The sequence below is a fragment of the Muscardinus avellanarius genome (assembly GCF_963383645.1).
Source record: "Muscardinus avellanarius genome assembly, chromosome: 7".
NCBI classification, from domain to species: Eukaryota; Metazoa; Chordata; class Mammalia; order Rodentia; family Gliridae; genus Muscardinus; species Muscardinus avellanarius.
Genome location: NC_137793.1, coordinates 56,581,145 through 56,724,412, shown reverse-complemented (window position 1 = coordinate 56,724,412; position 143,268 = coordinate 56,581,145). Strand labels below are relative to the sequence as shown.

Sequence of the window (143,268 nt, the reverse complement as noted above, 5' to 3'; positions counted from 1 at the left end):
TAGTTGGAGTTAGGTGAAATCTCAGGGTAGTTTTGATTTGCATCTCTCTGATTGCCAGTGATGTTGAGCATTTTTTCATGCATTTATTGGCCATTTGAATTTCTTCTTTTGTGAAGTGTCTATTTAGTTCATTTGCCCATTTTGTTATTGGATGCTTTGTTTTCTTAGTGTTGAGTTTCTTGAGTTCTCTGTATATTCTAGATATTAGTCCTCTATCGGAGGGGTAGGTGGCAAAAATCTTCTCCCATTCTGTTGGCTCTCGATTGAGGTTCTTGATAGTTTCCTTTGCTGAACAGAAGCTCTTCAGTTTCATGCAATCCCATGTATTGATTCTCCTTTTAATTTGTTGTGCCTTTGGGGTCTTATTGAGGAAATGTTTGTCTGTGCCTATGTGTTGTAGTGTTGGACCTATGCCCTCTTCAAGGAGCTTCAAAGTCTCTGGTTTAATTTCCAAGTCTTTGATCCATCGTGAGTTGACTTTTGTACAGGGTGAAAAAGTGGGATTAACATCCAATTTTCTGCATATGGTTAACCAGTTTTGCCAACACCATTTGTTGAAGAGGCTATCTTTTTTCCAGTGTATGTTTTTGGCCCCTTTGTCAAAAATCAATTGGCTGAAAGTGTGTGGGCTTGTTTCTGGGTCTTCTATTCTGCTCCATTGGTCTATATATCTGTTCTTTTGCCAGTACCATGCTGTTTTTATTACAATGGCTTTGTAGTATAGTTTAAAGTAAGGTATTGTGATTCCTCCTGCGTGGTTTTTGTTACTGAGAACTACCTTGGCTATTCTGGGCTTTTTGTTATTCCAGATAAATTTAAGGACTGATTTTTCTATGTCTGTGAGGAATGATCTTGATAGTTTAATGGGCATTGCATTAAATCTGTAGATCACTTTTGGGAGGATGGCCATTTTAATGATATTTATTCTGCCAATCCATGAACATGGAAGATCTTTCCATCTTCTAAGATCTTCTTCGATTTCTTTTTTCAGTGTTTTATAATTTTCTTTGTAGAGATCTTTTACCTCCTTGGTCAAATTTATTCCTAGGTATTTTATTTTTTTGTGGGAGATCCTGAGTGGAAGTGTTTTCTGAATTTCTTTTTCAGTGGATTTATGGTTGGTGTACAGGAAAGCTTCTGATTTTTTAAGATTGATTTTGTATCCAGATACTTTGCTGAATTTGTTGATCAGTTCTATAAGCCTTTTGGTTGAGTTTGTTGGGTTTTCTAAATATAGTATCATGTCATCAGCAAATAGTGAAAGCTTAAGTTCTTCTTTCCTATTTGTACTCCTTTGATTTCCTTTTCTTGCCTTATTGCTCTGGCTAGAGTCTCTAGTACTATATTGAAGAGAAGTGGTGATAGTGGACATCCTTGTCTCGTTCCAGTTTGTAGGGGGAATTCTTGAAGTTTTTCCCCATTTAATATGATGCTGGCAGTGGGCTTGTTGTAGATTGCCTTAATAATGTTGAGATATGTTCCTTCTATTCCAATTCTCTGCAGTGTTTTTATCATAAATGGATGTTGAATTTTATCAAATGCTTTTTCAGCATCTATTGAGATGATCATGTGGTTTTTGTCTTTGATTCTGTTTATATGATGAATTACATGGATTGATTTTCGTATATTGAACCAGCCTTGCATCCCTGGGATGAACCCTACCTGGTCGTGATGAATGATTTTCTTGATGTGGTTTTGATACGTGTTGCTAGTATTTTATTTAATAGTTTTGCATCCAAGTTCATCAGAGATATAGGTCTGTAGTTTTCCTTCCTTGAACTGTCTTTATTCGGTTTGGGTATTAGTGTGATGTTGGCTTCATAGAATGTATTTGGGAGAGTCCCGGTTTTTTCTATTTCCCGAAATAGTTTGAGTAATATTGGGATTAGCTCTTCTGTAAAGGTTTTATAGAATTCACTTGAAAAACCATCTGGTCCTGGGCTTTTCTTTGATGGTAAGCTCTTTATTGCTGTTTCAATCTCTTTGATTGTTATTGGTTGGTTTAAGTGTTCTATATCTTCTTGACTCAGTTTAGGAAGGTTGTATTTATCTAGGAAGTTGTCGATTTCCTCCAGATTTTCCATTTTGTTGGAATATAGTTTTTCAAAGTAGTTTCTGATAATCCTCTGGATTTCTAGGCTGTCAGTAGTAATGTCTCCTTTTTCATCCCTTATCCTCATAATTTGGGTTGATTCTCTCTTTTTTTTAGTTAGGTTGGCCAGTGGTTTATCAATCTTGTTAATCTTTTCAAGAAACCAGCTTTTGGTTTTGTTGATTTTCTGTATTGTTTTTTTATTCTCTATTTCATTAATTTCTGCTCTAATTTTAATAATTTCCCGTCTTCTGCTGGCTTTGGGGTTCAATTGTTCCTGCTTTTCAAGGGCTTTGAGGTGTGTCGTAAGGCTATTTATTTGAAGATTTTCTGTTTTTCTTATGTGAGCACTCAGTGCTATAAATTTTCCTCTTAATACTGCCTTCAAAGTGTCCCAGAGGTTTTGATATGTTGTTTCTTTATTTTCATTTGTTTCTAGAAATTTCTTGATTTCACCTCTTACATCTTCTATGACCCATTCTTCATTCAGAAGTGTGGTGTTCAGCCTCCACATGTTTATGTTGTTTCTCTGGGTCTTCTTATAGTTGATTTCTAGTTTCATTCCATTATGGTCTGAAATGACACAGGGAAGTATGTAACATTTTTTAAATTTGCTAGTGCTCATTTTGTGTCCCAGGATGTGATCTATTTTGGAGAAGGTTCCGTGAGCAGTTGAGAAAAATGTGAACTCTGCTGTAGTTGGGTGAAATATTCTATATGTGTCCAACAGGTCCATTTGGTGTTCTTTAGTTCTGAGACATCTTTACTGACCCTTTGTCTGGAAGATCGGTCTAGTATTGTGAGAGGTGTGTTGAAGTCTCCCAGTATTATTGTGTTGGGATTTATGTGTGACTTCATGTCACAAAGAGTTTGATTTATGAAAGTGGCTGCCCCTATGTTTGGGGCATAGATGTTGATTATTGTTATTTACTCTTGCTGGACTATTCCTTTTACCAGTAAATGGTGAGCTTCTTTGTCTCTTCTAATAAGTTTGGGTTTGAAGTCTAACTTGTCTGATATCATAGTTGCTACTCCTGCTTGTCTTCGAGTACCATTAGCATGGATAACCTTGCTCCAGCCCTTTACCTTGAGTTTGTTCCTATCTTTACTTGTAAGGTGTGTTTCCTGTAAGAAGCAGATGGATGGATTCTGGCTTTTAATCCATTTTGCCACTTTATGTCTTTTTATTGGGGAGTTGAGGCCATTTACATTCAGTGTGATTATAGAGAGATAATTTTTAATTCCCAACATGTTAAGATCTTATTTCTGTTTGATATACTGTTTATTCTTCTTTGCTTAGTTGTCTGCTGGATGGGAATTCTTGTTTCTTTGGTTCTGGTGTGTATTACCCATTTCCTCTTTGCAGTTAATCTCCTTGAGTACTTTCTCTAGCGCTGGTTTTGAAGACATAAATTCCTTCAGTTGCTGTTTGTCATGGAAGCTTCTTATTTCCCCATCTAATTTGATGGATAGTTTTGCTGGGTAGGAAATTTTTGGCTGGAAGTTGTTTTCTTTCAGAGTTTGGAATATGTTACTCCAAGCCCTTCTGGCTCTCATGACTTGGTTTGGGAAGTCTGGAGTGATTCTAATTGGTTTGCCTCTGAATGTCACTTGGCCCTTTGTTTTTGTTGCCTTTAAGATTCTCTGCTTGGCTTCCACATTGGTCATTTTGACAATTATGTGGCGTGGGGATCCTCTTCTCCGATCCTGTCTAAAGGGAGTTCTATAAGTTTCCTGGACCTGTGTATTGACCTCTTGCTCTATGTTTGGAAAATTTTCTGCTATTACTTCCTTGAAGAGATTGTTGATCCCTTTGGTTTCACTTTCTTTTCCCTCCTCTATTCCAATTATTCTTAGGTTAGCTCTCTTAAAATGGGCCCATATTTCTTCAATGTCAGATTCCTGCTGTCGGGTTTTTTTTTTCTAAATTAGAAACTATGCGTTCATTTTTGGAATGGTCATCTTCAAGAAGCGAGATTCTGTTCTCCATGTGGTCTAATCTGTTGTTTATACTTTGAATTGAAGCCTTCACTTCATTAATTGCATCCTTTATCTCTTTTTGACTCTTTCTAAATTCTTTTCGAAAGTCCTCTATTATTTCTAGAGTTATTTTCCTAATTTGATCTTCTAGATATCTTTGGATTTCTGTGTTATCAGATTCTGATGTTGTGGGGTTGTGGGCATTCACTGCTCCATTGTTATTTCTCTTTCCCATGATTTTGGAAGTTTGTGCCTTCTCTGGGTTCTTCCCTGAGTCACTACGAGTTCACTTAAGATGTTCTGGATCTCGAGTCTGTGGTATCTCAGTCACCACTACTCCTTTACTGAGTTGTATCACAAAGTCTCAGACCCAGGGAGTCAATTGAGGCTGCTTAGACCGTGGGGGGTGCCAAGTTGGGTGTTCTCTAGTGGGGAGTTGTGACTATGGTATGATATCTCTGCCACTGCCACTCCCCCACTGGGCTGCACTGCTAAAATCTCCGACCCAGATAGACTATCTGCGCACGTCCCTGGGAGTGCAGTACTGCGATTTCTCCCCTTGGGGCCACAATTTGACTCACGTTTGTTGAGAGCGCTGATGGAGCTGTAGTGAACTCGGTGGATTCGCTGCTGCCGCCACTGGCAATATGGCACCACTGCCACGCCCTCGGCCGTGATGTGGCCTATTTCTTCTCTGGTTTTGAGCTCCGCTGAGTCCCTGCCAGGTGTGCTGTGCCCGGCCCTTGGGAGCTTTAGACGCTCCTTGCACTGGAGAAACTGCTGACTGCCGCCCGGCTGTTCAGCAGCAGTTTACCTGGGCTCGCTGTCCACCCCTCCTCTCAGGCGTCTGGTGGCTGGTTGTGTGGGTTGGTCTAGGGCCGTCTGGTGAATTCGCCGCTGCCACCAGCAGTAAGATGCTGCTTCTGCATCCTAGGCCGCGAGGCCAGAGTACCTCCTCTCTGGATTTGAGCTCTGTTTTGAGTCTCCCTCCTCTCTGGAGCCTGGTGCTGCTAGGGGGGATGTAGGCCGCGCCGCTCCGGCCGCTCTGCGCTGTGGCTCAGGCTGCTCCGCACCACGGGTCTGGCCGCCCTGGCCTCTCTGGCTGCTCTGCACCGCGGATCCGGTTGCTCTGCACCACGGGTCTGGCCACTCCAGCCGCTCCGGCGGTTCCGCGAAGCAGCTCTGGCTGCTCCGGCTGTTCTGGCCGCTCCTCTCCGGCTGCTCTGGCCGCTCCTCTCTGGCTGGTCTGGCCGCTCCGCTCGGCTGCTCCGGCCGCCCCACTTTGCGCCGTGGCTCTGACTTCTCTGCGCTGCGGCTCTCATGTTAATTCTTTTTCTTCTTTCTTTCCTCTTTCTTTCTCTCCTTCCCTTCCTTCCTTCCCTCCCTCCCTCCCTCCCTTCTTCCTTCCTTCTTTCTCTCCTTTCTTTCTCTCCTTTCTTTTCCTTTCTTTCTTTCTTTCTTTCTTTCTTTCTTTCTTTCTTTCTTTCTTTCTTTCTTTCTTTCTTTGCAGTACTGGGGATTGAACCCAGGGGCATTCTACCTCAGAGCTACACCACCTGCCCTATTTTTTTAATTTTTTTTATTTTTTATTTTTTGAAACAGGGTCTCACTAAGTTTCTGAGACTGGTCGTAAACCTGCTATCTTCTTGTTTTAGCCTCCCAAGTACTGGGATTACAAGAGTGTGTGACCATACCCAGCTCAGCTTTAACAATTCTTTATTATATAATAGGTAGGAAATAGAAAAGAAGAGAAGAAAAGCACCGTGCCTGACAGGCATGCTGGAGAGTTCCAAAATGGAGCTCTGCCCTTCTCCATCCCTGGTCTTTAAATACAGATTTTGTATTGGTTTGTTCTCATCAGCATTATCAAGGCAATGGGTTAGTAACTTTTTTCCCTCAGGTGGTGCCTCTTTGCCTCTGGACAGTGCATTTACTAAGTGCAGGGGTCAAGGATCTACCTTGCTCACCTCTATTGTATTGGGCTCATCAACTATGGGTGCTTTGAAGCAGCACATGGAGTTTATTTTTCCTATACCCAGGCTAGTCACAAAGGAGAGGAGGTAAACAGAAGTGCTGATTTATATTTAAGGCCAAAAGTTTTAGTTGTCTCTAGGGTTTCTAAGGCTAAAGGCTTTAATTTCTTGGACATCCTAACTATAGGTTAATCATTAGAACAAAGGAGGGAGGGAGAGAGAGAGAGAGAGAGAGAGAGAGAGAGAGAGAGAGAGAGGAGTTCTCCAGTGTGACATTCCTGAGTGCCTGTGTAGCACCCAGACTCTGAATGATTTTTACACTTTGGAAATTAGTATGGGAATTTTCCAGTACTGGCACATTTTAAGATGTTTCTTACACATTATAAGTTTTGTCAATGCATATCATTGTATCTACTACAATAATAAAAATGTAAAAGAATGATGATGAGCACAGAAGGTGGTAAATGTGTAGACAGATCTAATAATAATTAACAGTTCAAAAATTATAATGCTTAATTCACAGCAGTGCAAAGAAGCAAGACTGATATGACAAAGAGCAAAGTCCTGGTTGAGGAGTAAGACAGAAATGTTGCCCATGTCCAGGCAAAAAACTGTGTGTGTTCTAGTACACGTGTTTAAATTTTCAGGACAATTTATTAAAGCCTCAGAAATAGAAAATATAACTTCAGTGTTCATTTCCTGTGACTGCTACAAGTTACTCAGCTTGTTAGCTTACAACAGATACTCTTTCAAAGTTCTGGAGCAAGAAGACAGAAATCAAGAGGTCAGCGTATCAGGGCTGTGCTCCCTAGAGGCTCCAGAGGGAGGATCCTTCCTCTTTCAGCTGCAGTGGCCACTGTGGCACTCCTGGGCTGTGGCCACATCACTGTAATGTTGGCTTCTGTCTTCACAGGGTCTTCTCTCCCATGGAGGTCTGGGTCAATTTCCTTCTGCTTCTCTCTTATGGAGACACAGGTGATGGTGTTAGGGCTACCTGGGTAACCTGAGATATGCTCCTCCCCTCAAGTTCCTTAACAAATCATGTCTTTTGCCAAACTGGATGTCTCCACAGCCCAGTTGTGCTAGTGCAGTGGAATTGGTTGTGCACAGGCCAAAGAAAGTGCCCAGAGATATGTGATTTGTTGGGGACAGCTCACAAAATATCAGTGACTGCTCCAAGAGTTTAGTGGTGACAGACTGATAACACCTCTGTCCCTCACGGTTCTTTGCCAAACAGTTGGTGAGTAAAGCAGATCATGCTCCCTAAGCAGAGAGGCCTTGGCCTGGCCTTGAAAGGCCCAAATAAACAGAGTGCTGAGTCAGAGAGCCACTCTGTCTCCTGTCTAGCTGGTGCAGGGGCTATTACCAGCCTTCAGATTTAAACTGAAACATGAGCTTTTTTTGTTTTTGTTTTTGTTTTTGTATTTGTGTGTATGTGTGGTACTGGGAATTGAACTCAGGGGCATTCCACCTCTGAGCTACTCCCTCAGTCCTATTTTCTATTCTTTATTTTGAAACAGGGTCTCACTAAGTTGTCAAGTGCCTCACTAAGTAGCTGAGGCTGACTTTGAACCTACAATCCTCCTGTTTCAGCTTCCCTAGTACTGGAATTATAAGTATGAGCTCGTGAAACATGAACTCTTTAGGGTCTCAAGCCTACCAGCTATGGCTTCCATGTGTCAACTAGATTCAGAGGGGTCCCCAGGGTCCCATACAGGCAGGCCCACCCCCAGGCTTCTGTGCCATCCATTCCCTCTGCAAGCCACACCATGCCCTGACTTCACAACTCAGAATCTTTGCATCCAAGTTCTACCTGCCCTTCCTGGACTATGGGAGCCCTGAGCTGGGCTTCCTACAGAAGGCTGGTCCTGGACACCAAGCCTCTTGATTTCCAGATTTCCTCTCCCCACTGACCTCTACTACCATGGCCTGTCCTAACCCATGGGCCCACCTGGAGACCCAGATGGGAGCTGGCATCGCCATGAGGCTCATGGAACTATCCACGGCCCTGAGGAGGACAAGGCCCAAAGGAGACAGGCCCAGAAGCTGCCTTCCTCCTCTTGGTGCTCCTGGGCAAGGGTGAGTGCTCCAAGGAATCCCTGGCCTGTCCCTCCTGCTGTAGACCATCTCCCGGGAGTTTCTGCCTGGGATGGTGGCCTCAGAGCCTCACCTGGAAGCTCATCAGGGATTCCCAGGTAGGACCACACAGTGCCCAAGCTACCTCTTGAATTACACCAGGCAGGAGAGGAGGGTACATCTCCCAGAGTGAACATTTCCCAGTAAGACACAGGGATGAAGATGAGAGCCTTTGAAGGCCAGGCCCTCAGCATCAGTGGCTTTCCAGCAAAGATTTCCAATCAGCCTAGTGTGGGATTCTTATTGTTGATTGTACTGATAAACAGAAACAGGGATGCCACCACAGACACATGAAGATGTGGCCGAGCAGCACTGGGACGAACCAGCAGGAGACAGAGTGCTGCTCTGGTCTGAGGAGAGCAGAGCAGTGCCCCTTCCTCCAGTGAAGTCTGTGCCTGCCTCTCTGGGCTCGGCCCTCCAGTAGTCCCCAACTCCGGCCCCGGCAGTACCAGAGAGCCCGAGAAGTGTAGGAGTAGGGTGGGGCAAGGAGAGAAGAGGTAGAATGGAAGAATGCCTGTGGGGTGCACAGAGACGCTCACTTCAGAGGGAAAAACAGCTGGGCTGTGGGCCAGGTGTCCCACAGGGTGAGGGGGACTGGACAGCCCTCTGACATGGGGGATTCAGTGCAGAGGCCAGCACTGAAGGAACTGGTGGGGTGCCAAAGTTTGGGGCTCAGAGCTGCTGGTGGGTGGTGAGCACAGAAGGGCCAGCCTGAAGAGAGGCAGCCCCCAGGAGCACTGAGACAAGCAAAGGCCCCCAGGTCTCTGTGGAGCAGATCAGAATAGCACTGGGCTCATCCTGAGCTCCCCGGCCTTACTTGAGTCCTTACTAGGGTGCCATCAATGCCCTGTATCCTCTTGGAGGATGCCTATACTGATGCTCCACCCTACAGGATCCCCAAGGCCACAGCACCACAAAATGTCACCACTACATAGGGCCCAGAGCTCAGATGATGGAGAGAGCAGAGCCAGGCTGCGTGACAGCCCGTGGGCTGTCTGGGTGCAGAGCAGGTGAAGAGAGGAGAGCCTGATCTCAATGTTTCTCACCAGCATTTTATTCAGGTGTTATAATTTGGATTTAAAATGTCACTCAGGGCTGAGCATGGTAGCCCACACCTGTAATCCCAGTATTTAGAAGGTGGAGACAGGAGGATTTCAGATTCAAGGCAAGCCTCAGCAACTTAGCAAGACTCTCCGCAACCTAGCAAGACCCTGTTTCAAAATTAAGCAAACAAACAAAAAATACCACGAAAGCTAAGGGATATAGCTCAGAAGTGGAATATTTATGGGTTTAATCCCCAGCACAAAAATAAATAATAAAATAAAATAAAATGTCCCTCAAATTCATAAGCTGAAGGCAGCCATGCTCCTGCCTGGAAACTGGTATAACATGGGCTGGAACCTCCATACCCTTCTTCCTCCAAGTTCAGGTGTTTGGGTCCCCATGGTGAGAATGCTGACTGAAACAGGGGTAAGGAAGTAAAGCCCATGAACCCTGCTTCCTCGGTGGGGGTGTGAATCATGTCCCCTCTGGGACTGAATGCAGGCAGGAAGGGAAGGATGGAGCTGACTCTGCTGTTGGCACTCTGAGAGTGTCTTCCCTGGGAGGGGTGACCTTTCAGACTGGCTCCCAGGCAGGTCCCAGAAGCGGGAATGTGGCCTTCAATTGGCTCTTGTACAGTTGGGGCACATCCTGGGACATCCTCTCCTGGCCAGATTGTCACCTTGAGTACAAGAAGGTGGCAGACTGTCCAGCCGGCAGCTGAGGACTGAATGCCCCACAGCATTCTCCTGGTGCCAAGGCTCCAGGAGCCATGGCTGTTTGGGTCTTTACTCAAGCTCCACGACCCACAGCCAGGCTGAATTGACTCTCACTTAATAGCTTTACTTGGGGTGAGGCCCCATATATCATGACACAGTGGGTTCAGGGGACTCCCTAGGTGGCCCCTTGGTGACCCTCAGCACCCCGTGACTGCAGCAGGCTGCCAGAGAAATAGGGGCATGTCCCACAGTGACTGCCCTGCAGGTGTGCTGATGGGACACTGGCTGGTTTTGCCATAGTTAGGTGGTGACCAGGCTCCCTGGAGAAGTTCCTCTGGGCCTGGGCGAGATGAACAGAAACCACCTCCTGCCTGGACAGGGCAGGGTGCAGAGCGGTCACACATGTCATATCATCCTCCTTCAAGGTAACAAATGGGTCACAGGTTCCCAGGGTAATCAGGAGCTTTGGGAACACTGGGATTCTGACTTTGATCTTCCAGCTTCCGTGTCTTTCCTCCCCATTTGTGATTAGTTTACATCTGTTGGGACGCGGGGCCAGTGCAGAACCCCAGGATCTTAGAGTAGGAAGGATTGCGCTCCAGACTTCCTGCAGAATATCTGAGCTTGGAAGGATCAATGAGACTCCTAATTAAACTTGGCAGGTTGAACGCTGCATTTATTTTCACTCTCCCCAAATCCTAACAAAGTGGTCATAATTAAATACAGAAGTCTGAGACCTACAAAATGAAAGACAGTCATGTGCCACCTAATGACATTTCAGTCAGCAAACAGCAAGCCCAGAGTGAATGGTGGAGGAGATTGTAATGGAACTGGAAGATTCTTTGTCTTCTAGTGACAGGTTCGTCCTTGTAATGTCATAGTGCTACATACAACTCAGGTATCTGGTAGTACTGGTGAAACAAATCCAGTGTGAGGCTGTACAAAATGAAACCCTCGTGCCCCCCACTGGCATGGTCTTGACTGCATTGCTTCTCTGTGCTGATTGCATCTCCTATTGTTTTGTTCATCCTGACCCCAGGAGAACTCAGCTATGCCCTGTGTATATACTACATTGCCTGGGTGCATAGGAGGCTACGCCATCTAGGTTTGTATATGTGAACTCTGTGGTGTCTACACAATTACAAAAGCACCTCATGGTGCTTTTCTTAAAAATGTGTCCTGCTGTTCAGTGGCACATGGCTGGATTTTCTGCCCCAGTCCTAAAGCTAACTTTTTTTTTTTTTGTATTGAAGCTTGAACCCAGTGGTCTTGTACCTCTGATCCTCTGATTTACACTCTCAGCCCTTTTCATTTCTTTTTGCTCAGTTGCTGAAACTGGCCTTGAACCTGAGATCCTCCTGTCTCAGCCTCCCACGTAGTGGGATTATAGGTGTGCACCACCACACCCAGTTTAAAATCAGCCTTTGAGGAGCTCTGGTTTCTTTTGTTGAGAATGGCATTAGACACCAAGACCTGGACACTGGTGTGCTAATTGCTACTATGGTATCACTGTTTCCAGACCCTCTCAGTTAACAGAAAAAGGATCTATATTATCTATCTATCTATCTATCTATCTATCATCTAATCATCTATGTATCTATCATCTATCTATATCTATCTATCAGCTATCTCTGTGTGTAGGTGTGTATACAGGTATGTACATACTTGCACATACATAATGGTCAATTATTTTTTGGTGTATGATGGTTAATCTTATATGTCAACTTGGCTATGTGGTGGTGCTCAGCTGTTTGGTCAAACACTAATCTAGATGTTGCTCTGAAGGTTGTTTTTATGTGTGACTAATATTTAACTTAACAGAATGAGGATTGGAGATTGCCTTCTATAATCGGTGGGCCTTGTCCAGTCAGTTGAAGGCTCTGTGAGCAAAATCTGAGAAATTCTCCTCAAGGTGATAACATCAAATCCCTGCCTGAGTTTCCCCCTTGTAAATTTCAGACCTGAGACGGCACCATCAACTCTTCCTTAAATGTCCAGCCTGCTGTACATATTTCAGACTTGCCAGCCCTTATGACAGTGTGGCATGAGCCAATTCCTCAAATCTTTCTGGCATTGGCTCTCTAGCTTCCTCTCTGCCCGAGTGTCTCTCATACACATGAACATAGGCATGCACACACACACACACACACACACACACACACACACGCACACACACACACACACACACACACAATTGGCTTTATATCTCTGGAGAGCTATACAACATATGTCTATAAGTCTTGTAAAAGTTGGCAGAGTCACTTATATCAGTCATAATAAACAATAAAATAAAGCTAGGGGCATATAGGAAGGATTCTTATGCATGAGTGTCCATTAAGATCTATCACAAGACTGGCAGGACCACAAGCGTGCATAAAGTCCACCACAACCCCACCCACAAGGTACTTCTCAAGGACACCTGCCTGGGAACAGCATGGTCAACCTAGGACTGACATCGCTCTGTTATTAGTCATTGTGGCAAAGATTATTGTTTAAAAACATCTTGTGTAGCTGGGCATAGTGGCACAAGCCTGTAATCCCAGCACTTGGGAGGCTGAGACAGGGAATCACAGGCTCAAGGCCAGCCTCAGCAGCTTAGTGATACTGTTTCAAAATTAAAAAAAATAAAAGGGATGAGAGTGTAACTCAGAGGTAGAATCCCCCTGGATTCAAACCCCAGTACCAGTACCAAAAATTTTTAAATAAGTTGTGTAATCCTCATTTTTGCCTCTTAAAATATTTCCCATGCGGGACGTGGTGGCGCACGCTTATGATCCCCACGCTTGGGAGGTGGAGACAGGAGGATCGCGCAGGTTTGAAGCCAGCCGCGCTGGCTTAGGAGACCCTGTTTCCAAATAAAAAAGTATAAAATAGGTCTGGGAGTGTAGCCCGGAGATAGAAGGGTTTTCAGGAACCCCAGTACCACCAAAAAAAAAAAAAAAAAAAAAAAAAAAAAAAATTCCCTTGCTACAACCCCTTTGCATGCACCTATTGTTTAATAGGGTGCTCATAGACCCATTACAATGCTGTCCCCAAATAAAACTGATTTGTTCTATTTTAACCCCTTTGCCTATTTCTCAATCAACAGTTCACGTGGATATCCACCTATTCATAGCCACAATTGGCCAAGCGTTAGTTCTAATGAAATGGACCACTCTGTGATCCCCACCCTTGCTTGTCTCTAGCCTCCCAGAGGGAGAGACGTGGCTCCCACCACCTACCTGCCATTGTTCAGTTCCAGCGTGTGTGTGCAGTGGCTTGTGAACGGTTAAATCATAGTGAGGAATGACCGTATCAACTAGAGTGCAGTGCTTTGGTTTAGTACCATTAATCTTTAGTCTTTTGAAACTTTACTTTTTTTTTTTTAATGCGGTACAGAGAATGGAACCCAGAGTCATTGTACCTCTGAGCTACACTCCCAGCCCTATTTTTTTTTTTTTTTAGTGTTTTTATTTTTGAAACAGGGTCTCACTGAATAGTGAAGGGCCTCACTAAGTAGCTGAGGCTGTCCGTGAACTGTGATCCTCCTGTCTCTGCCTCCTGAATGCTGGGATTACAAGTGTGAGCCACCACGCCGGCTTAACTTTATTCATTTTTAAAGTTACTTAAATTAAAATTCCTCCACCCTTCTCAGTGAGATTATTTCATACATTTGTGACATGGTTAGATTATTTTACCCCATTCAACATTCCATCTTGGTATCCTCCAACCTCCTAAACTATATTTTTAATTAGCATACTTCTGTGCTGTGAAGTTCTATGAGTTTAAACAAATGTTTGAAATCCTGTATTCACCTTTACAATTTCATAAAAAATAATTTCAGTACCTTAAACTATTCCCTGGGCTTTACTTAGTCAACACTCTCCAGCCCCAACCACTAACCTTACCATTTCTATAGTTTCTGGGGGTTTTTTTCCTCTTTTTTTCAGAATGTATGATTGCAATCATATAGTGTGTGTTTTTCCCGACTGTGGATATGCTGTCTTCCATGATTCACTGCCATCTTTTCATGGCTTGATGGTTCATTTCTTTCTATCACTGGGTTATATTTTATTGTATGGATATTTGTTTATTCATTTTCCTGCTAAAGGCATTTTGATTGCTTCCAGTGTTGACATTTAGAAATAAAACCATTATAAGCATTCTGTGTGGATTTTATGTGGACATGTTTTCAATCATTCAGGTAAATACTTAGAAGTGTGATTACTGGATTATATAGCAAGATTCTGTTTAGCTTTGAAAGACACTGCTGGGTCGAGACCATTGCACAACTCCCCGCAGGTCCCGAGGCCCTGCTGTTCTTCACCTTCATCAGCAGGCACTATTGATAGTTTTGGATTTTAGCTCTTATAAGAGATGTATACTGGTATATTATTTTGTACTGGGGATTGAACCTCTGAGTATTTTACCTCTGAGCTGCACTCCAAGCCCTTCTTATTTTTTATTTTGAAACAGTCTCACTAAGTGGCTGACAGTCTTACGAAGCTGCTGAGGCTGGCAGTGAAGCCATGATCCTCCTGTCTCAGCCTCCCAAGTACTGGGATTACAGGCCTGCATCGTCACACCCAGATGATCTGTTCAATAGAAGTTGCTTTTGTTGTTTTAGTCTATTATTTTTCTCCTTTCAATTTAATTGATTTTGTTATTTCTTTTTCTCTACATGACCTAGACCTAGGCTTAAATTGCTCTTCTTTAGTTTTCTTGTTTATTTTCCTAAAATTAAGTTATTTTATGTTTTCTTTTTTATATATCAATTTAATGCTATGCATTTCCCTCCCTTTAAGCATTACTTTCACAGCATTTCACAATCTTTTCATATTTTTATTTAGTTTCAATATTTTTAAATTTTCTTGAATATTTTTCTTTTACTTTTGCATTATTTAGAAGTATCTGGTTTAATTTTCTAATATATGGCAGATTTTCTAGCTATCTTTCTGTTACCAACTTCTAAGCTAACTCCATTGTGGTCTAAGAAAATGCTTTGGCTGGGCGTGGTGGCGCACGCTTGTAATTCCCGCGCTTGGGAGGTGGAGACAGAAGGATCGCGCAGGTTCACAGCCAGCCGCACTAGCTTAAGAGACCCTGTTTCCAAATAAAAAAGTATAAAAATAGGTCTGGGAGTGTAGCCCGGAGGGAGAAGGGTTTCCAGGAACCCCAGTACCACCACCAAAAAAAAAAAAAAAAAAGAAAATGATTTTTATGATTTCCATTCTCTTAAATTCATTAGAGTGTGTTCTCCAGAATTTGGTACATCTTGATAAATATTCCATACAAACTTGAGAAAAATTAATATTCTCTTGTTACTAGAGTCTTGTATAAATGTCAATTAAGTCCTGTTAATGTAATTGAGTTGACCCACATGGAGCCTCCAACTATAATAGCAGATGTGTCTCTTTCTGTTTCTAGTTCAGTAGAACTAGATTTTCCCCCATGTTTTTTGCTGCTCTTGCCAGGTGCATCCGTGTCCTGGATTGTCATGTCTTCTTGGAGAACTGAACCTTTCATTATCACAGCGTCCTCCTGTTTATTACAGACAGACTTCCTTGTTCTCAAGTCTGCTTGCTTTTTTTAAAAATTAATAGAGCTACTCCCATTTTCTTTTGATTCATGTTAGGGTTTTTTATCCCTTTGTTTTCTCATTTTTTTTATGGGCTCATTGTAATTATAAAGAACAGTGAGAGTCGTGGTGATCTGTGCATATATCCACGTATATAAGTTGATGTGTTTTCCCTGCCTTCTTCCTCCTCTGACCCCCTTCCACTACTCTACTGATCTCTCTCCTATTTTCATGAGATCCCTTTTCTTTTTGTCTCATTTCTATTTTATTCTTTTCTCTCTAGCTTCCACATATAAGAGAAAACATGACCCTTGGCTTTCTGAGTCTGGTTTATCTTACTTAGCATGATGTTCTCCAGTTTCATCCATTTTTCTGAAAATGTCTTAATTTTGTTATTTATGGCTGAGTAAAACTCTATTGTGCATACATACCATGCTTCGTCCATTCATCTATTGCTGTCCACCTAGGTTGGCTCCATAATTTGCCTATTGTGAAATGTGCTACAATAAACATAGATTTACATGTATCACTATAGTATTATAATTTTGATTCTTTTGTAAAGTTTCTGATAAGAGATAGAGCTGAGTCATATGGTGATTCCATTCCCTGTCCTTTTGAGGTCTCTCCACACTGATCTCCATGATGGTTGTACTAATTTATAACCCCACCAACAGTGTATGAATGTTACTTTTGCCCCACATCCTTGCCAAAATTTATTATTAATCATATTCTTAATGATTGCCATTCTAACTGTAGTGAGATGGAATCTCAGTGTAGTTTTGATTTGTATTCTCTGATTGCTAATGTTGAGTTTTTTCATATTATTTGTTGGCCATGTATATTTCTTCTTTTGAGAAATATGTTTAGTTCAATTGCTCATTTATTGATTGGGTTTTTGTGGTATTAAGCTTTTTCTAGAAGAGAAAGTCAGACTGAATTAAGCTGGGACAGGACAGATGCTGCTAATCAAGAACTATCCCTTTTTACCTATCAGAATCTCATTCTTAAGGTGAGTTTCTTGTAGATGGCACACAATTTGATTTTTTTCTTTAACACACTCTGAATATCTCTGTGTTTTAGAAATATTGAGTTTCTTGTAGATGGCACACAATTTGATTTTTTTCTTTAACACACTCTGAATATCTCTGTGTTTTAGAAATATTCTGAGGACTGGTATATCTGGATGATATGGTGGTTCTAAATTGGTATATTTAGACCATGCATATTTCAAATTATTAATGACCTATTTGGATGATTAACAAGCATTTTTGTAACTGTATTTTATTCATTACCAGAACCTTCTTTTTCTGCCTCATATGGTTTTCATTCAGCATTTTTACACAATTATATTTTATTCCCTTCATGTATCAATTATATATATTTTTAACTTTTTCTTAATGCTTTCCCTAGAGTTAACAACAATCATCTTTAACTAACCTAAGTTGCCTTCAAATGATACTGTCCCAATTTGTATGTAGGACATGCACTTTATGACAGATTTACCTCCTTACTCCCTGTGCTTCATTAGTTTCTCGTGTCCATGTCATAATCACCCATTTATTATCATTATTATTGCTCGAAACAGTTATCCTCTAGATCTACTGAGAATAAGAAAAATAATTTTCTTTTGTCATCATCTTTTTTTTGCAGTACTGGAGATGGAACCCAGGGGCATCCTTCCTCTGAGCTATACCCACAGCCCTATTTTGTATTCTTTATTTTGAAACAGGGTCTCACTGAGTTGCAAAGGGCCTCACTAAGTAGTAGCGGAGGCCATCCACGAACTACAATCCTCCTGTCTCAGCCTCGCAAATGCTGGGATTACTACACTCGGCTGCCCTCATCTTCTTAAATGCCTTTTCTTTCTGTGGATTAGTTTATGACTTGTATCAATGTTTCTTCTGCTTGAGAAAACTTTGTTTTAACCTTTCTTGCAGGGCAAGTCTACTGGTGATAAATCCCCTCAGTTTGTGTTTTTCTGTATAAGTCTTTATTGTTACGGTTTGGGGTGATTGTTACCATTTGGGGGAACTGTCCCCAGGGACCTCTGTTAGGCTCTGGAAGACTATTCCCATAAAACCGCGGGTTCTTGTCCAGACTACTGATAGATATGCAATAGTCCAGACTCTTGCTGAAGAGTTAAATGAGTTTATTAGTACAAAGATAGAAATAAAGAATACAGGTACAGCCCTATATTATTACAAAATAACATAGGGGGGTTACCCGAAACGAAGTTACTGAACCACAAAACACAGAACAGCCTTTATAGATATAAAGTCCTCCATCTTGCTCTCCTACATAATCCTACGACATAGGCAAAGTGTGTCCCCTTTGTACTAGTATTGGGGAGAGGTTTTAAAATGTATTAATGTACCAGTATTGGGAAAGATTTCCAATTTTGAAAATATATCGTTTGTACTAAAGAAAGCCAGGACTGTCAGGAAGAAGGGACTTGTAATTTACATTTCTAAAGAGAAGGAAAGAAAGCCAGAGCCAGGGAAGAGGTATCCTTACATTTCTAAAGAGAGACAAATGGCCTAAAAGAAGGGGGGAAATCCTAGATCCTGGAGGAACAATTTAACACATCTTGGGAGGGTAACAAAAGGTGTAGAGGTCTGTGCCCCCCCCCCCTCCGGGGCAAATCCGGCTGGGATGGAGACAGCAGAAAACTGGGCTAAGAGATTGGGCAGCATATCTACAGATCAAAGGACCTGCCGCAGACTTGGTCAGGATAAGAACACTCAGCATACTGGGGTTCTTTGGTAACTTCATTCGAATTGCCCCCCTGTGCCATGGTTTGGCACAGGGCTGTAACTATCTCCTGTATTTCTATCTTTTTAATAAACTTCTTTAAATCCTCAGCAACTGTCCAAGCTATGCATATTTATTCTTAGCTTAGGACAAGAGCCCACGGTTTTTTTCTGGTTTTGGTCATTTTGGGTTTTATTGTGGTTTGAGGGAAAATGTGTCCAGGACCCTAATAGGGGTCCCTGGGAATAGTTTCCCCAAAACCATATTCTCCCAATCTGTAACACCCTCAATTTCCCTGCCTACCTCTTTGTCTATGCCCAGGTTTCTTTATTTAAATCAGAACATTCACAAGGTCAAGGGTTATGAAGGTAAAGGTCATCCCCTCCTCCCATCCTGGGGGGAGATATGCAAACTTGTCTTTAGAATGTGAAGTCCAAGGTTCCAACTCCCTATTTAATTGCTAATTACTTTTATCTAGGGTGTTTTGCATTATAACAGCTGCCTGATTCCTGGCTCTAACCTGGTCCTAGTAGCCTTTCCCTTTTACAACTCTGAGCTCCATCTTCTGTAACCCAAGTTTTGAAATATATTTAGTAATAATCAGAGCTTCTTTCTCAAATCTTCCTAGGCCATTCCTAATACTGGTACATTTATTTCTTCTTTACTTGAATGATAATTTTCTGGATATAGAAGTCTAGGCAGTTGCTGCTTTTTCTTTCAATAATTTAAATTACTTTTTCTCTCTTACTGACTGGGTGAATAGAATGGATGTTCATCTTCACAAAAACCCCCTCCTAGAAGAGTTATCACTATTTGACCTGTCTGGAATTTCCCTAAAAAGCTGCATTCTCAGAGTTCGTCTTAATTTGACCTGACTCAAAGCTCATCCTGTATAAATAACTCTATGCATGGTAGAGGAAAGCTGCTTAACTCAGGGCAGTTGGAAAGGGGGGGCACACACAAGGGACAGATATAGTTCATCAGACTATGCCCCAGCCATATATGTTCTACCTGCCTCAGTTCACCACTCAATAAGCCACTCAAATCAGTAACTCATCAATGGATTCTCCCACCCCTGAGATCAGAGCCTTCATAATTCAGACATTTCACCTCTGAACCTTGCTGCATGGAGGACCATGCTTTCAGCACATGAGCTTTTTGGAGTACACACCACATACAAACCATAGCCCTTGGATGTGGGCTGAGTGAATCCCCCAAAAGCTCATGTGCTGGGGACTTGGTGCCCAGGATGATCCCTACTTCACACTGTTTATAAAATAACTCAAAATGGATTATGTATAATGTAAGTGCTAAAACTACAAAACTTTTAGAACAAAACATAGTAATAAATTTCCTAACCTTGAATTAGGCAGTGGTTTCTTAGGTTTGATTTCTAAAGCACATGACAAAAGAAATAAGTTGGATTTCTTTACTATTAAATCATTTGGGGTCTCAAAATATACAGTCAAGAAGCAGAGAGATAAAATATTTGCAAATTATATATCTGATAAAGACCTTGTATCTTTTTGTTTGTTTGTTTGTTTGTTTGTTTGTGGTTCTGGGGGTGAAATCCAGGGGCCTTCTACCTCCCGGCTACACTTCCAGACCTCTTTTATATTTCATTTGGAAACAGGGTCTCACTAAGTTGCTGAGAGCCTCACTAAGTAGATGAGGCTGGCCTTGAACCTGCGCGATCCTCCTGTCTCAGCCTCCCAAGTACTGGGATTACAAGTGTGTGCCACCATGTCCGGCAAGACCTTGTATCTTGAATACAGGAACTCTGATGACCTTGTAATAGTCATAATCTGCAATAGAAAAAACCCAAATAACGCAATTTAAAAGTATCAAAGAACCTAAATAGGCATTTCTCCATAGGCCAATAATTCAAGAAAACATGCTCACCATTGTTAGTCATCAGGAACCTGCAAATAAAAACCACATAACTTTACACCTATTAGAATAGATATAACTTTACACCTATTAGAGTGGCTAGAATAAAAAAAAGCCAGACAACAAGCACTGGAAAGGATGTGGAGAGATCAGAACCCTCATATGCTGCTGGTGAGAATGGACGGTAGTGCAGCTACTTTGGAAAACAATTTGACCCTTCCACAAAAGGTTACTATACTTATTATATGACCTGGAAATTCCATTTCTAGGTATTGTAAAGATTCCAATAAAAGCAAAAATTATGAAGGAGGCAATCAGCCAGCAATCTGCTTTATTCAGCACCCTTCGGGATGGGTCCTTAGGTCGTGGGAAAAGGGACCAGTCCCATTCGGCAGTTGAAGTCACATGGGTTCCGGGGCAGAAGTACTTCTGTTTTAAGGACGATATTTTGGGGGTGGGACTAAGCGTGGGAACACCAATTCTCTCGTGATAACATCTGTAGTCTCTCGGAACAGACTCTCTGCCTCCAGGGTTCTGCCTCCTGCCTTCACTGCAAGATCACGTGGGGGAGGGGAGGGACCCAACTTATCAGGTATCTACCCATAATAATTGAAATATATTTTCACACAAAAACCTGTGTGTAGATGTTCATTTAGCAGCATTATTCATAGTAACCAAAAGTGAAAACTACTTAAATGTCTATCAAACAAAATGTGGTATATACATACACTGAAATATTGCACAACAATGAAAAGGATTGTGGTACTTGAGGTAGAACAGAAGAAATAAAATATTAGGTAGGAAGGAGACATATTGGGAAGAAAAGAAAAATATAGTTTTAAAATCTAAAAAAAACTTTATAACCTTTAGTTTCACTTTACAGAGATGTTTGCTCTTAGACAAAAGCCAGGCCCACGCTTTTAAATCATAATGGCCTGGCTCTCTACCTGAAATCCTGAGATGATTAGATCCCAGAAAAAAGTTGCACTTTTTGTCAAAAGCCCTACACTCTGTCTGCTGGAATCTCAGAGGAAGTCACACACTTGCACCACCACCCCCCCCCCCCCCCGCCGCAGCTCCAGCTCCAGCTCCAGTGTTTCATGCCCCCACTCCCTGGGCTTCTTATCTCAAAAGAATTGTCACCTTTTGCCAGCCTGAATATTCATAGAAAGGGAACCATCCCATGTTGCCCCATTTCTCCCCAGGTACTCCTAGCCATGCCCTCTTTAGGTATCCTAAAGAAAGGATTTGAAAAGATCCCAGGGCCTGTCTTACACTCTCAAGAAGGCCTGCATTCCCCTTTGAATGATACCTCTACTTTTTTGAATTAAACCTCTTTGTCTCTGATGGTGCATATTAAAATTCATTTTGCCTCGGAAGCCAAGAACCCTACAGAATAATCCTGCTTTCTCATGACAGTGTGACAGATGATAAAATATAGATGCACCTTGAAAATATTAGGCTAAACGGAAGAAGCCAGTCACAAAAGTACACATGATATGATTGTCTTTATGTAAAACGTCCATACGAGGCAATCTATAAAGACAGAAAGTCCCTTGGTGAACAGTAGGGACTAGTGAGTGACTGCTAATAGGTAGAGGCTTCTTTTGGGCCAATTTAATGTCTGGAATTACATAATGATTATACAAGTCTGAATATACTAAAAACCATTGAACAGTCACAGTTTATAAGCAGTGAATTTGGAATGTGGATTTTATCTCAATTAGGACATTACTTTACTATGTCATGTGTTATGCTTTGAATGCTATGCCCCCAAAGGCTCATGTGTTGAAAGCATGTCCCCAAGGCAGCAAGGTTTGGGGGAAGGGCCTACCTGGAGGAGGTGGTCACTGCAGCGTGGCCTCTGGGACTATGCCTGTCCCTGGCCCCTTCCTCTCACTCTCTCTGCTTCCCAGCTGCCTGGAGCTGAGTAGGTCTCTCCATTATTCCCTGCTGCCATGATGTTTCTGCCTTGGAGCCAGCCGACCACAGACTGAACCTCAGAAACTGTGAGCCCAGATAGACTGTTCCTCCTCTAAGTTGCTCCCAGGTATTTTGGGCACAATGATGAAAAGCTGAAAACAGCAGCATGTCTCTTGGCAATTACTTTAATATTTGATGATGGTGTTTTTACTTCTTCTTTTTTGGTGAATTTCCTTGGGGCTGCCAGCCAATGACTCAGCAGGTCTCTCTTTCTCTTGCTGGGTTCAGGCCAGGCCATGATGATCTTCAGAAAGTTCCTTCAACAAACTAGGACTCTAGAGATGTCCGGCCAAGCCTCCCCTGCAGCCTTCTCAATCCCCCACTGTGTCCCTAAGCTGTGCCCTGGCTGTCTCCAACCCCTTGTTCCCCTCCCTCCTGTGGGACCAGAGTGACTGGCCTCAAGACTCCCGACTCCAACACACACTATGGTGGGTTTATCACACCACAGAATTCCTGGACCCCAGGCATTCCTTTGTAAAGATGTACATGTTCATGTTTCTCAGAAGTCATCTCTCGAACCCCTGCTTCGGCCAACAGATGCTCTCAGCATCCTCCCGTGGCAGCAGGGGCCATCTCCTCTCACCCTGTCCCAACTCCATCCCGACAGTGCCCTCAGGGCTTTAGAGCAGTGGATGTCCTGAACAAATCTGCTCCCCAAAGGTGGGCAGGGGCCTTAGAAGAAAGTGGATCCTGTAGTCTGGCACAGGGGACTCAAGGTGACCTTAGGCCCCTGCACCCTCTTGGGACTGCTTCCTTTCTGAGCCTGAGTTCACGTTCCCACAAAAGCAGGTCCTGAGGTGAGGATTTGGTGCAGGTGTTTATTGGAGGAGGTGACTTCAGGATTCACGAGGTGAGGGGGTCATGGGAGGGAGGAAAGATAAGGGGCAAGGAAGTATTCCAGAAAAGCATGGAGAGCCCAGCTCCAGCCACCATGTGACAATCTGAGAAGAGACGCTGATGATCCTTAACAACTAGGTGAGGCACTTGAGTAGTTGGCATTCTCAGAAGAGCACATGGGGCTGTACACAGTGCTGCATGCCTGTAATCCCAGTACTTGGGAGGCTGAAACAGGAAGATGGCAGGTTTGAGGCCAATCTCAGCAACTTAGATCCTATCTCAAAATAAAAAGGATTGGGGATATAACTCAGAAGTAGAAAGAATGCCCCTGGATTCAATCCCCAGTATCAAAAATAAATAAATAAGTAAATAAATAAACAAATAAGATGAGTGAGGACTGACTAAAGGAGATAAGTGTAGAAGTTCCTAGAAATAGAACGCATCTATACCTCTCCTGGATCTTTCTAAGGGAATTTGAGTCAGGACATTATGGTGATACATTCACAGCCATGCTTATGGCAGCATAATTCACAACAGCCAAACTATGGAACCAGCCTAGGTGTCCATTAACAGCGAACAGATTAGAAAACTGTGGAAAGACACAACACGGAATCTTACTCAGCCATAAAGGAGAAAGACATTACGTCATCTGCAGGGAAACGATGAGCATTATGCTAAGTGAGATCAGCCAGTCACAGGAAGTCAAGGGCTATGTGCTTTCTCTCATATAAGGAAGCCAGAGAGAAAGCCGGAAACAAAGACTTCAGACAAATGAGAGAGAGACAGGTACACTAGTGAAAGGGGACTGGGGGAGGGGAAAAGGGAGACTCGATAAAGGAAACAGTCCTGTGCACATCTTTGAAGCCAGCAATGCAAATTTCACTATTGTGATGATGGGCAGGAGAGGGAGGGGGTGGGATCAAAGGAAGACACACCAGGTGCTGTGTGTGTGTGTGTGTGTGTGTGTTTCTGTTACACTAGACATCAACATGATGCTTAATTACAACACACCAATAAAAGAATATGTAGAAAAGGAGTCCAATAAATATCAAATGAATGTAAAAAATGTTTAAAAATAAGGCACTTAAAGAACCCGGCTCAGCAGCGTTGCATGGAAGCCTGGGTGCACTTCATTTTCATCTGCCCTGCCCCCACAACCCCACACTCGCTTCACCTGCCTGATGGAGCTGTCGGAGGTATTGCAAGAGATGTTTGAACTGTGTGCGTGTGTGTGTGAGTGTGTGTGTGAGTGTGTGTGTGTGTGTGTGTGTGAGTGAGTGAGAGAGAGAAAAAGAGAAAAAGAGAGAGAAAGAGAGAGAGACAGAGACAGTGGGTCATGCGCATTGGTACGACTGAGCTCTTAATCTCCATCCTAACCTTGGCCTTGGCCATTTCTGTCTTACCACTGTCCCAAGCTTAATGCACCCAGCGTCTCCAGCGTTGTTTCCTGGCATGGTCCACCATCCCTATTCCCCTATCCTCCCAAGCCCCCTGGTTGTCTGTTTCCCATTAGCAGTGAGCTTCTGGGTTGCTAAGGCTGTGGGGAGCCAGTTTGGGTGGGGGCGACACTCCTGGATGAGAAGAGGAAGGTGACAAGACAGGTCTTCTAGATGAAGAAGCCAGGGATTCAGGAGGTTTGTCTGAGCAGAGGCCAGAGCTTTCTCAGAGTGTCATGCCAGGACCAGAAGCATCAGGTTCCAGGCAGAGGTGACCGTGGGAGCAGAGTTGGGACCAGTAGTGAGAGGCGAGGGCAGGCCCGGCCCAGCCTCGCGGTTTCTATCAGTGGCTTTGGGTTTCTTTTGGACTGCAGGGAAGGGCTTTAATCCCAGTAGTGATGACACCTAGTCACTCTTGATAAGGCTAACCTTCTGCCACTGGGAGCAAGGGCAGGAGAATGTGTGAGGGCCTTGGCTGTGGTTCCAGTGAGCTGGACCAGGACATGGTCAGACTTCGGGGAAGCTGGTGAGAAGAGGGGAGTCAGGTGTGTTAGTCATATTTCTGCCACAGTAACAAAACACATGGTGCAGTTAACTTCTGCAGTGACAGGGTTTGTTTGGCTCGCGTGTTGGAGGTTCCTGTCTGTAACTGGTTGGCCCCATTGCTTTTGGCCTTGGCAAGGCATCACATGGTAGCGGGAGCTCATTCCACCAACCAGGAAGCAGAACAGGACATAAGAAGAGTCCAGAGTCCTACGGTGCCCTTTGAGGATGCCCCGAGTGACCTAAGCACCCCTCACAGGCCCCACTTCTCCAAGACTCCACCAGCTCCAACAGCACCAACCCAGGGACCAAACCTGTTTGTTTTTCAGTTTTTATTGTAGTGTTTGGTATTGGGGTTGACTCTAGGGGCAGTTTACCTTTGAGCTACCTGCTCCATAAATGTTAGGTGTTGAGGACCTCTCCAAATTCATATATTGAAATCCTATCTCCCAGTGTGACTTTATTTAGAGATAAGTGCTTCAGGAGATAATTGAGGTTAAACAAGATCATACAAGGTGGATCCTTAATTCAGCAGGACTGGTGTCTCTATGAGAGGACACCAGAGACATCGGAGATCTTTCTCCTCTTCACACATCCACAAAGGAAAGGCCATGTATGGCACAGGAAGAGCCCTCACCAGAAACCAGCTGCCAGCACACTGGTCGTAGACTCCCATCCTCCAGAAGTTCAACTGTGAAGAAATTAATATCTTCTTTAAGACACCGTCTGTGGTTTTTTTTGTTATGGCAGCTCAAACAGACTAACATGGGTGGGTGGATACATGAGGGGGTAGATGACTGGGTATATGAATGGATAATGGATGGATGGATGTATAAATGGGTGGACAAATGGATGGATGATGAATATACAAATGGAGAGATGGATGGTGAATTGGGAAGGTTGGTGGATTGACATTAAATAGCAAGTGAAATGAATAGATGATGAATAAGTAAATGAACAGATGAATGGGTGAATGGACAGGTGATGGATGGATGGATAAATAGGTAAGCAAGTAGATGGCTAAATGGGTGGTAGATGAATGGTGGATGGGTGGGTGGGTGATGAAAATGTAAATAAATGGATAGATGGGTGAATGGATAAACGGGCAGATGGTGAACGGGTGGATGGTAAATGAAGGGATGGACGGTGGATGGGTGGATGGTTCGATGAACACGTGGGTTGTTGATGTGGATGGCTTGCCGGGTCCCTCAGAGTCTTTCTATTTACTGTTTTGGTGTCAACACAGTGAAGTGAGCCCTCTGTGAGGACAAGGTGACTACTGTGAATGGCCAGTCTTGAGAACTGTGTTTGATATCCTCAATTTTCAGTTTTATACTCTGTGGCCCCCATCCTAAAATTGGGCTTCTTTTTCACAAGGTACAAGTTTGCAAACAATCCCTGAAACCCTGAAAGCCCTCCTTGTGGGGCCCTACACCTGGAACAAACCTGCACATCTTCAGCTACTCGTGTCTGTCCCAGAGGGCTGCCCAGGAGCCGCATGGAGAGCCTGGAGCAGAGTAAAGGACTAGGGAGGAAGCTGTAAGCCACCCCTCCCACCCACCTCCAGCTAATGGTGCTGCTCCCATCACCAGCAGCTTAGCCTTGAATCATCCCACTTTCAAGTAGAGGCAGTGTTCCCCAGACACCAGAGGGGCGATCATCTTCCAGCTGGGGGTGAAAGGAGAGATGTGAATCTGCCTCATAGGTAGGGAAGGGGGCTGCAACCAACAGCTGGAGGCTGAGAAATCAAATTACTTCCCATACTCACAGCCCACAGGCCCTGGGGACAGGGGCATGTCCCTTGCTCTCTGGGTAGCTCCGGCTCCTGCAGAGTGAAGCCTGGGATTTATACAAAGCTTTCTCTTCTCCTTTGCAGTCTTTCTTGTTTTCACTTGCTATTTAATGTCAATGTTAACTCAAGAAAATTAATAATTTAGCTGGGTGGTGGTGCATGCCTGTAATCCCAGTACTTGGGAGGCTAAGGCAGGAAGATTGTGGGTTTGAGGCCAGCCTCAGAACCTTAGCAAGAGCCACAGCAGCATAGTGAGATCTATTTTAAATTAAAAAAAAAGGAAACAGAGCGTGGGATGTAGCCTGGAGATAGAATGGCCCTGGGTCCAATTACCAGTACCAAAAAATAAACACACACACACACACACACACACACACACACACACACACACACACACACACACAGAAATTTAAATCATCAGTGTGAGTTTACCATTTTACTATTCATCTTTATTTTGTTCACTGCCAATTTTAAATGCAAATCTAAGAGAATTTAGTTCCTATGGGGAACCACCAGTATTTCTATAATGCGTACATGCGCCTGAATTTTGTTCTTACCAAGACGGTGCAGACTCTTCACAGGACTACCCACCTGTTGAATTTCCCACATTGGTGCAGGAAGTTCTATCAACACTCTACCACGGGGAGCCCAGTCTGACCCATCCCCCACTGGCCTGAGCCGGGCAGGGGCTGCACCCCAAGGACAGCTCCGATGGCAGAGGCCCCTGACTGACCTGCCCCTCCCCTGCAGCACTATCGATTGTCAATTGACCTCTGCCTCCCACTTTACACTTCCCAGCCTCTGCAGCCATTAGACCTCTTTGAACCCAGGGCCTCCACCCCCAGGAAGGCCAGCAGGGCGCAGGGCACAGGGCAAGGCCCTCCTGGCCTCCCAAGGGGTGTCCTCAGCCTTCAACCTCCACCCCTTCTTTGTAAATTACACAAATAGCATTCATTGTCATGACTGTAAAAGATAATTGCTTTTTTTCCTTTTTTTTCTTTTTGTGGTACTGGGGATGAAACCCAGGGACATTTTACTTCTTAGCTCTACCCCAAGCCCTCTTTAGTTTTTATTTTGAAACAGGGTCTCACTAAGGACCTTCCCAAGTACTGGGATTGCTGTTCTAACTTTTTAATTTGTGGGGGGGACCCCCAATCTGTCAAGAACTTGCAAGAACCTGTAGTGAATTCCATGTGCCCTTTGCTTCGATCCTCCAATTGTTAATGAGACCAGGATACTCTCTTGCCCAGACACAGTATAATAATCAAAATTAAGAAATTTAATGAAGATGCAGTACTGATTTCTAATATTCTGTCTAGACTTAGATTTCTCTCATTGTGTCAGTATTGTGCTTTGTGCATGTCCCTCCGCCCCCAGTACAGTATGTGACTCCAGAGCTTATCATCTCTTTATTAAAAACATTTTCAGAAGTCAGGCATGGTAATGCGTGTCTGTAATCCCAGCGCTAGGGAGGCTGAGATGGGAGAAGTACAGATTCAAGGCCAGCCTCAGCATCTTAGTGAGACCTTCAGCAACTTAGCAAGACTATGTTTCAAGGTAAAAAATAAAATAGGTCTGGGCATGTAGGTCAGAGAGAGAATGCCCCTGGGTTAAATCCCCAGTACTATACACACACACACACACACACACACACACACACACACACACACACCTTTTTTCTGGGGCTGTGAGTGTGTGATAGAGCTTGTGCTTAGCATACACAAACCCACAACATGCACCAGGTGCTCAGTTAGCAATGGCCAGAACCATCCTCATCATCTCTTTTTTCCTTTCTGAGGACAAGCGCAGAGCCTGTCTGGTGGCTGCCTACACATTCATCCACTTCTTGTTCCCTGCAGCTATCCGAGACGGGGAGTGAACCCCAGCAAAAGGATGTGTGTGTCTCATTCAAGCACCAGCTTCTTCCCCTGCACCCACATGTGCATGGCTGTCATGCGTGGGACGGCCCAGACCCATGAGCTCTGTGGAACACTATCTACCCGTGTCATTGGAAAGCCGGGCACACTGCCCCCCTCGGCAGCGGGTAGGGCAGGGTGTCTGCTAGAGAGAGGTACAGCCCGACACCAGACACCACTCGGCTCCGTCACAGCCCCACAGGGACAGTGAGGGGCACTGGTCAGTGACGTTCCATGCTGACCTGTCATGCCAGAGCACCCAGACACCATGCCTGGGTGCGCACACTGGGACCAAGCCAGAGCCCATTACTCTGACCACCGGAAAGCCGTCTGGGCCCTGTTCCCTGTGTGACCCCTTAAGTCAGCCATAGCAGCCACCCAGGGGCCTCAGGCCACCTTGCTGGGCTCCTGTTCTATGATAACCCAGAGAGCAGATGGGCTATTACAAGCAAGGGAGAAACTACAATGTGCATCTTCACTACACACACACACACACACACACACACACACACACACACACACTTATTCTGGGTATTGAACCCAGGGACATTATATTCCTCTGAGCTATACTCCCAGTCCTCCCTTTTAAAATTATTATTATTTTGAAACCTGGTGTTGCTAAGTTGCTGAGACTGGCCTTGAACCTGCAATCCTCCTGTCTCAGCCTCCCAAGTACTGGGGTTCAGACGTGCACCACCACATCTAGCTTCTGTCTGTATACCTTTTAGTGCAATTTGTTTCTCTAAGGGTGCTTGTGACTACTTATGCGTATGATTTTAATGTGAACATACTACATATACTTTGAGATGTACATCTCACAGTGTTGACTCACAAGTCACAAGTGCACAGATTAGTTGCCAGTTGAGATCAGAGTTAACTTCTTGAATGTCAAACAGAGGAGGAGAGGCTTCGGAGGTGGTGGCCCTGGGTCCAGCCTCTGGCTGAGAGACAGGCAGTCTGCTGAGGGACTCCAGAGCGTGGGTGTAAGGGTGAGAGGCCAAGGCTGGCCGGAGGGACCCAGCCACACCTGGCAGGTCCTCTTCCAGATTGGGTGGCAGTCATGCCCACTGTAGGGGACCTACATCCAGCCGTGTGGGCTCACAAGGCATGAACAAGATATTGCCGCTAAAGCTCTTTGCACAGGTCACGGCTATGACTGCATTACTGTCCTTTCAAGCTTTTGGAGAGGTAGGGTCCATGCCGCCACTGTCCCTCTGAGGGGCTGGAGTTTCTAGGTACCATGAGACCCCTGGAGCCCCCTGGCATGGGCGCCCGAGGACCCTTGGGACGGCGTCAGGGCTGGGTATGGGACTCTGCCAAGCCACAGCGGGGAGGATCTGCTCATCTCCTGAGGAGGACAGGAGAGCAGGCCCACCTGCCTTCCTCAGGGCTCGGGCTCTGAACCTGAAGGGCCTGCAGCCCACTGAGGTTTGCAAGTCACCACTGCGGTGGCAGCACACTGTGGCCGCGCTCTGTGGGCTCTGTGCCCCCATCCTTGCCTCGACCTCAGGCATTTGCCGTGGTGGGCCCAAGGGAGGGAGGCTCAGCGTCGCTGTGCTCACTGGGGTGGTCCTCTCCCGCCAGGCCCTTCCTCTCAGGGAAGACAGGTGGGGTAGGGGATCTTAGCTCTGGGGGACCTGAAATCCTCCTGTCTCAGCCTCCCAAGTATTTGGATTATAGGCATATCCTTATGAGTTTTTAAACTACTCTGATGAGTTTCAATCCTATCCTCTATGATTTAGGGGCAAAACCAAAAATTATGTCAAGATTGATAAGTCGAGGTCCCCTCTGCGCAGGCAGTTGGGGGGGGGGGAGGGCGGAAACCCGGAGGCAGAAAGAGTCTGCCTCTCAAGGAGAATTGCGTGTTCCCACGAGTAAACCCCACCCCCCGAGATGCATACCTTAAAAGCAGGGCCCTGCCTTGCAGGTCTCCAGGGCTGCCCATCCCCATCCCCGGGAGAACTGTACTATTAAAGCTGATACCACGCGTACTGGACTTCTCTCATGTTTTACACTGCACGCCTGCACTCAGACTTTACAAAGATAATGGCTCTCCTAGCCTTCTTCTCTCTCCTGTTTTGGTCTCTAGGTCTTTCTTTGTTCCTGGATCTGGGTCTTCATTGGGCTGACAGGAATGTGAATTTCTCCTGCAGAGGACCTGGGATGAGCTGCAAGCAGCTTCCATCCTTCCAGGAGTCAGGCTCAGGGCAGGGGAGCTATGATGAATCCAGAAGGAGAGAGAGGCTCTGAAAAGGTGAGAGGCTAATGACCTGCCGCTGTCCCCAGGAGACACCTCCAGGGCACAGGAAGGCCTTATGCATTGGGCAGAAAGTTGGGCAGACAAGGCCCTCCTGTGGCTTGCATAGGTCTTGGCATGAGGTGAGCAGGTACCCAGCACCAAGTGTGGCCTGTGAAGGGCAGGGGGCAGGCTGGGGCAGAGCACTTCTTGCCCTCAGGCTGAGGAGCCTGTTCCCTGTAGAGTCCATGCTGGGTCCTCCTTCCCGCTGCTGGGAAGACACCCAGAGGGTGGTCTCCCACCCAAGGCTGCCCAGTAGGGGCCTAGACTCCCAGATCAGGGCCTCACCACAGTCAGACACAACCCCATGCATGGGAGCAGCCACACATTCTAGGATGGAGGCCAGGAATCAGGACAGCCACCAAGAGTGGCTGTCTCCTTGGACTGGCCCTGGAGTGGGAGAAGTCTCAACCAGCATGTGCATAGATGCACTCTGTCCAAGTAAGGGTCCTGGGGCTGCTATGTGTTCCAAGTGTACTTGAGCTGACAGCTGGGCAGGACCTGCAGGGCTCTGCGGCAGGGGTGGGGCAGGACCTGGGGCCACAAGGAGAAAACAGCTGCCAGGGACAAAATGCATGGCCTGGGAGCCATCATGGGAGCAAGGGAACCCTGTGGCTGTCTGTGGCCAGAGCTACAGTGCCCCAGGGTGACAGGGAGGCTTAGGCATATTTAAATCTTTGGGGGCTTTTATATTATCCATAGTTTTAAATTTTAAACCCGTCATTTTGTGCCTTGTTCCATACATGTTGTTCATTTGCAGATGTGCTTTCATGAGTTGTCCGAGTATTTTCTTGGGTCAGCTCATCTGGTGCTATTGGTTTTGAAAGGACATCTGTATAGTTGTTTTGTGTGGTTTTTTTTTTTTTGTGTGTGTGTGTGTGAATGCATATGTGTGCACTCACATGTATATACATGTTATATGTGCACATGTGTATGTATGGTCGCATCGAGGCGGCCCTCTGTAGTCAGCATGTGTTTATATTTGTGCATATGTTTGCCTCGATCTCTCTATGTTTAAACAGCACCAGGCAGTGTTATGTGAATGTGGACCGACAGCTATCAGGGACAGAGTTGGACTGATGAGTGTCCCACTTCCTGGCTGAAGCCTGCTCTCTAGGAGCCTGAGACAGGGCTGCATGTAGGAGCTTAGCAGGGTAAGTATAAATCCTTGTCCAAACCAACTATCACCTTTGCACCTGATACCCAGGGCTTGGGAACCACTGCCTCATGCCTTTCTTCTGGCTCAGGATATTAAACTGTCCATTCACATAGTCTGCCATGCATCCATTCACCCACCTGTCTATTCGCTCACTCAGGAGCCCATTGTTCAAGTGTTTGTTCATCTCTTTATTAATCCAACACCACCCCTCCGATATCAAGGCAGCCAGCCAGCCAGCCAACAACCTCTCCACTCATCCCATCCTTCTCCCATCTACTCATCCATTCACTCTTCCATTATCCACTCTTCATCCACTTATCCATCTTTCCATCCACCTCGCCATCTTTCAGTCAGCTCATATTTTGCTTCTTAGACAACTGTGCATGGGGATGTGGAGAGGAAAAATACTTTACACATATCTCTGCCTAGAAGGGCCCTTTTTGACATGAGACCATTCATTAAACTGAAACTATAAGCTAGACAATCCCAACCTCAGAGCCTCTTTAACTTCCCCTTCCTTCATGCTCTATACAGTGAAGCCCAACTCACCCCCAAATTCTCTTCCACACCTGCTCTTCACCGCCCCTGCACTGCGCCACCTGGCCTTCAGGAGCTGCAGCAGCAGTTGCCCACCCTCGGCCTCCAATCTCTACAACTTCCTCTCCACCTCAGTGCAAAACGCGAGGTGGGGCAAGGTAGTCTTTACTCTGAAATATTTGATAGGTGTTTAGGTAAGAGAGTATGTGAGCATGGCGTCTACCTTAGTCCACTTTCTTGCCCCTATGACCAAAGTACCTGACATGAACAACACAGAGGAGGAAAGTTTAGTTGGCTCACGGTTTCAGAGGTACCTCCAAGGTCGGCTGACTCTAAGGCAGATGTCCTGGTGGCATGGTGAGTGGCAGAGGATACCAGTTCATCTTGTGGCAGCTGGAAAGCAGAGAGCCTGACAGGAAGTGACCAAGGGCAGATATAGTCCTGAAGGCCACCCCCTGGTGTCTAGCCATATACCCCGGCCTGAGTTTCCACCCACTAAACTCTTTCAAATTATCACTCCTTTGTAAATTAGTCCTCATAAAGACTGGAAATGGGACCACCATGCGACCCGGCTATACTCTTCCTCAGTATCTTTCCAAAAGATTAAAGTCAGAATACTATAGTATTCTGCATATCCATACTTATAGCAGCACAATTCACAATAGCCAAATCATGGAACCAACCTGTGTTCATCAGTAAATGAATGGGTCAAGAGAATGGGATTTTACTCAGCCATAAAAAGCAAAATGATGTCATTTGCAGGAAAATAAATGGAACTGGAGAATATTATGCTAAGTGAGATGAGTCAGTTTCAGAAAGCCAGGGATCGTATATTTTTTCTCATAGGTTGAAACTAAAGAGAAAAATAGGAAACATAAGAGACTCTAAATAATGCAGAGAATTCTGTAGAGTTGTTGAAAGGGTTTGGGGGACGTTGTTAAGGAGGGGAAGAGAAAGTACTGAAGAAGGAAACAGTTCAAATGTTACTATGACGATTAATTGCAATGAAACAATAAAATAATTTAAAAAAAAATCTTAACACTTGCTGGACTTGGTGGCAGGAACTTGTCATCCCAGTACTTGGGAGGCTGAGACAGGAAGATTGTATGTTTGTGGCCAGCCTCAGCTACTTAGTGAGGCCCTCTGCAGCTTGGTGAGACCCTGTTTCAAAATAAAGAATAAAAAATAGGGCTGGGGGTATAGCTTGAAGGTAGAATATCCCTGGGTTCCATCCTCAGTACTGCAAAAAAAAAAAAAGAAAGAAAAAATCTTAACAATAAAAATAGACCACGCCCAGAACAAGAGGACAAAATGGCAGAATTAGAGGCAAGATGGAAGTGTGGTACTCACTGCCACAAGAAAAGTGATTTTTAGAAGAACATCCCAGAAGAGATCAGAAAGTAGACTGCTCCTGCCGCATATGCTCAGGAATTCTTGACAACACACACTGTAAGAAAAATGTTCAGGGTGTGTCAGAGGCAGCCCAGCATGGCCTGGCTGGGATCATTACTCTGCATGTTGGGCTCAGCGCTCCTGGCCGCTGCGCGCCTCTAAGCAGTGCTGGGGGCCATGGTGTGCTGGGAGCAGCAGATCCTGCTCTCCATGGTGAAGCTGTGGGCCTCTGCTCTCAGTGGGGAGATAAGATCCATTGCTGTAAATACTTGGGCTCTCAGCTTCTACAAAAGACATGTACTGTTTTCTTTTATTTAAAAATATTGAAGAAAAAACGGGAACCTCTGTAGATGTCCTGCTCACAGTGTCGGGACTCGGGCCTGCCCCACAGTGAGGCCAGGGACTGGGGCCTGCCCCACAGCGAGGCTGGGACTGAAGCCTGCTCCATAGTGAGGCCAAGGACTGGGGCCTGCCCTACAGCAAAGTGCCAGCGGGTTTCTGCAACTGTGCCATCAGGAAGCACTTGAAGCTGCTGCTGCTTCATCTCATCTCTCAGCAGATTCCCAGATCCAAGTGGCCTCTATTAAAAAAATTGAGGTGAGTGGATCATCTAATCAGAGTTACTCACCTTCTGGCTTTCAGAATTATAGTAAGTGGGAATTAGTGTTGAAAGTAAAAGGACTTCTAAGGCAGAAATAAATTAAGTGATTGGATGTAGAGAAGTAGAAACTCTACTACATTGTTGGCAGGATTGCAAATTAGTGCAACCACTTTGGAAAACAGTATGGAGGATCCTTAGAAGAACGAATATGAACTTACCATATGACCCAGCAATTCCACTTCTGAGTATCTACCCAAGAATGAACACCAAACTACCAAACGAATGCATGAGTATCTATGTCCATAGCTGCACAATTCATCATTGCCAAACTATGGAACCAGCCAAGATGTCCATCAAGAGATGAGTGGATTTCAAAACTATGGGATATGTACACAATGGAATTTTACTCAGCCATAAAAGAGAACAAAATTATGTCATTTACAGAGAAATGTATAGAACTGGAAAACAGTATGCTAAGTGAGATTAGTTAGTCATAAAAAGAAAGAAATTGGATGCTCTTCTATTATGCGGAACCAAAGGAGAAAATGGGTCATAGGAGGAACTCTAGAGGAAGAAGGAGAAACTATAGATGAGCAAATAAGGTGACCTGACTGAGGGGGGTGGGGGGGGATTCCCTGATGTTCATGGTGTCCATTAACAAGCATATGGAAGTTAATCACTAAGCAAAACATGGGAAGGAGGGAGGGGGAGGGAAGTGGGTAAGGGCTAAGTGAGTGATGTGTGCAGGTATGCCTCTACCATTTTGTACTCCATTAAGATGTATGACTACAATGCACCAATAAAAATTTTAAAAAACAATAAAAATCAAAATGGACAGTTGAATTTAATAGACACCTCTCAAAAATAAATACAACTGGCCAATAAATATGTGTGAAAATATGTCCAACATCATTAGCAACCAGAAAAATGCAAATGAGAGTAGAATTACTTCATCTTAGGAATTTTCAAATTTGCACATTTCTGTGCTCTGGTTGGATTAATTTACACCCCTGCAGGTGGGCATGCCCAGCACCTTGTCGACTCTTGAGATTAGCAGATATGATTTTTTTTTCCAAACTGATGGACAGAGAAATGGTATTTCCCTGTTTTAACTTGTACTTTCGCCATGATTACTGATGCTGAACATGTGGCTTCTCATTTTTGTTAGCCATGCCTGCTTCCTCTTCAGTAAATTCTTCCTTTTTATCCTTTACCCACTTTTTCTATAGGCTGTTTGTATTTGTTCTCATTCATACCTAACTTGCTAATCCTTGAGGTATAGCAAACCTCTTTTGCCTATTGTTTGTTTTTCTTCTTGAAGTTTTTTTTTTTTTGAAGTCTAACACTACCTAGAGGCCACACATCCTGAGGTGAGGCTTTGGCTTCAATGCCAGTGCTGCTTGCTTAGGTCATAGAGGAAGTCCTTTTGTCTCCAAAGCCCCCAGCTTCTGACCACTTTCTATTGTTCAGCCCAGCAATGAACGCCCTGTTAGCACTTTTCCATGCTCATTGGCTGTGGAGTATGATTCTTCCTGGGTACAGCTGATGCTACTTCTAATTCAGTTGCCTCTTGATATAGGCAGGGGATTGATTCCAGGACAACAGCCCCCCCCCGCCCCAGTGAATACCAAAATTCAAGGATGTTTAAGTCCCATATGTAAAATGTCACAGCATTTGCATAGAACATAGGCATAACCTCTCTGATACTTTAAATCATCTCTGGATTAGTTGTTAAACCTAGTATATTGTGAATACTAGGTAAATGGTTGTATTATTTAGGGGGGGGGAGGCAAGAAAAAAAAGTCTGTATTTGTTCAAGACAGACACAAGTTTTTCACAGTATTTTTTTGTGGTACTGGGGATTGAGCCCCAGGACATCTCTACAACTGAGCTAATCCTTGGCCCTTTTTTATTTTTTATGTTGAGACAGGGTCTCACTAAGTTGCCATACATTGGCCTCGAACCTGTGGTCCTCCTGTCTCCATCGCTCAGGTATTGTGATTACAAGTGTACACAATGGTGCCCAGCTTGCAACTATTTCTGATCTGCTATAGGTTGAATCTGAGGACATGGAACTTACAGATACAGAGGGCCAGCTGTGCTCTATTTAAGGTTTTTGCGTCTGTTTCATAGAGGAGGAGGATCTGGAGTCCCCCCTTTCTTGCTTCTTATTGAATTATGATATTCATGATGGCTGGCTCTGCAGTCATTTTTTCAAACATGTTTACTCTTAATCACAGAAGATGAGTTAAGTGGGTTAACAGGATGCAGCAAAGAAGTGAGGTTCTGCGGAGGGTTTCCTGAGCCTGGGACAGTGTCAGGAGGGCGGGCCAGGCCTTACCTGGCCCCGGGGGAGGTGGAGCCAGGGCCCCCCTCAGTGTGGCCTGGTCTCCCCAGACACTCATGTGCCCTCAAGTGTTGCCAAAAAAAACATGCAGCTGCCACTCTAGGGTGGTGACTGGTGTGGTGAGTTTCCCTGCACAAAAGCTCGAGGGTCTCAGCACTTGAGCTCCTGTGTATGATTTGCATAGTTTCTCAGAACTTTCTGCAGGCATCTCCAGAAGGGGACAAGGTGGTGCCACTCCAGACATCAGGATGTTCAGCTGTCAGGCACTTCCCACAGGACACACTGCGGAGTGGCCTGGAGTCAGGCGGACATCTGCCCTACCCCACTGTGTTTTGTTTCCAGTACCGAGCCCCCGCCTAGCCCTCCCCAAGTCTCGCCTGGAGAAGGCCATCTGACCCAAGCAGAGTCACTGAAGCAGCCCTTCAAAAGAAGCAATGGTCCGCTAACTCCAGAGTAGGCCCAAGGGTCCGGCTGGGCGCTTAGGGCCCTACAACTGTCCAAGAATGGAGGGAAGCCACATGCTTCTTGCCTGTGGCCTCTGGCCCTGATCCATCTCCACTCATCCCATCCAGGCCTGGACCAGGAACATCCTTTGGCTCAATAGATGGCATCCACGATTCTGATCTCATTACTAAGGCTGGCCCAGCTCAGGCATGGAAGAGGGCAGAGACCTGGCCACTGCCCGCTCAGTCACCCCTCAGTCATTTATCCCACTGTGATCAGGGCTTCAGCAGGGAGCTGCAGCCCTTGCCTAGAGGAGGAAGGGCTGGCAGGCAGACAGTGCACAGGCAGGTTGAGCTAAGTCCCCTGAGCAGGGCAGGGGACTCTAAGGAAGCTTCACAGAGGAAAGGCTGGGGCCACAGAGGGCTTGGCAATCTGAGCAGAGGGCGCACGGTATGGCACAAAGAAGGTGTGACCCTGGATGCATGGGAAGGAGAGAACAGGGTACCCAGGGAACTCGGTGGCAGGGGCCTGGGCCTCACACTGGCCAAGGGACAGGAGCTTTGTGTGACACCCTGGGCAGGAGACCCTCACATCCCAGGAGTTGGGATGGCCAATCGCCACACTGTCCTCAGGCGGGATTGGCCCCCCTGTGCAGGAGCCCACAGGGCTCTGGGGCTGGAGTGCGAAGGAGCGGAAGGCTCGGTGTGAGCACCTGTAGGGGCTCTCAGAGGCTACTGCTCACCCTCTTTGTAGTCAGGCCTGGCCTTCCAGGAATCCCTAGAAGACCAGGGCACAAAGTCCTGGGAAGCTGCAGTTGGGTGACACTCCTCTGGCAGGTGGGTGAGCAGGCTCCCAAGGGTGTCTTTGTCAGAAGGAAGGAGGGGCCTGGGGGTGCTGTGTTTCTCAGCTTCCCTCCCAGGACAGCGCAAGCGTCTAGAAAGCTGGCTCAATCCTCACCCCACCTCAAATGCCAGCTTGGAAAGACTCCCGGAGCTCAAGAAAGACCCTCTGAACTGAGTAGTGATTCAGGCCAGTGCAGAGGGAAACAAAGTTCATGTCCCAGGCAGCCCCATGCGGGGCTCCGCACCTGCCTCACCCACCAGGCACGGCAGGCAGCGTGCCCATGAGGGGACCGCTGTTCCTGCATCTCAGTGCTCAGGGCCCAGGCTCAGCCAGAGCAGCACGCAAGGACACTGAGGGCAAAGTAATAGCCTGAGCCTGGGTTTTACGGGTTTTATCACTTTACTGTTCAGGGCCTTTCACAGCCTGGGAACCTCTGGTGGCCCTGGGGGCAGGCCGGGCTGGCTGTGCTCCAGGAAGACAGCTGAGGCTAGGGAGGGAGGGGGTCCCTACCCAAGAACCCACACTCCAAAGGACGGGGGCCGCTGCCACAGTGGGACCTGCACTTGAAGACACCGATGCTTACCTGCTGGAGGGACCTTCAGAGCTCCTGGGACCTGAGCCCCTTGACAGATGCACCCAGGCAGGCCTTACTGGAGCAGGTGGCAGCAGAAGGACTGCAGAGGTCAGTGGGTGCACCGCTGATCCCTTGGCCAGCCTGCGGAGGACTGCCTAGTGAGGGCAGCCCCCGCCCAAAGCTGCTGCACAACTGGCCCCACAGGGCAGGCGGGTCCGAAGCCCCATCCTCTCCAGCTTGCAGAGAGCCCCAGGGCCCTGCATTCTCTTTCACCCTGGGACAGGAGAAGCTCCAGGACAGAGGGCAGGTCCCTCAGACCCACAGCCACAGCTCAGGGCTGAGCACAGCTCCGGTCAGCCAGGAAGGTGACTCTCTAGCTCCAGCTGGGTCACATCACAGGAGCCTAGGCAGGCAGGTGGCGACCTCTCCTGCTTGAGGTCCCTCTGTGAGTCCTCCAGCAGGCTGCAGGTACTTTGGCACTGCCCACCCCTCCTGCTCCTCCCTCCCTCAGCTCCTCCTTCTCCAGATGCAGCCCAGTGTCCAACAACTAGGCCCCCAGTCTTCTCCCACACTCCTCCAGGGGCCTTACTGCCCCAGCTCACTCCAGGTGGGCCGTCCTGAACACTTGCTGTGAATTCCAATCCTGTTTTATGGAGGACTGCAGAAGGCCAGCCACTGGTTGTGGTCAGCCCCAAGGTAGTGGAGTCTTGGAGTTTCCACAACACTCAGGCAGCCCAAAATACTGTCTCTTAAAAAAAATTCCAGGGAGGCGGAGATAGGAGGATCTTGCAGGCTCGAAGCCAGCTTAAGAGACCATTTTTCCAAATAAAAATATAAATAGGTCTGGGAGTGTAGCCCGGAGGTAGAAGGATTTCCAGGAACCCCAGTACCACACACACACACACACACACACACACACACACACACACACACACACACACAGACACAGTAGCACATGCCTGTAATCCCAGTACTTGGGAGACTGAGATAGGAGGATCACAGGCTCGAGAGTAGCTTCAGCAACACAGTGAGCATCTGCTTCTTTCTTCTATTCATATTGGGGATTGAACTCAGGTGCATCCTACCTCTGAGCTACTTCTTATTTTTATTTTCTATTTTGAAATAAAACTTACTTTGCTAAGTTGCTGAGGGTCTCACTAAGTTGGTGAGGCTGACCTTGAACCTATGATTCTCCTGTCTCAGCCTCCCAAATACTGGAATTACAGGTAAGTGCTAGCATATCTTGCTAATAATAACCTATTTCAAAACAAAAAATAAAATAGGGCTGAGTGTAGGTCAGAGGTTGACTGTCCCCTGGGTTGGGTTCAATCCTCAGTGCCAGAAAAAGGAAAGAAAAAAAAAGAAAAAAGAAAAAGCAGCCACAAACCTTGGAATCTCCTTGCCTGTGCTGACACTGCAGGGAGCCCCGCTCCCAGCAGAAGGCCCTTTCCTGGGCTCCAGGGAGCTGATTACATCACAGGAAACTGTGGTGTGAGTTTCTCATCATCCTGGATGTCCTCAGTGAGGGGTTCAAGACAGAACACATGTGGCGGAGTTGCAGGCCACACCAGCTGTGTCAGGTGTCTGCCACAGCTGGAGGGCAGCCAGGAGTCTAGTCCAGGCAAAGGCCCCTATGCAGAGACCTGGCCTGGGGCATGAAGCTTCCCTCACAGGGGTCACCATCAGCACTGTAACCTAAGGGGGGTGAAATGCAGGATCCTAGGTCAAGGAGCACTGTCCATGAACACAGGGAGCACTGCCCTGGCATTCGGTTGAGGGGCTGAGCCCCTCTACAAGGTGTGTGACATGACTGCAAACAAGCAAGTCCAGGGTCTAGCCCACAGGGGCAGGCCGGCACAGCAGGGTGAGGGACGAGAACAGGAGGGGAGCACTCTGGGAAGCCTCTCTGCAGGGAGAACATTTGAGCGGAGGTGGAGGGAGGAAAGGGAACTCAGGAGGTGCTGCAGGGACAGAGGGAGGAGAAAGAGGCAAGGCCCAGGGCAGACTAGGAGTATGAGGTTTAGGCTGTTTGCAGCAGGAAGCTACTGGCAGGTTTTCAGGAAAAAGGAGCCTGGGCTGCTTGTCAAGAGGGAAAGTTCCCTCTGGGCTAAATGGAGGTGTGTGTGTGGGGGGGGGGTTGCAGGCCAGGGAGAGGCAGCTGCTGGGATCCAGGGGTGATGGAGGTGGAGAGAGGGAGGGGCCCCAAGAAGAAGGGCTGAGGGACCCGCTGTACTGGGGGCTTGCTATCCTGGGGGGTGTTGGGGGACTTGCTGTGATGGGAGATGAGGGACCTGCTGACTTGAGAGGCTGAGGTACTAGCTGTGCTGGTGGGGTGCTGGGAGATTATCTGATTCTGAGATAAGTTCTGAGATTATCTGGCTCTGATTCTACCTCAGCACCTCTCCTCCTTTCCTCTCCCACCCATAACTCCTTGCTCTAAGCTGCCCTCCACCTCTTCCTTAGGCTGCACCGCACTGCTCCAGCCTCAGTGCTGCTCCCCAGTACAGCAGGATCACCAGCACCCCCAGGACACAATGGTCCCCCAACCCCCCAGAACAGCAGGTCCTCCAGCATCCCTCAGAACAGCAGGTCCATCAGACCCCAGCACAGCAGGTCCTCCCAGCACCCTACCAGCATAGGTGGAGAAGGATCCTGTGGTTTTCAATCTCCTGAAGTAAAAGGAGTGGATGGCTGTCCCCAGTATCCCCCACCTGATTCTCTATGTCTCTGTGACCCCTAAAGTAGCCCCAGGGGACACTGGATTCCTTGGAACACACTTTGAGAACTCTGGAGTTGAGCAGGGTGACCCAGAGCCACTGGGATAGGCAGAGGAAGGGCAGCTCCAGGGTATGGTGGGCCCTCTGCTGAGAGCTGGCCTAAAGTGCCCCCTTCCCTGTCTTCACCAGCTGCTCCTCCTCACATGCCTCCTGGTACACCCCAGGCCCGCAGATAGACAGTCCTGGGAGAGGCTGTGGAGGTGGGCAGCTCCAGTCCTTGGTCACCTCTACCTGACTCCACCCCCCTCCCCCAGTGCCAATGCCCCTCTCATTATCTTAGTCCAGGGGCTTAGAGAGCTGGCGTAACTTCCCCAAGCAAAGCAGGCAGGGGCAACAGCAGGCTTTGCCAATGCCAGGGGCCCCTCATGGATAGCACTGGCCCCTGACTACAGGGCTGGGACTGGAGGGGGCTTCTGCTGTTCTCAACAGGAATCCCTATGTGAGCATTCCTAAGCCAGGTGTCTAGCCCAGCCTGGAGATCACACCACCCTGGGAATTATTAAAGATTAGAGAGGGCTCTGTCCTGCAGGAGGGTCCTGGGTCACTCCCAGCTGCCAGAAAGCCTTGTGGCCATCAGGGTAGAGACTTGTCAGGAATGAGCTCCTTCTCAGTCTGAAGGATGCTCCCCATCCCTAGCAGCCCCTTCCCTGAGCTGAGAGATGGCCCAAGATCTGTTGGGCTTTGCCTGCCTATCTGAGACCACAGCCCTCAGGGCCCAGATGGTAGACGGAAAATACATAGCTTTTAGAAATAGGAGGAATTGCTGGCCGGGCGTGGTGGCACACGCTTGTAATCCCTGCGCTTGGGAGGCGGAGACAGGAGGATCATGCAGGTTCAAAGCCAGCCGCACTGGCTTAAGAGACCCTGTTTCCAAATAAAAGTATAAAATAGGTCTGGGAGTGTAGTCCAGAGGTAGAAGTGTTTCCAGGAACCCCAGTACCAAAAGAAGAAGAAGAAGAAGAGAAGAAGGAGGAGGAGGAGGAGGAGGAGGAGGAGGAGGAGGAGGAGGAGGAGGAGGAGGAGGAGAAGAAGAAGAAGAAGAAGAAGAAGAAGAAGAAGAAGAAGAAGAAGAAGAAGAAGGAGAAGAAGAAGAAGAAGAAGAAGGTGAAATAGGAGGAATTGCTGGACACAGTGGCACACATCTGTAATCTCAACTACTTGGGAAGATGAGATAGGAGAATTATATGTTTGAGGCCAGCAAGGAAGAAAAGAAGGGAGGGAGGAAGGGGGAGAAGAAGGGAGGGAGAAAAAGAAAGGAGAGAGAAAGGGATGGAGGGAGGGAACGAAGAAAAAAAGAACAACAACAGTAGCAGCAGCAACAAGAAAGAAGTATGGCTCCCTTTGTCCCGGGAAGAGTACAGTCACATTTCCCCCCTTCAGTCTATATAATTTTTAAAGGCCAGGAGACCACTGGAAGTGTAGGTAGGATGGCCTCCCTCATCCACTCCAGGTTGTCTGAGCAGCCCATACCCACTTATTCATGCCCCTGTGTTTTAGTTAGCTTATCTGTCATTGTGAGCAAAATACCTGACAAGTACAACCTAGAAGAAGAAAGGTTTGTTTGGGGCTCACAGTGTCAGAGGTCAGTCCAGGGCTGGCTGCCTTCAAAGCAGAAACGGCTCAGCAGCAGGACAGGGCAGGGGAAAATGTGCTGCTCTCATTTCATGGTGTCCAGGAAGGAAGAAGGAGGAGGAGGAGGGGGGAAAGGAGGAGGAGGGGGAAGAGGAAGGAAGGAGGGGAAGGAGGAGGGGAGGCAGCTGCCACCAGGAATAAATACAGTCCCCAAGGCCATGCCCCAGTGGCCTGCCTCCTCCAGTTATGCCCCACCTCTGAATCTGTCTGCATCGTTTAACACATGAGCTTCTCTCTGGGGGACATTTTATATCTAAGCCATAACACCCTGCTCCCCACTCAGGAGGGGCATCTGACCAGCTGAGCCAGAGTGGGGTAAGTACCCTCATCTGTCTCCTAATGTGGTCTCTGCTCGTGCTGGAGGGGGCAGACCCAGCACCTCCTCACTCTGGGCTTAGTGGATCCAAAGTGGGGCTGAAACGGGGTGATTTCTTCTTGTCCGGGTCTAGAACACAGAGGCCCTCGCAGGATTGAGACCATGAAGTGTTGGGTGTCAGCCGGCACCTGACCCTCGCCTGATCCTTCCAGTCCTCCAAGTGTAGCACGCTGCACGCCCGGGGGTGCCCCAAGGGCCTCACCCTTGTACCAAGAGACGCTCAGTCCTGCTATGGCCAGCTCCGCTGAATGCACCTCAGAGAGGAAAGTGGGTCCAGAAATAAGCAGGACCCGATGGGTTCTATTATCCAGTCAGGAGCCACAATGCCAAAGGACCAAGGGTGTCTGTCCCCTCCATGTGGGACGGGGCTCAGAGTATATCTGGGGATCAGATGATACTGCCTCCGTGAAGAGTTGCTAGTTGTACCCCTGGGTGAGACCAGGCCCAGAACCTTGGGACACGTCTTACGATCGATCATCAGTCCTCTCCTGGTCCTCAGGCCTTCCACTATAGGGAGCTGCCAGACCTTACCCAGGGAGAAAGCCCTCGACTCCCTGGCATGCTGGGCGGTGCTGCAGGAGGGAGCTTCAGCATCCCACCCTCTCCCCTGCCAACCTCCTTCCCTGCTCCAGAGCCTTCCATGGTCCCCCAGCTTCTGTGTGGAAAGAGCCAGTCAAAAGGGACAGGCAGGCAAGGAGAAATCACAAGCTCCTCACCCCAAGTGCCCTCTGCCTAACGGAGTGGCCCTGTGCCACACCCATGCCACCCTCAGGAACGAGGTGACTGTGACCTGGGCATGTGTGCTGTCCTAACCCACAGACATGCAGCCCTTTGCAGAGGAGTAATGAATAATCTAATGTCAGCAGTCAGTGTCTACACAAGCGCCATGCCAATTAAAATGGAGCTGTCCCCCGTGATTTGCTGGTGGGGGCTGGAGTGGAGGGCGTGTGGGATGTTTACACAGACGTGCAAGGATATTGCCAGAGCCCAACAATTTATCTCCATGCGTGCATCAGAGGCTAGGGTGGGATTTAATTAAGGCCAAATCAGCCGCAATCTGAGGCCCGTGGTGCTGGGCTGTGTGTGTGCGGTGCTGAGCAGTCTCTCTTTCCTCTGTCTCTCTTTCCTCTCTCCAGAACCGTGCGGGACACATACCCTCTAGGCATCTGTGGAACTCTCTCCCCGCAGGAAAGCCAGTCTCAGCCAGTCTCTGTAACTTGCTTCTGCTGATTTCCAGGTTCAGAGGAAGATGGAGACACCTGCCAGATGGCCCTGGGGAGGCTTGGCCCCTCCGCATGCACATGAGGCTCCGCATATAGGACCCGGGTCCCTGTTGCCTGCCCAGGCCATACGAAGTGACGTGATGGTAGCACCATGGTCTAGAGTCCGAGGCGTGGGTGGCCATGCTTCCTGCTTCAGGTAGGATGAGGCTGTTGAGAGGGATTCAGAAGAATAATTAAGACTGTGAGTTCCAAATAGCCTCCATCACTGGGCACCATATAATCCCAGTACTTGGGAGGCTGAAGCAGGAGGACCGCAGGTTCAAGGTCAATGCATAGTAACTTAGTGAGACTGTTTCCAAATAAAAAATAGCACTGGTGGTGTAGCTCAGTTGAAGACCATCCCTGGGCTCAATCTCCAGGACCACGCACACACACACACACACACACGCACGCACGCGCGCACGCGTGTGTGTGTGTGTGTGTATGTGTGTGTGTGTGTGTGTGTGTGTGTGTGTGTGTCCCAGCCTCCTGGCCACCAGGGCATTCGTAGAGGCTGACACAAAGACAAAAGAAAGGACAGGGCCCAGCACACCGAAGCTCGGTGTGGCCCAGGGCACTGCCTGGTCCTAATGGGTACCCGCAGCTCTGTTTCAGGGCTGAATTCCAGGAGGAGGAGTGGACGGCCTCGCTGCACCCTCTGCATGCTGCCTGCTGCTGCTGGCTGTCTTCACAGGACAGAGGGACAGATGGGAGGGAGATGCGGCAGCCTGCCTCCCACCGTGCGCTGGCCGAGGCGCTCCTAGGGGCTTCTGCTGAGCTTCAGCTCCCTACCCACTGCTCTGGGGCGCTGAGGGCCAGAGGCAGAGGGCATAAGCTCTGTGCAAACATCCTGCCTTCTCCCTGGGATATTTTCTTTAATAAAAGACAGTGGAAATGTCAGCTAGTCTAAACAAACAGTCAAGTTCTACGGAGGCTGAGCAGGCTGCACACAGTGCTCCCAGGCCACTTTCCGAAATGGCTTTGAGAAACCGTATCAGAATCCTTCCTGGGCAGGGGCATCTAGTGTGGCAATGACTGTGCCCAAAGAGTCAGGGTTTACAGGCACTGGGGAGGGGCAGGTGGGCTCTGGGCTGAGGTCCCATCAGACCAGGGCTCCCTCCTGCGGACACGCAGGTGGGACCCTGGGGGGACATGACAGATGCCTCTCCCGAGGCTCCACTTCCTGGTGCCCCATCTTCTTCTTGTCCATGGTCTTGGGTTAGGGGAGCCCCCGACTAAGTAAGGGTCTGACCCTGAGAGGCCTGCGAGGCCTAGCAAGGGGGGCACTGGCAACATCATGCCTGAGGGGGCCTGGGCCCCGCTGGGTTGGGGTGGAGGTCTGCGGGGCCCAGAGTCTTGAACATCCCGGCATCTGAATCCATTCAGGGTTCAGACTTTCAGGAGGTGTCCTCAGAACCCACTGCAGAGACATCTGGCCTTGGACACCCACACTCCTGGGCAGGGCAGACCCAGCTGCACTCAGGACAGCTTAGGCTGCTTCCATGGCCCCACAAGGTGTTCAGGGATCTGTGTGGGCTCTGCCTCCACGAATCATGTGTCCCATCAAGAGCATCTCAGCAGAGAAGATCTGACCCAGCCAAATGGCTTGCGAGGGTGAGGCCGAGCTTTCCAAAGCCAGGTGGAGGCTCTGACAGGCGGACTGAACCGCTCAGGGCACCGGGAGCCACTTGCAGAGTAGCAGTGAGGGCGGCGGCGGCTCCAGAGGCCTTGTCATAGGCAGGGTGGCAGGAGTCAAACCAGAGCCAATGGGCAGCTGCTCAGCAAGAGGCCCCAGAGCCATAGTATACACAACCCATGTGTATTCATACACATGAATACATAAGTAAATAAGGGCTAAGAGTGTATCTTAGAGTGTTTGTCTATCATGTTCAAGTCTCTAGGTTCAATTCCCAGTATGGTGAAAGAAAGAAAAAAAGAGAGAGAGGGAGAGAGGGAAAGAAAGAAAGGAGAAAAGAAGGGAGGGAGGGGGAAAGGAAGAAAGGAAGGGAGGGGAGAAGGAAGGAAAGGTAAAGGAAAGAAAAGGAAATCAGAGCTACTTCAGATAAAATTCCTGGCTCCCTCTCTCTTGGCTCATCCTTGGAGCCCAGCCTCCGAGCTGGTCTGGGCCACGTGGAGATGTTCTGCCTGATGGTCCCAGGGGGGATCCACAGGTCCACTAGTGACAACTTCAGACGACTCTGGCCAGGCCTGCTGGAGCAAGAGAAGCAGAGACAAACCATCCCAGTGCACCAACCTTGGGCTTCAGAAGGAAAATCAACACATCACCATGGCAGGTTAAGTCTAGTTTGTTCCACAGCAGGAAAGCAGAGCATCAGTGCTCTGGGCCTCCAACCTGGGTGCTAAGCAGAGGGAAGCTGAGTTCCAATGTCCCTTCCCCATACCAGACTCCAACCTGGAGAAGCCTGAGTCAGGAGACAGGGCTCCAGTGACCATTTTGTCCTTCTCAGCCAAGGACCAGGGACAAAGGTAAGCTTGGAATCCAGAGTTCCTGCACCTCAGGAACACAGCCCCACGCCCAGCAGCTGGAAGCTGAGCCGCTCCCTGTTCAGGAGAGCCCATGTGGTCAGTTCTGGCAGGCTCCAGGGTCAGCTGGGCCCCTTGCCTCACGTGTCCCTGCTCGACCTTGGACGAGGCACGCTGGGAAGGGGATGATTTAAAAGCTCCCATCCTAGAGCTCTTCCCACAGCCACAAACTGCCCCATCAATCAATATTTTTAATTACTTACATGATTGACTAATAAAATCCTCCACCGCCTAATTGATTTTCTGATGGGGGCAAGCCTCTGTTTTTATTAAAAGGCTACTTAGATGAATTTTTTTTCTCACCTAAATGGGGAGTTGTATTTCTTTTGGTCATTTTTGGAAGAAGAAAAAAAGAGGGACCCTAAGACCAAGAAGGTTACGGGCCCAAGTGGAGAGGTCCTGCGTAAACTAACAGACAGCTGCCACGTGCCTGCCAAGTGCCCAGAGGCCGCCAGAGGCACCACGATGGGGCCAGTGGCCACGTGGGCTCCGCGGAGCCCTGGGACACACTGCCCAACCACTAGCTTCCTCTATCGTTTTGCTTTTTTGTTTTTGTTTTATGGTGCTGGGAATTGAACTCAGGGACATTTTAACACGGAGATACCCACAGCTCTATTTTATTTTTTATCTTATTTATTTATTTGGTTCTAGGGATTGAACCCAGTGAGGTTTTACCTTGAGCTAACTGCAGCCCACTTATTATTTATTCATTTAGAAACACGGTCTTGCTAAGTTACCATATGCTAGCCTGTCTCTTTATTTATCTTTTTTTTGTTGTTGTTAGTGGTACTGGGATTGAACCCAGAGGTGCTCTACTACTGACCTCCCGTCCTATTTTGTTTTTTATTTTGATATAATCTCGCTGAGTGACCTCACACTGGCCTCGGACCTGCAATCCTCCTGTTTCAGCCTCCCAAGAACTGGGAATGTCTCTATTATTTTTAAATGTAAGCTGTAAATGTACCTTTCCTTTTTTAAACATTTATTTTAATTTTATTTATCATTCATTTCTCTGCAGTACTGGGGGTGGAACCAGGGCCTCGCACATGCTAGACAAGCACTCTGTCACTCAGCCGCACTCCTGTCCCTTTTCTTTGCTTTTTAAGAAGAGCACTGAGTATCAAAGTCTAAAAGTAACCCATAGGTTGCTTTCAATTTTGAAAAGACAGGCAAATCTAACAAAGCAATAACAGACAGGGTGGGAGGCAGTGAGCGGGATGGACCCAGGACCTGTGGCCACAGTTTGGCTCTGACCAACAGAAGCTTCTTAATCCCCAAGAGGTCTCAAAGCTCTAGATTCCTTTGCCAGGTGCCTGCGGTTAGCCTCCGGGGAGGCCCAGACTGCCCTGTGAGATCCAAAATAATTCTGGAACTCAAGTCTAATTATTTTTTTAAGTAATGGGAATTGAACCTCCAAGGGCATTCTACCTCTCAGCTACACTGTCAGCCCTATTTTATTTTATTTTATTTATTTTTTGTTTGGAAACAGGAGCTCATTAAGTGGCCGAGCACTTTGCTAACTTGCTGAGGTTGTCCTCAAACCTGTGGTCCTCCTGTCTCAGCTTCCAAAGTACTGGGATTACAGGCAATGCCACCACACCTGGCTCTAATTCTACTTCTTTTTTGTTGTGGTGATAGTACTAGGAATTGAACCCAGGGCATTCTACCTCTGAACTATACCTCTAGCCCTATCTTATTTTTTTGGTTTGAAACAGGGCCTTGCTAAGTTGCTGAGGCTGACCTTGAACCTGCAATCCTATCTCAGCTTCCCAAGTACAGGAATGTGTCACCACGCCCAGCCCTAATTTTACTTTTTTTTTTTTTTATGGTACTGGGGATTAAACCCAGGGGCTTCCACCTCTGAGCTACACCCTAGCTCTCTTTTATTTCTTACCTTGAAACAGGGTCTCACAAAGTTCCTGAGGCCCTCACTCAGTAGCTGAGGCTGGCCTGAAACCTGTGATCCTCCTGTCTCAGCCTTCCAAGTACTGGGATTACAGGCATGCATCACCACTTTCAGCCCTAATTCTACTTTTTAAGAAATCTACCAATTTTTTCTTCTCATACAAAGATCTGTTCACAGCAGAAAATGGAGAAATGGAAAACCATATACTGAGAGCTAGGGATATGGCAGGGGAAGGAAGAACCAGGAGGTACTGACCATGCCCGCGGGTCTCCTTGCTTCTGAGGGCTGTGCTCATGTCCAGGCCCAGCCAGCCCTCCACATTGCCACCTTGATGCTGTGGGGTCCTCTGCCCCAGAAGGATCTCTGTCCTTGGTGGGGCCAGTCAGAGCCCACCCGATGGCCCTGGAGTTTCTCAGGGTTCCTTCTGAACCCTGGCTGTCCATACCAGTTATCCCCACCCTCTTCCACCTTGGTGGTCTCTTTCTGGTAGTGGCTACCACATCAGTGTGCTAATGCTGCCCACTACGGCTCTGACCTCTGAGTCACCTCCGAGAGCGCTGATGGTCCCAACTCATACACACCCCAGATGCCCTCCATGCTTCACTGGGTAGCAACCTTGCCTACCAGGTACTCAACTGGAAAGCCTGGGAGCTGCTGGCACCCTTCCCAACCCGCACCACCATCAACAGGCCCCCAGCCCCATCCCAGGCCCTTCAGGTTCTGGGCCACTGTAGCTGCTCCTGATTCGTCCCCTCCTGCACTTGGCCAGTCCATGACCTTCAACACAGAACCCTGCTGCTCCTCTATCCAGCAAGCAGGCAGTCTCCCAAGAGCAGCCTGAGGCAGATCTGGGGGCAGGTGGTTGATGGGGTGAGATGCCAGGATGAAGGAGTTAGACAGGGGAGGGAAGGTGGTGTAGGAGTCTATCACCAGTGGGTCCCACTGTGGCGCTGATGGGACCCTACACACACTTACACGCACACACACACACACACACACACACACACACACACACACACACACACCAAGAAGCTTCCAGAATCATTCCTGGGATGATGTGGCTTGAGGTTTACCCATCTTATTCTCCTGTACCTTCCTGCCTCAGGAATGCACCAAGGCAGAAAGCAGAAAGAACTTGAAACAGGCTATAAGGGACACTCTGGTCAGCAGAGAGTAGGAACCACAGAAGCCTCCACAGCCAAGAGGGAGGTGGGTGGCCAGGGCTGAGCGGACCCTGATGTTGGGGCTGTCTGCACCCTGTCTCAGTCCTGGCCTGCAGTATCCTTGTCGCCCCAGTGGCACACTCCTGGCTCTCTCTCCGTTCTGATTTCTACCTGAAGCACCTGCCCAGAGGCATCCCAGAGCCCATATGATGCAGGAGCCTATGACCACCTCCTTCTGCTGCCTCCTTCCACCCCTCGTCAGCACTGCTAAAGAGAGACAGCAGCTCCCAGCAACTCCTGACCAAGTGTCTACTCATGGGCTTCACTACCAGCATCATGCACAGCTCCTGACAGGTCTGCTGCCGTGTTCCCTGCCTGGGTGGTTAGAACAGGCCAACACTCAATAGAGATCTTGTTTCAAAATAAAAACAAAACAGGGTCAGTCATGGTGGTGCACTCTTGTAATCCTAGTACTTGGGAGGCTGAGATAGGAGGCTCTTAGGTTCATGGCCAGCATCAGCTACTTAGTGAGGTCTTCTGCAACTTAGTAAGACCCTGTTTCAAAATAAAGAATTAAAAAATAGAGCTGGGGGTGTAGCTCAGAGGTAAAATCCCCCTGGGTTCAATCCCTAGCATTGCAAAAAAAATTTTTTTTTTTTGCAATGCTAAGGGGGCTGACACAGGAGGGTGGTAAGTTCAAGGTCAGCCTTGGCTTGGCAATTTAGTGATACCTGTCTCAAGTACCGGGGAATAGCTCAGTAATAGACCACTTCTGGGTGGTCAGATATGACCTACAGATGAGGGGGCCAATCGCAATCTGTATTAAAGCTCCGAGAGTGGATGAAATCAAGCCGGGCATGGTGGCACACATCTGTAATTCCAGCATTCAGGAGGCTGAGACTGGAGGATCGCGGTTCACAGACAGCCTCAGCTACTTAGTGAGGCCCTCTGCAACTCAGTGAGAACTGGTTTCAAACTAAAGAATAAAAAATAGGGCTTGGGGCAGCACCAGGCCCCAAAGAGGAGGGGGACTCAGAACGTAGCTCAGAGCCAGAGAGGAGATACACCGGCCCCATGGCCGAGGACACAGCAGCAGTGCCATACTGCCAGCAGCAGCAGCAGCGAGCTCACTGGACGGCACCAGACCAAGCACTCAATAGCCCACCAGGCTCCGGAGAGGAGCGGCGGACAGCGAGCTGAGGTGAGCGGCTGCAGATCAGCCAGGCGGAATTCGGCAGATTTTTCGGTGCAGGGAGCGTCTAAAGCTCCCAGGGGCTGGGCTCAGCACACTCTGCAGGGACTCAGAGCGGAGCTCAAAAACAGAGAAAATATGCCAGCCTCATGGCCGAGGGTGTGGCAGTGGTGCCATATTGCCACCGGCGGCAGCAGCAGTGAATTCACCGAGTCCACTATAGCTCCATCAGTGCACTCAACAACAGAGAATGCCCAACCTGCACCCCCCCATGGTCTAAAGCAGCCTCGATTGGCTCACTGGGTCTGAGACTTTGCGATACAACCCAGTAAAGGAGTAGTGGGGACTGAGATACCACAGACTCGAGATCCAGAGCACCTTAAGTGAAGTCATAGTGACCCAAGGGAAGAACACAGAGAAGGCACAAACTTCCAAAATCATGGGAAAGAGGAATAACAATGGAGCAATGAATGCCCACAACCCCACAACATCAGAACCTTATAAAACAGAAATTCAGAGATTTCTAGAAGATCAAATCAGGAAAATAAATGTAGAAATAATAGAGGTGTTTCGAAAAGAATTCAGAGAGAGCCAAAAAGAGATAAAGATGCAATCAATGAAGTAAATACCTCAATTCAAAGTATAAACAACCAATTAGACCACATGGAGAATAGAATCTCGCCTCTAGAAGATGATCACTCCAAAAATGAATGCATAGTTTCTAATTTAGAAAAAAAATCCAACAGCAGGAATCTGACATTGAAGAAATATAGGCCCATTTTAAGAGAGCTAACCTAAGAATAATTGGAATAGAGGAGGGAAAAGAAGGTGAAACCAAAGGGATCAACAATCTCTTTAAGGAAATAATAGCAGAAAATTTTCCAAACATAGAGCAAGAGGTTGATACACAGGTCCAGGAAACTTATAGAACTCCCTTTAGACAGGATCAGAGAAGAGGATACCCACGCCACATAATTGTCAAAATGACTAATGTGGAAGCCAAGGAGAGAATCTTAAAGGCAACAAAAACAAAGGGCCAAGTGACATTCAGAGGCAAGCCAATTAGAATCACTCCAGACTTCCCAAACCAAGTCATGAGAGCCAGAAGGGCTTGGAGTAACATTCCAAACTCTGAAAGAAAACAACTTCCAGCCAAAAATTTACTACCCAGCAAAACTTTCTATCAAATTAGATGGGGAAATAAGAAGCTTCCACGACAAACAGAAACTGAAGGAATTTATGTCTTCAAAACCAGCACTAGAGAAAATACTCAAAGAGATTAACTACAAAGAAGAAATAGATAACACACACCAGAACCAGAGAAACAAGATTTTCCATCCAACAGACAACTAAGATTGGTTATCTTTGGAGATTCATTATTTATGTTAGTCTTTTACCTATTTCTAAATTATATTATTTGCTTTTATTGTTAATTTTTAGGATTTCTAGTTGGAATATTAATATAACTTCAGATATAGCATTTGGAAATATTTTATCCCATTCTATCAGTAACTTTAACTCGGTTTACATTGTCTTTGGATATACAATATTTTTTATTTTTTAGGGAGTTTGTTTACCCTTCTGTTTCCTGTGCCATTGAAATCATATCCAAGAAATCACTGCCAATTTCAATGTTGTGAGGTTTTATGACCCAAATTTTCTTCTAAAAGTTTATAGTCTTAAGATTTATATTTAGGTATTTTATCTATTTTGAGTTAATATTAGTATATGGTGTTAGGTAAGGGTCCAGTTTTATTCTTTTTTCATGTAATTATTATTTTTCAACAATATTTATTTAAAAGATTATTATTTCCTCCACCAAATGTTCGTGGAAACCTTGTCAAAAATAACTTGACAATATATGGAAGAACTTATCTCTAGGCTTTTATTTAACTCCAATGGTTTATATAGCTGCCTTTAGAACAGTACTACACTGTTTCAATTATTGTAGCTTTATATGGTTTGAAATCAGAAAATATACATCTTCTAGCTTTGTTCTTCTTCGAGATTGTTTTGGGTATCTAGAGTCCATATTTCATATTAGGATAGATTTTTTTCTGAAAAATAAATAAATAAATGTATTATAGTTTCACCTAAAAAAAAGAAAAAAATATTCTCTGGTAAGAAAGAAAGCAAAAAGAAATATTAAAATGTTATCTTTAAGTCATCAAAAGCTTGGTATCAGAAATGAAACTGTTATATGAGATTATCATTGTTAATTTTGGATAAATTGCTATAATACTAAGTGTCAACCACTAAGCCAAGCATGGGAAGGAGGGATGGGGAGGGAATGGGGTGGGGATCAGGTAGGGGCTAACTGGGCGATGTGTGCATGTATGTCTACAAAAGTATTTTTTTTTATCCCATTATGATGTATGAATACAGTACACCAATAAAAAAAAAAATAGGGCTTGGGGTGTAGCCCAGAGAACGAATGCCCCTGGGTTCCATCCCTAGACACGCAAAAAAAAAAAAAAAAAAAAAAAAAGTGGATGATATCAGTAAGGGAGAAAAGAGAAGGAAACCAAACACTTAGTCCTGGGCACAGCCACATGGAACTGAGGTTGGAGGAGCAAGAAAACAAGAAATAGAATGAGAAGATGAAAAAGGGCTGGCTGAAAATGTACTCAAAGAAGCTGGGCATGGTGGCGCACACTTGTAATCCCAGCATTTGGGAGGCTGAGACCGGAGGATCGTGGTTCACAGACAGCCTCAGCTACTTAATGAGGCCCTCTGCAACTCAGTGAAACCCTGTTTTAAAATGAAGAATAAAAAATTGGGCAGGGGTTGTAGCTCGGAGGTCAAATGCCTCTGGGTTCCATCCCAGACCTGCAAAAAAAAAAAAAAAAAAAAAAAAAAAAAAGGACTCAAAGACTCAAAGAGCTAAATACTCCCCAAATTTAACAAGAGATGTGAACAATACCAAACAGAATAAAACCCTATAAATCCATGCCAAGACACATCATAACTAATTTCCTAAAACAGAGCCGGGCATGGTGGTCAGAACAAAAATTATAACTCTTATCTGGTTCTAAATGTGTGAGTAGAGAACATTTAGTATAATCACATTAAATACAAGAGAGGGTGAAGGGACATAAACAAAAATAAGGTTTAAAAACTCAACTCAAAGTGTTAACATGACGATATCAGACTTTGATAGGTTATGTGTATATATTGTAATACCGAAGCAACTCCTAAAAGAGCTGTTAAAGAGAGGCACTCACAACACTAAGAATAAATTAAAAAAGGAATCATAAAAATGTTCAAGTATTTCAAGGGAGGCAGAAAGCAATGAAGCAGAAAATTTTAAAACAAAGAGAACAAACAGAAAAAACAAAATGGGAGATTTAAACTCTAACATATCAACAATTACACTAAATGTAAATGGAATTCATATACTAATCAAAAGGTAAATATTGGTAGAGGGGACTTAAAAACATGACCCAAGCACACACTTTCTGTAACGAACTCACTTCAACTATAACTATTTTGGAAGATTTTAAAGTAAAAGAATGGGAAAAATACATATCACAGAAACATTAGTCAATGGAAGGCAGGAGTGGCTAGATTAATACCAGACAAAATGGCCAGAGATAAAGATAAATATTACATAATGATGAAGAGTCAATCGACTCAGAAAACACTGCAATCCTAAATGTTCCTGTCCAAACACAAAAGCTGTACAGTACAAGGCAGAGCATGAGAGATAGGAAAAGGGAAACACACTTCTTTCAACAGGTCATAGACCTACTGGACAGAAAACCAGCAAGAATATAGAAGGAGCAAACACCACCAACAACCCAACAACCAAGACGATCTAATCAATATTTATTTTACTCCAACAATAGCAGAATGCAGATTTTTTTAAGTACCCACAGACATATACCCACATACACTATATCCTGCACTGTAAAACAAATACCAACAAATTTAGAAAAACTAAAATCATACAGAGTGTTTTTATCTGGCCACAATGGAATAATGATAACAAGAAATAATGATAGATTAGAAAAATAACAGGAAAGTCTCCAAATACTTGGAAATGAAAGAACATATTTCTAAAAAAAAAAAAATTTGTGGATTGGAAAACGTGCCAAGACTATGTGTATGTGTGTTTATATGACTTTGAACCTCACTCTGTTGTATAATTACAATGCACTAATAAAATCATGTAAAATATTTAAAAATCCATGGGTCAAAGAGAAATTCTCAAGGAAAAAGAAAAATATATTGAAGTAAAACAAAAATAGAACATCAAAATTTATGGCACCTAGCCACTGATAAGTAAAATAAAAAATTAATGCAAGTAAAATAAAAATAATGTGAGTACGGCGGAGTGTGAAAAACACGAGAGAGGTCCGGTACACATGGCATGTAAAGTTTTAATGGCACGGCTCTCCCAGGGATCAGGGCGAGGCCCCGTGGGGCCCGCGCGCCTGTCCGAAGCTTGAGGACGCAGGTTCTCCTTTTCAAGGTATGCATCTCGCGAGATGAGGGTTTACTCGCGGGAACGCCCAATTCTCGCGGGGGTTTCAGCCCCTCCCTTGCCCTGCAGAGGTCATGTGACACAAAGTCACATGAGTGCAGGACCCAACTTATCATCCCGGCCTTTTGATGGTAGGGATAATGGATGATGATTGGACCCTCTAGCTTCTTTCTGCTGTGAAGGGGCGTCGTCAGGGGCCCCAGGCCGGGAGGAGTCGGGAGTCCAGTCCCCCAGAAGGGGGTGCAGGTGGGTGCATAGCTGCAGTGCGAATTGGAGGTTACCCTGGACAGCTTAGTGATGTGCGCTTGAGGAGGCTTGAACAGGCAAGGGCTATTAAAGAAAAAAACAAATCATGAGATTGAGCAGGAGACCAAAAAGGAGACTGGTTTACTCAGTACCTGGAGAGCTACCCTGAGCTGGCAAAGAGGATGGAGGTTGAGGGATCCAGGAGCCGTCAGTCTTCAGCCAGGCTGAGTAGGGCCAGCGGCGGGGCCTGGTCTGGAAAGGTGCTCCCCCTGTGTTGAGGCACCTGCGGCTCATCCTTTTCCAAGGGCACTGTTCCAGTGGCCCTCCTGGCCACACGCCGGGCACAGTCTGATTGGTGGGCGTGGCTTCGCCCCACTTCAGGCAGGCTCCTGGAGGTAGTCGTCGTTGCAGTCCTCCACACCTAGGTGGCGCTCCAGAGGGCTGAGCCACCACCGCCAGCCAAAGGGCAGCTACCAGAGATCTGCTTTTTGGCAAAGTCAGAGTGTACGCTCCATCTCCGCCTGTTTCTCTCTGGAATTAAAACTTTAGATGCCATGTTAAGGTTCTGTCAGCTGTGACGGACCTACACTCACACACAAAGAGCGCGTCCCAGAGCGGGTGTCTGGCAAGAATGGCAACACAGACTCCCCATGGGCAGACAGAGGGTGTCGCCCCAGCCCTGGCCCGGCCCCGGTGTTTCCCGCAGCACCTAGGGCGTGCCCAAGCGGGCCGGAAAGGGAGCCAGAAGCCAAGCGCGTTTAAGACCTTGCGGAATGGCCGGGCAGCCGCCCAACAAAATTGCAGTCTGGTGGGGGCCAAGATGGCGACTGTGACGTCACCAGGCAGCGACTGCGCGCCATCACAAAATGGCGGCTGGTGGGAAAATAAATGGCAGCTGATAGGGGAGAGCATTTGGAGGGATACCAGACCGCTTATAAAAGTTCCTAACTTTTCCTGGGCCACCACAACCCATTTCCCAACTCGTATCAAGGCAGACAGGCTCTCAGGGCATCTGCTAGTATAAAGGTTCGACTTCCCATAATTGGTTCACGGGCGGAAACGAAGAACAGGAAATGGGCGTCCCCGATTTCCCTGCTCAATCGTTCGGAAACGGAGGTTAAGAGATAGGGAAGAACGTCTTCATTCCTTCTCAAAACCGGAGGATGACCTGGTCATCCGCAGGGTGGTCCCAGTGGACCAGGGGACAATGGGTCACCAAGCGCTTGGATTTTGGGGTCCCAGTGGACCGGAAGACCCAAGTCCAGAACCCGCTAACCAAGGGAAGGAGGCAGTTTACCGGAGTGAAGTGTTGCCAGCCAGTGCTGGCTGCGACAGAAGCGCTGAGAAGCTGCTGGGGGTGCGGTAAAGCTGGGGCACGCAGATGCTGGTGGGTGGTGTGGATGGCACTGACGGCTGGCGCAGGCGGGATCAAACGGTGGCACGTAGGCGGCATGGCTTGCCCAGTTTGCGGCGTGGAGACAAAATGGCTTCCAGTGAACCTGGCTTGGGCGGGCGAAACGGAGCAGCAGCAGCGAGTAGAGCTACGCCTGGCGCGGGTGACTGTGGAGGACACCGAAGCCGGCTATGCGCTGCCCAATGAGCCTGGCTCGGGGCGGGCGGGGCAAATCGGCCAGAGGTCCCGGTGGTGACTGGAGCACCGAGCTGGAACGGCAGTTTTAGGAGGTCCAAGCAGCAGGCAGAGATCCTGGCCTGTGCAGGAGGTTGGCAAGCAGAGCAGGTGCCAGCATCACCCAAGGAGCCTGGCTCCGGGCGGGTGGAACTGGCAGCCTGGTGGCCGGCGGAGCCTGCACGCCCCGGCAGTGGTGGCTGCGGCCGCAGTGGCAGTGGAAGATGGCCGTCGGCACTCCAGAAGAGAGCACGTGGGCAGGAAAAGATGGCCACTGGCTCTCAGCAGAGCGCAGGGCCGGAATGATGGCCGCAGACTCTCAGCAGAGTGCGGGATCAGAAAGATGGCCACCGGCTCTCAGCAGAGCGCGGGGCCGGAAAGATGGCCACCGGCTCTCAGCAGAGCATGGGGCCGAAAAGATGGCCGCGAGCTCTCAGCAGAGCTCGGAGCTGGAAAGATGGCCGCGGACTCTCAGCAGAGCCCCGGGCGGGAAGAAGGCCGCCGGCTCTCCCGGAGAGCGCGGGGCTGGGGAAGAAGGCTTACGGTCCGGGCAGGCACGGGGCGGCAGCGGCGGCAGTGGCAGGAGCAACGCCTGCAAGCGGAGCGCTGGTGTGGGACCTCACAGTCGAGCTGCTGGCGGGTCAGAGAGTCCAGGGCTCAAAAAGAGAGTAAAAATAAAAAGAGAAAAAAGGAAAAAAAAGAAAAAAATGGGGAGGGACCCAAGAGTTCTCCCGGTTCGGCACCAAATGATAAGTAAAATAAAAAATTAATGCGAATAAAGTAAAAATAATGTGAGTACGGCGGAGTGTGAAAAACACGAGAGAGGTCCGGTACACATGGCGTGTAAAGTTTTAATGGCTCGGCTCTCCCGGGGATCAGGGTGAGGCACCGTGGGGCCCGCGCGCCTGTCCGAAGCTTGAGGACGCGGGCTCTCCTTTTCAAGGTATGCATCTCGCGAGATGAGGGTTTACTCGCGGGAACGCCCAATTCTCGCGGGGGTTTCAGCCCCTCCTTTGCCCTGCAGAGGTCATGTGACACAAAGTCACACGAGTGCAGGACCCAACATATCAGCCACAACAGTGATAAGAGGGGAATTATATTCACATGATAGAAAGGAAGAAAGACTTACTTCTGATTCAAAGTCTTCCTGTAAGAATTTAGGGAAAAAACAAAATGAGCTAGCAGAATGAAGGAAATAATAAAGATCAGAAGTGAATAAAATTGAACAAAGAAAATCAGCATCACTAAGAGCTGTTTTTGGGGTTTGTTTTTTTTTGGTGCTACTGGGGTTCCTGGAAACCCTTCTACCTCCGGGCTACACTCCCAGACCTATTTTATATATTTTTAAATTTGGAAATAGGGTCTCAAGCCAGCGGTGCTGGCTTTGAACCTGCATGATCCTCCTGTCTCCGCCTCCCAAGCACGGGGATTACAAGCGTGTGCCACCACGCCCGGCAAAGCTGTTCTTTTAAGAATAGATTAATAAAATTGATAAACCTTGGGATTACCAGCATGCATCACCATGTTTGGAAGGCTGAGACAGGAGGATTGCGGGTTTGTGGCCAGCCTCAGCAACTTTGAGACCCTCCACAACTTAGTGAGACTCTGTTTCAAAATAAAAATAAAATAAAACAGGGCTGGGGTATAGCTCAGAGGTAGAATCCCCTTGAGTTCAACCCCCAGTACCAAAAAAAAAAAAAGAGCCAATATCACCACAGACCATACAGACATCATAAGAATAAAAATGGGATAGAATCCTGTGGATAAATTTACACAAATAAATTTGACAACTTAGCCAAAGTGCACCAATTTGTTAAAAAAACACAAACTACCACAAATCACCTAATATGAAATAGATTATTTGAATATACCTATTAAGGAAATTTGATTTATAATTTTCAAAATTCTCAAAAGCAATCTCCAGGCCAAAATGGTTTCACTGGAGAATTCTACCAAATATTTTAAAAACCAATTAGCATCAATTCTCTTCCACATAGATCTATAGGTTATAATACACAATCTCTTCCAGGGTATAGGAGAGGAGGGAACTATTCCCAATTCACCTATGAAGTTAGTACTACTTTGCTGCCAAGTATAGACAAAGATGGTATACAAACACTAGACCAATGATCTTCAAAAATGTAGATGCAAAAAAATACTTAACAAAATAACAGTTAAAAAGAAGGCAGTGGTCAGAAAAAACAATTATATACCAGGACCAAGTCAGATTTATTCCAAGACTATAAAGCCAGTTAAACATCTGAAAACCAATCAATGCAATCTACCATATTAGCAAGCCAATGAAGTAGTCATATGACCACATTAAATAGAAAAATACATTAGACAAATTCAGCATGATTCCTGATTTTAAAAATTTATGAAAAAGTAAGAATAGAGGAAATATTCCCAAATTCACACAGAGCATTCACAATTTTGGGGGGGCATAGTTTGGACCTCTGAACTATACCTATAGCCCTTATTTTTTATTTTCAAACAGGGTCTTGCTAACTTGCTGAGGCTCATCTTGATCCTGTGATTCTCCTATCTCAGCCTCTAAGTCCTGGGATTACAGGTGTGTGCCACTGCATCTGGCATTAAAATAAATTAGCCTATAGTTCATAATATGCTTAATAGTAAAAGACTGAATAATTTTCCTATAAGATCAGGGATAAGGAAAGATGTCAACTATGAATCACTGCTCTCGAAGTCTGTGTTGAATCTGGACCATGGAGCCGGATAGATGAGATGGACTAAAGTCTAGATGCACTAGCCAATTTATTCCAGAATTTGTGAGGTTATATATGTCAGTGGGACCCAGGAGATTATCAGTGTTAAGACTATGTGACAGCACTATACACATAACACAATGGTTTATATTCTCAGAAATCGCCAAGTCAAGGTCTTCTGCAACAAAGTTTGTCTAGTTACAGGGAATATACATTTTTTAAGGGCTGTTTGATTAAAACATACTGATTTGGCAGGAAGTATGAGAACACAACCATGGCCGCATCTTGGTCCAAGGCACACTGAGTTAAAGAGTTTTGTCCTTCTTCTTGGAGATTTCTCATGAGACTCAGTGGGTTCCTTCATAAGATGTTTCCATTAGCCTGTATTCTGACAGTCAGCTCTTACCATTTTTATTCAACATATTGCTAAAAGTGCCAGCCAATGCAGTTAGTTAAGAAAAAAGAAAGAAAACATTAAGAACCATTCAGGAGATACCACAATACTTGGCTTCAAATTATACTACAGAGATATAGTAATAAAAGAGCATGATATTGATACAAAAAACAGACACATAGACCAATGGGACAGAATAGAAGATACAAAAACAAATACAAACACTTAAAGTCATTTGATTTTTGGCAAAAGTATAAAATACATATGTTGGCAGTTGTGTTGGGGAAACTGGTTATACATTTGCATAAAAATGGAATTAAACCCCACCTCTCACCCTACACAAGAATCAATCAACTCAAGAGGAATCAAAGGCCTAGAAATTAGACCAGAGACTTTGAAACTACTAGAGGAGGGTATGGGTCCAACACTCCAACTTCTAGGCATTGGCAGAAATTTTCTCAATAGATCCCCAAAGCTCAAATTAAAATAAGAAATAATAAATGAGATGGCATTAAACTAAAAAGTTTTTGTTAAGCAAAGGAAACCATCAAGAGCCTAAAGGAAGAGCCTGCAGAATGGGAGATCTTTGTCAGCTACTTCTTTGATAGATTAATATCTAGAATATACAAAGAACTTAAAAGACTCATTACTTAAAAAAAAAAAACTTTTCAAGAAATGGGCAATTGAACCAGGCATGGTGGCGCACATCTATAATCTCAGTACTCCAAGGCTGAGATAGAAGGATTTCAGGTTCAAGGTCAGCACATGGTAACTTAGTAAGATTGTTTTCAAACAAAAAAATTTAAAAATAGGGCTGGGGCTGTAGGTCAGAGTTAGAATGCCTCTGCATTCGCTCACTAGCACCACAAAAGGAAGAAAGGAAGGCGAAAGGGAGGGAGGAAGGAAGGAAGGAGAAACTGAACTAAATAGACATTTCACAAAAGAAGAAATACAAATAGCCAATAAAGTTGTGAAAAAATATTCAACATTTTAATCAAGGAGGTGCAAATCTCTACACTGAGATTCCATCTAACTCTAGTTAGAATAGTCATCATCAAAACCGCAAACAATAATAAATTCTGGTTATGATGTGGGGAAATAGGAACTCTTATACATTGTTGGTAGGATTGCAAATTAATGCAGCTGCTATAGAGATTGGTGTGGACATTCCTCAGAAAACTGGAAGTAGATCCACCATATGATCCAGCTCTACCACTCTTGGGTATCTTTCTAGTGGGACTGAAATCAGAAAATTATAGTAATGCACACAAATCCATGTTTATAGCAGCACAATTTACAATAAAATTACGGAACTGACTTGGGTGTCTACCAACATATGTAGGGATTGCAAAATTGTGGATAAACACACAATGGAATTCTACTCAGCAATAAAGAATAAAATCATGTCATTTGCAGGAAAATGGGGAGACCTGAAGAACATTATGTTGAGTGAGATCAGCCAGTCTCAGAAAGTGAAGAGTCTTATGTCTTCTCTCATATGAGGAAGCCAGGGAGTAATCAGGATACAAGAGGGACCCTAGATAAAGGAGGAGAGACCTCAGTGGAGCGAGGAAGGTGGCCTGGGGGAGAGTGGTGGTGAGGGAGGGAGAGTTAAGAAGGAATCATTTCCATTGACTTTATGTACATATATGAAAATACCAATGATCATCTCAGTGTCCTGTAAGGGCAAGAGGGGAGTGGAGAGGGAGCTGAGGAGAGCCCACCAAGTGCTGTGTGCATGCATGTCACTATCACTCTGAACTACATTATGATGTGAAACTATAATGCACTAGCAAAAGTATCCAAAAAAGAAATAAAAATATGCAAAATGGAAAGTAAGAAATAAAACAGCTGTTCTCTAAGTACTTGTATAAAATCCTAAAGAATCAATTAAAAAATCTTTAATAAATGAGTCCAGTCAGGATGCAGAATATAAGATAAACAGGCACAAATCCATTGTATTTCTATATACTAACAAAGAACATACAAGCATTGGAAAACAATAACATTTATAATTGCCAAGGAAAGAAGGAAGGAAAGGAGCAAGGCCTAGTGTATGTCTGAAAAGTATGTACAGGACCTTTCTGTGGAAAACTACATGGTACTGACCAAAGAGAGGAAAAGGGTGTACATGGAGAGAGCTACCAGGGTCCCAGGAATAAAGACAGCCCAGCAAAGAAATTGCATTCCTAGAAACACACCAGGCAGGTTTTTGCTGATGTAGGCGATATTATCTTAACACTTATATGGAAAAAAACTGGAATAGCTAAAATATTTCAAAAAGAGAAATAAAGTGGAAGAAACTAGTCTACCTGATTTCAAGATTTATTATATGGCAACAGTAATCAAGACTTTGTGCTACTGGCAGAGGAAAATACACATAGATCTGCATAATAGAATAGAAGACCCAGAAATAGACCCACATAAAATCTGCCTAAATGATTGGGGGGGGGTATTGGGTATTGAACACAGGAGCATTCTACTTCTGAGCTATGCCTCTAACCATTTTTATTTTTTTTATTTTGAGACAGGGCCTCACTATGTTGCTGAGACTGTCCTCAAACCTGTGACTTGTGATTCTTTCTCAGCCTCCCAGTTCCTGGGATTATGTGGGTGGCCACACCCAGCTGCAAATGATTATTTGAAAAAGATATATAAGCAATTCAATAAAGGAAAAATAGGCTTTTCAACAAATAGTATGTGAGCAATGGACATTAGCAGTTCAAAACTAAATCTCAACCCAAGCTCTATACCCTGCACAAAAATGTATTCAAAGTGGATCATGGATTTAGATGTAAAATATAAAACTGTAAAAATTTTAGAAAAAATAAGACAAAAATATGCTTTCTAGGGTTAGGCAAATCCTCCACAGACTTGACACCAAAAGGAAATATTAGTAAGGTGGACTTCATCAAAATTTAAAACTTCTGCTCCACAAAGGAAACTGTTATGAAGATAAATGGGGAACTAGAGATGAAGAAAATATTTAAAACCAATATAGAGAATAACAGATTGATATGTAAAAAATAGGAAGAATTCTTGAAACCCAAAGGTAAAAAAAAAGTCCATTTAGAAAACTGGGTAAAAGATACAAAAAGACATTTCACAGGAGATGATGTACAGGTGGTAAATAAGCATCTAAAAAGATATTCACCATCATAGGTGGCTAGTGATGCACACGTTAAAGCCATTAAGATGTCTCTGTTAGAATTGCTAAGCTTATGCCGGGCATAGTGGCGCACGCTTGTCATCCCTGTGCTTGGGAGGCAGAAACAGGAGGATCGTGCAGATTCGAAGCCAGCTGCGCTGGCTTAAGAGACCCTGTTTCCAAATAAAAAATATAAAAAATATAAAAATAGGTCTGGGAGTGTAACCCGGAGGTAGAAGGGTTTCCAGGAACCCCAGTACCACCACCAAAAAAAAAAAAAAAAAAAGAAAAGAATAGCTAAGCTTAGCCAGGTGTGGTGCCACACACTTGTAATCCCAGCATTCGGGAGGCTGAGACAGGAGGATCACGGTTCACGGTCAGCCTCAGCTACTTAGTGCAGCCATTTGCAACCCATTGAGACCCTGTTTCAAAATAAAGAATTAAAAATAGGGCTGGAGTGTTAGGTTGAAGATAGAATGCCCCTGGGTTTCATCTCCAGTACTGGAAAAAAAAAAAAAAAGCTAAGCTTGAAGCCAGCACAACAGGGAGCACTGATAGGATGACTAACCACCCTAGAGAACAGTTTGTAAGATTCTTTTAAGAAACAATTAAAACAAACTTGCTGTGGAGAACAACCTGGACAAATCTCCAGAGAATTATGCTACATGATGATAACCCAGGCAGAAAAGGTGTAACGTGTATTACTGAAATGGCCAAAATTATAGACATGGAGAGTTGGTCAGTGTCCCCAACACACAGTGAGCTGGAATCGCAGTGTCTCAGACACACAGTGAGCTGGAATCATGGTGTCCCTGACACAGAGAGCTGGAATCATGGTGTCCCACACACATAGCGAGCTGGAGTCATTATGTTCCCAACACACAAGGGGCTAAGAAGTCTTGGTGTCCCCGACACAGAAGGAGCTGGAGTCACGGTGTCTCTGACACACAGCAAGTTGGGGTCTCAGTGTCCTCAACATACAGCCAGCCAGAGTTACAGTGTACCAGACACACAGCAAGCTGGAGTCATGGAGTCCCCGACACACAGGGAGCTAAAGGAGTCATGGTGTCCCCAACACACAGGGAGCTGGAGTCACAGTGTGACACTCAGCACATACTGAGAATCTGAAAGAAGGCAAGAGGTGAATTAGTGTACAAGAGGTCACCTACAGAATGGCATGTCTGGTCTGAATTGCTTTCCTCTCTGTGCTGGGACGGGCCCCACCAGGGATCACACGTGTAATCCCAGTCCTTGGGAGGCTGAGGCAGGAGGATCTTAGGTTCAAGGCCTCAGCAACAGGGAGACCCTGTTTCAAATTTTAAAAAGGGGTGGAGTATAGCTTAGAGTTAGAATGCCCCTGGATTTAAGATCCGATTCTGCAAAAAAAAAAAAAAAAAAAAAAAAACTTTTATTTTTCAAAAAAGAAAAAATTTCCCAAAATAGCATAAACAAAAAAGGATTTTCTTCTATTCATAAGAAGAGTACAAGTAGGCAGCTGCTGCCTGGATTCAACAGCTCAAAATATCAGGGTTTTGTCTCAGCAAATGCTTAGCCTCTCCTTTCTCTCATGTGTTCTGCCTCAGAGCTGGAATATGGCTGCTCCAGCTCCAGGCATCATATCCACCTTCACTGTAGGAAGAAGGGAAATAGAGAGAAAAGTGAAATATCAACTGTTCTGGCTCTTTATTTCAGGAGAACAAGCCTTCCCCAAATCTCACAGGTGACTGCCACTCGAGTGTTATTTGCCAGAACCGTCATCTGACCACACTTAGCTCCATACAGGCTTGGAGTATATTCAGCTCTTTAGCCTCACTAGCACAGATCACAAGGGGAAAATGGAGAGTGAGGATGACTTCACAGGGCCCGCCACTATTATCTTTATCCCATAAGAAAATGTGTGTGAACTGTTTTAGTGAATTGGGAGGGGTGAGTGGAGTTTAATGTTTTTTGGCCCTGAGACCATGGCAGTGTCCCTGCCCCTCTCCTGTTCTTGGGGTCTGTCTAGAGAGAGGCCCACCTGTTGAGAAGCAGGAGGGGAGTCAAGCTATGGGCCAGTGGGAGCTTACTCTCCAGCCTCTACCACTGCCTGCCAGCAACAGCCCGTGGCTGCAGGCTTGGCTCCGGCTGTGGAGGGAGACTCAGCTTCCTGAACCAGGCCCTTGTCGGTTAGCAGAAATGTCCTCCTGGGTCTTCCCACCTGTTTTCCATCTTCTGGACTCCCAGAAGCACCGGGAAGCCCGGCGGGGATTAGGCAGCTCCAACATGTATGCAGCCACCGCCTTCCTCCACATCCGCTGGGCAGGCCAGGCTGATGGTATCTAGTTCCTGAGACCCCGCGGTGAACTCAGACACCAGATAGTCTCTCTTGATAACAGTTCCACTTTTCCCACCTCTTTTAACAAATACTAGCCCCTGAAGGAAACCCAGGCTCCTGGATGCGATGTTTTTGCTGCTGCCCAGAAATAGGAGTGGACGGTAGGAGTAGACAGTGGAAGAGGAGCACAGGCTTTCTGGAGGTGAATGGAGGAGGCTGGCAGGTGCCTCCTGGCCAGCTCTCCCGGGCTCGTGGTTGGCAGTCTTCCAGGTGGGCTGCCTTGGCCTCCAGGGATCCCAAGTCACTTCCGCACTGCCAGGCTCTGCCCCTCTGGCCGGCCACGGGCTGCCTTGGCAGAAGTTCCGCAGCCACGGTCTCACGTGTGGCTCTTCCCACGTGGAGATGGCAGCGGGTCGTCTACAGCCTCAGAGGGAAGGTAGTTCATTTCCTCCAAGTTTATGGGAATGCATTTTGTACACATTTGCATAGATGGAGGAAACAATATTTCTCCCAAAAGGCCAGAAAAGAGAGAAAGCCCAGTGTGCAGAGCTGCCCAGCCAGCCCAGGATGCTCCTGTTAGTCCCTGGGCCCCACTGACAGCAGGCAGGCATGGAGGGGCAACACATCTTCCCGGCCCAGATGATGAGGAAGAGAAACAGACCCCGCAGCAGACAGGACCTCTCCTCAACCCAGTAGCAAGCTACACATTCACAGTGGTCCAGGGAGCTGGGGCACAGCCAGGTAGAGAAGGTAGAAAGCACTTGCCTAGCTTGCACAAAGCCCTGGGTTTGAGTCCCAGCATTGAGCGCGCGCGTGTGTGTGTGTGTGTGTGTGTGTGTGTGTGTGTGTGTGTGTGTATAATGATATCATGGCCCAACACAGGAAAATACTTGGGCCGTGAGGGGCTCTTTCCCAAGCTGTTTGTACCCTGTGGGTCCTTCATCCCCTGCTGGCCACTCGGCCGGGGAGGTGGTGTTTCCTCCCACTTGCTCCATTTTCCAGATGAGGAACCTGTGCTTAGGAAGAGCCATCCCTTGCCTAAACCACAGCTGGGCTGGACTGAGCAGCCTGGAGCAATGCAACACCTGGCAGAACCCCTGTGAACAAGAGCATCTCTCCTGCCCCCAGGACCTCAGGGCTTGGTGGAGGGTGGAGGGTCAGTCTTTCTCCCCTCTCTGCAAAACTTGCTCTTTTAGCTCCTCACAAACCACATGAAACAGGCTGCAGATGCAACCGCAGATTATATGCTGAACCTCGTCCAGGGCAGGAAATGCCAGGTGCAGTGTCCAGGCTCTGCCCCGCCTCCCAGGTCAGCCCGCTGTGACGCGGGATGTGCAGGAACAGGCACTTGCTCTGGGGGCTCCTGCACCCTCCAGGACTTCCTGAGTACAAGACTCTGACTTCCCAGCCAGCACCTGTCAGCCATTTTCCTCTGTCTCCCTGAAGCCCTTGGTGGAGAAACAGAAAGTCCTAACTCTTATACACTGTTTGGGAGTATAAATTAGTACAACTGTGGAGATAAGTATGAAAATTCTTCAAAAGACTAGGAATAAAACCATCATATGATCCAGCTACAGCACTCTTGGGTATTGTTCCAAAAGAATTAAAGTCAGAATACTAGAGCGATACACAGATGCCCATGTTCACTGCAGCACAATTCAATAGAGTCAAACGATGGAACCGATCCTGGTGTCTTTCAACAGATGATGGATAAGAAACTGTGGGATATACACACAGTGTGTGTGTGTGTGTGTGTGTGTGTGTGTGTGTGTGTGTGTGTGTGTGTTACTGGGGATGGAATCCAGGGATTCACCCCCGAGTTACACCCCCAGTCCTACTTTATTTTTATTTTTAAACAGGGTCTCACTAGGTTGATGAGAGTCTCATTACTTGCTGAGACTGTCCTTAAACACGCAATCCTCCTGTCCCAGCCTCTCAACTATTAGGATTATGAGCATTGGAAAATGGAGTTTTACTCAACCATAAATAAGGACATTATCATCTCCAGGAAAATGGCTGGACCTGGAGAACATGATACTAAGTGAGATCAGCCAGTCTCAGGAAGTCATATGTGGAAGATAGAGGAGACAAAAGGAACTTCAGATAAATGAGCAGAGACAAGTAGAATAGTGGGAGGGGATGGGGAGGATGTGGGGAAAGGGAAAGGAGAATTGAGGAAGGAACCAGTTCAAATAATGCTATGCCCCTCTAGGCAGGTGTCATTGCCAATCTCACTAGCATGCAGGGGGAGGGGGCAGGGGAGGGGGCTGTGAGGGAAGCACACCGGGTGCCCTGTGCATGTGTGTGCATCACTTTGAACTCCACTATGAGGTATAATTATAATGTGCCAATAAAAGTATATTTAAAAAATAGAGCCTGGTATGGTGGTGCACACTTGTAATCTTAGTACTTGAGAGGCTGAGACAGGAGGATCACAGGTTGAGGCCAGCCTCAGCAATTTAGTTAGGCCCTCTGCAACTTAGTGAGACACTGTTTCAAAATAAAAGAATAAAATAGGGCTGGGGTGTATCTCAGAGGTAGGATGCCTCTAGGTTCCATCCCCAGTACCCTCCCCCACACACATACAATAGAGAGAGAATTTGGAAGATTGAGACAGGAGGATCACAGGTTCAAGGCCAGCTTCAACCACTTAAGGAGCCCCTCAGCAACTTAGCTAGACCCTATTTGCTTCTTTCCTTTCTTTCTTTCTTTCTTTTTTTTTTTATGGTACTTCTGATTGAGCCTAGGGTCATTCTACCTCTGAACTGTACCCCCAGACCTATTTTATTTTCTATTTTGAAACAAGGTCTCACTAAGTTGCAGAGAGTCTGGCTAAATTGCTTAGACAGGCCACACTGGCTCAGTGGCAGGCATCCTTTGAGTTCCTCCTGCAGTTTCTGAGGCAAGGCTGAGGGCAACCTCCACTAGTAGCGGGTCAGAGGCTTAGCGATAGGGCTGGCCTGGGAGAGGAATGTGGAGGCAGGAGAATGGGTGAGAGAGAAACCGAGGGGTCAAGACCACCGCAGTAGGAGAAGATCCCCACACAGCAGGGCTTCAGAAAATGCTCAGAGCGTGAATGAGCGACTGGTCCTGCACTTTCTTCCATAAACCTCAGAGATATCAAGACCCTTCCAAGTCTCCAGTGTAATGGTTGTGACACAGAACAGGGGGCTTAGACATCTTCTAGACACAGGAAGGCAGTCCCTCCCCACCCTTGTGCGGATCCTCATGGAGTCCACAGCTGGCTCTGGCTCAAGGTACCAGGTCCCTTTCAGCCCTGGCTGCTGTGGGCCAGTCCCATTCTGAGCACCCTCAGGTCCTGTGACTCCACGTTGCTAACCAAGAACCCCTCGTGTGCCCAGCAATGTGCAGTCCTCACAAGCTGCCCTAGCACCCATATCTCAGGCCCTCAATTGAGAGGTGGGCTGGAAGCCAGGGAGCCCCACTCTGGGCAGGAGATGGACAGAGCGAGGGCCAGCTCCTGCCATCCTGTCCAGTGAGCATCCCTGGCTCTCCTCCTCCTTCTCCCTCCCACCTTGTTGAGGCTCAGGGGACCCCAGCTCAGGAGTTCTGTGACAGGTATAAGCCCAGTCTCAATAAGCACTAAGAGGCCATATCCGGGCCGACCACCCAGGTTCCCCAGGACCTGGGACAAGGGCAGTCTGAGTGCTGGCCATGTGACCCTTTCCAGACACCCTTTGTCAAAGCATCCATCCTTATGGCTTGTCAGTGTCGCCTCCTGCCAGCCCCACCTTATTCACAGCTTTACAGATGCCCTGGTGGCCTGACAAGGTTTAGAAAGCGCCCCAACATGACAAATGCACCTTCCACCTTCACTTCTGGAATGATGTTCCAGGTGTGGCCTACTGCACAGACTGGAGAGCCTGGCAATGCAGGCGCTCCACGGCCGACTGGCTTGAAGGCACTGGTGTCCACCCTGTACTCCTGGCCCCCAGTCATGGCTCATCCTCAGAATGGTGCGACACACATGGGGATGTTTGCGACTTTGTCCTTAACTCCTGGTGGCAAATCATATTTGTTTTCTGTCCCAGATCCCCTGGGGTGCTCTCTCTTGCCCCTGGTAGAGAAAATTGCATTTTCTTTTTTCTTTTCTTTTTTCTTTTTTTTGTGGGTCTGGGGATGGAATTCAGGGGCATTCTACCTCTGAGCTACAGGCCCTGCCCTATTTTTTTATTCTTTGTTTTGAAACCAGGTCTCACTGAGTTGCAGACGGCCTCACTAAGTAGCCGAGGCTGTCCGTGAACCGCGATCCTCCAGTCTCAGCCTTCCAAATGCTGGGATTACAAGCGTGCACCACCACGCCCGGCTGAAAATTGCATTTTCTATAGATAACCACAGCAATATTTCTGGCCCAAGCTCTCTTATGGGCTCCTGCCACCCTCGTTGAGAAATGATGGCAAGTCTTTTTCATGCCCTGGTGAATGGAAAAAAAAGGATAAGGTGACTTCTGTGTTGGAGGACTAGGGATTGGATCCAGGGGTGTTCTACTCCGAGCAAAGCCCCCAGCCGTGCTTTATTTTTTATTTTGAAACAAGGTCTTGCTAAGTTTCCACACAGTGCTGGCCTAGACCCTGTGATCCTCCTGTCTCAGTCTCCCAAGGATAGGGTGGCTTCTGAAGCCAGGTCACAGAAGATGACCCAACCTTGGCTACCATGTCATAAGGAAGCCCAGAGCAGACCTGACAGCACCACGCCACGTCCCAGCCCACACCTCCAGTGCAGGACTCAGCTGACCGCCAGCGCCGGGACCACCAGTAGCGGCCCGAGGGGCTTTGGATGATGCCAGATCCAGCCCTCAGGCTGCCAGCCCTAGCAAGAAAGGAGGAGCAGACCTGAACTGCCCAAGTGCAGGCCCACAAGTGAAGGAATCCTTCATGTAGCTTTGAACAACTCAGTTTGGAGATAGCTTGATATTCAGCAATAGAAAAAGAAAAGCATCCCGGGGATTCCCCACCTCCCTGGGAATCTTGTGTTCACGGATCATTGTGAGGGCCCCGGGTAGGCAGAGGGCAGGTCCAGGAGTCAGTGATTCTGCTCCGGGCAATCTCCAGTTGGCAGAAAGCCGCTCCTTGGGCCTGGCGGTAGGATTCTGAGAGCCATACTTACAGCAGTAAGAACTGAGTGCCTGTGGTTCTAGGGTGTTGGGAGGCAAGTACCACAGGAGGAAATCCTGTCCAGGGTTTCCTATTTAATGGAAAATGTTTTCATAGCAGAAAATGTTAGGTATTATCCTTAGTAATGAGAAATTTGGAACTGGGTGTGCTGCACACCTGTAACCTCAGCATTTGGAAGGCTGAGACAGGTGGATTGCAGGTTTGAGGGCAGCCTCAGCATTTTAGCCAGCCCTTGTTTCAAAGATAAGAAAAAAATAAAATAAAATAGGGATAGGGGTACATATAGATCAGAGATAGAATACTCCCTGGGTTCAATCCTCATTATCAGAAATAAATAAATAAAGAGCAGTTTGGTCATTTCCCCAGAGGCTGTGAGGCTTCTCCACCTTCAGATCTATAGCAAACTACATTTTGACTTGTAAAGAAATTACTTTGAAACCTCCACTATAAAATCAGCAGTGGGATTGCTGTGAGACCAAAAATTGGCTTCAGCTGTGTGGGCTATTGGGGCATTAGGCAGCTCACTGGAAATCATCAGGTGAGTGGCCTTTGCTTTTATTACAATGCAAACTGCATGACTACCCCTAAACAAGTAAAGCTCACAAAGTCCTTCCTATTAAAATAACATCAATTTGCCCAGTGCAGTGATACAGATCTGTAATCCCAGAGACTCAGAGGCCAAGGCAGGATCACAAGTTTAAGGCCACCTGGGGGCAGCTTAGTGAGACCCTCAGGAACTTAGAGAGAATCTGTTTTGGGGCAAAAAATAAAACTCAAAGGGAGAGGCCCTTGGGTTCAATCCCCACTACCCTCCCCACAAAATAAATAAACAAAAAATAAAAGGGCTGGAGGTATAGCTCAGTGATGGAGTACTTGCCTAGCATTTGTGAGGCCCTGGATTCAATCCTTAGTACTGCATATGATAATAACAATAACAACAATAATAATAACATATTGATCTGATGTTAGGCTAAGGACTGGCTGGCCAGTTCTGCCCTCATTTGGCCTCCATGGGGCTTCTGCATCAATGTCACTGTCACTGATGGACACAGAAAATGCCATCAAGATGGTGACAGATTAGCACAGTGAGGTCATCACGGGAGGGGAGGGGAGGGCTGCGACGGTCCTGTGCTGCATGTTGTCCTCCACCTACATCCCTCTCACCAGCAACCGTTCAGCCCATCTCTGTTCTGGCCAGCACCAAGCAGCTCCTCTAAACCTCCTATCACTAATAAAGAGACTGGATGCTGGGTGCAGTGGTGTGCCTGCCATTCCAGTACTTGAGAGGCTGAGGCAGGAGAATCTCAAGTTCGAGGCCAGTCTCAGAGACACTGTTTCAAAAAAAAAAAAAAAAATTAAGAGGGCTGAGGGTATAGCTCAGAGGTAGAATGCCCCTGGTTCAAGTCCCTGTACTAAATAAATAACTAATAAGTGTAGACCTGGATTTCTCAGAGGGCAGATTTGGCTGGTGATCTCACAGTACTGGGAGACCCCCCCCTCCAGGAGACCACACTCTTCCAAACCCAGGTCCTGAGGAAAGTTTCCTGCATGGGCCTCAGGTGGCCCTTAGCCCAGGCCCATCCCTGCTCTCTACCTGGCCATCTCCCCACAACCCCTTTAGTGGCCTGGTGAGAGGACCATGGGCCAGGACACCTGTCAGTTTCCACTGGAAGCCCACCAGGGAGGCTGAGGAAGGAGTAGGGGGACTCAGAGGGGACCAGCTCCAGGCAGCCTCCAGGAAGCCCATGCTTCCCCCTCTGCCCACCCAAGGCTGCAGGATCAGCCCCATTTTTCATCCCTATCAATTATAGTGGCAAAAGACCAGAGGCCCAGAATGTAAATCAGTGTCCCCGAGGTATCTAACCCAGGGTGGGTTGGCTAGAGGTGGCATCCCTTATAAGTTCTACATCTGATGTTTTTATATTAATTCCTATAGTGACTAGATTAATTTCATTCCACAGACGGTTATCTCTTCTTCATTGACTTGGAGATATCTCTGAGGAGAGCATATCTCAATGAGTATCAATCATTCAGTGGGGTGCCGCCCCTGACTGCGAATTTTTCATTAAAGAATGAAATTCCTTTGATCCAAAGATGCAGTCTTCAGAAAGAATGACATGCAGGCTGGCCTGAGTCACCGCGGTTAGCGTCGTCACCTGCGCTTGGTGTCTGGTGCTGCTTGGGAGCTCCCAACTATGGACAGAAGGTTCTCTGATTTCCCCTCTATTCTGCCTTAGGCTTCCCCAAGCTCAGTGAACAGAATCTGAGTCAGCTTTTACTGAGTGATCATGCCTGGCAGAGGATTCCCAGAGACAAGCACGTGGTCATCAGCCCTGTTTTGTGCAGGGTGCTCACCGCACATCTCACTGAGTCAGCGCAGGCCGACTGCTCCTAGGAGATAAGTGGGGACCGCTGCTATGGCCACGTTGCAAGCAATGGAGATGCATGTCTGGAAATCCCTGAAGCTGAGAGGTAGGAGCTGGCCCTGGAAACAATCAGCTTCTTTCCTGGTGGGGAGGTGGCCCTGGGCCAGCAGACTCCAAGGGGCCTGGCATGATAAAGGACTTGTGTGCAGGATGGGAGGAAATAGCAAGATAAAGCAGGGTAAAAAAAAAAAAAAGTGGGCATTGAAAGAGCCTGGAGCTGTCTACAAAGGCAGGTGCCTGCAGAGGGCTGGGCAGGTGTGCTCACAGCCTCCAGACTGGGAGTATAAGTCAGGAGGACTGAGGCTGACCTGTGTGGAGGCCTGTGACAGAGGAGGCTGGAGGAGCTGTGGGGCAAGGTGAGGCAGGGAAATCCATTGGAAACCTCTGTCCTCAGATCACCACCTTGCTCCTTGCCTGTGATAAACACACACCCTCCCCAACTCCACACAGAGTGGGAACCTGGGGCAGGTCAGTTGACCAGTGTGCCACTAATTTATGAGACCCTACAAAGTATAGATCTAGGGATTTAAAGAAAGAACACCCAGGTTGCCCCTTCCTTGGTGACCTTGCCTGTAAGACAAGGACTCTGCCGCCAATGGGGGTTTTGTGACCCTAAAGGAGTTAGAAACATACGGTACATAGGCCCTCACAGGGTGCCGCTCCAGGCCTGCCCTCTTTTCTAAAGCAGATGATCTCCCAGAAAGACTTAATTTACCTTGCTTTCAGGAGTCAGACATGCATAATTGAACCCCAAACCTTTAGGGTCTGGAGGATGCTGATAAATAACAAACTTAAATAGGTGACCAGGTACCCGCACACACACAGGCACAGCTGGGTGTCAGCCTTAGAAAATAAAGCAGGCCATTTTCTCTCATGCTGCACACAAGTTCCAAGGGCCCCAAAGAAGAAAGAAGGGAAAATGGAAGAAAGGAAAGAAGGAAGGGAGGGAGGAAGGAAGGGAGGGAGAAAAAAAGAAAGGAAAGAAGGAAGGAAATGGAAAGGAAGAGAAAGCAAGCCAGCTCCATCGAAAGGGCTGGCTTCAGCAAGACAGAGGATGATTAGTGATCCTGGGTACTTTTTCCAGCAGTTGCATCCATCCATCAGGTCTCCTGATAGTGTCCCTGGTAATCCTGGGGCCAGAGAAGGTGAGTTCAGGGACCCAAGAGGAAAGAGGCTGACCCTGGGAACAAGGGAACCGGTTCCTGCTCAGTTCTGTGTCCACCGCCCAAGACAGCTGGGAACACACAGTAGTCACCACACCCAACTTTATTTCTGGACCTTCTCTGGGGATCCCCATTTAGGAGGGGGCACAGGGCGTGGTGAGATCTGAGACAGCTCCCAGGGCCTGGGCTGGGAGGGCTGAGGATCCACAGAAATGAAAAGCCTGAGGCTGAGTTTCTTTGGCTCAAGCAGGTGGAGCAGCTCCAGTATGCACAGATCTCACTGGGGCAGGAGTGAGCTCCTGGGGCCCTTCCTTTCTCTAGCCCTCTGGAGGGTCCTGGAAAACACTGTGGTCATGCCAGCACCACCTGGGCTTCTCCTCTTTTCTTATTTCCGCCTGTGTGGTTTCTGTCAGCCAGGTCATAGGACCATGGCTGCCCATCCCAGGATAGCCACTGTGTTCCACCAAAGATGAGCCTACGGTGGGCCCAGCCTGGCCAGGACCACCCACCCCCCAAACAGCCCAGAGACACAGCATAGGCAACCTGCTATGTCACTCCCTGAAGGACAAGCTGGGACAGGGGTTGCAATTTGAGGTGGGCACTGTCCCCTCCACACAGCCGTCGCGGGTGCTGAGATCACAGCAGCACACGGAGGGTCCTCCACCTCACCTGTGGCCACTGGGCATCCCCACCTAAGCTGGCCAGAGAGAGTTGTAGGACCTGAGGAGTCCAGCAAGGCAGCCCCTCCTCCCTCCAGTCTCTAAGCTTAAATGGAGAAGCTTCCAGACATGATTGTATCTGACCTTCTCTTTGCTTCTCCTGTCTCTGGCACAGGGCCTGCGGTGAGCTCAGCTCCTGCATACTCCTGAGCTTCATTGTGGGGAACTTTGTAAAATTTCCAACATGCAGAAAATTGCCAACCTCTGGAATCCCCGAGGAGGGATGTGCTCCCTCCACACAGATCACTCTCCTTAGGACTGGCTCTTAATGTGGGACAGTGGTGGGTGTCCTGGGAGAACAGGATGCTTCTTAGCTTCTAAATCAGGTTTCCAAGACACCTCCCATTCCCACCCCCACTGGCCTGGAGCACCGGGGTCTTTAGAACCTCTCTGAGTACTCCGCAGTTGAGCAATTCCAGCCCAGGCCAAATCCCAAGGGAACCTGGAGAAGGCGGCTCCTCCCCAGGCTGGGATCAGCCATCCCCAGGTTTAAAGGGCCAGAGGAAAAAACAGTCTTGAGAGTTTGTAGAGACAGGCTTTCCACAAAACACTTCCTGATGCTTTCTGACACTAAAACCCTATTAAAGTCATAAACTTCTCCTGCAAAACACTCCTCAAACATGTATTTATCTAAAGGGCATCTGTGTTTGGTCTCCAATGCAAACGCTCCAATAGCAAGCCTAGAGTGATTTATTTGGGCGCCTTATTCTCTCCCTGCTCCTTCGGCTGATTTTTATAAATGGCTTCCATTCACACTGAGGGTCAGCCCAAAGGAAGAGGGGTGCAGAGGAGTATGTGAGCCTGCAGTGGGGGCTGTGAGGGTGGGGGCAGGGGCAGATCCTCATGGCACATGGCCACGCACCCACCTACCAACCAGGGCACACTTTGCCTGAGCCTGATCCTCCTGTTCCACCTGGAAGACACGTGGCCAACTGGCAACAGTGACTCCTCTGTAGGTCCCCAGCTCTGCTAGGTGCTGAGCATCCCGCCCCAGTGAACTATGATCCATACTGGACAACCAGGACAGGTGAGCAGGACACGTGGTGACACCTAGGGCCAGGTGGCCATGGCCATTCCAAGGCCAGCTGCCAGGGCTGCAAATAAGTTTTGCAGTTAGGGCAGGTGCTTGGAGCACCCAGGAAGCTTGCTCAGTTGCAGGGGTGGGGACCTGGGACTCTCAGGAGCAGGGTGGAGAGGTGCTGAGAGCCGGCCTTGCCAGTAGGCCCTCCAGCCTCCAGCTGCGGCACAGATTCCCCTGAGGGCCCTTCATCACCACAGCTTAATATGCACGAGCTCATCAGCCCCTTTCCAAAGAGGCCCCAGAGAGCAGGGGCCTGCTGAGGCCACTGCGCCGTGCTCTTCCTGCCTGCAGTGGAAGGGATTTCAGGAGGCCGGGGGTGGGCTCAGGACTCCAGATTGCCCACGTGAGTGGGTGCCTGGCCACCTTTTCCACCTTTTCCTTCTCGTTGGGTCTATAGCATCTTCAAGCCACCAGGAAGTTGGGCCACAAAAGGAAATGTGCTTCAGAGAGTCTGCTGGATCCACATGGCACCCAGCACAGGGCCACCCCAGAGAGCAGGCTACCTCTCCACTATCACCCCACTGGGAAAGGTTTGCCCAGAGAGAACCTGGAGAGCTGCTGCTGCTGCTGCTGCTGCTGCTGCTGCTGCTGCTGCTGCTGCTGTGTGTGTGTGTGTGTGTGTGTGTGTGTGTGTGTGTGTGTGTGTTTACATGCACATGGTACTGGGAATGGAACCCAGGGACAGTCCACATCTGAACTACACCCCTAGCATTTTTTTATTTCTTAATTTGAAACAGGGTCTTGTTAAATTATCAAGGCTGGCATCAAACCTATGATCCTCCTGTCTCAGCTTCCCAACTACTGGAACTTAAGGTATGTGCCACTGCACCCAGCAGGAACTGCAGTTTGGATCTAAGCTGCCCTATAAGCTTACCAGTCATATGTGGTTATTGAATTTAGTTAATTGATGTGTGTGTGTGTGTGTGAAAGAGAGAGAGAGACCCGGGATTGAATATCCAGGGACGTTCTACCTCTGAGCTACACCTTAAGACTATTTATTTATTTATTTATTTATTTATTTATTTATATTTAAATACTGGGAATGGAACCCAGGGGCATTCTACCTCCAAGCTATACCTCAGACTTATGTTTTAGTCTTTTATTTTTGAAACAGGGTCTGAGTTGCGAAGGGCTTCACTAAGTAGCTGAGGTTTTCTGTGAACAGTGATTCTCCTATCTCCGCCTCCCAAATGTTGGGATTACAAGTGTGCACCACCACACCCAGCTTTTTATTTTGATTTTTGAAACAGGGTCTTACTAGGTTGATGAGCGTCTCACTACTTATTTAATTTTAAATTCAACAAAATTAAAAATTGGGCCCCTCTGTCACACTAGCCATGGTACCACCCCCAGCCCACGTGCCCTCCTGCCTTCCAGTCCACTGCAACTACCCTGTGTGCATCAGGGCATCCCATGCCCAGCACTGTAGCCTAATGTCCCCTCCCCCCAAAAAGAAAACAAACCATCTCAGGGCCTTATGTCAACAGACTTCCTGCTCGTCAACAGTCCCAAAATGCAGCAGGCTGTTTCAGAGACCAGGCAAGGGAGGCAGAGGCTGCTGAGTGGGTGCTCTGCTGGGGAGGTGAGCCAGAGCTCTAGTCCCTGCTGGGGAATTCCAAGGCCCCAGGTCTTCCTGCTTGCTGGTGTCCAAAGGGCAGCATCATCCCTATCTCTAATTTTCTTTTCCCAAATGCTCAGGCCTAACAGTCTGTGGACCTGCCTATCTCTATGGACCGCATGTGCATTTCACGTTTTGGTGACTGTCCCTGAGGAACACCACGAACTGAGGATTTTGTTTTATTTACAATAGCACCTCCATTTCTGGAAACATCCCATGGAATATAGTAAGTGTCCAGTAAAGAAGAGGGAGGAGAGAGAGAGGGAGAGAGAGAGAGAGAGGGCCTTTTTTGGTGCATTATAATTATACATCATAGTGAGGTTCAAAGTGACATAAACACACAGAGACCAGGAGAACAGTGGAAGGATGGGGGAAGGGTAGAAAGGGAGAAAATAAATTTTCCATGAACATGACACATGAGAAGTAAGTGGAGTGGGTGAAATGTAGGTTCACAGATGAGTTTTTAAGCAAAAACGAGTTTCTGACCTTTATCCTTGGCTGGTAGTTTTAGGTTCCGACTTGGGAAGAGGAGACACTGGGGACAGAGGAGGCTGGGCCAGGTGGCGTCCCCGCTGGGGTGGACCACTTTGAATGTCTTCTCCCCTTGGCCTCAGCCACCTTCCCACAAAGATGGCTTCCCTGAGGTTTTCCAGTCCAGACCTCCCGGGCTCTGCGGTGGAGCACACCGCTCCCTGGTCAGCTTTATTTTTTTCACTGTGCTATGAACCAAAAAGAGAAGCACCATCCATCTCGCCTGAAGGTTTTGCCATTTTAGTCTGGAAACCCAAGGAGAAGTAGATTTCGCGAGAGTAAAGGCAAGCTTAATTTTTTATTATCTCCAGCTGATGGGTAGACTCTCCTTCACTTCCAGAAGCCAAAAGAAAAAGAAAGGGCTTCCCAGTGACAGGATAATTTGTCAGAAAGTTATGAGTGAGTCCAGCAGGGCTGTATAGGAAGTGTATATTGAACAATATGACACACTGGCCTCTAATTGCTGCTGCCTTTCTTATCAATAATACATGTTTTCAAAAAGCCTTCTGTTTGCATTTACACAATGGACTGTAACTACTGCAAAGGATCCATTAAGACCTATTTTAAAAAGTGCATTCGTAAAAAGTCGTCTAAATCTGCATTACAAGGCAGATTATGAAATTGCCTTGGGAGATGTTTGTTTCTAAAAGACAGGCCATATCTGCTGGACTTGCCAACTGAGCCCCTGCTCCCTCCATGGTTTCCTCTGAACTGGAAGGGCCTTCTCCCTGGCTCCAGATGATCTGTGGAGGCGCTGCCAGCTTCAGCAGTGCCCTTGGGCTGAGGACACAGTGAGCCAAGCCCCCAAGAGCCCCAGGGGTACAGGAACGTGTCAACCTACCGCTCCCTTATGTGCAATTACGAGGTCTCTAAGCGCTCCACTGTGGCAAAGAGGGCTCTGGGATTCAGGGCTCGCACTCTGTCTAGCCCTGAGAAGGCTGCTGGTCATGTGGGGAGGACGGGAGGCCTGAGGCTAGGTGGGGAAAGTGGAAGCTGGGTGTTTCAGTCGATGTTCTCACTGTGTGACCTAACACACCTGCCAGCACACTGAGAGGAAGGGTTATCTGCTCACAGTTCTGGAGGATATGGCAGTAGGAAGAAGAACAAGAGGAGGGGATGAGGGACATGTAATCTCCAAGGCCACACCTTCAATGACCCCCTATCTCCCCACCTTACCACCCAATAACTCTATCAATCCACCTGGACTTCTCCTCTGAGGAGATTAGAACCCTCATGATTCAATCATTTCACCTCTGAACATTTTTGAATTGCTGTTGCATGAGTTCTTTCGGGGGACATTCTAGATCCAAACTGTAACAGCAGGTATTTCCTCGGGCAGGCCAGCCTATGTTTGGCACAGCGGTGGGAATTGCTAACTGAATGGGTGGGAAAACCAGAGGAAAGGGAAGCAGACAGTTTGGGTTGGCTTTCTCTTCTGCTCCAGCTTCTTCCTCTCCTTTTTAGCCTCCTGACTTCAGCTTCTATGGCTGATGGGAATAAATAAGAATAACAAGGGCAACACATCTGGCCTGCCATGGGCTTGGGTAAGGGCTCCATGTGTACCCACCATCCGCTTCATCCTTGAGACACCTGGGAGAAGGAATTCTGCTTTCCCACCTGGGTCCCAGACTCAGTGACATTTCAAGGTCACAGTTTAGAGCCACCTGCAGCTTCCATGCTACACCCCTGCCCTGACAGCTTCCTGGACTGGAGAGAAGCCTGGGGGAGGACTGGGAAGACCACCAATGTCTGCAAGCCCCTCCCTGCCTCATTTGGTTCTTATTCTCAAAACAACACTGCTAGATAGGGACCACCTTGCTGTGCCCATGTTAAAGAGGAAGGCACTGTCGCCCAGGAAGGCCTGTAGAAGGTTCTGAGTGCTGCTGGTGCAGCCGGCCTGGTTCTGGTACTGGCTGAAAAGAACAGGATTCTTCCAAGAGAAAGGGGAGGAGGAGGGGAAGACATTTAGAAGAGAAAACCTAGGCGGGGCAGATACAAGGGTGAGCCAGGAAACAGATGAAGGGGGTCAGCCATGCAGGGGTGGGCTTTGTCTGCCTCCAGTGGATAGGCACAGCTTCAGCTCCAATTGGGCCCCAGAGAGAGTGCGAAGAGGGTCTTCTAGGCCAGGTTAAGTTCCAGTCTGCAAATCCCCCTGTGGGCACCGGAGGCAGGTAGGTGGGCGAGAGCTCTAAAGAGGTAAAGTGTGTCCCTCTGCCATATCTTGTGAGGACACCAGACATGAGTCAATGAGTTAATAGGGATAGCATATTTAAAGAGAGGGTGGGCTAGCCATTGGGGTGCCTGTGAAGCCAAATCATGAGCAATGGCTTTCATCTTATAGTTGCCCTGGAAGGGTGGCAACAGCAGGGCCCAGGAAAGCAAACTGTGGGGACCAACCAGTAGACTTGGCCCTACCTCACGGGGTTGCAGAGTGCAGTGGTAGGCAGATGGGGAAGGCAGCCCCAGAACGCCGCCTGGCCTTCTACTGCCCCAGGGCTGAGCTGGGCTCCTGCACTGGTTTCCCCTCCCTGCAAGACCCCCAAGACTGGGTTTCAATGCCTGTGCTTGTCACTCTTTGTGCCTCAGGATGTCCCCATGCCTGCCCAGCCCACAGTTCCAAAGCATTCACCCTGCCTCCCACCCTGGCAGCAAAGGAAAGCCTGCCCTAGCCTGGACCTTTGTCCATACCAAGCCTGTGTCCATGTGCTGTGTCTGGGGCTCCAGTTGGCCTCAGCTCATAACAAATGGTCACACTAGCTATGCACCCGCTGATTCCACAGAGGTACTGGAGGGGGACACTACCTCAGCCCCCACTTGGGAGATATCAGAGAATTATGCAGTCACACAATGCTAAGAGGCAAAATCCAGACTCAGGCCATATCACTCCAAAAGGCAAATCCACACAAGAACCATTGGGGAACTTTCTCTCTCTCTTTCTCTTTCTCTTCTCTCTCTCTCTCTCTCTCTCTCTCTCTCTCTCTCTCTCTCTCTCTGTCTCTCTCTCTGTCTCTCTCTCTGTCTCTCTCTCGTGTGTGTGTGTTACTGAGGTTTGAACCCAGGGGCATTCTACCTCTGAGCTACATCCCAGTGCTATTTTTTATTCTTTATTTTTGAATCAGGGTATCATTTAATTGCAGAGGGATTCACTAAATAGCTGAGCCTGGCTGTAAACCTGTGATCCTCCTGTCTCAGGCTCCCAAGTACTGGGATTACAAGTGTGCACTACCATGCCCAGATGAGATTTAAAAAAAAAAAAAAGAAGATGTGGATTTGGGGCTGGGGGTGGAGCTCAGTAGTTGAGGGCTCTGGGTTTGATCCTGGCAACTGCCCCCCCATATATATACACACTCACATACAAAGTGGGTTTTCATGGAGGAGTATATATATAGGGATTTGTGTATTTATATGAGCTGCCCTGTAGGTGAAGGCTAGCACCCACCACACGGTGCCATGCTCTCCTCCAGCTTCCAGAGTACCTGCCTCCTTCAATAGGAGTGGGGCCAGCACGCTGGAGCCCAGCCCTGGTTGGGACAAGGCCACCACTTATTAGGCAGTTATTGTGTGTGGCCACTTGGCTTCACCTTCATTGGATTCTCTCTTTTTATTGTCACTCCGAGAGAGAGAGAGAGAGAGAGAGAGAGAGAGAGAGAGAGAGAGAGAAGAAACTGAGGATTGAAGGAAGTCCAGTAAGAGGTGTCAAGATACCAGGCACAATGGCGTATACTTGTAATCCTTTTACTTGGGAGGCTGAGACAGGAGGATCACAGAATTGAAGCCAGTCTTAGCAACTTAGCAATGCCTGTTTTAAACCTCCAGGGTGTAGCTCAGAAGTGGAGCACCCTTGGGTTCAATTCCCTGTACCACATAAACACATACAGAAAAGGAGCCAGGACCAGAGCTTCCGCAGACCCTCCCCGGCCTCCAGGAAAGAGCAAGGGTGGGACTTCTGGAGATCCCAGCCCAGCACAGCCTCTGACATCCCACTTTGGGATCTCAGGGCTGGGTGGCATCTTGAACAAATGCCCCTGGCCCAGTAGGGTTGAGTCGCCCCTCTGTAAGGTTCTGGTAACCAGTTGGCCCAAGGCTCCTCCTCTGCCCTCTCATAGAAGTCCCTCTCTGGCTAGGTCCTGGATCATGCCTTTGGGGGAAGGTATGCACCCAAGCACACATATGTCCATATATATGAGCACAGGGGTATCCATGTATATGTGTGTGTGCATGGGAGCCCCCCAAACCTTCTCTGAAGGTGAGGGCAATGAGCCCACCACAATCAGGTGTCTACTCAGGACCCCCACTGGTGAGATGGGATGGAGAGGAGGGCTTGAGGGAGGGCAGAGCCAGGGTGACCTGCCTGTGTAGGCCAAGGCCTGGCCAGGGTAGTCCCTGAGAGGGGTGGTGTTGGGCCAAGCTATTCACTTCTCCGCCTTCTCCTGGGAGGTAGCCTCGGGAGCCTGTGTAGACAGAGTCTCTCTAGCCTGGCTCTCCCCTTCCCTGGGCACAGGCCGCATGTGCAGCCCCAGTAGCCAAAAGCTCTAGAGAAGAGGCTGTCAGCACCATAGGGGACCCCCCACCCTGTGGCCCACTCCAGTTCCGTAAGTCTGAGGGCCCAGGGCCCTCGGGGTGTACTGCAGGTAGAGCAGGATCCTGTGTCTGCAGGCCTGAGGCACATCAGCAGGCAGGCCATGAACATCAGCTGGCCCAGCCCCAAGCCAGCCTCTGTCTTGGCAGCTGCTTGCAAGAGTGATTTCACTTTGACTTCATATCTGCAGAGTGATGCACTGGAGCCTTTTCAGCCCTGAGCTCAACGAGGCAGAGGGTGGGGCCTTGTGCACAGCAGCGGAAGAGCACCCCAGCCTAGGTTCCTGGCACCCCTGCCCCATGGCCTTCCATTCGTCTGTTTCTCCAAAGGCAGCTGAGGGTTAGGGTAAAAGGGTTGACTTTCCCCAGGGGCCTAGAAGCCATGCTCAACCTCGTTCCTTGACTCTCCACTTTGGGTACAGAGACTTCCCCTACTCAGGGTGAATGTGTTAGGAGCATCATTTTTTTTTTTTTTCTAGTACTAGGGATTGAACCCAGGGGCATTTTACCTCTGAGGTATAACTCCAACCCTTTGTATTTGTTTATTTATGTTGTTTTAAAACAGGTTCTCTCACTGGGTTGCTGAGAGTCCCGCTAAGTTGCTGGGGCTGGCTTCTAACCTGAGATGTCCCTGTCAGCTTCCTAAGTACAGGGATCACTGGCACCTGCCACCATGCCCTGCTACTTCTTGGAGGGGGAGGGTTCGATTCTTCGGAGCTTCCTCGCTGTTACCCCACCCTCCCACTCAGCCCTGCATGGGAGTTGTTTAGAGGCAGGCAGGCCAACCATCCTCCAAGCGTCCCACTGGGCCGGCAGCAGCAGGTCTCTGCGACAAGGGTACCTGAGATACTTTCCCAGCTGCACTGGCGGGAGCGGTCCTGAGGATCACACACTAGCCCTAGGCGTTCGGCCCTCTCCCCAGAAGACGCGGTGGACCGGAGGCCGGCTCCCCGCCCCGCCCCTCTGCCCTGCCCCCTGCGGGGCTCCGGCCCAGAAGCTGCGGCGCTCCCCGCGCTGGGCGTGCGCCGAGCCGAGCCGGGCCGCCCGCCCGCTGTCTGGGACCCTGCGTGCTTCTCCAGGCTGCGGGAAAGGGCGAGAGGCCGGGACCGCGGGGTGGCCGGGGACCGCGCGCAGGTCCGCGGACCCCGCCCCGCGCGCCGCGCACCCCACCCCACCTGGGCGCGGCCGGAGCCCGCCCCGCCCTCGGAGCCCGCACTCCCGAGCCCCGCCCGGAGCCCGCACGCCCGCCCGCCCCGCCCGGAGCCCCGCCCGCGCCCCGGCCCCGCGGGAGAGCGCCGAGTCCGCCGCCGCTCCGGCCGCAGTGTCCGCGCCCGGCGGGCATGGGGCGGCCCGCCTGAGACCGCCGCACCGCCGAGACCCGCGCCCGCGCCCCGCGGCGATGGCCCCGGCGACGTCCGGGCCCGCGGGGCTGCGGCTGCTGCTGCTGCTGCCGCTGCTGGGCGAGGGTGAGTCCTGCGGGCGGCGCCCGAGTCACGCCGTGCTCGCGGGCTGCCGGGTCCGCCGCTGTGCCGCCCCGGGGGGGGGGGGGCGAGCCCCAGCCGGACCCCAGCCCGAGCCCCGGGGCGCTCCGCTCCCGCGAAGCCCGCAGCCCGCCGCGCTCGGTTTCTCTCGCTTCACTTGCGAGCGTCCTCCCTCCGGCCCCGCGCCCTGCCCCGCCGAGGGCTGCGGGGACTCTTGCGTAGGTTTCCCTTGCGCGTTCGTCCCGCGCCTTCGTCTTTAAAGACCCCGAAAGCCCGTGGTTTCCGGGGTGTCCTCCCTCGCGACCCGCGGTCCGAGCCCCACCCAGCCGCGGACACCCTGCGCCGCTGCCCGCAGGAGCGGCTGGAGTGCGGCCTGGGGCCGCAGGGCGGCTCCGGCCCTCGCTGACCAGCGCCTTGTCCACCTCGCGGGGCTGGACGCCCGCGCGCCCCGGGTGCCGCTGTCCGGCTTGGCTTCGCACAGGTTGGTCACGGCTCCCACTACCACACCCTCGAGAGGATGAACCCCGTCCTGAAGAAGCCTTCGCTACCCATCCTAGAGCCCCCAGCCCCACCCTAATTGATCCCCTCCGGAGAACTTCAGCACCAAGTTTCTCTCCTAGAAGGAAGGAGCCCCGGGGTCACCCTCCCCACTCCTCACCCCCCCCCCCGCAGCCTTTGGGAACTGAAAAGGCCATAGTGACTCTGCCTCCCGCCCCAAGACCTGCGCGGGCTCGGGGTCACAGGCCTGCTCAAGGTTTCAAGTGTGCGTCCCCCTCCTTCCCTTTAGCTCAGGACAGCAGACCCCGAGGCAGAATGTGTTCCTGGTAGAGAGAGGAAGGCAGGGAGAAGCGCTTTACTCCCGTCGGAAAGAGTGGGGAATGGGGCGTCTGTTGCTGGGTTTGGGACTCTGGGTCACAGTGCGGGAGGTTGTGTTCTGGCAGAAGTAAACACAGCAGTTACCAGCCCAGTTCGGAAGGGCTCCTGCCACCTCGGGCTACACCTTTGCAGCTGTGGGTGTTTGGTCAGTTGTGAGCTGGAAGCCCCAGTGCCAGGCAGCATCAGCCTGGAGCTTCCCGAGTACCCAGCCAGGCTGCAGGGAGCAGGCTCCGGCTGTCTAGCCTGCGGTGCCCTGGGGGTCTAGTCTGTGGCACTTGGCAGGAATATAGGCAGTTCTCTTTGCCAAGACCCCTGACCCACCACGCTGGGCAGTCTCGGCTTCTCAATCCAAGGAACATGAAACGCAGTCATTCACCGCTGTCCCCTGGGATGACCAAAAAGCACCTCCAGTGGCACTGGAAGTGCAGTGGTGGCCCCACATTCAGGAGGAGACAACTCGGCCCTTTTAAGAACTAATCCTATCGGTGCATTTAAGTTATACAGCAGTGGGATTCACGGCGATACATTTATATCTGCACACATCACCTGGCGTTTCCATTCCCACAGCACTGACACCTTCCTCTGAATGTAAGGTTACTCTGTGTCCTCCTCAAGCCTTCTTTCCCCCTCTCCTTCCCTCTCCCATTCAAGTCCCCTTTCCTGTGTTCTCTCTAGCTTCCACATATGAGAAAACAAGTGACCCTTGACTTCGCGGGTCTGGCTGCTTTCACTTAGCATAATGAGCTCTAGTCCCATCCATTTTCCTACAAATGACATAATTGTGTTCTTGATAGCTGGGCAAAACTCCATTGTGTGTACACAGGACATCTTCACTCAGTGGACACGGACACCTAGGTTGTTTCCATAGTTTGGTTGTTGTGAATTGTGCTGCTATGAGCATGGGCACGCAAATATCCTAAAGTACTCTAACTTTAATTCCAACTAGAAAACGAGCATTTGAGCTGAATAGATGCTTCTCAGAAGAAATACGAATGACCAACAAATTATGAACAAAATTGCTTAACATTATTAGCGATTAGAGAAATGTAAATCTAAACTACACTGAGATTCCGTCTCGAGTTAGAATGGCAATAATCAAGAACACAAACAATAGTAAACACTGGCAGGGATTTGGAGAATTAGGAACTCTTATACACGGTGGGTGGGGAGGTAAATTGGTACGACCGTTATGGAAATTAGCATGGACATCCTTCAGAATAGGAGCAGCGACCCGCCGTAGACCTGGCCGTGTTTCTCCTCGGTATCTCAGTCAGGCCCTTCCGAGAGGCAGCAGGAGAGCTTTGCCAGTAGCAGCAGCAGCAGCACTGAAGCTGGCTGCCCATCCTCGCTCTGCCCATCCTCGCTCTCCTCAGAGACTCCGCCCCCTAGTGCGCGCACACCTAGGGAGCAGCTGGCCTCGGGCGCCCTCTAGCGGCTGCGGTGGCCGTGAGGAGGAGCCTGGTCTACGGAGGTGAGACCTTCCTCAGTTCACACAGCGCTAAGACTCACTCCTGCCCTTTCTAACAAAGACACGAGGGCTCTCACAGGTTGCCTTGTGCCCCTGCCTCACTCAGGGACCCCAGCCCTTTCCCTTCTGCTTATACCAGGACCCCACAGGTGAACACGATGGGGGTACAGGCCCTTCACATCCTCAGACTCTCCCCCGCACACCCCGTCCTCTGGGGAGCCTGCCTGTGAAAGGTATGTGTGGGGTTGTTGGCTTTCGCCACCCAGGACAGGCACATCTCTCCCTGTCGTAAGGAGGGGGACACTAAGTCCCAGCCTCTGGGGCTCCCCTGCATGTCCCGGGCTGAGCCACCTCTGCCCTTCTCCTGGAGCTCACCTTGCTCTGCACCTCTGGCTGCAAAGAAGGACCTGTCCTTTCTGCCCCTGGACCTCAGGACCTTCTGCTCCCAGCACCAAAGGGCTGCGCACCAAGACGTGGCAGGGCCCTCTCCAGGCTGCGCCTCCGCAGGGACCTGGGGGCCACCTCTGCTTGCACCACCAGGTGCTTCCTTCAGAGTGGGCTCCTGGCCAAGGAAACACAGCTCACCTTGTCCCCTCTGGCTGACTCACCTGAGTCCCCTCTTGTCCCATCTCCTTTCTTGAAGACGTGTCCCCCCTGGTGGCTCACCTGAGTCCTGCCCTGTGTCTGCTGTCCTGGGGCTGCTGAGCCTCTCTGGGCTCCGCTGCACCCCACACTGGGCTGGGCCAGCTGGTGGGCTCCTGAGGGTGGGGCCTGCGTGGAGACAGCAAATGGAGAAGTTTATTGAGCCCATTCACTAAATTGCCTTTATCCTTCAGAATTGCTTTAGGGACTGGCTAAGTAAATCACTGCTTCCTCAGTGGTGTGAAGAATATGGCAAGCAGGCACATAATGGGGAGCTAATGGCCTTTTAGCCAGGGGAGGAGAGAACTAATGAAAAATTATGAGATCTGCTGCATTGGAGCTTGGGGTGCCAAGGAGAAAGGAGGCTGGAAACTGTCTCCTCCCCTGAGGCCTTCCGCCTGCTGCCTCACAGAGGACCTCCAGCCCCCGTGTCTTCCTGGGGAAGGCAGACACCGGCTACTCACCGTGGGGCTCACAGCAGGCACCTCACCTTCTGTTGCTTATGGCCTATTTGCTAGTTCATGCTATCTTCATGACAACCCTCTGAGCACCCAACCTTGTCCTACCACTTCACAGGTGAGGAAACCAAGGCCCCCACAGCCTGTGGACTCTGGGGTCCATGGCCAGCACTGAGGGAACCCCTGCCCCTGTCCTTTGGCTTCGGCAAGCCCCTCCCTGGGTCAGTGATGTTGGGTACCAGAGCTGGGGCTAAGGAGGGGTCCTACAAGAGGAAGCGGCCACAAGCCTGACCACCCATCATAAGGTACCAACTCTGGGGTGTCAGGTACCCTGGCTGTGGTCTGGCCCAAATCGGGGAGTCACTCATGGTGCCACCCCCAGATGCCTGAGGCTGGGGCTCCTCTGGGTCTTGGCAAAGTTCTCAGGGGGAATGGATTTAGCTGAAGTCAGAGTCCTGTGAGCTGGAACCAGCAGCTGGTGTGGCTCTGTCTGCCCACCTAGGGAAGAGGCGATCAGAACACCCAGAACGTGGCTCTTACACCCAGCATCTGACAGCTGCTGTGTTGAGTGAGGAGAGGGGTACTATGGCAGGGAGACTGGGAGAAGAAAGCACCCTTTGGGATGCTCTGGAAGCAAGGGCAGGGAGTTGGAGACAGCTGTTTTCCCTCTTGCATAGCCCTTCCTTCCTTCCTTCCTTCCTTTCGTCCGTCCGTCCGTCTGTCCGTCCGTCCTGGGGAGGAGGCTGCATTTACACTGGGGAAGCTTCCTTCCTGCAGAGGTGGGGGAGAGTGCCTCCTGATGGCAGAGTGACTGCACCCCAAGTCCCACCCGGCCAGGGTCTCAGCTCAGGCCTCCTCCTGCACTCCTCCTTGTCCTTGTTCTGAAATTGTTTTCTCTGCGTGATATAACAGTAACCGCAGCAGTGAAGAGTCCCCAAGGGAGAGAGCGGCTGCTGCTCCGGGCTGTAGATGGACTTGGGGAGACCAGCAGAAGGGCCCCTTGCCCTTACAGGGAGAGGCAAGCTGCAGAGGAAATGCTAAGCAGTTGACTAGCCTCATGGGAGTGTGATTTCTGCAGGCAGCGGAACAGACTTGGTGCTGGGCCGCCAGGCAGGGAGGAGACATCAGCAGGTGCTTGCTGTCCCTGCACTGTGGAGCTGTGCTCTGTGGTCTGGGGATGCTTTGGCCCTTGGGGGCCTGTGGAATTGGCTTGAAGTTCCTCTGAGGACAATGAACCAGGTGCTGCTCTCTCTCTTGAACTCTGGTGGGTTGGAAGAGGTGAGAAGGTTTCTGGCTTCTCAGAGTCCACTTCTCCCACTCCCCAGCCTGGAGCAGCAGTGGGGCTGTGTTCTGGGGTTCAGGGAGGGTTCCACAGCCCCTCAGAACCTTGGAGAACAAGGCCCTCTCCTGGCACTGGGAGCCCCTGTGGACTGGCCTGCCCTTCCTTCCTTCCTTCCATACCTGGGTCTCCCACAGTTGACCTTCCCAGAGCTCTGGATCCCACACAGCTCTGTTCTCAGCTGTGTGATTGTGGAGGCGCCAAGGAACCTCCCCTCAACCCCCAAAGGCTATTGGCTGTGAAGCCAGAGGGTACTGAGCTGGCTGCTAGGACTGTGCACTGGGTTGGGGGTAGCAGAGGAGGCAGCTGGGCGCACCTGTCCCTGTAGCTCACCTGCCAGAGTTGGTGCCCCTGGAAGCCTGGTTGTGGGTGGGTGACACTGAGGGACCTTGAGGGCAGCTGTTTGGTCCCTAAGGAAAGCAGGTGGCTGGCCCTGAGCAAACACTAATGTTTGCTTTTGCCTCCAGGGTGGTTCCATGAGGCAGAGCGGTGCAGGCCCCACCTCAGAAGAGTCCCTGTGCACCTGGCAAGCCGCTGGTGCAGGATTTCCTCCTTCACATCCCCAATTGCCAGTAGGGCCGGGACTCTGGGACCTATAAGGGACGTATGTGTGGCCCCTCGGGCCCAGGTCCTGGGGAATGTGTGCCCCTCTCTCAGGTAGGATGCTGTAGTCTTGGGCCTTGGCTCCCCATCCACTTTCTGCCTCTGAGTCTGCCCCCAGGTATGTGCACAGGCCTGCCCAAGTCTCCAGGGTGGTCGTGTTGGGAGGGAGGAGGCTGGGGACACACAGAATGAGGTGCAGTGGCACAAGAGGCACCCTGCACACACTTTGGGGGTCCCCAGACTTTCCACCCTGCTCCCTGACCCTTCCCAGTAGTCCTCAATTCCTGTGGTTCTGGTCACCACAGCAGGGGCCTGTGCTGGGGGGAGGCGGAAGGGGCAAATTGTTACATTTTCCCCCTTTCAGGCTAAAATTCACTTAACAAAGTCAACCATTTTGTAGTGGACAACAAATGTAGTAGTGGTTAGCCCATCCATTGTTGGGCAGCCATCGCCTCTTTGCAGTGCCCGGACAGTTCCATTCCCTCAAAAAGGAAGCCTGTACCTGCTGAGCAGTTCTGCCTGGCTCCCCTTCCTCTGGCGCTTGGCACCCCCTATTCTGAATATTTCCTGTAAGTGAACCATGTGTCTGACTTCTTTCAGCTTTGTGTTTTCAGAGTTCTACTTTGTAGCAGGTGCCAGGATGTAGTTTCTTTTTAGGAGAGAATAATATTTCTTTATGTGGATATACCACATTTTTGTATCCATTTATCTGTGATGGACATTTGGGTGTTTTCCACTTTTTGACCAATAGGAACAATGTTGCTATGAATACGGTGCACAAGTACCTGTTTGAGATTCTGTTTTCAGTTATCTTAGGTACATATCCAGGGCCTTCTGTTTTGGGTTTGAGGAACTGCTAAAAAAAATTGTTCTCCACAGTGGCAAAGGCATCTGCATCTGCCAGACACAAATATTACAATATATCCATGTGCTCGCCCACATTCATTGTGTGTGTGTGTGTGTGTGTGTGTGTGTGTGTGTGTGTGTGTGTGTTACTCAGAGTTGAAACCAGGGATATTCTCCCTCCCTCTGAGCCAGTCATACATATTTTTTTATTTTGAAATAGGCTTTTTCTAAATTTCTGTGCACTGGCCTCAAACCTGTCTCAACTCCCCAAGTGCTGAGGTGATAGGCATGTGCCACTGGGGCTGGCAGTTTTAAATTCTAGCTATCCTTGTGGGTACAAAGTGTATCTTGTGCTTTGAGGTAGCGTTTTCCCTGACAACTAGTGAGGTGGAGCACTTCTCCGTCTGCTTACTAGCCAGTCGTGTATCTTTGCAGAAGAGCCTCTGCAGGTGCTTTGGCTGTCCTTAATTTGGGGTGGCTGCCTCGTTGTGTAGCTCATGTTTCAGTTGGGTGGCTGTCTAGTTGTGTAGTTCACTTTGATCTGTCATAGCCCTCAGCTGTGGCTGAGAAGCTGCTTCATCTAGGGACCCCTCAGCCTGAGCCCCAGGCCATGCTGAGGAGGGTGAGGGGTCACTTGATGTTTTTGTGTGAACATTAAGTTTCCGCTGCCCGCTGGGAACCCGGGTTCTCAGATGACTGGGACATGAAGGCCATGTCACAATTGTCCCTTAAGCATGGTTGTCACAGCTGATATGGGAGAAGCTGATGCCCGGGAACGACAGGAAGGTGCTAGGTACCAGTGACACCCCCCGCTGGCCCTTGGGTCTGTGGGCGCACAGGACTGCCCTCTCTCCTCAGCCTCTATCCAACTAAAAATAGCCAGGCAGATCTGGTATAAGTTGATTACCATAATTGCAGCCATGATGTCATGCTGCGATGGCCTCTCTTGCTGCATCCTGTGCTGGAGGCCCACAGGGGTGGGAAGACCTTGATCCAGAGTGGTGATGAGCTCTTGGGGACCCCAGCAGATCTCATCTGGGGCAGAGGTTGGAGGTGCCAGAGAACTGGCTTCCCATAGCAGATGCTCAGTACCCAGGATGCCCAAAGGGTTCTTTCTAGGGGAGAAGATCTGAGCCCTCTCACAGCTGGGATGTGATTAGACAGGCTGATGCCAAGCCAGGACCCTAGAGTCCATGGCAAGGGTGGTGGGGCCACTGCGCCCTGTCCTTCTGTGCTTTGTGTCCTGCTGAAATTTCGCCTTGAATCTAGGCTTGCATCGGCCTCATCACCTGCAGCCTAGTTCCCACTCCTGTTCCGGGGCCATCTCCCTCCAGCCCAGCAGCCACATAGGCTGGAGACCACCGGGCTTCCATCTCACCCACTGTCCTGCCTCTGGGTCCCTGTTTGGGAAGTTTGTTACATAAATTTGTGTGGACTCAGAGAGCACCGGAAAGCCAGGCGCTGTGCTCCACACCTGTCATATAAGGATTTGGGAGGCTGAGAGTGGGCCTTCAGCAACTAGTGAATAAATAAAATAAAAATAGAGCTGGATTGTAGATCATAGGTAGAACACCCCTGGGTTCAATCCCCAGTAGCAAAAACAAACAAACAAAAACAAAACCCACCAGAGAGCCAGAATTTGAACTGAAGGGGAGCTTTATGGGCAGGTGTACCATTCATTTTGCAGATGGGGAAACTGAGGCCCAGAGGGAGACAGAGGCTGTGACTTGGTGCCACAACCCTACTTTTCATGCCCCCCTTGTGACCACTCAAGTCTGGGGGCTGGGCTCCTTTTGACTCCTGAAATCGACACTTTCCAGGCTTGATAAGGGTTCCATGCCAGGGGATGCCCCAGCGCTGTTCTGCCTGCTGTACCGGGAGCATCTGGGATGCCAGCTTGTCCCGCCCCAGCCCTTGGGGGCAGAACCTGAGCTCTAGAGGTTCCCTAGATTTCTTCCCTCCACATCTTCCCACCAGGGCAGATGCTCAGGCCTCTTTGTCCCCTTCCCAGAGAGAGCCCTGCTTTGCCAGTAGACAGGGGCGGCCCTCGCCTGGACCAGAAGCTGGCCTTCTAGTCACCTTTTCCAACCCTGTGTGCTGCCAGGGACACATGGGGACACATCAGGCTTGTCAGGCTGAAGGAGTGCCTTTGGTGGGGATAGTTCCCTCAAGGCCCACCACCCCGCAAGGTGCATTTTCTGTGTAACTATCCACTGTCAGAGCAGCTTGGGCTCTGTGTCCAACTGGCCTCATTGCCTTCCTGGGTGTTTGGTGGCGCCAGGATCTCCTGAGGTTGGAGGAAGGGTGCTCCATTGCCTCCCCTGGTGGGCAGGCCTTGCCGAGCAAGCTCCGCTTGGCTCTGGGCCTTCAGCCCTGCTGTACAAGCAAGCGTCTAGAGGCATCTGCCATCGCCACTGCCTCCTGCTGCTGCTGCTGCTGCTGCTGCTGCTCCTCCTCCTCCTCCTCCTCCTCCTCCTCCTTTGTGTGGTGCTGGGGATTGAACCCAGGGGTTATCTACCTCTGAGCTATACCTTACCCCTATTAAAAAAAATTGTTTTTGAAACAGGTTCTCATTAAGCTAAATTGTAGAGGGCCTCACTAAGTTGCGGAGGCTGGCCTCAAACCTGCAATCCTCCTGCCCCTACCTCCCAAGTCCTGGGGTCCAGATGCTCAAGAAACAGGGCAGCCCTTTTCTGGGGCTGTGACTCTGCTGTCCTCAGCCTGTGGTGAGGAGGACAGCCACCATGCCTGGCTTCATCTGCCTTTTTTAGGAGGGTAGGGAGGTGTAGGTGGTTCTTTATGGTGGGGCTTCCAGCCTAGAACTGTAGGCAGTGCTTGGGGTCCCAGATCTGGAGGCCTTGGCTTCTCCCTGTATGTACCAGGTGTCACTGAGCAGAGGAGCCTGAGCCAGACTCTAGCATATCCCAGATTATTGTATGGCCTTTTTCTGCCTCAGTTTACTTCTATGAGATAGAATCCCTGTAGTCCCCACCTCTGAGAATTATTTGTTAAGTGGTTTGAGGTACATGGTATGCTTAAAACAGCACTGCAGAAATCTTGGTAAATGTCCAGCAGGACTAGAAGGATGCTGGGCCAGGGCCGTGGCACATACCTCTAATCCTGGCACTTGGGAAGCTACGGCAAGGAGGATTGTAGGCTTAAGGCCAGCCTCAACAATTTAGCAAGACCCTGTTTCAAAATTAAAAAAATAAAAAGGTTAGGGGTGTATCTCAGAGGTAGAAGTGCTCCAGAGTTCAGTCCCCAGCACCACAAAAAGAACAAAAAGGAGGTGGAGGAGGAGGAAGAAGAGGAGGAGGAGGAGGAGGAGGAGGAGGAGGAGGAGGAGGAGGAGGATGGTATGGGGTAGAAAACTGGGCAGGACCATCTCTCAGCTCAAGGGTCCTGAGATATATGGGGTGAACCAGGAGTGGTGGCAAATGCCCGGAATTCCAGTATTTGGGAGGCTGAGACAAGAGGATCACGGGTTCCAGGCCAGCCTCAGCAAACTTAATGAGACCCTCAGCAACTTAGCAAGACCTTGTTTCAAAATAAAAAATAACTGAGAAGTAAAAGGCCAACAGGTTCAATCCCTAGTGCCTCCCATGAGAGAGGGGGGGGAGAAGACATGGGGTGTTTGATTTGTTTAAATTAGCACACGGACATGCTGTGACTCCTGGTTCTCTGTTGCTGCGTGGGAGACAGCTGCCCATTTTGAGTCACTGGGTTCCCAGTCGGGGGCTGGCACACAATGCGGTGAGCCGGTCTGCAGAGTGATAGAGAACGCCCCGGGGACGTGCAGCCTGGAGACCTGCACCCGGCCATCCTCAGGCCACTTGGGTGGCCACTGCTTTTCCAGCCAGGCCTTGGCCTACGAAGGAAATTAACTGTAACCTAAATTGGCAGTTTCCTTTGCATAGTAGCCGGAAGGAGCTGCCAGCAGGCCTGGTGATTAAGTCAGTGGCAGCTGGGAAATCACATTTGGGCAGAAGTGTCCATCGAGACCGCTGCAGCTGGTCTGGGTGGGTGGTGGCCATGCTGCACTCTGGGTGAAGCCTGGAGTCCATGCCCTGCCTGGAGCAGAAGTTTGGGCGTGTGTACAGAGAACAGTCAGGACAGAGCCTGCAGGCAGTTCTGTCCTGAGTGTTCCCCTGAATTCTGGGTCTCCCTTTCCCAGCGCTGAGCGGGAGCAGTGATGTCTCCATCCTGTAGTGGTGTTCTTTTTTTCCCCCCTGACATGAGAAAACACACACCAACAAAAAGTATATTTTGGTACACAGGAAAAGGACAAATTGCAGTCAAGTTTAGCAATGTAAGCAGAGAGAGTACAGTTTACATGATGGAAAGAAGACCTTAAGCTGTAAGAATGTGATGAGTGTCAAAGGGAAACTGAGGCAAGCGCATACATTAGTCTGTGATCGTCACTGCAGTCTTTCAGACCTTTTTCTTTTTGGCAGTCCTCAGAGTTGAACCCGGAGCTCTACCTCTTAGCTATACCTGCGGCCCCATTTTACTTTTTCTTTTAATACACAGTCTCACTATGTTGCTGAGGCTAGCCTCCACCTGCAATCCTCCTGTCTCCTAAGTACTGTGATCACCATGCATAACTTCCAGATCCCTTCTCAGAAAAAAAAGGTGTGTTAATCTACAAGTTCTCTGATATTTTAAAACTCTAAAAATATATATGTATAAAGCCAATGTAACAATATTTGTTCTGTTAATTGAAGATTAAACATAAGGAAGGACCTGTCCACATGAACCCAGTAGAAAAGTCCCAGTGATTTATTGCAATTCATTTTCCAATGGCTGGAAAATCACATTTTTTGGTGCAGCTCTTAGCTTCATCCCGGGGATGCTCAGTGTGGGGGACACTTCATCCTCAGCCCCTGCTGGTCCAGCTGGCCAGGCATGTCCAAAGCTGCCATGTCATCACTGAGTGGGGAGACAACAGGGAGGGTGCACACAGCCCCTGGAGTCTACTGTCCATGGTCCTGAAGGGGGCAGCGGGTGCCCCAGTGTCGCCAGCCTTAGCACCTACCACGTTCTTCTCTCCAGAAGCCAGGCATGCTCATGAGGGAAGGGACCATATGGTGGCTGTCCCTCACCAGCAAGCTTCCTGCCTGTGAGCGGGGACCCTGTGAGTTCAGGACCTGGCTGTGCGTGTCTGTCTTTCCTGCCAGGCTGGGGACTGCCAGGACGGCTGCTCCCTTGGCTGCTTAAGAAAGCGCTGGGGTCCAACTTGCTGTTGCTTCCCCCAGGCAGATGTGTGGCCTGAGGAGTTGAGGCTGGTTCTTTCCCTAGGGAGATTCAGGATCCTGGAGGGTGTTATCTAGTAGAGCTGGGGGTTCCCTTGCAGGGCCCTCCTGTCACCTGCCAGGGCCCAGAACGTGGTGTCAGGTTGTGCCCCTCCAGCCCCGCATTGCAGACCATGCACTCAGGCCCTGAGCACTGCAGAGGTCCTCTGGGGAATGGCCTCAGCTTCACACTGAGCAAGTGAGGGATCCAGGAGGTGGGATGTGAGTGAGGAAGAGCAGAGCTATGCCAGGGGCCAGGGCTGGGGAACATCTGTCTGGTTCATGCTCTGTTGTCATTCAGCAAGTGGTGGTTAGAGAAGCAGAAGCCACTAGGGTTGGGACTGGAGCAGAGGCTTGCCTGGGTGCTGGGTTCATGGTACATGCCTGGAATCCCAGCACTGGGGAGTTTTGAGAGAGGAGGATTGCAGGTTGGAGGCCAGCCTCTGCAACGTTACGAGGACTTCAGCAACTTAGCAAAATAAAAAATAAAAAGTGTGTATGTGTGTGTGTGTGTGTGTGTGGGAGGTCAGAGGTAGAATGCCCTTGGATTCAATCATCAATACCAAACAAAAACAAAAACAAAAAAACAAAAAGCAGGTGTCATGGCACAGGCCTGTGGTCCCAGCACTCAGGAGGCTGAGGTGGAAGGATCACTTGAGCCCAGGAGTTAAGAGACCAGCCTGGACAATATAGCAAAATGTTAAATCAGCAGGGCATGATGGTGCATGCTTGTAATCCCAGACTTGGGAAGCTGAGACAGGAGGATCATGGTTCATGGACAGCCTCAGCTATTTAATGAGGCCCTCTGCAACTTAGTGAGACCCTGTTTCAAAATAAAGAATAAAAAATAGGGCTGGGGTGTAGCTCAGAGGTAGAATGCCCTGGGGTTCCATCCCCAGTACCCACACACACAAAGTTAAATTGTATTTTTCACTGTGTTGATATGTGACACATATAATCATTATATTTCTTCTCATTACATTTATTTCCTTCTCTTGATTTTGATGTAAACTTAAGCTAAGACACTTTTGTGCCCCCTCCCCCAGTGTGTGCTTGCCACCTGCAGGGAAAGACGGACACTCGGCGCACACAGTGCTGTGCAGCTGGCACCTACCAGGAGTAAGGCTGCCACCTGTGACTCCTGGCCCTCAGGCCTGCCACCTGCGCATGCCCTCAGGCCCCCTTTCCCTGCTTGCCTGCCATGGGTGAATGACCAGTAGCCAAGGTGGGAATTTGCAGCAGCCCCCAGCATGACTGGTGTTTATCTCTGTGTGGCCAGTGGCCAGGGAGCAGGTGGTATAGCTGGGCTGAGAACTTACAGCTTCTGCTTGGCCTCAATTCTAGCTAATGTGTGAGCTATGGGCACTTGTTTATTATTGGGATCTGTGCTAGGCACGGTGGCACATGCCTGTAATAATCCCAGTGCTTGAGATTATAGGAAGATGGCTGGTTTGAGGCCAGCTGCAGCCACCTAGTGAAACCCTCAGCTACTTAGCTAGACCTGGTTTCAAAATTTAAAAAAAGAGCAGGGAGTGTAGCTTGGAGGTAGAATGCCCCTGGGATCAATTCCAATACAACAAAAATATAGATATTTTCTTAAGGGCTGGGGGTATACCTTGGAAGTAGAATGTCCCTCAGTTTGATCTCCAGCACCACCCTACACACACACACACACACACACACACACACACACACACACACACACACGGGATTCCCCTGCAAGACATCAAAAGTAAAAAAAGAAAAGAAATTTGCCTAGTTCCCTCTATAATCCCATACTTGGAAGCCAGAGACATGAGAATGGCAGATTCTAAGCCAGCCTTAGCCTTAGCAACTCAGCAAGACTCTGTTTAGAAATAAAGTGGGATGGGTGTGTAGTTTGGAAGTATAATACCCCTGGGTTTAGTCCCCAGTACAAAAAAAAAGTAAAAATTTCTCAAAAATATATAAGTACAAATGGCCAATAAAAATGTGAAAAGACTTTTCAACCTCATTAATCATTAAAAAATGCAAATCAGAACCACAGTGTGATATCACTTAACACCCATGAGAATGTCTACTATCAAAAAACCAGAAATAGCTGGGCATGGTGGCGCACGCTTGTAATCACCATGCTTGGGAGGCAGAGACAGGAGGATCGCGCAGGTTCGAAGTCAGCAGCGCGCACTGGCTTAGGAGACTCTGTTTCCAAATAAAAAAATGTAAAAATAGGTCTGGGAGCGTAGCCCGGAGCTAGAAGGGCTTCCAGGAACCCCAGTGCCACCAAAAAAAAAAAAAAAAAACAACAAACCCCAGAAATAACAAGTGTTGGCAAAGATGTGGAGAAATTAAAAACCTGACCAGTGGCTCAGCTACTGTAGAAAACAGGATGGTGGCCACTCGATATAGTAGACATGGAGTTAGCACGTGATCAAGTCATCCCACTTGAGTTTATACCCCCAAAATAGAAAGCAGGGTCATAAAGGCTAGCTGGCTGGCTGGCTGGCTGGCTGGCTGGCTGGCTTCCTTCCTTCCTTCCTTCCTTCCTTCCTTCCTTTCTTCCGTCCGTCCTTCCTTCCTTCCTGTGTGTGGAGGGGGTTGTTACTGGAGGTTGAACCCAGGGTTCCTACCACTGAGCTCTACAGGATCTTGCTAATGTTGGCCTTGAACCCGGAATCTTCCTGTCTCAGCGTCCCAAGTACTTGGATTATAGGCGTGCTCCACCACACCAGGTTGAGATATGTTTTTATACCTGTGTTTATCACAGTTTATTCATAATAGTAGCCCACAGCAATCCACATGACCACTGATGGATGAATGAATCAGATGTGGTGCATACAGTACTTACCATGGAATATTATTCAGCCTTAAGAGGAAAGAAATTCTGATGCGCAGGTGAACCTTGAGGATGTTTCGCTGATTAAATGAACCAGCCACAAGACAAATACTGTGAGCTTTCTAGAGGAGTCAAATTCATAGAGACAGAAAATCGAATGGTGGTTTCCAGGGGAAGAGGGAAGAAGGCGTCCATGTCTAATGGGGACCAAGTTTCTGTCCTGCAACATGGCAGTCCTGTGGACAGTGTTGGTGATGGTTGCATGATGATGTTAGCCTACTTCATGCCACCAAACTGAACACTTAGAAGCAATTAAGATGACCAATTTTTGTTAGGTGTGTTTTACCACAATTTAAAATAATTTTTCAAAGCTTGGGTTCTCATCACATGCTCCTCTAAATTTGTCACGTGCAATAGGCCTGTGCATTTTTTCCCTAAAGGCAAATTTAAGATTATAGTCTGTGCAAAAGCAGCCCGCAGCTGGGTCCCACCTCCATGCACATGCTCTGGTGGACGCCTGCCAGCTGGCCATGCTCCTCAGCCACCATTAAATCATGGGCTGCAGGGAGGCTGCAGTGTGTTTGCTCAGTACTGGCCACCGGCGTCATCGAGACCACGGTGCCCTGGAAGACAGTGTAAGCACAAGAGGGGCGTCCTCACGACGATGTCAGCAGCTGACTTCCCAGGTGGGGGCTGATTCTGACCATTTCTCCAGCGTGCCCAGCTGCCTCATCCTGGCTGAGAGCTTGCTTGTCCACAGCCTCACTCCTTGGCTCATCCAGTCATTCATTCGTTCACTCACTCACAGATGGGGGTTGGAGGACGTGGGTGGAAGGTGAGTTTGGAGAGTGGAGGGGGAAGATGACTTGGGGGTGGACATGGCCTGGTCTCATGTCCACAAGTAGTGGACAGGTTAATGAGGGCCACCACATAGAAGTGCCATGGTCTGCCTGCCCTGGCTGCTCTGTGGCAGGTGGCCTGCAGGGCTGAGAGAGGGCCTGGGGGGCAGCTCACTGTGCAGGGGCGGCAGCACCATGGCTTGGGCTGTGGGCAGCCAAGGGAATTCAGGGGCTGGTATGGAGGTGGAGGAGGAAGGATCTGGGGGACTCAGCATGTGGCCTGGATGAAAGGTGGGTAGTGCTGTGATGGGGATGTGGCAGAGCATGGGAGAGTGTTAGCCTTCTGGTTTGTGTGTGTGTGTGTGTGTGTGTGTGTGTGTGTGTGTGTGTGTGTGGTACTGGGGTTCCTGGAAGCCCTTCTACTTCTGGGCTACACTCCCAGACCTATTTTATATTTTTATTTGGAAACAGGGTCTCTTAAGCCAGCATAGCTGGCTTTGAAACTGCACGATCCTCCTGTCTCCGCCTCCCAAGTGCGGGGATTACAAGCGTGCGCCACCACGCCCGGCCTGAGCGTGGGAGAGGGTTAGGATGGGGGATGGCAGTGGCTCTTTCTCCAAGCCAACTGAGATGTTGGAGTAGATAGAGCTGGCTGTGTGCAGCTGGCTGTGGATGAGGTCAGGGCTTGAGCATGAGAAGTCAGGGTCATGAGCAGAGAGGGCACTTAAAGGGATAAGCAGCTGTTTTCTGGGGAAGAATATTACAGATCAGGGGTTGCCCACATCTAGAGTTTAGAGCGTGGTACACATCCATTTTTGTTATGATAATGAGATACCTGAGGCAGGCTTCTGTATAAGAAGAGGATTACAACTGTGTGCCACCATGCCTGGCTTATTTTTTATTTTGAAACAGAGTCTTGTTAAGTTACCTCACTCATTAACTTTGAACCCTCAAGAACCTGTTTCAGCCTCTGGAGTACTGGGATCACAGGCAGGCAGCACCAGCCTGGCTTGGTGATGGCCTTCTTACTGGTAGTCCCACAGCGCAGGGCACCACACAGCAAGAGACAGGGAGCCTGTTCACATGCCTGTGTCTGCCAGTCCAGGCTCTTTTTATAAAGCCCCCAGGATAGCCAGGCATGGTGGTGCACACTTGTAATCCCAGTACTTGGGAGGCTGAGATAGGAGGATTGCACAGGTTTGAAGCCAGCCTCAGCTATGGAGTGAGGCTCTCAGCAACTTAGTGAGACCCTATTTCCAAATAAAGTATAAAATAAGTCTGGGAGTATAGCCCAGAGGTAGATAAGCCCCTGGGTTCCACCCCCGGGACCACACACACACACACACACACACACACACACACATACACACACACTAAAGCCCCCAGGATTCGGCCTTGGGGCCTCCACCCTAATGACTCCATCTCATCTGGATCACCTCCCAAAGGCCCCCTCTAAACACCATACTCAGATTAAGTTCATACTCAGTACCCCACGGTGGGGGTGAAATTTCAACGGAGCATTGGGTATAGCCGAGGAGGAGGAGATGGTGGCGGCAGTCCAGTGAGCAGAGGGTTGAGCAGGATGGGCTAATGGGCTCAAAGTGGTGCTGGAGAAAGTGGAGACAGAGCAGGCCCTTGGAGCTGCTGGAGGAGCTAGCAGACATCAGGTGAGCAGGCGCGCTCAGCAGAAGCAGTCAGGGAGGACTGAGATTCTTGTCCCCACAGCTCTTCTGCTCGCCCCCTCCACGGTTCTGCTGGACTTTCTCCTCACTTACCTGAAGTCCCTTGTTTCCTGATTTCTCTCTAGTTTCCATTTATGAGAGAGAACACAAGACCCTTGGCTTTCTGAGACTGGCTGCTCTTACCTAGCATAATAATCTCTAGTTCATCCGTTTCCCCGTAGATGACATAATTTTGTTCTTTGTGGCCGAGTAGAATTCTGTGCCACGTGTTCTTTATGCATTCCTCTGTTGATGGACACCGAGGTTGGTTTCATCATTTGGCTGTTGTGTATTGTGCTTCTTCAGCCATGGGTATGCATGTATGACTGTAGTTTATATTTTTTGCATATGTCAAATATTCCACCATAGTAAAGAGAAACCGGGAATGGGAAGTAGGAGGGGATCAGTGGAATGACTGGTTGCATTCTGAGAGGGTGGCACAGCTCTGGGCCAGGGTGCCCCCACCGGGACGACTGGCCTGCACTGGGGAGGCCCCTCCTCCCACCCAGGCCCCTGGGGAGGAGCTGCTGGGGTCTGTTTCCCATTCCCAGGGAGACAGCTGCATTAGAAAATGGTCTGTTGAGATTCTGCTGGATCATAATAAAACTGGCATCTGCCTCCTCTGTCACCTGTCAAGGGCGGGAGCAGCTCTGGTGCCTGTGTGTGACTGTGTGGGAGGGGCACTGGGCCAGGGCTCACCCACAAAGTTCTCAGACTTTTCTGCCCTTGTAGGGATTTTTCCCTTTCTTGGGAGTCCTGAATGCTGGCTTTCATGAGGCCAACTTGGGGAGAGTTTTAGTTGTCTGCAGCTACATTGTGTTCTGCACAGGGTGGCCCCATTCCACAGTGCAACCTCACTGTGCCCCCCAGAGCAGCAGACCGAGTCATCAGCAGGATTGGCCTGTGCAGGTGTGCACCAGAGTCCCGGAGCAAGGGACCAGGGGCAGCAGGATTGGCCTGTGCAGGGCTGCGCCAGAGCCACCAGGGACAGCAGCACATCCCCACAGCATGAGGTGAGGGAGCCTCAGGAGGGCCAGCATGGCTCCCCATGGGCAGGGGTCCCCAGACACTAGAGATGCTCAGCCCTGCCTCAGGTGACCCCATCAGCTTGACTGGGGTAAAGAGGGGGCCGTGCTTACTACATGTGCATTTATTGTAAAAGAATGTGCATGAAATTGGGGAGCAACAGTTTGTAAATACCTACTCATGTGGGATGGTGAGTGTGTAGCAGTGTGTGTGTGAGCATGTGAAAGGTTAGAGCAGGACTGACTGTTCATGCATGTGCTTGGGTGTGAGGGCAGGTGTGAAACAGTCGTGCAATGGTCTGCGTGTGAGAGCATGAGTAAGAGAGAACTCGTGTTATGTGCCAGCCTGGGTCTGAGCAGGGGACAGGCCCACGTGGTCACTGGAACACCAGTTTAGGCAAAAGTCCTAGGCTCCAGTGAAGAGTGGCTAGAAGGGGCACCCTCCCCAGCTGGGGGGTCTCAGGGTCAGGGCTGGCCCTGGAGGTACAGGGAGCCACGGTACTCAGGTGCTGGAGGTACTGGGTGCTGTGCTGGCACCCAGAAAGACCCATGCTTGGGGGTTGTGGGAAGCTGATCACTGGGCTTGGGTGCAGGCTGCAAAGACACCAGTGTGTTTCGATGTGTGGCTAGGGTGGAACACCTGGCTGTCCCTACAGCCTTGCCTCTCTGGCTGCCTAGCAGCTGTCCACAATTAAGCTGTCCACACAGGAGCATGCTCAGGGTCTGGCACGGGCCTGAGAATGTGCACACAGTGTGAGACAAGGCATGTAGGAGAGTGCATGTACACTCGCACGTGTACATTTGTGGGAGGAGGAAGCTCAGGGCTGGTTCCGTTTGCATCCAAACACAAATGAATTCAACATTCCAATCAAGTGTGGGGTGTTGGAAATGGTCTCCCCAGGTTAAAAAACCCAATTCACAGGAAAGCAAAGTCACGGCTGGGTGTCTGTGCACCGGGGGAGGTCATCAGTGCTGGCTGGAGGAACACCAGGCCAAGTTTACCCACGAAGGTGATTTTGAAGGAGGCAGCACCCCAAGATGAGTCCTGCTCTTTGACCATGCCCGAGGAGAGGTCTCAGCAGAGCTGGCCTGCCACATCCAGGCAGACACCTGGCAGAAAGGTGTCAGCTGGGAGAGGCAGTGGCTGCAGACCCTGGGCCTTAGTCGGATGCAGGACCTTAGGCGTGCCCAGCTGTCTGACACTGGATGACTGGCCCTCCTCCCAGCCTCAGTGTGCCTTCCTGTGGGATGGAGCAGTGAGCTCGTGAGCCTACAGCGAGAAGCTGGTAGTAACACACCTGTGCAGAGGGGAAGGCCTGCCCACCCTGTCCCAGCTATTCCTCCTGCTCCCAGCCCTCCCTTCTTTGGTCCACAGATGGGGAAACTGAGACCTGGAGGAGGCCAATGTTCTGCCGAGGCCCCAGCCCATGACACTGAATGTCAACAGCCCTCCCAGCTACCCCCTTGTGGGACCCCTCATTCTAGAACTACGCAGAATTTCAAGACAGTGATAGCAGAATGTGCACCTGGCCCTGCACCCACCTCCTCTATTCCCCACTCAGACCATGTGTTTCCAACTAGAAGTGTCTGTGACAGGCAGGAACATGATAGCTGTGCCCTGCTGCGGGGACCACCGGGGAAGTGTTTGAAGTGCATTTAAGACTTTCTGTTTGCAGTCAGCACCCAACCCATAGTTCCCTCTGGCAGCAGGGAGACAGGCCCCACAGAGGTGAGGGCGGCAGGACCCAGTCTCCCTGCACATAAGGACTTTGTGCAGGGCCTGGAAGCCTCCCAGCCTCTGCTGCTCTTGTTTGAGTCTCCTGATGGAGCCAGCAGGGCTTGCAGGGCAGAGCTGCACTCTGGCGGGTGGAGTGCACTGAGTGGGCATCTCCCTGGCACCTGCCGGGTGTTCTCCTGCAGCCTCAGCATCTCAGAGTGAGTGCCACCAGCTGTCCTCTCCCCAGACCTCTCATACCAGGGAGCAGGGAGGGGCTGCCGGCCTGTCCTTCCTGCCCTGCAGGCTGCTGTGGGAGACTTTGTCCTCCTGGGCACTTGGCCATGTGGGGCAGCTCCTGCTGTGGCCCCCAGTGAGACTCTGGGAAGGTGGGCTCAGGGTGCTGCCTCCTGTGGTCCCCTAGCTGCCCCATTTGTACCGTCACACTCCAGGTCACACTGCCAGAGGCTGCAGGGGCAGGGAGGCTGGGGTTCAGCCTGGCTCAGCTGCAAGCCTACTCCCCAGAAGTCCCAGCCACACTCCCTCCACCAGGGGGCGGGGGACCCAGCTCTGCTAGGCCCCTCCAGAGACTCTTGGGGAGAGGCTTTCCATGGGTGACCTTCCCCTCCCATCTTTGATTCTAGGAGGTATCACACAGCACCAAGCTGTCCTGGGTGCTTGTTTCCCCAAATTCTGGTGGGGTCTGGGGACCAGGCAGTGTTTCCACATCCCCTGCTGCCGGGGCCTGGGGAGGGAGGCTATGGCCAGGGAAGCAGGACCAACTGAGGCAGACAACTGATTGAAGGCTACATGCAGGGAAGGGATTTTAGGGTCTGCTTTGTGTGTCGGAATTTCTGCACATTATAGAATTATTTCTAGGTTTTTAATGGGAGTAAATAACTTTTTGTCTATTTAACAGTCTCTAAAAATTCTTATTATTTTTTCTGTGGAAAAATATATATAACTTTAAGTTGACCATCTTATAAGGCTGAATAATATTCCACTGTGTGTACTATAGGTAGCACATTTGTTTATCCACTCATCTACAATTGGGTGTTGCTTCCATCTTCTGGCTATTGTGAATATTGCTACTGTGAGCACGATGTACAAATATTTCTTTGAGACCCAGCTTCCGATTCTTTGTGACTTATACTCAGAAGTGGAATTACTAGGTCCTGTGGTAATTTTATGTTTAATGTTTATAGGAACTGCTATACTGTTTCCCACAGCTACTGTACCGTTTCCTACTATTTAAGACTTTTTATTATGTAAATTATTGGACATACTCCAAATCAGCAGCCTATGCAGTGAGCTCTAGGGTGGGCTTGGCTACAGCGCAGTCAGCATCCCTGTTTCTCTTTGGTCTTGTGTCTCCATCCACACAGGCCCCTTTGAGGTTAGTTTTTTGGGTTTTTAAAATAAAATTTGCATAGTGAGACCCTGTCTAACAAAACAAAACAAAACAAAACAGGAAAGAGCTGGGAATGTAACTTTGAAGTAGAATGGCCCTATGTTCAATCCCTAGTACAAAACAAAACAAAACAACAAAAAACAAAACAAAAAATTATATGCTACCTTCTTGGGCAGCTTGCCCATTGTTTCTGGTGACTGCTACCTGCCCTTCTTGATGGCTGGGGGTGACTGTTCAGAAGCCCTTGTCAGACACTCCCTCCTGTGACTCAGGTGCTTAAGAAGCTTGAGAGATGGAAATAGCTTTGCAGCTGTTTTATCCTTTCTCCCCATTGTCTTTCTTTCCCTTCTCCTATTTAATGTACTGCAATTTTAGTCCAAGTTTAGCTATATAAATGATTCTGTTTTTGTTTTTTTGACCCAAGGTGAGAAATTCCTGCTAAGATCAGAATTTTTTTTTCTTTGTTGTTGTAGTGGTGGTACTGGGGATTGAACCCAAGGGCATTCTACTTTTAAGCTACCCCCCAACTCGGTTCTTTTTGTTGTTCTGAAATAAGATCCTGCTGGGCTGCTAAGAGTCTCCCTGTGCTGCTGTGGCTGGGCTTAAACCTGTGGTTCCCCTGTCTTAGCCTCCCAAGTACTAGGATTACAGATGCGTTGCCACCATACCTGGCTATCAGAATCCAAATCATATATGTATTTTAATCCTCAAAGATGCTCTCTTCCACCCTATCCCCTCACATACTTTCCTGCTTCCTGCAGCCCCTCTGGGCCTCTACTTCTCGAGGGATGCTTACTGGGAACGACTGTATGTGGACCAGCCAGTGGGCACGCCCCTGCTCTACGTCCATGCCCTGCGGGACTCCCCAGAGGAAGTGCCCAGCTTCCGCCTGGGCCAGCACTTGTTTGGCGTCTACCGCACACGGCTGCATGAGAATGACTGGATCGGCATCCAGGAGGACACTGGCCTTCTCTACCTCAACCGGAGCCTGGACCACAGCTGCTGGGAGAAGCTCAGCGTCCGCAGTAAGGGAGCAGCCCACACGGCCCCGCCTCTGCCTCCTGGTCCAGCCACCCTCCCAGGGCCCCGCGGTGACATCTTTCTCCTGAGCCCCCTGTGGGGAGCTTGAGGAACAAGAGATGCTGAGAGGGGAGCAGGGTGGAAGCTGCCACTGGCCTGCGTCTGCTCAGAGCCTCAAGCAGTCCCTTTCTGGGCAATTCTGGGCCTGGACAGGAAAGAAACCACACAGCAGTCTGAACAGGGAATGCTTACATAAAGAATTATTAATTTGCTCAGGCGTGGTGGTGCATGCCTGTAATCCCAATACTTTCGAGGCTGAGACTGAGACGGGAGGGTCACAGGTTTAAGTCCAGTCTCAACCACTTAGCATGACCCCCAGCAACTTAATGAGATCTTGTTTCAAAATGAAAAATACATAAATGTAAAGGGCTGGGGGTGTAGCTCAGAGATGGAATGCCCCTGGGTTTAATTACTCCACCAAAAAAATTCCAGTACAAATAATAAATAAATGAAATCCCCAGTACAAAAATAAATAATTATTAACTCCATTAAGGCATTGGCACAAGAATAGGAAGAACAGACATGAGAAGTAGCCACCAGCTGAGAGCTGAGTTAGATAGGGCATCCAGGAAGAGCCCCCACCCTGTGAGCCAGAGTGCCCAGGAAGAGCCGCAGCCTCGCTGAGACCAATATCAAGTTGGTGTGCCTTGGTTGAAGTTGCTGGAAATTCCTCCTCTAGGTGCTGGGGAAGTCTGCCCCCTATGTTCACAATGAAACCAGCTGGGGAACTACACGTGGGGCAGGGAGTCAAAGAGGGGCTGGGGGATGTCACCCAGGGCTCAGGGCACCTGAGCAGGGGACCTCCGAGCTGAGACCTGCGTTGCATGAGAGGTGGGCAGGGGTCGCTGGTGCTCAGGTGTCAGGACCCTCCAGCAGGGATGGGAGGGGCCAGCCTGGGCTGGAGGGCCTGGAGCTGGTGGCCTCCCCGCACCATGCCCCAGGGGCTTGTCTTCTTTCTCTCTGCAGATGGAGGCTTCCCCCTGCTCACGATCTTCCTCCAGGTCTTCTTGTGGCCCACTACCCTGCGTGAGAGCGAGTGTCAGTGGCCAGGCTGTGCCCGTGTCTACTTTTCCTTCGCCAACACCTCCTTCCCAGCTTGCAGTTCCCTGACAGCCCGGGAGCTCTGCTTCCCTGAGACAAGCCTCTCCTTCCGCATCCGGGAGAACAGGCCCCCCGGTACCTTCCACCAGTTTCGTCTGCTGCCTGTGCAATTCCTCTGCCCGAACATCAGCGTGGCCTACAGGCTCCTGGAAGGTAGGTGCCAGCCTCTCAGCACGGTGTGCCAGATGCCGCCACGCTAGCCCTTGGCATGAGCCACCGGGTTTCCTTTTCACCACTATTTAATATTCCAGAAATATCTCTTGGGTGCCTGCCACAGGCCAAGTGCTATTGTAGGAGCTAAGGATGCAATTGTGAATTAAACAGGCTGGCATCCTGCCTGCCTGGAGCATCCATTTCTTTGATGGATGGAACCCACGTACATGCCAAGGAAATCCGGTGGCTTCTGAGAGGAGAGAGGCAAGAGGGGAAATCAGGAGGTTAGAGAGTGGGGAGTGGCTGGGGACCACTGTCTTCAGTTGGTGGTCGGGGCGGGGGCACTGAGCACAGGTGAGTTGGTGGCACGTGGGACCCTGAGGGGCTGCAGGGCAGAGCAGAGGCCAACGAGGGCAGGGTCCTTCTAGATCTGGGAGCAAGTTTCAGGACTTGCCCCCGAGGGACATGGGGAGCCATGGAGGGCTCGTGGGGAGGGGGTTTACAGAATCAGTCAGCCTCCTGTGGGGCTGCCTGGGGGTTGGAGGTGTAGGGTAGAAGTGGGGAGACAGTGGAAGGCTTCAGGAGAGTCCCCGAGCCAGAGGATGGGGCTGGGTGAGGCTGGAAGCCACAGGCATGAGGAGCAGGTCTCCCCAGGCGCCTGCGGGAGCTGCCCCATCTTTCCCTGGGCTGGACACGGTTCCAGGGACTGAGTGCCCTGAGCCACAGCGAGTGCAGTGGCTGTGCCAGGAGCTGGCACTGGGGAGGCAGGGGTGGCGTGCGGAGTTGGGGCAGACAGCCACAACTGCTTTGAGGATCTGGGGATCAGAGGGAGTCCCGAGGCTGCCCTGCAGGTAAGCACAGCCTGGATTCACTCCAGCTTTCTCACATAGACACAGGGTGACATTCATGGAAACCTAAATAAAGGAAGACATGCCATCATGCACACTCCTCAGCGTGCTCTCCTCCTGGGGCGGGGTAGGTGTCCTTGACCCAGATGGTTGGCCAAGCAAGGGTATGTGTGCTGCCCTTTCTTCAGAATAACTGCAAAATTCGATATTGCTTGGTATGTTTTTGTAATTGTAAACAATAGAGAGAAGCCCGGCTTGGTGTTTGCACTCCAGTAATCCCAGTACTTGGGAGGCTGTGACTAGAGGATCACAGGTTCAAGGCCAGCCTCAGCAGTTGAGGGAAGTCCTCAGCAACTTCAGTGAGATGAGACCCTGTTTCAAAATAAAAAATAAAGTAGGGTTAGGGGTGTAGCTTGGGGTACACCCTGTGTACAATCTCTAGTACCAAAAAAGAAAAAGATAGAGCCCCTGTGTTCAATCTCTAGTACCAAAAAAGAAAAAGATAGAGCAAGAGATGGTCCGCGAGGCCTTTCCCACAAGCGTAACTGGTGCAGCATGATGTGCAGCTTGGGTGGGAGGCTGTAGGTGTGCCTTCCCCTGCTGCGGCTGGCTCTGGAGGCCACGGTGTTGACCTCCAGGTGACTCTTGCTGGCCTCTAGCAGTTTCCTTCTCTGGGTTGTTCCTGGAGCACTGGCTGAAGAGAACGTTCTGGTTCTTGGCCCTCCCTGCAGCCTGCTGGGCCACCAGTGCTCCCAGAGGGCGTGTGGGCAGGCTGTGCGCGCCATCGGCCCACCCACTGGGGAGGAAGCTCAACCCGGTCCCACAGCCCACCACCACGCATCGGAAACATGTGCCTGTCAACATCACATCACATATTAAATGTCTACTGGGTTTTTTCAAGCAGTAGAACTGTCGATTTATTGCTCACATTTTCCAGAATATGCAAATATTACTTCCCTAATTTAAAAACTTGCTGACATTTGTTTCTTTTTAATTGGTTTTTATTAGTGCGCTGTAATTGTACATTATAGTGAGATTCACAGTGATACTTCACACATGGGCACGACATCCCTTGGTCTGTTCCCTTCCCACGCCTCCCTCCCCTCACATGGGGTCATCGTGAGAATCAAAGTGGTATGGTCACATATGCACGTGACGTTATCTGGTCTGTTTCCTTCCCCATACCATCCCTTTCCCTCCCTCCCTTCTTCCCTCAGCCCCCTTCTACTCATCTCTCTTCCCGGTATCTTTCCAAAAGAATTACAAGTCAGAATAGTACAGCGATACTTGCTTACTCATGTGTATGGCAGCCTAATTTCACAGTAGCCAAATTATAAAGCCAACCTATAGGTCTGTTAACAGATGAGTGGATCAAGATGTGTATGCACATGGTGGAGATTTACTCAGCCACAAGGACAAAGTGATGTCCTTTGCAGGAAAACGATGGGACTGGAGAACCTCACTGAGATCACCCGGACCTAGAAAGTCGGGGTTGCCTGTTTTCTCTCTTATGTGGAAACTAGAGAGAAAATAGGAAAGAAATGCTAACATTAAACAACAACAACAACAAAAACCTCAGGCTGTGGAGCTGGCTCTGGGCCTGCAGCCTGGGCCCACCTGGGGCCAGCCAGGCCCTTTCCAGGTGGAGGCTGGAGGTGGGGTGTCCCAGACCCTCCCCTCCCTGGGTATGGAGGGGAAAGGACCCCTGCACCAGTCTTTCCCATCAGCGTGAGTGAGGGCCACAGCCACAGAAAACAAGCACAGGGCACTGCAGATCGGGCTCGAGTGCTGGCACAGCCCTCCTGTGGGGCTAGGAAGGGACCCACGGAACCCACCTCGCTAGCGCGGCCCTGGCCCCCGAGCGCCGTCCCATTCGACAGCTCCTGGTGCAGCTGCGGGAGGACTCACTGTCCTGTCTGCTCCGTCGCAGGTGAGCACCTGCCTTTCCGCTGCACCCCCGACAGCATGGAGGTGAGCACCCGCTGGGCTCTGGACCGCGAGCTGCAGGAGAAGTACCAGCTGGTGGCAGAGTGCACCGTGCGCGCCGGGGCTCGCGAGGAGGAGGTGATGGTGCCCTTCCCAGTGACCGTGTACGACGAGGACGACTCGCCGCCCGCGCTCCCGGGGGGCGTGGACACCGCACACGCGGTGGTGGAATTCAAGCGGAAGGAGGTGCTTGCTCGTGCCGTCCTGTCGAGTTCTGTCTTGTCTGCTGCTTATGCCTTAGTGTGTCTAGCCTCCATCTAGTCATGCAGTCATGGGGCTGTCCATCTGTCTGTCCGGGCTGTTTAGGGACACCTGGCTGGCCGTGTCCTGCGAGGAGAGCTGTGCGGAGGCGCTCCCTTCGGGCTCCTGGATCCGCCCGCCCCTCCTGTGGCGCGAGGGCGGTGCGCGGCTGCCACCTGCTGGCTCCGGCCGGCCCTGCAGCTTCCCCCGCGGGAGCGAGGGCGGGGTGGGAACCCTTTCTTAATGGGCACCTCCTACCGTTTTTCTGGGCACCTCCAGTGTAAGTTTAGTAGGGCGGACCCAGGAAAGCACGTCTGTGAGGAAGCGTGTGTGGTCCTAGCTGGATAGCCTTGGGGTGACCACAGGGAGCTTGGGGAGCAGAGGGCCTAGGAATCCCAACCCGGGGTGGAGGTGCTGGGGGAGAGTACTGGCGTCAGCCTGGGCTCCTCAGGGGAGCGGAAGTGCTCCTTGAGCACTGTGGGGACCTGTGGTGCGACCTGTGGCCACAGCGCCTGGGCACCTGCTCCTGATGGGAAGTCTGTAAACACCCTCTTGCTTGCTGCCCAGGTGAGGGCTGCAACCAGGTCAACCTGCCCCTGGTGGCTGTGGCAGAGCACCCCTGGCCCTTCCCTGGGCTGCCTGCGAGGAGGTCACTGCTCTGACCAGCACTCTGCCTCCCACAGGGCACCGTGGTGGCCACACTGCGTGTCTTTGATGCGGATGTGGTGCCAGCGTCGGGGGAGCTTGTGAGGCGGTACACCAGCACCATCCTCCCCTGGGACTCCTGGACCCAGCAGACCTTCCGCCTGGATCATTCACCCAACGAGACCTTGGTCCAGGCCAACGGCAGCTTCGTGCGGGCCACTGTGCATGACTACAGTAAGGGCAGACTGAGCTCCACCAGGGCCTCTCAGCTGGCCCACTGTCCCTCCCTTGCACACACTGACACACAGACCACACTGCACACAGATGCCATGTGTACACCACACCATGTGTGCACACATACCATGTGTAGACACCACAGTGTGTAGATACACATACCGTGTAGACACTAATTTCACATACACACCATACCCACACCACACTGTGTGTGCACACACACCATACATAAACACCACACATACCACCCTGCACACACAGCATACAGAGACACCCAAGGCCATGCACACCTCGTGTACATACCACACATACCCTGTGCATGCACCACAGTGCACATATAACACAACATACAGAGGCACTGCAGCCCACACGTATACCCATACACATCACACCTTGTGCATACGTGCACATATACCAGATATAATAATACTGTACACACACATGCACTATATGTAGACATAACATGCCACACACCAAACATAGACAGCACATACCCCACACATGCCTCATACATTCTCCACACATGGCACATGCCATACCGTGCATACAGACACCACATGGTATGGACACTATACACATATCATGCCACGGACCCTCCATCTATACCACACACCTCGTATACCCCACGTACATACCACACATACCACATGCACCCTATATGCAACCACACTGCACATGCGCACACATGACGTGCCTAGACACCACACACGCCCCATACACTCATCACATATATATATCATGCACACACTATATGCATACCACGTACACCCATACACATCACACAAACAGTTCCTGTATCTTCATGATGCACATGCTCCATATAAACACAATAAACATTCTGTGTACACACTACAGAAACACTCCACACACAAACCTCGTTTACACACACCACACAGACATGAGCATTCACACACAACTAACATACAGCCCTCCACATTGCACATGTAACACACATTCCATGCATGCGCTACACACTCACCATGTACACACACATTCTCATCCACACACACAGGCTGCCCAGCTGAGGGTCTGGGCCCCTGGCTCTGCAGGGTGGCCAATTTCTGAACACTGATTTAAACTTCAGGCTGACTCAGTCCTGCTGGACACTGGTGTGACTCAGGTGTGCGAGCACGCGGTGGGGCCGTGCACCACAGTGGCTAGCTTTCATCATCTGTCCCCCCACCAGAGCTGATCCTCAATCGAAGCCTGCCCATCTCAGAGAGCCGTGCCCTGCAGCTGGCCGTGCTGGTCAATGACTCGGACTTCCAGGGCCCGGGCACAGGCGTCGTCCTCCTCCACTTCAATGTGTCTGTGCTGCCTGTCAGCCTACGCCTGCCCAGTGCCTACTCCTTCTCTGTGAGCAAGAGGGCCCGCCGTTTTGCCCAGGTGAGCCACGTGGCCGCCTGCCTAGGCTCGGGAAGCCCCTGGGTGGGAGCTCTGTTGTGCAGCTTGAAGGCAGGACTGGGGGGCGCGATGCCCCCTCCATAGCCCACTTGGTGCAGAGGAGCCCTGGGCAGCCATGGACAGGGCCAGGAGAGCTCACAGCATGAGCCTCTCTATTTTTGCTGCCTTCTTTGTGTGTATCTTTTTATTTTTATTTTTTACTACTGAGAATTGAACCTAGGGGCATCTTACCTCCAAGCTGCACCACCCCATCTCTTTTTATTTTTCATTTTTTATTTTGAAATAGGATCTCACTAGGTTATAAAGACTATAGAGGCTGGTCTCAAACCCGTGAGCCTCCTGTTTCGGCCTCCCAAGTACTGGGATTATAGCATGTGCCCCAGGGCCCAGCTTTTTTGTATCTTTCAAATACATCTATACTACTAGAAGAGCAATGCCAAGTAAATGTATGTGTGCCAACTTGGAAAGATGTTCCAGTTATTAGGTGAAAAAAAGTGGTTTGCAGAAACATTGGTCTTGGGTGACTCCATCCGTGGGAAAGTGAATTTTCACTGAGAATCTGCAAGCTTGCAGACTCCTAGCAGCCTCTGAGGAGAGGGGAGCAGCTCCACTCACTACTTTCCATAGGACCAGGGGCTAGAGACCTTATATTGGACTTGTATTTGCCATTGGAAAACAATAATAATAATAGGAAGTGGGAAAATAAAAGTAACAAATATTCATTAAAGAAAATGAAGCCAAGCCAGGCGTGGTGGCACACGCTTGTAATCCCCGCGCTTGGGTGGCGGAGACAGGAGAATCGCGCAGGTTCAAAGCCAGCCGCGCTGGCTTAAGAGACCCTGTTTCCAAATAAAAAGTATAAAAAATAGGTCTGGGAGTGTAGCCCGGAGGTAGAAGGGCTTCCAGGAACCCCAGTACCATAAAAAAAAAAAAAGAAAATGAAGGGGGGGGCGCATGCCTGTAAGCCTATAATCACAGTTATTTAGGAGGCTAAGGCAGGAGGATTTGCAGGTTCAGGGCCAGCTTCAGAAACTTAGGCAGACTCTCAGCAACTTAATGAGACCTGGTTTCAAAATAAAAAGGGCCGGGAATAGCCAGGTGTGGTGGTGCGTGCTTGTAATCCCTGCACTTAAGAGTTGAACAAGTAGCTGATGAGACTCTCATCAACCTAGCAAGACCTTGGTTCAAAATAAAAATAAACCTGGACTAGGTGTGTAGCTCAGTGGTAGAATGTCCCTGAGTTCAGTTCCTGGTACCCCAAAAATGGAGGGCTGAGGGTATAGCTCAGAGGGGGAACCCCCTGGTACCAATCCCCAATACTAAAAAAAAAAAAAAAAAATGAAGAGGAGCTGCGACCCCCACACCACCGGTGCTGAGCATTTTGTCACAGCTCTCCTGAGACAGCTCTTAACACTGTCTGGGCTTGCTTCAAGTGCATGCGCCTCCGCATACTGCTCCCTCCCGACCGAGCAGCTCCTGGCTGTGTTCTCTCCAGAATGTTGTGTTTGGGGCCGTCTCCTTTCGTCCCAGTGTCTTCCCAGTCCTTCCAGGTGATTCCGTGCCTCACCGGCTCCTGCCAGCCACCTGGGTCCTGCCCACAAGGGACCCCACCTTAAATACCTCCAAGTTCATTGAGCTGCCGCCCACCCAGGGCCTTTCACAGAGGAGGGGTCAAGGATGGGGTGGGGTCTCAAAGCGGGGCTGGGAGGGGGCAGGTGTTGCTGTAGGTGGGTTGCCTGTATCTGTCAGACCGAGGAGATGACGGCCTGGGTCCCTGTCCAGCCTCAGACTCACCGTGGTTCTTCGTTTCTACCTGTTTTTAAAAGTGTGTGTTGAACTCAGGGACCTTGGATGGTCTGGGCCCACATGACGAGTGTGAGGATGTTCTGCAGGGTATGCTAGGGGCAGGAGGCAGGCACTGGGCTCTGCCCTGGGCCTAGAGGGCCAACCTGTCCCTGGCTTCGTGCGGGTCTTCCACAGTTCTGAGCCTCTCACTCCTGCAGCCCTACCCCTTAACCCCTGTGGCTGCCAGGGAAAAGTTTAGCTGCTTGGCTCCAGGGCCTGGTGCCCTGGGAAGAAGGGGGTCCTCTCTCCCAGAGTCCCAGAGAGGTCCCTCGGTCTCACGTGGCACCTGTGGCCTGGCTGCATTAGTATTGTGGCTGGGGCAGTGCCCAGGAGCAGATACAGCCAGTGGCTTGGTGGCCTGAGAAGACCCGGGCAGGGCCAGGCCGGGCCGGGCTAAGGAGGTGGGCAGGTCTGCAGGTTGGAGAGAGCAGAGGGATGAAGTATGGAGGTGGTTTCCCTGCTCCCACGCTGGTTTTGGGGGCATTCGGAAACCTGGGCTGCCTGGGGACCTCTCTGGAGCTCAGCTCAGGTGTGCCTCTGCCCTCACCCAGGTTGGGAAAGTCTATGTGGAAAACTCCCAGGAGTTCAGTGGCATCCACATCCATTACAAGCTGCAGCCCTCCAGCACCAACTGTAGCATCCTGGGGGTGGCCACCTTGGCTGAGGACACTTCAGGAACCCTGTTTGTAAATGACATGGAGAGCCTGCGGAGGCCCGAGTGCGCTGAGCCCCAGTACACCGTGGTGGCCACTGACCGACAGACGCACCGGCAGGCCCAGGCCCCACTGCTCCTCACGGTCGACGGGACATGTGAGTGCCCGCTCCAGGGAAGGATGGGGCGGCGGGGCCCAGCTGCCCCTTGCCACAGAGGGCCTCCAGGAGCCCAAATCTCCTTCCCTGCAAATAAGTAGAGGGAGTCCCAAATGGCCAGCTGAAAGGAGGACACGGGAAGTGCAGCTACCTTAATCCAGAGTGACCTCATGTGTGGCCTGGCTCCCTCCCCGCCAGGCTCTTGCCTTCAGGCTACCAGATAAGAAACAGGGCCAAGGTTACATTAAAGCTTCAGGTAAATGTAAACAACTTACTGGTACAGGTCAGGCATCCCTAATCCAAAAACCTAAGTCAAGGATGCCAAAATCTGAAATCTTGTAACCACAACAGGATGCCACAAGTGGAAAGTTCCATTCTTGGCCCTGTGGCAAGTCACAGTTGAAGCACAGGACTTTGAAAATGTTGCCCAACATGAATGACCCTTGGGCTGTGCAGACAGATGCATGGGGAATGGAAATGAATTTCATGTTTCGTCCCCAGGATACCTCATTATATATGTATTCAAATAATTCCAGCCAGGCTTAGTGGCTCATACCTGTAATCTCAGTACTTGGGAGGCTGAGACAGGAGGATTGCAGGTTTACAACCATCCTCAGCAACTCAGTGAGACCCTCAGTGACTCAATGAGACTGTTTTAAAACAAAAGAGGGCTAGAATTGTAGCTCAGGAGTAGAATGTCCCTATTTCAACTCCCTATACCAAAAAGAAAAAAAATGTTGACACATTTTAAGAGCTGAAAAAATTAAAAACGTTGTTGGTCCTAAGTACTGCAGATAAGGGACACTAAGCCTGTTTAAAATGTCCCGTATGATAGTGTGAGGTTTCTTAGACATCAGCTCTCCACATACGTCCCTCCAGTGTTGGAGGGTGAATGTGCTCTGGAGAAGTGTTCGTCGTTTATCTGAAACTCTGGGACGGCTGGGCACCGTGTGTCGTTGCTGAGCCTGGCCCTCCTCCTGTCCTCCATCCTTACTCCCCCTGCAGGACTTTCTGCACCTGTGACCCTACTGCTTCCCCATCTGGCACCTGCTCTTGGGTCACTCCCTGGGCTCCCCCCTTGGGGACAGTGGTGGTACTGCCCTCTTCTGTGGGTGCTGGTTGGATGCAGGGCCCCTTGTGACCCTGGCTTGTTTGCCACCCCAGATGTGGCCGAGGAGGCAGGCTGCCCCCTGTCCTGTGCGGTCAGCAAGAGGCAGGCAGAGTGCGAGGAGTGTGGTGGCCTGGGCTCCCCAACGGGCCGGTGCGAGTGGAGGCAGGGAGACGGCAAAGGTAGGCCCCGGGAGATGGAGGCTGGCAGGGGTGAGGGTGGCAGCCTGTGTGGGGCCCCTCAGGTTTTGTCGGCTCCCACAGTGACCCCTGTAACCCTCCTCTGCTCTAAGCCAGGTTGTATGGCTTCACAATGCCAGAAGAGAGGGCGTGGTGCGGGCTTGAGGGCCCTGCCACCCTGGAACTACAAGTACCAAGGCTGGATTCACTCCGGCTTGGGAAGTTCCAAGCACACTTGGGATGTTTAATGGACAGTGGCAGGAGGGGCCATCATCTGCCTCACAGGGTGCCCACTCCCGCGAAGTTCCTGCTCACAGTGCAGCAAGAGGCAGCATGAGCAGGATGGACAGCAGCAGCTCAGCACTGCCTGGCCCTGGGGACTCCTGCCCCGGTGCCCTCGGGTATCCTCATGGGTGGCCGAGGTTGCCATAGGCTGTGGCGGAGCCTGACCAGGGTATGCTGCTCCTGCACGGGATGATGGCCTGCTGTGTTGTGTCACAGGGATCACCAGGAACTTCTCCACCTGCTCCCCCAGCACCAGGACCTGCCCTGATGGCCACTGTGATGCTGTGGAGAGCCGGGATGCCAACATCTGCCCCCAGGACTGCCTCCGTAAGCTGCCTGCCCAGTCCACTGCTGGCATTTAGTCGATGTGCCGGGGACGGTGGGGTGGAGGGAGCCAGCAGGCAGGCAGCTTGGGGTCCCCCTTTGTGCGGCTGGAGGCTGTGCATAGGTTTGATGCATCAAGTTAGGCTGGGGTGTGGCTCCATGGTAGATACCTGCTGGGCATATGTGAGGCCCTGGGTTCCATCCCTAAAACCACACCAAAATAAAGCATAGCTTTGGTGGCCCATACCTGTAACCCAGCACTTGGGAGACTGAGACAGGAGGATCACAGGTTTGCAGCCAGCCTCAGTGATTCAGTGAGGCTCTCAGTAACTTGGTGAGACCCTGTGTCAAAATAAGAAAATGAAAAAAATTGGGAGTCTATCTTAAATGCAGAATGCCCCTGGGTTCAATCCCCAGTACTGAAAAGAAATGGAAAGTGTATTGCAGTAGTTTGAATATGATGTGCCAAGCCAAGCCCTCTCCTAACACTTCATTTGAACAAGGGGCCTTGTCACTCCTCTACACACACACACACACCTGTGGCTCCTGGTAGCCTGACTCACAGGGCCGCAGCCCTGCACCCTGCTGGCTGCTGGGGCCCACCTTCCCTTCCAGCTCCCCCACTACCCCTTTCTGCTCTGGAAAGTGACCATGTACAATGTTTTCTGCGACTTCAGCCAGGGTTCTGGGCAAGCTGGGTTTCTTTCCTCCCTCCGTGGCCAGGGGGCCATGTGGCCCTGTGGCTGGCACCTCTGCCAGGTGAGCAGGCTTCTGAGCCGCCCCTGCCGGCCCGAGCTTGCTGACTCATGTCAGGTGGGGTGGTGGCCCTCCCTCTCTGGGGGCCCAGGGTTGTCAGGCCAACCCTGGAAGCTGAACAGGCTGCATCTGTCCTCAGGGGGCAGCATTGTTGGGGGGCACGAGCCAGGGGAGCGCCGGGGCATTAAGGCCGGCTACGGCATCTGCAACTGCTTCCCAGAGGAGAAGAAGTGCTTCTGTGAGCCCGAGGACAGCCAGGGTGAGTGGGGCTGGCCCTTCCTGGAGCTCCGCCTGCTGCTCTCAGCCCTGGGGCGGGCTTCAAAGGGCAACTCCGAGGTCCCAGTCAGAGGGTTGCAGGGAAGCAAGCAGCCCCATGGGCCTCCCTCTGGGCCTCCCTCTCCCAACTGGAATAGCCCTGGAGCAGTGTTAGGGACCCCTACACGGTTCTTCTGGTCCCAAGTACTCTGATGAAGGATGGAGCAGAAAAGCAGTTCTTCCTCCAAGTAGCCCGTTTCCTGGCCTGCTGTCCCCTCCCAGCCAGGAGGCGCAGGTGCAGCGGAGGCACAGGTTGTGTTGACCATGCCAGGGACACCTTCCCGGTATTGGCCTTAGGCCCCAGCTCTCGAGCCTTTATTCCTCTTCTGCCTTTCTATGAAGAAAATTCTAAAGACATTTGAAACAGGGGAAAACCTCGGCCTCCTCGCCAGCCTTCCAGAGCCAGCTGTCACTCTGCCTCTGCTCTGTGACCTCGGCAGGCTTCTCAACCTCTCTGTGCCTTCCTCTTCACCCACGAGAGGGTAGCGGCAGGCTAGGGGAGGGAGCACCTGCTGACACTTGCCATGGTGCCCTTCCACAGGCCCGCTGTGTGATGAGCTGTGCCGCACGGTGATCGCCGCAGCCGTCCTCTTCTCCTTCATCGTCTCTGTCCTGCTGTCCACCTTCTGCATCCACCGTTACCATAAGCATGCCCACAAGCCACCCATCGCCTCGGCCGAGATGACCTTCTGCCGGCCAGCCCAGGCCTTCCCGGTCAGCTACTCGTCATCCAGTGCCCGCCGGCCCTCGCTGGACTCCATGGAGAACCAGGTCTCCGTGGATACCTTCAAGATCCCGGTGAGGAACCGGGCACAGTAGTGCATACCTGTAATATCAGTACATGGGAGGCTGGGGAAGGAGAATCATAGGCTTGAGGCCAGCCTCAACAACTTAGCAAGACCCTGCCTCAGATAAAAATTAAAGGAGGTAGAACACCCCTGGGTTCAGTTCCTGAACACACAACTAACATGTATGTGTGCTTACATGCATGCACGCACAAGCACACACACACACATACATATACACACCAATAAAAAAATGCCGGTGAGGGTCCTTAAGAGGCCTCTGCATCAGGGAGATGCAGAGGCCAGGGACACACAGGGTGTCTTGCCTGCTGGGCCACATCTCACAGCCTGAGGCTCAGCAGACAGCCCGCAGGCAGCCAGGTTGTCCTCACCCATACACACAGCACCAGGGGTCTCTGCCCCATTCTGCAGCCACCCTGAGCCTCTGTCCAGGGAAAGCAACAGGCTGTGAGACGGATGGCCCTGGAGGTGTCAGCATATGGCTGTTGACACTTGCCGGGAGGCTCCAGGAGGGCGTGTGGCACATGGCAGGGAACCTGGGGCAGAGTCTGAGGGCTGCTCTGAGCTTATTCTTCCAGTGGGAGCCCTAGAGCTTGGGGGCTGCGGTCCAGGCCCCTGTCCTTCCCTTTCTCCAGAAGCTTGGGCCACTAGCGGAGGTGAGGCCCGTGATGAGGCACTGTCTTTCCAGGCCAGAGGTGGCAGAGAGGGAGGCCCTGACGGTGGAAAGGAACGTGTCAGCCAGAGCCCCCTGGTGTTGGTGCCCAATTCTCTGGGTGGCCTGGCCCAGGGGCCAACATGCGCTCAAAGCCATATTGCTGCTTGAACTCCTGTAAGTTCAGGCAGCTGTGCTGAGTGGGTGCCCTGGGGCCTCCTGCCAGCGGCCTCTGCCCTTCTCTGCCAGGGGGTCCTCCTCTTCTGCATCCTGCTGGTAGGTACCTGAGCTGGAAGCCTAACTAATTTTGGCAGCAGTGAGGAAAGTGCTCGGAGCTGAGGGCATGTGAACAGAGCGGACTCGGGCAGGTAGTGCCGGGCTGGACACCTCTGTGGGAGCCTCTCTCTGGGCAGGAACTGGGCGGGCTTTCCTCAGCCCATAGCAGGGCTCCAGATGAGCTGTCTGAGGCCTGTACAGACCACCGGTGCTTCTGAGGCTGGAGATGCACGGTTCTTGCTGCGTCCTCCCCATCACCAGCTGACCAGGCCTGAGCTGTGTGACAGAGTGGTCCAGCCTCAGTGTCCTATATAAAATGAGGAGAGTGCTTTTCTCACATCCTCAAGAAGAGTAAGCTGATGCCAGCTGGATGTTCTTGGCATGGTCTCCAGAGTGCCTCCAATGGGTTTCCAGTGCCAGCCATGGGAATGGTGACAATAAGCCAGGCATGGTGGCGGACACTTGTAATTCCAGCATTTGGGAGACTGAGACCAGAGGAACACGGTTCACAGACAGCCTCATAACTTAGTGAGAACCTGTTTAAAAATAAAAAATAAAAAATAGGGCAGGGGGTGTAGCTCGGCAATCAAATGCCCCTGGGTTCCATCCTCAGACCGCAAAAAAAAGAAAAGAAAGGAAGGAAGAAAGAAAGGAAGGAAAAAAGAAATGGTGACAATAGGTGACGCTGTCAATGTTGTCCATGCCAGATTTGTCTGTGGAGTTCTTGGGGAACATAAAACAAAACCCAGATAGCCCAGGAGCTGGCCACTGAGAGAAGGCCTCCTAGGTCCTTACCAGGCTATCTCTGGCTGGGAAGCCTGGCAAAGCCACCATGAACAGGTCAGGGAGGCCCACACTTGGCTGCAGGGAGACCTGGAGGGATGGTTGCCTGGGCCAGCATGTGGGGGAAGGTCCCTGTAGGCTTTAGCATCCCCATCAGAGTTCAGATATCCCGGCCAGGGCCAGGGCCTGAGGATATGCGGTCACACTTGGGCTTGATGTGTGGGTGAGACTTGAGTAGGAGGGCACAGAAGGGGGCAGGCCATCCCAGAGCCCAAGCTGGGCCATGGTGACTGACAGTCAGGAGAGGTGTGGGAAGGGCTTCTGCTTCTATCTGTACTTCAGGGCAGAGGGCACCCAAGGAGTTTGGTGGTGCCTTTGCAGGGGCGGACCTGGACAACTCCACTGTGGCTGGGAGTTATGGGCTGGGAGGTGGCTGGAGCCAGTGGTGCCCAGAATTTCCTCTAGGGGATCAGGGCAGACCATGGGTGCCACACAAGCTCAAGTCCCTCACTTGAGCGATGAGGGCTGGAGCTCTGTGTGGTGTGGGGCTGGGCAGTCGACAGGGTAAGGGAGGGCTGGGCCCAGGTCACCCTGGGGACCACCACAGAGGGGGAACTCCTGTGGAGGAGGTGCCATCAGTCCTGGGTTGGACAGTGGACAGTCCTCTGCATGCTGCCTGGTCCACGGGGTGGGGGCTCCGTGATGCCTCGCCTTCAGCCTGTCCCGTTCCCTCACCTGTTCCCTCTCTTCTACCATCCCGCCTTTGTAGGAGGATCCAAAGTGGGAATTCCCTCGGAAGAACTTGGTTCTTGGGAAGACCCTGGGAGAAGGCGAATTTGGGAAAGTGGTGAAGGCAACGGCCTTCAGGCTGAAGGGCAGAGCGGGGTACACCACAGTGGCCGTGAAGATGCTGAAAGGTACCGTTGAGGTGCCCGCGTGGACTCCTGCAGGAGCCAGGATCTGGATTCCCACAAGGATGGGCCAGTGGTCATGGAGAAGCAGGGCAAGGACTTTGTTCTTCTGGAAGTTACTGGGCTGCTGCTTCTACACTGTGTTAGTGGAAAGCAAAGCATTAAAGAGTTAAGCTAGTTGGGCACGGTGACATACTTCTGTAATGCTAGTATTTGGGAGGCTCAGGTAGGTCACAGGTTTGAGGACAGCCTCAACAACTTAGATCCTCAGCAACTCAATGACCTGTTTCAAAATAAAAATAAAAATAATAAAGAGGGTTAGAGGTGTAGCTAGAGATAGAACATCTCTGGGTTCATATCACAGCACCAAAAGAAAAAAAAAAGGAAATAAAAGCCCTTTTGAGTTGATAGTTGCCCATCCACCCCATTCATTTCTCTCAGCCAGAGTGTCTCTCAGCCGGAGCCTGGTGAAGAGATCCCCTGTAAGGACTGGCCCCAACCCCAGCAGTCCCTGCTGATCAGCTGCGCCTTGATCCTGGCTCTTGATGGGCATGCCACCTGGTATGCAGCACAGCATGGCCCTGGGCAGAGGCTGTGGCAGCGCCGGTCTGGCCCTCTGCCACGGTCAGGCACCAGCCCTATGGACCAGGGAGCTGGTCACGGCCAGGCCTGTGTCACAGGGCTTGACTCAAGTTCTGGGGCAGACACTGAGAACACAGCACAGGGTGCTTCTCATGCCACCGACAGACCCTTGTGCCAGGCCCATCTTCAGGCCCTGGGGGCACAGTGAGCCCCTGGGGTTCTTCAGGTTTTTCGTGTGGCTCAGCACAGTGCTGGCCTGCCCACATCTAGTCCAGCAGGAGAGGCCTCAGCGAGTTGTCCCGCAGCTGTCCCCTCCCTTCCAGACAAGTCTGTGGTGCAGCTTGGCAGCTAACCAGGGGTCCTATATAGCTACATCTTCTGAATCCTCTGGCCCTGGGGAGAGCCTGAGTCTGGTCTGTCTGTCCTTGGGCTCTGTGATGTCTGGTCATCTTCACAGTGTGCAAGTGTACTTACGTTCTCAAGAGTGTGGTGGGCCAGACACCCAGGTGTGCAGTGAAATATTCAGGCTGTCTATCTGACTAAGGTGCATGAGTTCTTGGTGCTTTTCTGTGGCAACCAGCCTGATGTGGGCTCCCTGCACACATGCCTTTTTTGCCACATCAGGAGCCCTGGGAGTGCCTGCAGGGTTCTCAGCTCTCTCCAGGCCTGTCTCCACAAGTGGCTGTTTAGGGATGTTGAGGAGGATTATGAAAGGTGGGGGGGTCTCTGTTAGCTACTGTCATTGAAAACAAGAATTATGTATGGGACAAGATGCCACTTACATGGCCCAGCCCTGGGAGACTTTTCAGCCCACACAGGAGCTTGTTTTATGGGTTTATTCCCTGGGCACATGACGCCTGCTGGTTGACCCCAAGGGCTTGAGGAGCACCCAGTTTACACCTGGGCTGAGTTTTGAGAGGAAGGTGGTTCATTTCCTGCTCAGCACGGGCATGCCAGGGACTTATGGGATGGCCTGGGCACACCCCATTGTTTGTGCTGCATTTCAGAAAATGCATCCCCGAGTGAGCTGCGGGACCTGCTGTCCGAGTTCAACCTCCTGAAGCAAGTCAACCATCCACATGTCATCAAACTGTACGGGGCCTGCAGCCAGGATGGTAAGGCTGGCCATGGGCCTCCAGGCAGCTCTGTCCTGCCTCTCCCAGAGCCTGGCCTTCCCTGACCCTGGGCTTCTGGCTGAGTGAGCACTTGCCCTCAGAGGGGCTCTGCCCACAGCATTCCCTGGGCCTGCTGGGGCTCTCAAAGGTCTCTGGTGTGACATCCTGGTTGTCACTGTTCCAGGCCCAATACCTGGAGCAGGGAACTCCCAGAATGGGCAGTGCATACTGGGCACATACATGTGTGCCCTGACCTCTAGATAACCCCTGCCCTGGCCCTGCAGAGCAGGAGCGTTGTCACTGCTTCTCAGATAAGGACACAGGATGTCACTCTACCTGTTGGTTTTGCAAACCTGCTGTGCTCCCAGTGTGTGTGTGTGTGTGTGTGTGTGTGTGTGTGTGTGTGTGTGTGTCCACATGTGCACGTGTGTGTGTATGTTTTTGGAATGGGAAAGGGACAAGGAACAGAGAAAGGGCCACAGGCACCCTGGTCAGGGATGAGCAAGACTGAAGTCTTGGAAGCCACTTGAGAGGCAGGGGTCAGGGAGACGGCCTTGTGGACAGCCCAGCCAGGCTCGCGCAAGCCTCCCTGCCTCCTTTGGGCCTCTCCAGCCAGTACTGTGCAGGACTGAGGACACAGAGAAGCACAAGGTCTTAGTGGCAGGGAGAATTCTCTCCCAAGGGAAGACTGAGCTCAGTGGCCACCTGCCTCTGCACCCTGGAAAAGGTCTTGCACAGGCGCGTGGGTCAAGAGTGAGCTGGGCCTTCCAGGTCCTCACTCCCCACAGAGCCTCCACTACCTGCTGCCCAGAGCAGGCTGTGCCCAAGCCCACTTGCTGGTTGAGTGACCAAGCCTACACACCTCCTGCCACCACCACGGCCTCCCACACCTGGGGCTGCCTCTCTGTCCCCAGGGCCACTCCTCCTCATTGTGGAGTACGCCAAATACGGTTCCCTGCGGGGCTTCCTCCGGGACAGCCGCAAGGTGGGCCCTGGCTACGTGGGCGGCGGAGGCAACCGCAATTCCAGCTCCCTGGACCACCCAGACGAGCGAGTGCTGACCATGGGCGACCTCATCTCCTTCGCCTGGCAGATCTCCAGGGGCATGCAGTACCTGGCAGAGATGAAGGTGTGTGCCGGGGTGCCATGCTGGCCGAGCCTGTCCTCCAAGGGCTTGGCCCCAGGGTGCCTGAGGTTTTCTTTTTGCAGCTCGTCCATCGGGACTTGGCAGCCAGAAACATCCTGGTTGCTGAGGGGCGGAAGATGAAGATTTCAGACTTCGGGCTGTCCCGAGATGTTTATGAAGAGGATTCTTATGTGAAGAGGAGCAAGGTACTGGTCCCAGGGTGTGCTGGCTGGGGAGTGTTGGGTCAGGCCAAGCAGGGATCATCTGACAGAGGTTATGTGGCAGCGCTCTTAGAATATCTGCAAAAGATGAAGCAGACTTGTAGAGTACTGAACTTTTCATCCTTCCACCTCTGCTCTTTCCCCGTTCTGGGTTCCCAGAGACCCCATTCAGGCTCTTTCTGTGTTGGATCCTTTCTTGTGAGTGACTTCTCTTGCTTTTAGTCACTGTCACTTTCCAAAGCCACCAGAAATAACAGCCCCCTTTCCCCACTTGTCCCTCTCCATTTGACAGAGTAAATGCCTAGTGTCTCTTTCCTGTAGCCTCAGCTTTACTCAAAGGTAGTGGGGTGGAGTGAAGTGAACTGGAGCTTGGCGGTCATTCTTTGCAGCAAGGAATGCCATGTTTCGCAGGTGGTTGGGGGCTGAGTTTTCCTGGAGTCCTGGGACACCCCCCCCCCCAGGCCTAGGAGCACCTGGACAGTGGGGTCCAGAGATGTAGCTTGTAGGTCTTGGGAGCTTCCTCCAAGTCCAAGGAAAATGTGGGATGCCTGATTCCCTGCATCTGTCCCTGTGGCAGCTGCCTGGACCTTCATTTTGTCACCCAACACAGCCACTCTTGCATCTCTCCAGTGACAGCTCGGGCAAGTTCAAGGGTCCCATTGACCAGGCACTGAGAGCTAACCCTAAGAGAAGGAGCAGGCACAGGGCTTCAAAGAGCTCGGCTCTGCTCAGGCAGCGGGCAGTCTGTGTGGTCAGTGTTGTGAGGACCGTGTCTGCCGCATCTGGATTTCTGTCTATGTGACAGCAGATCTCAGAATTGCTGAAGGGAAGTGGCCGCCGTGCAGGGTGCAACAGAGCCTTCCTGTGGATGCTGGGGTTGAGGGTGTCATAGAAGGAGTGGAGCTAAGTCCTAAAGAATACTTTCAAGAAAAAAACTCCCAGTCCTTTTTATTTTGATACGGGGCCTTGTTAAGTTACTGAGACTGGCCTTGAACTTGCAATCCTCCTGGCTCAGACTCCCAGGTACTGGGATTGCAGGCATGGGCCACCATCCCCAGCCAGACACCCATTTTATGAATTGATAGACTTCTGGTATGCACCGGTAGACCCAGCTACTTAGGAGGCTGAAGCAGGAGAATAGCTTGAGCCCAGGAGTTTGAGCCCAGCGTGAGCAACATAGTGAGATGCTGTGTAATAAAGACAAAACCTATATCCCAACTTGCATAGGAAAGGATTGTCGGGTCAGACCCCAGTGCATAGGACAGGAAAGGCCCTGGTTCAGAGGTGCAAAAGGGGCCCTGGGAAGAGGGAAATCCAACCTCAAGGCACATGTACTGGTTTCTTCCTGCCAGGGTTCACAGAAGAGCCTTTAGCTGGTTGACATCAGAAGTTCTCAAGATGGAAACACTGGGCACTGGTTTCCCAGACACATGTGCCCTGAGACCATCAAGAGGGATCTTGCTGGAGGGACCCTTGGGCCCCTATTGTGAAGTGCCCCTCTGCCCCACCTAGGGTGCCCGAGTCATCCTGTCCCTGCCACAGGTCGCTTCCTTGGGTCTCTCCTCAGCAGGCATGTGGCACGTGACGAGTGGCCCTGAGTGTCCTTGTGTGGCTGCCTGACTCCCGCCAGCGTCTCTGCAAAGCCCAGGCACTTTGGGCTAGAGCTCTGGCCCTCCGGAGGCTGTGCACACCCAGCTCTGTCCCGGGACTTGGTGCTCAGCTCTCCCTCTAGGGTGGGAACCTGATGGTCACACTGACCTTTTCACCCTGGTTCCCAGGGCTTCAGAATGCCATTGATGTCTTTCTCACCCCTCCACCTTTAGGGCCGGATTCCTGTCAAGTGGATGGCAATTGAGTCCCTTTTCGATCACATCTACACCACCCAAAGTGATGTGTAAGTGTGGGTGCTGCCTCCTTGGGTTGGGGTAACAGGCCATGGTGCTCAGCTCTGCAGCTTGTCTGGGGAGCAGTGCAAGCTCAGCCATCCACAGTGACCCCGAATTGAGGGACTATCAGCGATTCACTCAACAGATGGCTGGGCCCAGGCAGTTCTCAAATGTGTGGAAGTAGGGATCTCCTTCCTCATCTCTGGATGGGCCTAGCCAAATAGTTTCCTTCTCTGTATCCTGGGTCAGGAATTCAGCGCAGACAGGTACCCATGCTGCTCCCATGCCCACATGTGGGCTTGGGGACCACTCAGAGATCACCTTTGTGGACACGTGTCCCAAAGTCCTCAAAAGCAGGGGCTATAATTTATTCTTCCAGAAACAAAACAGATCTGTTTCTAAAGTCTGCAGACCCAAGTAACATGGGCTTTGAGAGGCAGTTCTAAACAAGTCTCCTGGTTACATAGGTTGAGGTAGAACAGTTGGAAAACACAGAATAACACAATCAGGAGACAAAGTCACTCGGGCCACAGTACCCCAGGCACCCCTGCAGGTCTCACGGGCATGGCGCTCTGGTGTCTTCCTTGGTATGTATCTGTGTACTTTTTCTTTCTGTAACTGGGCTCATGGGATACTTGCAGTTTTGTGATATTCTCGTTCCTGCTTCATAGTAAATTTTATCTTGCAGTTTAATATTTCTCTGGAAACTTTTTTCTACTAATATTGTATGAAAACATCCCAGCACAGAGTAATGAGGAAGGGAAGGAGTGTCACCCTCTGGGTGTGGCTGGCCAGTGGTGGGGGCTCTGCAGATAAGTGAGCATCGCAGGGCTTAGATGCTGGGCAGCTGTCCATGCAGCCAGACCCGGGCTGACATCTGCATGCACTGAGTCCTTCTTGGTGCTCTTGGAGACTGAATGGGCTGCCTGCCAACTTTGGACAGACAGGGCTGGGTTCCCCGGAGGATGCCCCAAGCCAAGCAGAGCTGCTCACTGGTCACTTGCTCACCACAGGTGGTCTTTTGGGGTCTTGCTGTGGGAGATCGTGACCCTGGGCGGCAACCCCTACCCTGGGATTCCTCCTGAGCGGCTCTTCAACCTTTTGAAGACAGGACACCGGATGGAGAGGCCAGACAACTGCAGTGAGGAGATGTAAGCACAGATGCTTTGTCTGGCTGCCCTCCTACATGGACACACAATCACTCATTCTGTCCCCACTCCTGAGCAGCCCTGGGCCAGCAGCCCTGGGGGATCTGAGTGACAGAGAGCAGCAGGGCAGAGGTCAGAAAGCCACCTTTGGATGTGGGCAGATGCTGGGCCCCTGACCTCTTGGGAGGGTGCTTGTCGGCCTCCCCAGGAGACTTGGAAGAATGGAGGGGTGGGCATGGTGACACAAGCTTGCAATCCCAGTACTTGGGAGGCTAAGACAGGAGGATTGCTGATTTGAGGGTAGCCTCAACAACTTACCCTGTTTCAAAATAAAAAATAAATAGGGCTTGGGGTATAGCTTGGAGATAGAATGTCCCTGGCTTCAATCCCCAGCACCAAAACAGAACAAAACAAAAAGACAGTGAATAGGAGCAGGGACAGGTGTGGGCTGAGCCCAAGGCCTTGTGCAGGGTGCCCGGCTGGGGGCACAGCGACAGGCACGGCAAGCCTAGATGTTAGAGCATGGGACCATCAGTGCTTTACACTGGTCAAATCAGAAGGTTCCAAGAGGCCTGGCTGAACCAGAAGAGAAGGAACCGTCTAGGGGTGGGGACTGTGGTCTATGCCCAGCTCAGGGCTAGGTGAGGCATGCCAGGCAAGAAGATACCACCTCCTAGGCACATGTCTGGCAGCCTCCCCAGCACACAGCTGTTACGGCCTGGAGCCCGCAGTCTTGCCCTGGCTCCAGGGTAGGTGCAGGACCGGGGTGCAACTGCCCAAAACTTTGTTCATTTCCACACCTGAAAGCTCCATCTTTTGTAAGAATTTTAAGGACTGGCACTTCTTACTTAGACACCAGGGGGCGCAGACCCTGAGTCACTATGCCCAGGCGGCTTGTAAAGAAAGGAGAGAGGAACCCCTCTTGGAGAGAAAAGGAGCCTGTGGATGCTGGGCTCAGCTCCAGGACCTGGTTCCCAGCCAGGCTCAGAGAGGCAGGCAGTGCAGAGACCACTGTGGGCTGGGGGCTGAGCCTCTGGGTGCAGCACCCTGCCCCTGCGGTGGTCCTGCTGTGCAGCTCCGGGAGAGGCTTGGTCTTACTCTCCCTCAGGTACCGTCTGATGCTGCAGTGCTGGAAGCAGGAACCGGACAAGAGGCCTGTGTTTGCCGACATTAGCAAAGACCTGGAGAAGATGATGGTCAAGAGCAGAGTGAGTCTTGGAGCTGCTCAGCAGGCGGGAGGGGAGGGGGCACCCCAGCCCACTTCAGCGCTGGGCCCCATGTGGGGCTGGCCGAGGGCGGGATGACAGATTGAATCCTGCTCTTCAAACCAGGCCCTTGAGCTTTGTCCCAAACCATGGAGCAGCTTGATGCTCCGGAGGTGCTCTCCACAGGCAGGCAGGGAGGAGGCTGTTCCAAACTGAAGGAGCTGGTTTGCAGTAACAGACCTGGAACTTGGAACATGGGAAAGCAGCGCTGAGCAGTGTTGCCATCAGCAGCCTCACTCCAACCGTCTGAACACCTCACTCACGAACGTAGAGGAGGAAAGGGTTCCTGGGGCTCCTGGCTTCAGAGGGCCGGCTTGGAGGCAGAATGGTGGCCAAGGTGGCAGGGTGCACAGGGAACCCAGGTGGCAGGGTGCACAGGGAACCCAGCTCTCACATCGTGGAGGCAGAAGCGGTGAGGGGGAGGGGGCAAGGGACATCTGGAGTCCCCCAGGTCACACCCCAGGGCCGCCTCCTGCTGACCTCCCCACCCATTCACATTATTAATCCATCAAGTGGATTTATCCTCTGCTGAGATTAGAACCCTCGTGATTCAGTTCTTTCTTCTCTGTTTTTGAATCGCCACGGCATACACTTCCCAGGGGACTTTTGGTAGCCACACCATAACAGCAGGTGTCCTGCGTGCAGCCTGAGGTGCCCGGCTGGGGCTGGCAGTGACGAGGGCGTGGTGGGGACTGTGGCACACAGGACTCCAACCCCCTCTTAAAGAGCCCTTCACTGTCACCATGTGACCTACAGGAATGGAAGCCCCTGCATACCAGGTCCTCTGAATTTTAAGAGGTTTATTTTAAAGTTGGACATATGGAGAAACTCACCTCAAAATAAAATAAAAAGATCAGGCTTCAGTTCCCAGCACCACAGAAAAAAAAAGGGGGGTGCTTATGTTAAGTCACCTGGTTTTTATTGTTAATTAAATTTTCAAAAGCCTCATGTGGGTCAAAGGAATCTTATCTGGGAATCTAGCAGTGGCCTGTGAACCTCTGATTTGCAACTCTGTAAGTAAATGAGGAAGTCACCAAACTTTCCAGCTAGTATTTATTGAGCAACTACTGTGTGCTGTATTCTGTCTTGGCTGCTGGAAATGCAAGTAAGCAAGACCAGCAAGGTTCTGCCCTCAGACTGCTCACTTAAGAGGCTTCATTGCCCCATTGGCAGGTTGTCAAAAGGCTATCCTTTATTCAAACTCAAAAGCAGGATGCATGATCTAGGCCTCCATGTAACAAAACCTAAGAACACTGTTGTCATTGGGCAGAACCTCCAGTTCCTGTGGCTGAGTGCTGTTTTGGCCTAAGCAGAGGTCGTCACTGATGCCAAAGGAGCTGGCCTTCCTAGAACAGTGCTGAGAAGCAGCAGGGAAATGGGGGAGGGTCTGGCACACGTTCAAGCAGTAACAGGGGCGTCTTGTGCCTGCAGCAGTGTCCTGGGCAAAATCGACCACAGATTCAGACTCCAAGCCCTGGTGTGATAGTCTAGATGGCCAGGGTCCTTGGAGGGAAACTGAAACACATTCAGCTTCTTGGCAAGTATTGCTTCCACATTTGTAGTGTGGCCCCAGCAAGCTGTCCCAGGGCCTGAGGGTTGTAAACAAGCCAGTCCCCGAGGCCCCCACTCAGGCTGTGGCACAGCCAGCTGTGGAAGGCCATGGTGCTGGGTGGCACCTGCTGCCCCACAGGGCCTGGAGGGACGATGCTGAGGGGACATGTTTGTCTCCAGGGAGGTGAGTGCCCAGGAAAAGAGACAGACTGGAGAACCTGGGACCAGGCGAGCCAGCAGCCGGTGGGGCGGGGCTAAGTGCCGAGGGGCCGGGTGCACATAGGGTAAAGATGCAGCGGTGCCTTATCCCATGGGCATCGGGGGCTGCTGTGCATGCAGAACAGGGTGACCGCCGTCTCTTTTCTAGGACTACTTGGACCTGGCCGCGTCCACCCCGTCGGACTCTCTGCTCTATGACGATGGCCTCTCAGAAGAGGAGACGCCCTTGGTGGACTGTAACAGCGCTCCCCTCCCTCGCGCCCTTCCCTCCACGTGGATTGAAAACAAACTCTATGGTAGAATTTCCCATGCATTTACTAGATTCTAGTGACGCTGCTCCCTTCTGCACCTCCTTGCTATCTGTGATGCTTTCTAAGAGTGTGCGACCCAAAAACCAAAGTCCGTTCCGAACCTCTCTTTTCTTTGTAAATGTCTGACTCTGCCTCCAGTTTACACTCAGGCATTTTTGCAATTGTGTCTTTCTAAAAGGATGTGAAAATAAATGTCATAACCCATGCTACAAAGCCACTTAAGATGACAGAGAAGAGATAGATCGGGTTTGAATCCTCAGGGGCCATTGAGAAGGGATGGGAACTCATTGCTGGGGTGGAAGCTAGTATTTCTGGTTTAGTTACTTAGATAAATCTTGGGGGGGGGTGGTTCAGAAAGGAGCAGCCACACCCTTGGCCTGCCCTGAGAACAGAGCCAGGGGACCCCCAGACCCATCCAGGGCTGGTGGGAGCCTCAAGGAAGCTGCCAGACCCCCACTCCCAGCCGTGTGCCCACTGTTGGGGCAGCGAGACAGAAGGACCAGGTGGTCCCCGGGCAGACACCCAGACTGCTGTTTTCACATCCTTCGCTCCCCCTTCCTCACCACAATGGATGTCACTTAGGAAGCCAGTGCTAAACACTGGAGCTAGTGCTTCTTCCAAGAACATAATGTGGTGCTGTGGTCTTGCAATGGACAGTAAATATGGTTCTTGCCAAAACTCCTTCTTTTGTCTTGGATTAAATACTTGAATATTTTTTCTGCTTCCTAACTTCATCACTGACTGTTTTGAAATCTCGGAATCCCAAGCATTTCTCCGGCTGAGATTGTTCTTCCACCTTCTTCCCAACTCACTGGGTCCTCCTGGCCTGGGTCTGGCTGTATGCCTGCGCTGGCTGCCCATGTGATGCGGTGGGCGGCCCTCCACGGGGAAGCTCCCCTCCTCCATTGAGATGGCAGACAGAAGAGTGGCCCCTTTATGTTAGAGAATGTCTCAAAGAGCGTTCCTCTGCAGTGAACCATTGCGTACAGCCCTGTGCTCATGTTTCACGCTGCTGTAGGGAAACAGCCTAGCAGCTCACCAGATAGACACCAGATGTGAGAATCTGAAGCTCATAAAAGTGAAAATCGGTAGTGTCTACCTGGGTGTGGTGGCACATGCCTACAATCCCAGTAGCTAAAAGGCTGAGATAGGAGGATTGCAGGTTCAAGGCCAGCCTTAGCAACTTAGACCCTGTTTCAAAATAAAAAGGGTTGGGGGAAGCTCAGAGGTAGACTGTCCCTGGGTTCAATCATAGTACCATAAAACATATATTTATATATGTGTATATATTGGTAATGTTGGTTAAATTTCTTATCAGATGTGGTAGCACATACCTATAATCCCAGTATCTAGAGGCTGAGACAGGAGGATTGAAGGTTCAAGGACAGACTGCAACTTAGACCCTCAGCAACTTAGAAAACCCTGTTTCAAAAAAAAAAAAAAAAGAAAAAGAAAAACATTTTTAAAAGGCTGAAGGTACTACTTGGAAGTAGAATGCCTCTAGATTCAATCCCTAGTACCCCCCAAAATTAATAGCAAATTAATTAACTCAAAGAGCATTTGATATTTCCCCCTAAGCAGAAGTGTTTTGGAAACCTGGAACTCGAAGTCATTAATGTAATTGGGGCAGAAAGCACGAGTTTGGTTTGAACATCAAAGGGAGTTTTGCTAAGGCCTTACTGTCTGCACATGAAGTCTGGGTTCTTCAGTGCAGAACAAATGATCTGTTTTCATTTTTAGGCATGTCAGACCCGAACTGGCCTGGAGAGAGTCCTGTACCACTCACGAGAGCCGATGGCACTAACAGTGGGTTTCCAAGATATGCAAATGATAGTATATATGCTAACTGGATGGTTTCACCCTCAGCGGCAAAACTAACGGACACCTTTGATAGTTAACATTTCCTTGTGAAGGGTGATGGACTCACAAGGGAAAGAAACATGCCGAGAACGAAGAACCCACTTCTTTTGTGCACGCCGCACTGGCCCAGCCAGGCTGGTCGCCCAGGTGGCAGACGCGTTTTCGGTAGTTTCTTTTAACTGTTCCCAAAGTGGTTTTCCTTCCATAGCTGGGGTTTTCCCTTCATACAGATGTGCCCCACGGAGGTGTTGTGAGTCTTTGTGGTTAAGTATCTGTTCTCCTTAGCACTAGGCAGAGCCCCTGTTGGTCTGTGCCCATCAGAAACCTCTGTATACTCCTGCCCCACCACCTGGTATAAGAAATCAAACCTGAACTGCTTGATTTTTCTGGTTACCACCAAACAATACAATCAGGTTTCAACATGAAGCACATGCGTGTGCACGCACACAAACACACACACACACATGCATACACACACAATACAGATACTCACATGGATACACATACACAGGCTTTAGGAAACAAAACTTCCAAATGACCTGCTCTTGCCCAGACGGAGAGCCTGGTGGGGTCTGGGGGGTGCCGTCAGAGCTCTGCCAGGTTCTTGGAGGAAGGGGGCCACAGCACAGTCCTGAGAATGGTGTTTAAAAACCACCTCGCCTATTTTTAGGAAAACATTTCATTTTTATCATGATTAAAATGATTCCTAGATTTAGCACAATGAAGAGATAACTGCCGTCTTTGCTGGGTCCTCGAGGGCTTGAGGGAAGAGGACACATCAGACGTTTCTGTGCCCCACTGGCCGCTGCATTGTCCTCAGGTGTCAGTACTGAGCGACCACTACCCTGGCCAGCACAAGATGAAGAAAGAGGGTGCTGGGAGCCCGGCGGCCTCTGTTCTGGGACCACTGGCCTCCGGCACAGTCCTGCTGTCGAAATGACGACAGTGGCTGTCACGGATCCCCTGTGGAGAGGCACACAGGGCAGCAGGCGAGGTGGCTTCCTGTGCGTGCCAGTTCTGATACGGCAAGACATTTCGGTTTCTTAGATCCTGGACCTGACTCATACGTGAGCTGCTTGTGAAGACACTGCGGCCCTCCAGGCTTGCAGGGCACGGGGTGGCTCTTGGGAAGTCCCAGCGGCTCTTCTGGCTCTCCCAGCACAGTCACATCACAAAAGGGTCTCATTACCCAAACACTGCCTGGTCTTCAGATTTAAACCACTGTGATAGAACTTTCCAGTAGTCTTGGTGAAGTACTGTAATTTACAGGCATTTCACAGAAGCGGTAAAATGACAGCATTTTGTGTGGCCAAGAAGGCTTGAATGGGTGTGTGTGTGGTAAAGCCTTATGGTTTACATGTCTGGGTGTGTGTGCACGCATCCAGAGAGCTGGAAAATACTTCTTTGGACATGTAACATGGCTTTAATTTGGGCCATTTTTCAGCTGCACTCTGAGAGGTTCTTCTGCAGATATCTATAGTTGTGGTAAACTTTTAGGTTTCCTATGTGTTTAAGAATAATCTTATCAGCTGGGCATGGTGGCGCATGCTTGTAATCCCAGTACTTGGGAGGCTGAGACAGGAGGATCTGAGTTCGTGGACAGCCTCAGCTACTTAGGCCCTCTGCAACTCAGTGAGACCCTGTTTCAAAATAAAGAATAAAAGATCTGGCTGGGGGTGTAGCTCAGAGGTAGAATGCCCCTGGGTTCTATCCCCAGCACCACATCCCCCCAAAAAAGAATAGTCTTATTGATGCAGAAATAAGTATAAACTCAAATAGTTAAACCTGCATAGTAAGTGTAAGTCATTACAACAGGTTTGTTCTCTTAGGACAAGAGCTCAGGGTTCAGGTGACTGATCAGTGATGGGGAATTAACACTTGACTAGTGACCCAATTGTCTTTGCACTCATACTTGCTAGTCCTATCAGACAGGATTTTCATATACATATGCAGAAGTTACTAAGTATTAAGTATTACTGAGTATTAAGTAGCAATCTGTCAGCTATTAAGATTTGTAAAATCCATTTATTTTAAAGATCATACCATGTTAACTTGTTTTTGTAATCAAGGTGACTAAAGAAATAATTTCAGTTGTGTAAATAAAATCATGTATCATAAAATGTGTAAATTCCTTTTTTACTTCCTAGCCAGAAACATCAAATCTATGCTTTTGAAGTTTTCATACAAAAATTAAAATGTTATGAGAAGCCAGACACAGTGGTGCCTGCCTGTAGTCCCAGTATTTGGGAAGCTGAGACAGGAGAATAAAAAGAGCTGGGGTGTAGTGTGGAGACAGAATGCTCCTGGGTTCAAAGCTCAGTGCAAAAGAAACCTATAAGATAATTTATTACAGTGGCCACTGGGGACCAGATAGTGACCAAGGACTGTAGACTCCATTGGTGTATCCTACACATGGTAGCACATTGTGAATAAGTGCTAAAATTCAGCTAACTGCCCTTCAAGGGATTCTTCATTTGGGTGACTTTCTTTAGGATTAAGCAGAAGCAATGTTTAGTTTGGGTATTTGAGGCTCTGGCGATTCCTCCTTGTGATTTCTTGAAGCCAGAGTTGATTGTAGGATAGAATGTATTTCTGAGCACCACGTAGCTGTCAGTTACTAAAATGTGTGAAGTTTGCATAGTCGTCCATTTGCTGTCCTGAACTGCTGTGAAGTGTAACAGGCTCACTGTCTCTGCTCACGTCTTGGTGTGGATTGGGATTCCACGAGCTCCTCTTACAGGCCCCGGCAAGGAGTTAGGTAGATCTGCTGGCAGACAAGCTTGTTACCAACATAAATCTGGTCTATGATCGCTGCCTTGATGCCGAGGGCTGTGTCATTCCTGGTAGACACCTGTGCACCAGGCCCAGGTGTGCATCGCCCAAGCTGTGCCACCCCGAGTGGCCACAGCTCCCAGCCCTCAGTGCCTGTTCCTGCCCATGGCCTTCTCCTTCCGTATGGGCCATGGAGGCTGTAAAGAACAGAGCGCTGTCTCCCTGGGTGGCGCAGCACAGCGTCTGTTCTCTGGCTTCAGTGGTCCTTCATTCACGACTGGTTTGGGTTTGGTTTTGCAGTGCTGAGGATTGAACCCAAGGGTGTTCTGCCATAAACTACACCCCCAGCCCCATTTATTTTTTACCTTGAAATAGGATCTCTGTGATCCTCCTGTCTCAGCCTCCAAGCACTGGGATAACAGGTGTGTGTCACCAGCCTGGTTTATGACTATGCATTTTATATCTCAAGAGCCAGTAATTCATTGCAGGCTTTGCCTTGGAATGTTAAGAAACCCAGTGTGAGGAAAGCTAATGCTGAGCCAGGCGTGGTGGCACCTGCCAGTAATCCCAGTATTTGTGAGGCTGAGAGAGAAGAATCACAGGTTTGAGGACAGCTTCAGCAATTCAGGGAGACCCTGTTTCAAAATAAAGAATTTAAAAAGGGCTGAATATGTAGCTCAGTAATAGAATGCCCCTGAGTTCAATCACCAGTACCATACACACACACAGCCAATATAGCCCCTTTCTCAAGATGTAACCTCCATGAGACATCTTTATGTGTGTTGTTCTTTTTCCTTTCCTAATAGAACACATTTTTTCACCAACTTCCATGAAGGATTCCTTCCTGCCACAAGGCTAGCTTATTTGGGTGAGAATGTCATTGAAAATGACAGCAGGGCTCTGGATAAATATATATAGAAGACAATTCAAATGAAAGCATAATCTCCAGCCATATGAAGAGAGCAATTCCTTCCCCCAGGCAGGTAGAACTCTCAGAGGCTCCTCCCCTTCCTTCTAGAACAGTCTCACATGGCCTATTTAGACATCCTTGCAACTGCAGGGTTGTTCCAGGAAGTCTTGGGAAATCTGGACGTGTGGGCATGAACGAGATGTAGTGAGAGTGGGTGTGAGGGCATGTGCAGTTGTAACCCTCCTGTGCTCCACTTGTGGGTCTGTACAGGAAGCTGCCTCTCCACCCTTCTCCCTGGCGGTGGCCTTGGCCAGAACTTTATAGTGACCCCATCTCGTTAGGGAATTAGGAACACGAGGGATTGAGCAGAGATCATAAAAAAACCAAAACATGTAGGTAGGAAGTGGTTGGATTTAGGCACATTGCTGTGTCCCGCCTGAGGCCGAGGAGGAGCCGGGAAAAGCGACAAGGGAAGCTTCAGTCCCAGAGTCGAGGAGGCAAACACTGTAAGCGCCTCGAAGAAATCGGTCTGCAACTATGGTTCCGGTGCTGTGGCAAGTGGCAGGACGTGTTTGCAGATGTTATGGGCTTGTGTGACATCACAGGAGCTGGCCACCAGAGATCTCACTTGGAGTCCAAGCAGGGGAGCCCTGGAGGGGCCACATCTGCCTGTGGGGACATCATTGTTGCAGGGAATTGGGCCCAGTCACATGGAGGACCACGCTGGCCACTGTGACGTCTGCAGCTCCCTAACACACTGGGAGAGTTCCTGGAGCTACATCTATCCAGGGGACTGAGCAACTCAAGTTTAAAATATGTGTCAACAAGTAAGGTAGGAAAGTATATTCTAAAGCTAAAAAAGTTTAAAAAACATCAGTTCTCACTTTTATTTTAGAAGGAAAGAAAAAGTAGTTACCAATCAGACTGTCAACTTCTTGAACAAACACATGTAGCTCATTTGGAGGTCTGAGTGATTTGTTTGTCAGTGTTGTCAGCAAAACTAGAGCAAATGTGTCCCTTTTGGCTTCTCTAACTTCTCACCTGGACCCCAGTTTTTCCTCCCTGGCCCATGGAGGAAGAGGTCTTGGGGTCTCCTCCAAGTGATGGAAGTGCATCGGCTGCCCGTGGCACCTGAGGGGAGGGGCCTTGACTGGAGGCTGCAGGCACCAGGTGGTGCTCACTGGATCCTCTGCTCTTACCAGGGCATGTGGCTTCTCCACATTTTGTGCCATTATTCTAAGAGTTTTAAAGAACTTGAGGATTTTCCTAAAGATGACTACAACCATAGGGCTTACAAGGCTGAAATATTGGCTTGCCCAACACCCCAGGGTCAAGAGAGCACATTGAGAGTTTGGGGGGACTTCATCAGTACCTGGAAGAAAAAGTGAAATTATAGGAAGTGACTTTTAAGAATAGAGGAATTCTGATTTCTCACAAGGTAAGTCTATGGGAGAAGTAAAAAAAAAAAAAGTATTGTAGGAAATTGTACCTTTGAAGAAATGTTCAAATGATTACTATAAGGTAATTACCCTTACCTGCAAGGGATAAATCTCAAAAACCCCAGTGGGTGCCTGAAACCACAGATAGCACCAAACCCTATGTGTCTGTTAACCAGAATGGCTACTAAGTTACTAATGGGTGGGTAGCATATACCTTGTGGATGCATCAGACAAAAAGATTGTTGGTGTCCTGTGCAACATAGCAAGAGGATGCTCCTCAGAGTGGCATACAACTTAGGTCATAGGAATTGTTTCTGGCTTTCATCATTTTCAAACCATGGTTGATCACGAGTAACTGGAACCACAAATGGAGATTGCAGGGGGTATAAGTATAATCTTTTAATTTGTAGAAATAAAGATCACCCACATGAAAACAAGCAGAAGCCATTTATCCTGGATTCGTTGTAGTAAGGGAATCAGCCAGCATTGCTTGGCACTTTTTGGCAGAGACTCAGATGTAGTCAGGGGAGTGAGAATACTTAATAGTTGAAAGAAATGGAGGTGTGTGTAGAAATATCCAGGTTATAAGCCGGGCATGGGGGTGCACACAAGTGATCCTAGTACCTGGGAGGCTGAGACAGTATTCAAGGCCAGCCTCAGCAACTTTGTAGTACCCTGTCTGGAAATAAATACAAAGTAAATAAATATAAAGCTCTGGGTATGCTGGGATTGGAGGCTATTGGACAAAGAAGCCGCAAGCAGGCTAACTAGCAGCAAGGTGTCTTGCTGTCATTGCCTGAGGAACATATTTGGCGTTCGTTCGCCAGTTGGTTCTGAATTGGAAATGGGGCAAAAAGATGAGGAAGCATGAGGAAGCTGGCAGTTACTCAGCAAGTACTCTCTGTTCTGGGCCAATTGCTATGGCGATTGTGGTTCTCCCCACCCCTTCCCCAAGCTGGACATTCCAAAGACTGTGGTCAGAATTCTTCCATAATGTGTTGTCTGTTTTAGTGTTCGGCCTTTCGCCTCCCCCCCCCCTTTGATTATTTTCTTGTTTCTTTGACCAATACAAGGAAGGCTGGAAATCCTAGTCTTTCCAGCTCAGGGATTAGTAGTCCACCATCTCCATGGTCAACTATGCTGGGAGATCGTCTTGATGTTTCATTATATTATTGTGTTAGCTTTCCATGCCTGTGTCAAATAACCTGAGATAACTTGAAGGAGGAAAGATTTAGTTTTTCCTATTTCAAAATTTAAAAAACAAAATGGGCTCAGAGGTAGGACACCCCAGGGTTCAATTCCTAGTTCCAACAAACAAACAAACAACAACAACAACAAAAAAAAACACAGAGACAGAGTCCCTGTGAGGTACTTTGAACCAAGAACCCTAACTGACCAACTCAGGGCAAAAAAAAAAAAAAATCACATATATGTCATGAAGATGCACCTCAGCCAAATGCCTATTGCCTCAAGATGATACGCGGCCTGTTCTCCCTGCTCTGTACCACTGATGCAGGTACAGTATTGGTGACTGCAACCATCATTTCAAGAAATCTAGAGCAGTATGACTGTCTATCACCACTGTTTTTTGTTTTTGTTTTTATAGATAATGATATTTTATTTTATATTCAACATTATTTTGGTACCATGGAAAGCAGTCTTTGGTCAGCTATACTTTTACTGTGGTTTCAAACAAAGATGTATACAAATGCAAAGCATCTTTATCCTGAATAGGGAGAGTTATATTTGGTGTTAAAATAACACTAATGTTTGGGATACTCTAAGTGCATTCTATAGGCCATGAAAAAAATAGATCTAAAGTGTTCTGAGAAAGCCTCTAAAGACACAGTAACTCAAGAGATTCTTTTTTCATTTGTTCAAAGAACTAGAACAAATATGGGGAGAGAAGGGAAGGGGGGAATAGGAGAGAGGAAGCGGGCACTGGAGTGTGAGTCAGCAAGCTAGAGACCTAGGAAAGTCTGTGCTCTGCAGAGGTATAGTTCCAGTCTGAAGGTCCAGAGGCCCAAGACCCAGGGGAAGCCAAAGTCCCAAGGCTGGATAAATCTCTCCTACTAGGGGGTGAGGGGGGTGTCTTTTTAAAAGTTCTAGTCAAGCCTTCAACTGATTGGATGAGGCTCACTCACATTATGGAGGGCCAGCTGCTTCACTCAGGCTAATTTAAATGTCAATCTCATCTGAAACTATCTGCACATAGATATCAGTAATAATGTTTAATTAACAAACTGACAACATGAAACTAAATATCTCACCACTAAAGGTCAAGGAGGGGCTTAAATAAAGTTGATTTTTTTTAATTAGTTAATTTCCTTTAAACAGTACAATCAATGACTACAAATTTTTTTTAACTCTACCGAATAACTTGGAATTATGGAAAGAGGAAAGAATGTCTAATGACTTTATTTGATCTAGAAGAACTAAAGCACATCTTTCACTTTCAGAAAGTGACTTTTATGGTAGGCGTATGCCCTGGAATCTTACCTTTATTCCTTATCACCTCCAGCAACGTTAAGGGCTTTCCCTCACCAGTTATATTACATGTCACATCTGAAACTCTAAGCCATTCCAGTCACCCTAGAACTTTGTTTATTATAGAGCAAGATGCTAAAGGAGAGAGGGGCTCACTATGCTGGTTTTTGTTGTCATTGTGTTAATAGAGATAGTCAGAAGGGAATTAAAAGTTCAAGAGATTAAGAGCAACTTTTCCTTGGAAGCTGGTGATAAATGAGATTTACATTCTGCTGATCCATTGAGGGTCCAAAAATATTTCACTTATGTAAACATTAAGAAATGCTGGTAAAGCCAGGCGTGGTGGCGCATGCTTGTAATCCCAGAATTCGGGAGGCTGAGACCTGGAGGATCACGGTTCGCGGACAGCCTCAGCTACTTAGTGAGGCCCTCTGCAACTCAGTGAGACCCGGTTTCAAAATAAAAAGAATAAAAAAAAAATAGGGCAGGGGGTGTAGCTCGGAGGTCAAATGCCCCTGGGTTCCATCTTCAGACCCGCAAAAAAAAAAAAAAAAGAAGAAGTGCTGGTATTTTTTTTATATTATTGATGCATTCTAGTCATACATCTTAATGGGGTACAAAATGATAGAGGCATACATGCACACATCACTCATTTAGCCCTTCCCCAATTCCCACCCCCATTACTATCCCCTCATCACCACTGTTTTAATGAGCTTTTTCATCATAGTGACCAAAAACCTTACAAGGATGGCTTAGAGGAGGAAAGGTTTATATATATAGCTCATGGTTCCAAGGCTCAGTCCATGGCTGCCTGGCTCCAAGGCAGAAGCATCATGGCTGCAAGGTGTGATGGAGGATAGGTGTGATGGAGGGCTGCTGGGAAGCAGAGAGAAGGAGAGGAAAGGACCAGGGACAGATATATCAAACACCATGCTCCCAGTGACCACATTCCTCCCTGCCTATGATACAGTTGCCACCCAGTAAATACATTCAAGTTATTAATCCATTAATGGATTTATCCACTGATGATATTAGAGCCCTAATTCAATTATTTCACCTCTAAAAAGTGTTGCATTTCCAACACATGAACTTTTCTGGGGAAAACTCCATATTTCATGGTACTTGTTAACCATACCTGCTCACTTCAACAAGTGAAGACTGACAACAAGCATTTCAAAGTAGGGAAGTGGCACCATCACTGATACATCCATCAGGACTATTGA

At 49.7% G+C, this 143,268-nt stretch overlaps 1 protein-coding gene across 20 annotated transcripts; it reads left to right on the top strand.

The window, feature by feature from the left end:
• Nucleotides 1-85,282: 85,282 nt before the first annotated feature.
• On the top strand, nucleotides 85,283-134,475 carry RET (ret proto-oncogene; the record flags this gene model as incomplete). 20 transcript variants are annotated; one of them, XM_080699242.1, is made up of 20 exons in its annotated part: nucleotides 85,283-85,349; nucleotides 107,174-107,437; nucleotides 108,588-108,746; nucleotides 111,525-111,766; nucleotides 112,504-112,699; nucleotides 113,886-114,085; nucleotides 116,500-116,758; nucleotides 117,923-118,048; nucleotides 118,547-118,657; nucleotides 119,550-119,669; nucleotides 120,267-120,523; nucleotides 123,012-123,159; nucleotides 124,743-124,850; nucleotides 125,765-125,979; nucleotides 126,060-126,182; nucleotides 128,021-128,091; nucleotides 129,097-129,234; nucleotides 130,340-130,439; nucleotides 132,415-132,562; nucleotides 134,318-134,475. In XM_080699242.1, the coding sequence occupies 20 exons, from the start codon at nucleotides 85,283-85,285 to the stop codon at nucleotides 134,473-134,475; spliced, it is 3,210 nt and encodes a 1,069-aa protein (XP_080555368.1). The 20 variants fall into 20 exon arrangements, with proteins under 20 accessions (XP_080555368.1, XP_080555369.1, XP_080555366.1 ...); XM_080699243.1 differs by having other exon boundaries at nucleotides 108,459-108,746; nucleotides 120,402-120,523; XM_080699240.1 differs by having other exon boundaries at nucleotides 108,459-108,746; nucleotides 132,415-132,502.
• Nucleotides 134,476-143,268: the final 8,793 nt, after the last annotated feature.